The sequence below is a fragment of the Rhinolophus hipposideros genome, assembly GCF_964194185.1.
Source record: "Rhinolophus hipposideros genome assembly, chromosome: 22".
NCBI lineage: Eukaryota > Metazoa > Chordata > Mammalia > Chiroptera > Rhinolophidae > Rhinolophus > Rhinolophus hipposideros.
In genome coordinates, this window is record NC_138068.1 from 9,519,202 (window position 1) to 9,650,878 (window position 131,677).

The following is a 131,677-nucleotide window of genomic DNA, read 5'->3' on the forward strand; positions in this document are numbered from 1 at the left end:
GCCAAGCTCCTTCCTGCCTTCGGAAGGCAGGGTGTGGTGGGGAAGGGCATGGACTTTGGAGCCAGACTGCCAGGGCTCTGATCTCGGCTTCTGAAGAGTTCTGTAACTTTCGGCAAGTTTCTTACGGTCTCTGTGTTTCAGTTTTAACATCTGTAGGTGGGGATAACACAGTCCCTATCTCGTAAGGTTTGAGACGCAGGAAGGCTTTAGTACGGTAAGCACCTGGCGCGTAGTAAGCACTCGGTTCTTATCTCCCCGCTGAGGCCTCGTGTTACACCCTCGCCCCACCTCTTTGCCTGGCACACTCCTCATGCTTCAGGTCTCACTGTCACTGTCTTGGGTCTTTTGAAAATGCTTCTCCCCACAAAAGCAGGTTAGGTGCCCCAGCCATATTTTTCACTTGTGAGCTCAACAACGTCAGGGACCTTACCCGTCTCGTGTCCACGATGACCTTGCACATAGTACACGTTCAGTAAATGTGGTGAGTGAATGAGCAGAACGGGGCCCAGGGCTGGAGGTGCTTGCGTACCTCAGGCCAGTTCTGCGTTCTGTTTGGCCTGGCAGCCACAGCTGCTGTGTGGACCATTTCCAGGGATGATGTGCTGCTTGCTCTCCCCCTTCCAGAGCACTCCGCTGGTCCAGGTGCGCATGATGGCAGAGCTTTTAGCAATGGCCCTGCTTCTGCCCCACGAGCCGTGGAGGAGATAAGGTGCCCCTGTCCCTGGATCGGATGGGGAAGCCCAGTTCAATGGATACAAAATACAAGGATGACTTATTTCGGAAGTATGTGCAGTTCCATGAGGGCCAAGTGGACACCACCCCCGGCAAGCAGCGGCCTGGCAGTGATGAGTCCCTGCGGGTGGCGGCCTCCACCTTGCTCAGCCTGCACAAGGTGGACCCCTTGTACCGGTTCCGGCTGATCCAGTTCTACGAGGTGGTGGAGAGCTCCCTGCGCACGCTGAGCGCCTCCAGCCTGCGGGCTCTGCACTGTGCCTTCAGCGTGCTGGAGACGGTGGGCGTCAACCTCTTCCTCTACCCATGGAAGAAGGAATTCAGAAGCATCAAGGTAAGGTCTAAGCAGGCGCCTCCACATTGGTCTCCCTTCTGCTTTCTTGCCCCTTCCGGTCCCTCTCGAGAAGGCTCGTGCCTGTCTGATCTCATCCCTTCCCTGCCCGTACACTCGCCCATGCTCCCCACCTCCTGTGAGATAATGACCACAATTACCCCCAGGACTCCCCACCTTGCCTGCCTGTCCGTGTAGTCTCTTAACTGGGTCCCCGCCCCTGGCAGCTCACATCTGCAACTGGGAGGGTGGAAAGGCAGGCAGCCCCCTGGTGGTGCAGGGCCTTGGAACGGGTTAGAGGACTTGGATTTTTCCTACGTGGGCTGGAAGCGAGGCAGTGCCGGCATCCGTTCACATGTGAAGAGAATCCTTCTGGCTGGTTTGGGCAGTGGACTATCGAGGGACAAGAGGAGGGCGGGGAGAGCAGTTAGGAGGCTGCCTCACATGTCTGGGCATAGCACAGAGGAGGAGTGAGGAGGCTGGATTTGAGAGAGAATTCGGAACCATTCTGAAGGCAGCGATCGCTCAGGAGGGTTCCCATCGAGCCAGGCTCTTAAGCCTGACATATTTCTTCAGACCTTCGTAGAAATGCCAGAAAGGAATATTCTCAGTGCTCATCAGGCTCCAGCCTCTGATCCGATCCCTTCTTTATCGAGTTTGCCCTCCTCCTCCCCATAGGGAGCAGAACTGCTGCGCCCCACGTAGAAAGCTAATGGCTTTGTTCCCTGTGCTTAAGAAAGGAGCGATGTGTCATTTCCCTCACCAGTAGCTGAGCTACTGCCTTCTGTAGTGAGAAGCTGTGAGATCATTCCGTTCCCTTTCTGCTTTTCCCGCGCTCCAGCTCAGACTTGGATGTACTGGGCTTTGAGGCAGCCTTTCTTGTGTCTCAGAGAGACAGTTCCGCCTCTTTTTCTGACCCTCCCCCCTCCCCATTCTAGACCTACACGGGCCCCTTCGTTTACTATGTCAAGTCCACGTTACTGGAAGAGGACATCCGAACCATCCTGAATTACATGGGCTATGTGCCCGAGTTGGGGACTGCATACAAGCTCAAGGAATTCGTGGAGACCATTCAGGTGAAAATGGTCTCCTTTGAACTCTTTCTGGCCAAGGTGGAGTGTGAGCAGATGCTGGAAATCCACTCACATGTCAAGGACAAGGGCTATTCTGAGCTGGACGTGGTGAACGAGCGCAAGAGCAGTGCCGAGGACGTGCGTGGCTGCTCGGACGCCCTGCGGCGGCGGGCTGAGGGCCGGGAGCATCTCACAGCCTCGATGGCCCGTGTGGCTCTCCAGAAGTCGGCCAGCGAGCGGGCAGCCAAGGACTACTACAAGCCACGCGTGACCAAGCCCTCGAGGTCCGTGGATGCCTACGACAGCTACTGGGAGAGCCGGAAGCCACCCCTGAAGACCTCGTTGAGCCTGCGGAAGGAGCCCGTGGCCGCAGACGTGGGGGACGACCTCAAGGACGAGATCATCCGCCCGTCCGCCTCTCTCCTGACCATGTCCAGCTCCCCCCATGGCAGCCCAGATGATCTTCCATCCTCCTCCCCCAGCAATGGCCTTGGCCTGCTGCGCGGCACGTACTTCTCCACTCAGGATGACGTGGATCTGTACACAGACGCGGAAGCCAGGGCCACGTACCGCAGGCAGGATGCCCTGCGGCCGGACGTGTGGCTGGTCAGAAACGATTCCCACCCCGTCTACCACAAGCGCTCACCCCCCGCCAAAGAGTCCGCCCTATCCAAGTGCCAAAACTGCGGCCTGTCCTGCAGTTCCTCCATCTGCCAGCGCTGCGACAGCCTGCTCGCCTGTTCCCCGGCCTCCAAGGCCAGCGCCTTCCCCAGCAAGGCCCCCGCCCACGACAGCCTGGCCCAAGGATCGGCTCTGAGGGAGAAGTATGCAGGCCACGCCCAGGGCCTCGACCGGCTGGCGCATCTCCACCCAAAACCCAAGCCCTCGGCCACAGCCAGCTCCCGCTGTGGCTTCTGTAATCGCCCAGGTGCCACCAACACCTGCACCCAGTGTTCAAAAGTTTCCTGCGATGCCTGCCTCGCGGCCTATCATTACGACCCCTGCTGCAAAAAGAGTGAGCTGCACAAGTTCATGCCCAACACCCAGCTGAACTACAAGTCGGCCCCGTACTCCCATCTGGTATACAGATAGACTGGACCTTGCACCTCCCTGCTCCAAGGGCTACACCACTGACCTTTCTGGTTTCATGGGGAAGAAGTGTTCATGCGTTCATCTGGGAAGCAGAAACCTGACTTGACCATGTCGCCGCCAGGGATTGTGGGTCGGCTGCACCACCGGGGAGTTCACTTAGTGACTCAGTTATTTCAACCGATGGCTGCTTTGTCACCTGAGAAGGGAGAGGGTGGCACTTCCGTTCAGATTCATTTTTGCTAATCTCTCCACTCCCTCTTCCGTTGGTTTTTGTTATTTTAAAAGAGGATTTCTAGCTCTGGGACTCTTGCCAACCTCCCCCTCCCACCGCCAAGCCACCTTGGACTAGGAAGGGCCCTCCAGGTCACCTGCACATGCCCACCTGGGGCAGCGAGCTTGAGGCCTGTTGGCTTGTGAAATGAGCCCTCCTGCCACACTGGGCCTCTTCCAGTGGCTCAGCCCTTCGCTGCCTGCGCCCCAAATACAAGGAACCCTTCCTGGACTCCCTGGCCCTGACTCCCCCGCTCTCCAGGTTTCACAGGTGAACTGAGTCCAGTACGAGCTGAAGGTCATCACGTTGCCACCACTGCTCAGCTCAGCCCATGTTTGTAAACTTTGCCCCAGCGCATTGAAGTGTGGACCTTCCACAGCAGGTCTGACTTCCCCCTTTCTGTTGTTTGCACACGCCCCTCTTACTGTACTGTAAATAGATATTTTTGAGATTTATTTTTAAATAAATATTCAACTTGCTGTGTGTTTCAAAGTGGTTAAAGACATTATGTAGCTATTTATAAAAATGCCCCGAGTCCTTTAGTCTTCCAGGGGAGGGGCTCGTGCCCTCCCATGTCGTGGCCTCCACTCGCCCCAGCCCCAGGGTAGAGCGGAGAGTGTGGGGGCAGAGGATCTGCGTTGGTGGAGAGCCACTGTCTTCCCTACAATAAATCTATACACCTACCTCCAGCGTGCACTTCGGGGGTTACAGACTGTGATAACCTCGCGACGAGTCAGGAACCTCAGCTGTGGACCCACAGCCCGGTGTTTGCCACTTGCCAAGTGTGGACCTTGCACTCCAAACTTCCTGAGTCTCGTTTCAGAAGGAAACTCATTCGGGATTCCCATCTCAATCCTCTTCTCTTCGCCTGTTTCCGGGACTCTGCAGCATTTGCGATCTTTTTGCACTAAAGGTGGGCAGGAGTTGGCGTGTGCCCATCAGACAGATGTCGCCTGAGATTCTCAGCTGAGCCTAAGCGCTTCCAAACCCGAAGGCCCCCATGACTCCTCATGTGAATGACTGAGCCCTGGATTTTCCTTTTGGGGTGCAGAGCAGGAGTGGGGCAAGAGTTTGAAAATAAAACTGCTTCCTTGTGAACTAATAATATATTTTAGCCATAAGTGTTTGCGATGTACAGAATGTTACAGGAATTTACATGCGGCAGGTTTTCCGGTCGGTGGAAGGAAGTATTCAGCTCTTGAACAAATTGAAATCTAGCTGAATCCTGAGGCCACTGTGAGTTTGTTGATGTTCTTCCAACTCAGTTGAGTGATTTTAAGGTTTTTCAAATCTTCTATGGCTCTTTTTTTATATATCAAGTAGATTCCTGTAGATATCCAACGTGTATGTAAAGAGAAATTTCAACTGACTTTATTACTGAGACCACCCCATTCTGGGCATTCATCTTTCATGTTCTTCCTTTTCACATTTCAGAAGTGTCAATGCCTGTCCCTCCTGAGAGCTCTAGTTTTCTAGCTTTCCCTTTCCAGATCGCTCCAGCACTATTGTAACCCTTTTAACCAACTGTGATGCCACGTAACTTATACATAGTGGACGAAAGCAGGAACGACTGACTCGTCCTAGGAGAGAGTCCAGTGTACGTATCATCAAGGAAATACCGTGTCATGGGCTGGAAAAGGAAGTGCTCTGACCATGCTCCTCCTCGGTGTGTATCGTACTGTATGAGGTTGCTGTGACTGAGATAAATATATGCTAATTTAAAAGTGAAGATGTTTTGCATTTGATTTCTACCAAGAGTTGAAATGTTGAGAGATGATTTAAAAAATTATAATAAAGTGTCTTCCATTATTAAATAAAGTGTTTGTGGTTTTATGTCCACCTTCCTGCTTTGAAGTTTGATTTGCCCAAACTTTTTTTCCTGAAGTCATATTTAGTTCCTTAATGACATTTTCTCAATGAAACTGACAATAGCCAGCATTTGAGTGCTTCCACTGTGAGCCAGGCACTTTATATGCTGAAACTTTACATGCACAAGCTCGGGTAGTAGTCTCAGTACTCTTGTAAGGTGGTATGGTCCCCATTGTACAGCTAGAGAAGCAGGTAGACAGAGTTCAGCCTGTTTCCCAGCAGTGGGACTGCACACTCTACGAGAAATGGCTGTTGGTAGTGACTGACAGGCATTAAATAACATTGAAGGATGTTATGAAAACAATTAATTTCATTTTCAATTCTTCCAATCCATTTCGATGCCCCAAGGAAGTCAGTTGAAAGCTAGCTTGTCTTTAACAAAGAGAAAGCAGGTGTCAGGCTCAGCGGCTTTGGCAGAATCTTAGCTAGGTTTTCAGTTACCTTCTTTTTAGGGCAGGCCATACTGCTTTTCTGTTTACAGCAATGATAGATTCCTTTAAAAATCAATTTCAAGTGTGTTTTAAAATGAGGGTTGAGTCAGCAGAACATTTGGCAAAAATTGTAAGGGTCCCGTAAGAGCAGCTGTGGTTTGGGACATTCTCGCTTTATGGACCAGCAGGGCCTCTGTGGCCACGATGCTGATCACTGCTGGGCTGGCCCCCACAAGGCGGCTTAGCTGTTGGGGAAGAGACTGAAAACAGGTTTCTCCATTTCATGCACGGGCTGAACAGATATCCAGGCCTCGGGCCAGACCAAGGACCAGATGCTGGGTTTGGTTTTAGCTATAGCATAGGAAATGACACCCGCCATTTTGGCTGCCAGGGGACAGCAGCTTCCTAGAGAACACCCCGCCTGGGAGAGCAAAGGCAGTCAGACACTTCTGCATCCAAAGCGGAGCGGAGACTTGGAGCAGATTGCTTCAATTGTATATGTAAATGACAAGCATATTTAAACATCATCAGGCCTACCAGCTGGAGACCATTAGCTCTGCTGCCAGCTCCGAGCGCCGATCTGTGGCACCCACATGCCTGTACCAATCTCAGAGGGATGAGAGTTGTGGTAGACACCGGATTGAACCCCGATCTTCACTTACCCCTTCTCCCTGGGTAATGGAAACCCTGATTTTTAGACAGCCTGAATAAAAACTGCCTTTCCCAGCCTCTCCTGCAGCCAGGCGTGGTCATATGACTATGTCTGGTCCCTGGGATGGAAAAAGTGCTTTGTGTGGCTTCTAAGACGAGGCCTTCCCTTCTTCCCACCCCATCCTCCTTCCTGGCTGGAGTGGTTGTGCTGGCTGGAATGGAGCAGCCATGTGAGACTGAGGCAGACGCCAAGTGAAGAAGACTCTGGGTCAGTAGCTGGAAGGGGCTGGGTCCCTGATGCTATTATCTTCCTTAAACCACATTTTTTCCCCATTTGCTCCTTTTTAAACCATTTGCGTTTTCAAAAGGAATATAACGAACCTTCACGTACATGGAACCCAGCTCCAGTGGTTCGACAGTTACCAGCCTGGTTTCCTCCTGTCCATTTCCCCACTCCTAAATTCCTCTGAAGCAAAATTCCAGGCATCTATTTCATTTGGGAATATTTCAGGATGTGTATCTAAAAGACAAGGACTTTTAAAACGCAATACCATTATCACATCTAAATTTTTATAACAATTCCTTCCTAGCGACCAATATCCAGTCAGTGTCCCCATGTCCATTTGTCTTATAAATCCGTATTTTAAAGTTTGTTTGCATCAGGTCCCTAATATGGTCTCCACATGGCAATTGTGGAGGTGTTTAAGACAGCGTTCCTCTGTAGACTGTCCCTAGGGAGTATAGGGGCCCTACCTTCCTCTTTCCTTGAATGTATGTGTTGAAGAAACTGGATTGTCCTTCAGTTTGCCAGAGCCTGCATTTTGCTTATTGCAGCCCTGCTGCTGTTTAACATATTTCTCTGTTCTCTCAACCTCCTGAAAATTGGTAGTTGGCTCTTCTTTTTTTGTTTTCCAATTCCTTACTGTTTACAAAAGTAGAAAAATAAGCATCTCTTTGGTATGAGTCAGGGCTGCAGCTTCATATAAACAAGAGGTGAGAGGAAATAAGGCCGGATGGGGCCGTGCATAAATGAGGTCCTGGTCCCAGCTGGTCCGGGGGCGGGTCCAGGTGCCCAGGTCTCCACTGGGGCAGGACCTGCGGCCGCTGAGCCGTGACACAGGCCTGGAGCTTGGAGGGGAGGTGGTGCAGCAGCGAGTGACGACCCCCAGGGCAAGCCCGCCACATGTAGCTCAGCCTCCAAGGCCCCAGGCCACTCCCAACACCTGCAGCTGCCTCAGGTCCCTGGTTCTGGGGAAGAGGAGTCAGCAGCTCCAGCTCTTCAGCGGAAGCCACTCTTCCAAGGTGACCTTGGCCTTGAAGGCTTCTAGCTCCCGTGGCGACCCAAGCACAGCCATGGCCGAACCTCAACTGCTTTCCTCGCCACGTGGCTCAGTCCCAACAGATGTGTGTCAAGTCAGAAGGCGAATGGAAATTGGAATCTTCACTGGGACTGATAAGGCATGCGTGGGTGGGGCCAGGTGAGTTTGGACCTGGGCCAAGAATGAGAAACTGAAAGTCCTCATGGGAGGGCCTGCTTTCTGAGACGCCCCTGCGCTGGCTGTGGGGACCTCCTGACTGAGGCTGCGGCAGGTGGAGACATGGGACACTGGCTGGAGGACCCTCACTGTGGGGCTACCTGAGTGGCGGGGGGCTGCCCTCTGATGTGCAAATGATTTTAAACTTGTTGTGGTCCCACTTGTCTATTTGTGCTTTTGTTACTTGTGCGTTTGGTGTCATATCCAAGAAATTATTGCAAAGTCCAATGTCACGAAACTTTTCCCTGTGTTTTCCTCTAGTTTTATAATTTTAGGACTTTAATCCCTTCTAAGTTCTGTATTTGGTGTAAAGAATCTGACTTTATTCGTTTGCATTTGGCTATCTAGTTGTCCCAACACCATTTGTTGAGATTGTCCTTTTCCCACTGTCTGTTCTTGGCACCCTCCTTGAAGATCATTTGACCATATATGCGAGGGTTTATTTCTGGGCTCTCTGTTGTGTTCCATTGGTCTGTATGTCTGTCTTTATGCCAATATCACACTATTTTGATTACTGTAGCTTTGTATGTAATGTGTTTTGAAATCAGAAAGTGTGAGGCCCCCAACATTTTCTTCTTTTTCAAAATTGTTTTGGCTGTTCAGGGTCCCTTGAGATCCTATATAAGTTTTAGGATTTTTTTTCCCTATTCAGCGTAAATGCCAATGGGATTTTGATAGGGACTGCATTGAATCAGTAGATTGCGTTGGGTAGTATGGGCATTTTAATAATAGTAAGGCTTCCAACCCATGAACATGGATGTCTTTGTTTTTTTTTTTCTTTAATTTCTTTTAGCAATGTTTTGTCCTTTTCAGTGTACAAGCCTCTCACCTCCTTGGTTAAGTTTATTCCTTAGGATTTTATTCTTTTTGATGCTATTGTAAATGGAATTGTTTTTGTAATTTTTTCAGATTGTTCATTGTTCATGTATAGTAAGCAAATGATATTTGTGTATTGAGTTAGTATCCTGCAACTTGGCTGAATTTATTTTGTAGTTCTAACGGGTTTGTGTGTGTGTGTGTGTGTGTAATCTTTAGGCTTTTCTACATATAAGATCATACCATCTGGGAATAGATATAATTTTCTTTCTTTCCAATTTGGATGCCTTGTATTTCTTTTTCTTGCCTAACTGCTCTGGCGAGGATTTCCAATCCCATGTTGAATAGAAGTGGACATCCTTGCCTTGTTCCTGATCTTAAGAAAAGCTTTCAGTCTGTCATCATTGAGTATGATGTGAGCTGTGGCACATACATTTTCACATGTGTCCTTTATTGTATTAATTTCCTTCTATTCCTAGTTTGTTGAGTGTTTTTATCATGAAAGTGTGTTAAATTTTGTTAAATGCTTTTTCTAAATTGATTGAGATGATCATGTGGTTTCTGCCTTTCACTCTATTAACGTGTATCACTTGTGGTTGACTTTTGAGGTGTGCTCAGATTTGGGGTTGATCTTTTGGGTAAGAATACTTCACAGATGTATTCCTTCATCGCGTTCTCTCCCTTTGAGATATTAACAGCCATTAAGGCTGTTAGGAGTACTTAGATCCATCATTTCATTAGAAGTTGCAAAATGGAGATATTCCAATTCTAGTGTTCCTTCTTTGGCAACTGGAATACTTCCATAAAAAGAAACTTCCCTGGGGGCGGCCAGATGGCTCAGTTGGTTAGAGCGCCATCTTTGAACAATAATGTTGCTGATTCGATTCCCACATGGGCCAGTGAGCTGCGCCCTCCACAACTACATTGAAGACAACGAGCTGCCACTGAGATTCCGGAGGGGTGGCTGGATGGCTCAGCTGGTTAGAGCACAAGCTCTCAACAAGGTTGCCGGTTCAGCCCACCATGGGAGGGTGGGCTGCGCCCCTTGCAACTAAAGATTGAAAATGGCGACTGGACTTGGAGCTGAGCTGCGCCCTCCACAACTAGATTGAAGGACAACGACTTGGAGCTGATGGGCCCTGGAGAAACATACTGTTCCCCAATAAAATTTGAAAAAAAAGAGAAACTTCCCTGGGATGGTGTATGATAAAATTGCATGGAACTGCGCGCGCGCGCACACACACACACACACACACACAGAGTGAGTGTAAAACTGGTGCAGTCAGAACAAGGTTGGTGGATTGTACCCATGTCAGTTTCCTGGTTGTGATATTGTTCCGTAATTGTGCAAGATGTTACCCCTGGGGAATTGGGTGCGAGGTACATGGGACCTTTCTATACTATTTTTTGCAACTTCCTATAAATCCATGATTATTATTTTTTAAGTTAAAGGAAAAGAAACTTCCCTCATCTACTGTTTAACTACCAGTGGTATAAGAAAGGAGGGATAAATTATTTAGAATAATGAATTGATCTTAGAATCCCCCAAGAATGACTCATTTTTAAAAAGTATTCTAAACTCATTGATTTCAGTATATTTCATGTTTCAGTCCATTGCATTAGTCTTGTTACTGATGTTCAAATTCCCGTCTTTGGCCAGTAGGAACCTCTTCAAGCTGGCTCCTGAGATCTCTGACATAACCCTGAACTCTTTGCTTCCTCACTCTCTGGTAGGACCCGGTGCTCCAGGTTTGTTTGTATGTGTTCTGCCCAAGTCCAGAATCAGATGTTTAGCCAGAGACTTGGGTCCTTTCACTGCGAAGTGGCACCTGGACGCCACCGTCTGAGCTCAGGGAGCTCACTGTCCCCGGGTTGGTCACTGTTTCCAATGGGCAAAGGCAAAACAGATTGACATTTTAAAACAAGACAAAATACATCACAAATTCATCTTTATACTTCAAACTAAAATTCAGGACCACAGAATTTTCATTGAACCTCATTTATCTCCCGCCCCCCTGGTGCTGAGACTCCTGGTTCTCAAGGACTCCAGGGAAGTCACTGCTAATTTTGCTTTTGTCATCCATGACTAGAACTAATCCTGAGATGAGGGCGTCACGGGCCTGGGATGGTCCTTGGAGAGCATCTGTTATTCAGCACAGAGCCGGGGAGAAGGACCAAGGCTACGAGAGCGTAAGGAGCATCTGAAAGTTGACAGATATGATGAACTCCTGGCTCCGTTAGGAAATGAAACATCAAGGATACTGGGGAAGCCGGGGTGGGTGGATGGAGTGTGTCCACATGCAGTTCCTTCCTCACCTTCCCTCCCCGACCCCAGAGGGGCCCGTAGTCCTGATGTTGACCTTTCCAGCCTTTCTTCACACTCATTCTATTTGTCGGCACCCCTAAGTACCAGTTTCCCATTGTTCTGCATGGTTTTCTATGTACTTCCTGTACTGGACTCTTCGGCAGCTTGTTCTTCCCACGTCCCCCAACATCTGAGATTTAGCCACATTGATATGTGCATTCCAGTTTCATTAATTCATCCGTCCATTCTCACTGCTGTATAGTATTCCACTGCGTTACTGGGTCAGTTTATCCATTCTAGTTACAATCATTTATTTAGCTTGTTTTCAACACCTTGCCATTACAAATAATCTTGTAGGTGTCTCCTGCCTGGTGCATGAGTGGGTAAGAATTTCTCTAGGGCAGGCCACTTTTTCTGTAAATGGCTAGATAGTGAATTAAAAAAAAAAAGTACGTACTTATATAACGAGAGAAAACAAATTTCCATAATTTTTTAATTTAAAAATTCAGAACTTTATTTATGGACACTGAAATTTGAATATCATGTAATTTTCGCATGTCATGAAATATAAGTCTTTTGAATTTTTCTCAACCATCTGAAAATGTTCAAAACAATCTTAGCTCTCTAGTAGCACAACAGCAGGGGGCAGGCTGGGGCTGCCAGCCTTGCTCTCTAGGGCACACACCCAGGAGAGGAATTGCTGGGGGGAAGGGTGGCAGGCCTCTTTACCTTCTCTAGGTATTACCAGGTGCTCTTCAAAGTCATTCTTCCAGTCTGGATTCTCACCTGAGGAGGATGAGACTTGCTGTTTCCCTAGTGCTCTTAATATCACCTCAAACCTCCCCGTTTAATGTGTTGCTCTTCTAGTTCTGGTGTCATTTGTAATCACATTTTGAAAAGCGATAACATGTTCTTATGAAAGAAAGAAATATATACAAAACAAGATTTTTAAAGTTACCCATAATCCTTCCACTCAAAACCAAAGTTAAAATTTGGCACCTGGCCTTCCAGATTTTTTCTCATATGTCAACACACCTTTAATTTTTACAGGCTAATGCTATATGTGTTGTTTTGGAATCTGCTTGTCTCACTTCATGAAGTTCTATCAGGATTATTTTTGTGGTGAGTAACATGAAACCCAACCAGAAGTGGCATAAACAATAAGAACACGTATTGTGTCACGTAATGAGATCTGGAGGGAGGTCAGTTCCAGGGCTGATTAATTCATCGGCGCGAAGGTGTCATTAAACGCTTCCAGGTCTTCTGCCCTTCTGTTCTGCCATCTTTAGCATGTGGTGAGGTCTTCCCTCGTCTCAAGAAGGCGTCAGCAGGTCCAGGTACTAGGACAGCCTCACATAATGGGAGGCAGAGGCCCGACAATGGAAGGGGGCGCTTCCCCTCCTTCAGTGTCTTTCTGAGAGTGAGGCAACAGTTCTAGACATTCCTCAAGACGTTGCTCCGTTCTCCTGCCAGACCTGGGTCAAAGGCCCATTTGTCAGTCATTCTCAGGCACGGGGAGTGGAAAGACCAGGCGCGGCTCGGACTGGGAGTGGGTCCCCTGTCCCTGTGATGCGTGTGGTTACCCTTAGCAACGACACCAGGGCCCAGGGTAGAAATGGTGGTTGGGTGGGCAGCCTACAGCCTGCCACGTTAGGGATTAATGGGTGTTTGAGGAGTGCTATCTGTATTCAAAAAACAAGATTTCTACTCTGATTCATCTTTTTGTCATTTTGAAATCTCAAACATTTAAGGAGAGGATAAAAAATTTTTTTCTCTAAAGGTGGCAAGAGGCAGGCCTGCCTAATACACTCATCTCCACATCCTTAAATCTTTAATTGCTGGTAAATACTCTGTTTTTCTCACCAATCCACTAGAGATGGGCAGCGCAATTATTTTCAATTTTTCCTCATTACAGATATTGTCAAGATGACTATTTTTGGAGCCAAATTTTTGTACACATTCGTTTTGTCCTTTGAGGAGAATTGCTGTGTCAAAACACGGGCCATTTCCAGGCTTCTGATAGGTGTCCCCATGTTGGCCTCCAGAAAGCTTGGACCAGCCGGCCCTCCGGCCAGCAGGAAGCCGTGTACTGCTCACTTTGCCTCAGTATAAACCACTACGTTCTTGTGGCCCTTTTTCAGTAAGCAAAGACCTGTTTTCTTCCCCATTTGCATCAGGGCATCATCTGAAAGCTGCCTGTGTGCAGAGGGCTCTTAGTCCCTTCTGTCCCCAGGACCAAGCTGACGCCAAAGCCCCCAGAGGGCCCCCCTTCTCTGACCCATTTTCCCCTCCACAATCTGAAGCCCCATCAAGAACAGCAAATCATTTCTGAGGGACCAAGCCCTGACATGCCTCTCACAGCTTACTCGGGGGAGGACCAAATAAGCCTAGCCTTCCGAATGGTCCATAAAACAAATCAAAACGCAGTACTTAAAAAAAGATTCCTTCATTTTGACAAAGAAAATTGCTTAAAAGAATACACGATTCTGATTCACCTTGAGAACGAATCAAGCTTTGCACAGCTGTATTTGGAGAAAACATGAAAGCCTTTGGTTCAGTCACGAACCTCGCAGCTCCTCAGAGCAGGGCTGGAGCTGTAAGAATGAGCTATTCCTGGGCTCTTCCACGGCCTGGCGGGCCCACAGGGGACCCACATACCCCCATGCGGTTAATCACAGGCCACGAGGTCCCCGCGGCTGCACTCAGCTTTCTCAGCCTGACGTCAGGCAGCTCATGCGAGCAGCCTGGACAGCGTGGACCAGGGTAAGTTAGAAAGTCTTCCTTCTTTTGTCATATGGCCAGTGACAGTGGAAGTCCCTGAATATCTAACTCCATCTGGGTGAGAAACGGCAGGAGCCTAAATGGAAGGGAGTGTGGTACTAATTCCCTTTAAGCCTTTACTGTGGTGTTTTCATTTCAGATACATGGCCTGGGGCTTTGGAGAGTGGGTTCCTGGTAGAAGAGCTTCTTAATGATTCTGGCTGCTGTATCAGGAGCGTTTCAGATGTGGTTTCCTACTCACTAGCCAGCAGGACAAGCATGCCTGCATTCTAGAGGGGATGGGGGAAGGATCAGAGCACCTCTCTTTGCATTTGAAGTTCTAATCAATGGCAGATCATTGCGGCTAAAATTCCTTGGGTACTTGAATGAGGGACCAGTTCTAAGGCCACACGCACCTCTGACTGCCATGACTTGGCTGAGGAGAAGCCGGCCACCACTCTGCCCCACCCTCGCTCTTCCCACGAAGGCAGAAGTGGGATCCTGGCTGTGGCCACCCCGCTGAGGACAGTGCCAAATGTGAGGGCACCATGGGAACGTGGAACTGAGACCTCAGGCTGCTTGCTGATGGCACCTTTGACGTAAGTGCTAAGGAGAGGAGGACCCCCACTCACCGATGTTTCTGCATTCCACTGCCCACAAAGGCATCGGCAGGCAAATCGGCCTCCCTGGGCTGACGTGGGCTACTCAACGGTTGCCCGTTGGCCTCACTACTGCCAGGGCCTGGCTGGCATTCCCACTGTGAAAAGAGGTGGCTGGCCTGTGGGTGGAAGGGGTTCAGTTCTGCCCCTGGGCTGAGTGAGTTCCCGATGACGAGGGAACTGAGCCACCTTCTGCCTGGCCCTGGCCCAGGCCAGCCCAAACCTGATCCCTGGAGACCTAGGAAAAGCCAGCTTCTTTCCCTGTGTGGCCTCACACCCCAAGCCCAGGGTATGGTTATGCCCAGGGATCCTACGACAGGGCTGCAGAAAGCATGAGATTTCTTTGAAGACGTTCAGAATCGTAGGGCCTACTGTGGAGGGGCTACAGGAGTCTTGGGGTGTGGGGCTTGCTGCCACCCGGCTCCCCGAGACAGGTATATCTTCTGTATTCACTGGCTAACCGGCCAGCTCCCGCAGAGGCTCACTGAGTTCAGACTTCACCTCTAAAGTACCTTCCCTACCTGCTACAGCTCTCCTGTCCTGTGGCCTAGACCTAACAGACAATAAATAGGTGAGAGGTTATAGTTACGCTGGATTTACAAAAATCGAGACATCTATTGCCTTAAATAATAGAATTATTAGGTATGGTAAAGATAGCAGCAATTTTTTATTCTCAGGCAAATACCGTGTTTCCCTGAAAATAAGACCCAGCCGGACAATCAGCTCTAATGCATCTTTTGGAGCAAACATTAACATAAGACCTGGTCTTATTTTAATACAAGACCAGATCTCATCTAACATAAGACCGGGTCTTATATTAATGTTTGCTCCAAAAGACGCATTAGAGCTGATTGTCCGGGGAGGTCTTATTTTTGGAGAAACACAGTACATTTGAAAAACCCACCAGCAAAGCAGATCTGTATGGGCTGTTGCCTGTGGCGATGGTGTTGAGGATCATGGGTCACCCCATTTCTGTGGGAAGGCTCTCCCAGGCTAAACCCTCACTCAGCCAGCAGGGGGCGGAAGAGCCTCAGGGGAGATCCAGGCCCGGGCCAGGAAAGGTGTCCCTTAGCCGCGCGCGAGCCCAGCCTTGGGGAACTTCTAGTAAGTAAACCCTCCCGGTGCTTCTCTGTCACAGTGTCATTCTCAGGTCTCAGCTCAGTGTGGGAGGGTAGGAGGAACCTGATGACAAGGGGCAGTCTGAATCGAGAAGATCCTGTTTTCATTGCTTACTCTATGAACTCATAGCCAAAAAAATTTTTTTTCTGGCAAGCTCTTAAGTTCGCAATGCAACTTCCACCTCTGAGATCAGACGTTGAATTTTAGAAGAGAAAATAAATTACTTGTGAGTTGGGGAATGAGAGAAGAATCTGGTCTCAGTTTCCCGCCCCTGGCCCCCTTCTGTGGACAAAGGTCCCTCTGCCTTTGAACGTCTGTTACTTCTCCACTAAAAGGGAATAGGAGATGATAGAGACCGGAATTACGCATCCAGTGGGGATATCAGGTGGAATGAAAGAGTCCTGTTTGGCTCAAATTTTGGAGTTAGGGTGGGAAGTTACAAAAAGAAAAACGATCCTATTTGAGTTCTGTCAAGTACAAATTTACTTTCATGCATGTAAAAGAAAGCACGTGCTTCCTGCCTGCCTGCCTTACAGGTTCTCTTCTGGGGAAGGGAAGGGATCAGGGCAGGGCACTGGAAGGTCCCAACATCCAGAGCCACGCTGCTCTGGGCAGAAGACATGGACTCGTCGTTGCTGCCAGCCCAGGGTCCTCACGGAGAACCGAGGACATGCACACGATGAATGAAACCACCCAGAGAGTGCCAAGCCCCAGCTCCAGCTGGCACCCTGAGCCACGTGGGAATTGCCAACAGCCTACAGGTGGGCAAAGGCAAGCAGCTACAAAGCTTGTTAAAGGTCGGGTGGGGGTGGATGTGAGGCAGTAACTCTTTCCATGTGGACATGATTGGCAGCTCCTCAGCCTAAGGTGGTCCAGGGGCTGGGCCCACAGGGAAGGGGCAGGGAGTGTGTGTGTGTGTGTGTGTGTGTGTGTGTGTGTGTGTGTGTGTGTGTGAGAGAGAGAGAGAGAGACACCTGGGGAGGGGGCAGTCTCTGGCCCCCTGCCTTAGTACTTGGGTGAGCTGGGACCCTGACATGGGGGACAAATGGGACCCAAAATAGTAGAGAACTGGGCAAGAGGAAATGCTGATCAGTCGTACATGGTGGGCAGACCCCCGCGGAGCCCAGGAACAGGGGCACCTGGACAAACAAGGGCAGAGATTAGGGAACCAAGGAGAGGCAGGCGACTGCTAGGCTCTCACCACTTGTTCAAGTGCATGAATGGAAACAATTCAGACAGCAATTGCTGGCCTGCATAAGCCCTGTACCTCTAGTTTTCCCCTCCAGAGGGCGCTCTGACTCTGCAGAATAGGCTCATTTACCCAAAAGACGCAGCGAGGCAGCTTCCCGTGGGGCTGGAAAGAAGGGGCTGTGCCCGCATGTCAGTAGCAGTGTAAACATTCACAGTATTCCCAGAGAAGGGCAGTAGCTGCCTGCCACCCAGGGGGACAGCCTGAGAGGTGCCAATCAGAGGTAAAGAAGAGAAAAGTCACTCAGTTTTTCTTTCTCAGGGTGTGCAAGCAACATCACAAGAGGGGGTTAGTGTGAGGTTTTCCAGATTTCTGGGCCTGCCACTCAGGTTAGAACGGCTGCTTCTGAGGCTGGAGGCACCTTGATGATGAGGAGAAAATGGCAGCTGGCTCCTTGCCCTGCTGGTAGACACCCATTCCAGTAGGGAAGGGCCTGGCCTCGGCGTGTGGCTTCTGGGGTCGCGATGAAGGCAGCGGCTGGGAATGGCAGAAACTGCAAGCCAGCACCCAGGACACCCAGTCGCGACAGCTTCCACAGCAGGAGCTCTCCTGTCAGGCACCGTGGCTGGACAGGTGACTTTGCCTGGACCGCAGAAGCGAAAGGAAACATTTACCTGGACAGGTGGTCCCTCCAGTCTGCAGAGGTCTGGCCAGTGAGGAGGGGGAGGGACATGTCTCAGAAGAAGCCAGCTGGCCCGGGGCCTGGAGGTTCCAGATTAAGAAGACGGCCTTGACTTCACCCTGCTTTCCTCTTCCCTGAAGAGCAGCCAAATGCACACGCCCTGGGGGCCCTTGCAGGTGTCGTCCTGGGAGTCCTGGGGGGCCGATGGCAGCGCCCTGCTGGGTCACAGCAGCTCCTGCTCATCGTCCTCAGAGCCAGAGGGGCCCTGGCGCACCTCCTCGTACCACTTGTTGGTGAGGGTTTTCATCTGGATGCGTCCGTGGTGGAGGTCCTGGGACAAAGGCACAACCAAGGCCTGTCAGTGGGTCAGGGTCAGGGAGAGGAAGGGTGGGGAGCTGCTCTGTACCTCGTGGGGGGATGGGAGGCAGGTGGCGTGGCCGCAGGCAACTTTAAGGGGGTAAATGACTGACTGGACTGGGATTCTTCTTTGTGGGGCTGGGGCTAACAGGTGTCACTCAGAAATGGGTAGGGGGCAGGAGGCCACTTCATCTCTCTGGGTGGTAGCCTCCCCAGCTGTCAAATGAGGTAACAGCTGCATCTGCTGCAAGGGTTGTTGGGAGAATGAACTGAAGCAATTATGAAAAACATTTGGTGCAGCGTCTGGCTCATAGTAAGAGCTCGCATACTGACAGCATGGCGACTGCCGAAGGAGGGACCGGGCTCGGAAACAAGGGGGGCGGGTAGCAGCAGCCAGCAGAACCCACCCCCACTCCGAAAGCCTGCATGGGGCAGGATGATTTCAGCAAAGCAGGCCCAAGCTGGTGGCCATGAGGGTGCCCCACGCAGTCCCCCAGGGGCCAGCAGTGGAGGGGCGAACAAGAGCCCGAGCCTTGGGCCACTGCTTGAGGCCCTGCCCTGTCTGAAAGTCCTCAGCTCAGATTCAGTAGCTGATCAATGTCCCGAGTCTATCATTCAGGAAAAGCAAACTGTTTACAAGTCTATTATTAAACCAGCACTAAATCTGGCAGCAAAGGAAAAACAGCAGATGCCAGCCTGTGGGCCTGGGAAGGAAAGAGCCAGCAGAAGCAGGAGGCCTGGCCGCCCCTCCCCACACAGCACGTGGGCCCTCTCTGTGCCCACCGCACTCTTGGCCACTGCAGGCCTGGAGGGAGGAAGGCAAGGGACGCCTGGCCAGGGCCGGGCCCACGTCCCACCTCCTGGGTCAGCCGCCGTGTGAAGAAGGGGTTCAGGTACTTGGCGTCCAGCCACAGGAAGCCTTTGAGGTCCTGCCGCCTGATGTAATGGGCTTCATATTCCTCCTCGGTGAGCTCGGACAAGTGCTCCGACTCCACGGTGTGGCCCTGCGGGGAAGGAAGGCAGAGGAGGCTCGTCCATCTGCTGGGCTGGCATCTTCCTGGAAGGCCGCACACCATCCAGCCTACCTAGCAGCCCTTCGCTGCTGGCCACGTGTTTCCCCTCCGCCCAGCTGCACTTGGGAATCATGCAGTGTGTCTGTGGGCAGCAAAGCGCTTCCTGGGAACCCATAAGGGAGGAAGGTTTGTAAAAACATGATGGATACCCATGAGTATATCAGAATCGTGAATAAATTGGACGTTCTGGGCTGGGGCTGGGTCTTGCTTTGTAAGCTTCCAGATTTTAATGTGGCGAAGGATTGGGAGCTTCGGTTGCAGGCCATCTCATTATCAGCAAGCTGAACGAGGAGGCTCCTTTTGTTGTTGTTTTTGCCTGCATTTCTATGCAGGTCACTGCCAGGGACAGGGGAAGGGAGGGTAGAGACAAATACATGGACACAATGCCAGTGGGAACTCCAGAGGAATGATGAGAATGACTGCACCTGGCAGGGCAGGTCTGGACGGCAAATAGGTCTCAGGTTCACTGGGTCTTCTCAGCCCAGCTCCAGGCCTCTGCACAGAGTGCCATACGGGCCTCGAATGCAGCATTTGTTGCTCTGCTAGAGCAGCTCCTGCTGCCTGCACCTGGGAGCCCCTGTGGGCGGCACAGGTTTGGAGGATTTGTGAATCTACAAAACGCTGGGCCCACTCACACAGTTCCTGATTCAGGTCTGGGATGGGGCTCGATGACTTGCATTTCTAACAAGTTCCCGAGATACGGCTGGTCCAGAAGCCCCACCTTGGGGACCATTTATGGTAACTATAGCGGTTAAGAGCACAGGCTCTGGAGTCTGCGTGACCTCAGCCGGGTGGTTTGGCTTCTCTGTGCCTCAGTGCTCTCATCTGCAAAATGGGGATAACGAGAGCCTCTGCTTCCTGCAGATTATCAGGGCGATCTGAGAAAGTCCAGGGAGGGTGCAAGTACAGTGCTTGTGTCACAGCAAACGTTCCCTAAATAGCAGCTATTCTTCCTTTGACCAAACATCTTGGTTCTACGAGAGCCCAGCGTGGTTGGTTCGACAAGCGTGGCTGCCAGATGAGCACCTGGCAACTTGTTAGAAATGCAAATTCTAGCCCCACCCCAGATCTGTAGTATCCTGGAGCCCTTCACAGATTCGAACACCCACTGAAAGGTTTGAGAATCTATACTAGAGCTTTCGTTAAAACAGACAAGAAAGTTGGGGGTGGGGAGGAGAAGGAGAAGGGCTGCCTGAGTGAGGAAATTTGAACCAGCCCAGCCTGAGGTCATCTAAGTTCTCTTTCCAGCAGCACAGAGCCTGGAGGTCAAGGTCTGCCCAGACCTGCATTTTCCAGTGTGAGAAGTGGGCACGACCCCTTTCCGTGTCCCCTGGTTGAAGATTTCCATGACTGATTAAAGTTACTGACAGTCTGGAATAAAGGAGCGAGAAAAATGTGCATTTCTGGAAATGTGTGTGTAGGGGGGTGTGTGCAGGAAGGTGAAATGAGAGACTAGGGCGGCCTCTGCTCCTGTCAGAGAGTCTGGCTCAGCACATGGGGCCTGGGGGAGGGCACAGGGCAGGGAAAACACGACCACCGTGGACCAGGGAGGGGCAGCCCACTGGCAGGGGCACTGCTGGGGCAGGAGGGTGGCTCAGAGGAGGCAGAGACATGAGGGCTCAGGCCCCTGCAGCTGAGCCCTGGGTACCTGCAGTCTCCAACCATGCCCTCACCGTCCTCGGTGGGGGGCACCTCTCTCATGGCCCTCAAAGCCCTCTAAGCACCTGCCCCCACTCAGGCCCCAATAGGAGGGGCTTTCAGTAAACATCCGGGAATGATGTGATTTTGAAATCTTCCAGTCCTAGGCCCTGATGGGGCGGTTGGTTACGGGCAGGGGAGCAGCGTTGCGGGGTGAGCTCGATACAGGTTCAGGGTCCCCCTGCATGGCCTCTGTGGCTTCACCAGGCCACGAGGCTGTCAGACAACCCTCCCCAAAGAGCCACGTTTCAGAACTTGGGTTCGACCTCCCTCAGGCTGGACGACCTGCGCGTGCGCGCGCGCCCGTGCTGATCAGCCCCGATGGCGTCTCATCCCCCATTTCCAGGCAGGCAGCGGGGACAACCCCCGGCCCCGCCCTGGGCCCTCGGGCACTGACCATCTTCTCTGTCTTGCTGAGGTTTACGTCCTTCTTGTTCCGGCGCCGCGCCTTGGCGTCCTCGATGTCCATGAGGCGGATGAGGGGCATGGTGCAGCCGCCCAGCAGCAGGATGGTGAAAAGCACGATGACGATGGTGGTGGTGCCTATGAGCTGCCGCTTCTCCATGGGCTCCAGGTCCAGGTGCAGGCTCAGCGCGTAGGGGATGGCGCCCCGCAGGCCTGGGGGGACAGCGAAGGGAGTGAGAGACGGAGGGAGGGGGAGGGGCAGCGGCATCTCGGACCGTTCTCTGGGGGCCTGGGGACGGCCTGGCATAATGGCCAGTCGAACATGCTTAGACCCCACTGGAGAGCGTGAACTCACCCTGTGAGGCTCTGGGGTGTGGGAAAGCAGGCGGCAGAGAAGCTCACCTCCGTCCCCACTTCCCGGGGTGCTTGAGCAGATCAAATGGGGCGCCCTGTACAGGTTGTAAAGGAGCGCTGTGCGTGTATGTGTGTGTACCCGCGCGGGGATGTGTGAAGCGCAGCGCTCACGTTTTAGAGAGATGACAGCTAGTGCAGGGAGAGCCCTCCGTGTTCTAGTGCTGTGTGTGCACAGTCCCATTCGGTCTCACAGGAAACCCTGTAAAGCGGGTCTTGTCCCTCTCCACAACATGCAGATGAAGAACCGAGATTGGGAGGATGAAGTGTCCTCCCAGGGCCGCAGGGCTCTACAGGACACAGCACAGAATGCAGTTTGCCCAGTGCCCCGCCCTGCGGAGCTCCTGGCAGCGCTGACAGGCTCAGGGCTGCTCTGGTGGTGGCCAGAGGCTGCTGGGAATGGCATCCTGGCCTCTCCCTTACTTCCTGTTTTGGTCCTTGTCATGCTGTCCAGAGGGTCATGGGCTGAGCTAGAAACAGCACTTTCTTTCCAGAACACTTCCTGGTTTGCCTGGTGCCATATAATGGGAAACAGGAGCTTCCAGAGCAGTAGGGAGAGGACAGCAAACAAGAAGGATTTGTGAGGGGTAAGTGCCGGAAGAAGGAAGTGTGGGGCAAGGCATACAGTGACAGGATCTGACCCAGACATGGAGGTGGGGGCCTCGCAGCACGATGGGGTCCAGCTGCTCAGCAGTCCTGACCAAAGATGGGGACACAGTGGGGAGGAGGGCAGCAGAGAATTAAGAGAGGTGGGGGAATGGCAGCAACAGGTCATAGGGGCCAGCAGAAAGTGGGGTGACCAGGGGAGAGCAGGGCATGGAGGATGCCCAGGCCTTCAGTGGGTGGGGTGTCCTAGGAGGCTGTGCCATGCAATGGTCCGACGTGGGCTCTGGCTCCTGGGTTCTCCTGGGCCTCCCAGGCTGGGGTGAGTGATTCAATTCAAACGCTCAACCGGTTATGAGGGATGCGAAACAAGGCTTGCCATGTTGGTGGCCCAGGGATGAAACGCCGTGGCACAGAACAGCGTGTGCACACAGCAAACATTTAGTAAGAGTCACACCTCTGTGATAATACACATGCTGGCAAAGCAGCAGGGTGAGCAGCAAGGAAGTTCAGTCCTAGACAATGAGATCGCAATGTCTCCACAACCTCCAAGGAGGATTCAGACACCGGAGTCTGGATCTCAGAGGAAAGACCTGGGTCAGAGGGAACAGCGTTGGGAGTTCAGGGACTAGAGGGAGCGAGGCCACCTGACGGGTGAGCAGAAGTGGGTCTGGGCCGAGTCCTGAGAAAGCCAATATTTATGGGTCAGTAAAGGAGAGGGAGCTGGACGCGAGCCTGAGGAGCCCCTGAAGGGAAAGGAGGCAAACCAGCGGCATGCTTCGGAGGGCCAGGAAGTGGGGGAGAAGGTCTGAGTCAGAAGGCCAGTCGGGGAGAGGAAGGAGCTGAAAGCTGAGGAGGTGGGCGGGACAAGGCCTGACCAGTGCCCACCAGGTCTGGCTGCAGGAGGTCACTGGTGACCTGGGCAAGGCCAAATCCAGCCCTGTGGACAGGAGTTAGGAAAGTGGAGAAAATGGGTGAGGACAGCCCACTCAAAGAAGTCTGGCCGTAACGGGAAGAGAAGGGGAAGCAGATGGAGAGGATGTGGGGGCAGGACTTTGAAGTTGTTGGTTTTTTACTGGGAAAGAGGAGACTCTTCAACTGTTTAAATGATGATGGGAGGAACCAGTAGACAGGTTGAAGACCTAGGAAAGAGGGTGCAAATCAATGGAAAGAGGGCTCGGGATGGCCTGGGAGAGAACGCCTGGGACCAACAGCCCTCACTGTTAAAAATTCACTCCCCCAACACTTCCTACCACCCCACTTCCCTATAGAGGTTTCTTATCATGACGCCCTCCCCAAATATCTCATATAACTGTATAAAATATCTGATGTGTTTCTTGGATTTTCTTTGAGATTTTCAAGACCTTGGATCAACTACTTTACAATTTTTTTTCCTCACTGGAAAAAGAGATTGAAAAAAAAGTTTCTGTCACTATATATACATACGTACATATATACATATCTCTCTCACACGCAGGTATATCTTTTAACAAGGTCTTTGGAAAAAAAAATCTGAGAAATTGACAGATATGCTATTGGATAGAAAACAGCTTATAAATTAAAGCATGTTGCTAAAGTCCAACCCACACAGAAAATATTTTAATTATAATATTTAAATAAGAAAGCAGAAAAAACTGGATTGCTCAAAAATAAATTTAAAGAGGCCTAAGGATCCAGTTCTTTAGGAGCCAAAGATTAATGAAATCATTTCCATCCTTTAAAAAGTAGAGGAAGATGATTAATCAGCAAGTGAAATATTCAAATAAATTATCAGAACGTATGAATGAATGAAAAAAAGTATCCAAATCGAGCCTGTAGTGCAAAGGTGGTTAGACTTTAACCTTCTTTATTTTGAGCCCCTACAGTGTTTCCCTGAAAATAAGACCTAGCCGGACCATCAGCTCTAATGCGTCTTTTGGAGTAAAAATTAATATAAGACCCGGTCTTATTTTACTATAATATAAGACTGAGTCTTATATAAGACCAGATAATATAATATAATATAATATAATATAATATAATATAATATCAGGTCTTATCTAACATAAGATCGCGTCTTATATTAATTTTTGCTCCAAAAGACGCAATAGAGCTGATGGTCCTGCTAGGTCTTATTTTCGGGGAACCATGGTTTATCAATTACACCAGCCTAGAAAGCACACAGGTGAGAGCTGCACATGGGCATCTTGCCCTGGGCTGCCCTGTGTATGAGGAAAAGAGGGAATGGAAGGAGGCAACTCCTAGCCCTGCCTCCTGTGGTCACGGGATCCCAAGCAAGCGCTTAGCCCTTGAGCCTGAGCGCCCTGTGTGTAGAGCAGACGTGCACTTCTGCTCACCATTTCATAGTGCCGGGGTGAGGGAGACTGTCTGTTACGGCCTTGCCCAGGGCCTGGATTACCGAAGGTGCCCGTCAGATGGGGCCCGTGTTATTTTTGGCTGATGAGACATGCTCGTTTTCAAGGGCTCTAGCCACATGCCCTCTCTGCACAGTGTGTCGTGCCTTTGTAAGCAGTATCTTCCCTCCACTGTTCATTCAAGACTGGACTTACCACTGAACCACATAATGAACATCATCTTCGGTGTGATTTTATGATCACGGAAGAAATTCAGGAGGTAGGAAAGAGGGAAAATGTTCACCGCTCTGCCAAACAGTACAAGCACCTGTTAATAGCAACAAATCCAGTCTTAGACGGAAACCTCTGGTTCTTCAAGTTGTAGCTTGTGGAAGCTCACACAGACTTTGTACCACACCCATTATACCTGCAGCATTCCCCTTGGTTATAAAGGGTGTGAAGAACACGCTAGTCAGAAACCTGGCTGGGGTGTGGCCCTCGCTGCCTGCTTTCTATGTGTCCGGGAGAGAATAAAGCTTTGTACCTTACGTCTCAGTAGTCAGAAAGAGAGGATTAACAAGGTATCAACAATGGCTTTAGTAATGACAGCAGAACAAACTGAATGCCAAGAGGCTGTGCAGAAGTTCCCAGAGATTAATTTAAGGGCACTCAACTGCTCTAGAGGTGCTCCACGATGGGACAGACCTGCACTCGTCCTTCCCACAGTCCTGGAGGGACAGACAAGGTGTTCCTGCCTGTCCTTGGGGGCCCCACTCAGGGAAAGGAGAGAAGTCTGAGGAGGGCCAGTCCAGGCACGGAAATGCTGCTCCTGGAGCAAACGGAATGCGAAGGTCGGTCCTAAAAGCAGATCACACGCATCTGCCTGGCTAGTCGCTTCCTGTGGCTTATGGTTCCTAACCTGCTCCACAGGCATGTCGCTCTTAACAGGATACAGCTTTATGTAAAGTTTAAATCTTATCTAAGTGGATACTTAGAGCTACTTATTAATTTACTTTCTTTTTCTTTTCCATCTCAATTCTCACCATAACTAACTTGAAAAGGTTATAGACACACGTATGTTCTGTAGGCTCTAAGTTTATCCTTTGAACCAGCACAAATTGAGTGTGCTTTGCACGATGTGCCTTGGATGGCCAACTTAATAACGGCTCCCAATCATCTAACATTTATATGCCAGACAGTGTGCTAAGCATTTTATATGCATTATCTTGTTAAAATTAGAGTCCTACACAGGTCTTATGAAGTAGGTATTCCTGTCTCCATTTTGGAGACAAGGAAAAGGAGACATAGAGGTTAAGTCAACTGGTCCAGTTGACCCAGGCAGAAAGTGCTGGAACCAAGTCTCAAACCTGGTTAAGTCCCCAAAGACCATGCCCTTGACCACTGAGCTAGTCTCAGTGGGTAGTCCATCTGAAGAGCAGCAGGGCCAGCCTGCTCAGGGGAAACCGAGGCCCCACTCCAGGGCGTCTTCTTATTTTCCCTTTCTTCCCAGCCCACTGGAATCCAATCTTCATTCCTACACTTGCGTTTCAGGTGTGACCAAATGTGGCCCCTTTTACCCAGAGACCACACTAAAGATTATTATACTTTCTGAAAAGACTTACTGCTGTCCTCTTGTCCTGAAACCTGAGTCTGGAACACACAGAACAGTGACAAAAGCACAATGCTCTTGCTGACTGAGGGGTGGAAGCACCGTGATTGCAAGGAGAAACACCTTTTTCCTAAGGGTTCCTTAGCGTCTCTGTGCCTCAGTTTCCCCATATGCCAAACAGCAGGCCTCACTGGTTTGCACATGGTAGATGACTGCTAAAAAAAAAAGTTGCCTCTCACTCGATAGCTGTGTTTTACTAAGTGGGGCTGGCAATAACAGTTAACTGACGGTGAATTATGATTTCAACAGCAATGAGGTGTATTTCTGAAGTGTCTTAAAGTCTAAAAGGGCAACAAAAAGATCAAATCAGGGATTGGAGTATGAACCAGTAGGAGGGCCTATGGGAGCTGAGCTCCGACTGGGGGAATAGGGGCATAGGGAGGAGTACAGACGCGTCACCTGGAAACACCAGGCTAAATGCCAAAACTGTCACTTTGATCAGGTGTCTGAGGGAGCTGGACCTTTCTTTTAAATAAACATTTCCCCACCCCCCTCCATTCCCCAAGAGGATCTGATTCTACTGCAAATGATTTTCTTTTATTTTCCTTTTTTAGAGGTATATTTTAATTTGTCTCCTACGGCCACCCCCAGTCTAGTTATAACAGTTTCCCAAACCTTGCTGGTAAGAACCACCTGGGCTGACTCCCCTGGATCAATCTCCAGGGGAGATAGGGGCCTGGACATCTTTACTTTAAACAAGTGTACAAGGGTCATGCCTATGAATGGACACATCTGAAGCAAAAGCAGTAAGAAGTAAGCAGATGCCTTATAAATTACCCAGAAAACAGAAAAGAAATTATCTCCAGTTCTAAACACACCAGCAACATTTGGCTGTGTTTTCTTTATGTATTTTCTTTTTTCCACGCATAATGTTTTCACATGGTTATGCTCAATTACATATTTAAGTCTGAAATCTGTTTTTACCACTTAACAAAAAAAAACTTGTACTTTTAAAAGAGGACCATAACATTCAAGGCCATTTAAGAAGCACAATTATTTTTCGGGAATATTCATTTACTTAATTCCATCTCTTACCTTTATTGTATGTTTGTGATTTTTTAACAAAAGAAACTTTAAACAGAAGAGTGTCTATGTAGCTGTTGACTCTGAAAAAGTTAACAGTTACATAAGTGAATCCAGGACATGTGGTTATTGATCTACAAATAAGTAATTAAATAAAAAACAAGGAAAATACTTACTATGCACCAGATGACAAAGGAAATTTCAAACTTGTGAGGGAAACTAAAAATGGACAGGCCAAGAAATGCAAACACACATGTTTCTGAAACAAACCAAAGAATGGATTATAGCCCCAACTGTTTTCTTCCAATACGGTATGAAAATATTAAGCGAACGTTCATAAATAAGTCAGAATCCAATATGACATTTTGCTTATTTTCTGGAAAATTCTGCAACTAATACGTGGGTGAAACTTGTATACTTTGATTTTCTTATTCTTTTCTATCACACAAGCAATATGTGCTTGCTATTCAAAATCTCCTAATTTAATGAGTCAACTGTCAAATACTTATGCAAGTAAATGCTCTCCCACCCAGGGAAGATGACAAATATATGAATCAGTCCATTTGCTGAACACCGTGATTAGCAAGGATCCCCACTGTGGCAAAGTGGCAAAAATTCAGAGCAAATGACTGCAGACGCCACATGACTAGTGTGAAAAGGCCCTTTGTTAACTTCCTTGCTGGAGCGGACAAAGCCAAATGATTGACTTCACTTATTAAACTCTGCCACAGGTTTAGAAGACGGCTTCCACCCTGCAGGATTTACAGGAAGAGATACATTTTCAACTTTTCGCTCAACTTCACAAGTCAGAGAGTCTGACCTTTGCCCTCACTGTACAGGCAGTCATTTGTGTATCCCAAGGACAAGCACCTTATACGTTTCTAGTACTAGGCTCCCTGCTTCAACTCTGATGTTCCCCCCGCCCACTACCCTCCCCAGAAGAGCCTACTAACCATGGAGACAAAGACTGGATTTTAACATAGTAGAACATCATAAAACAGTGAGGCTGTTTTAAAACATTTCAGCAATGCTTTTTCTTCAAATGTATATGATTTTTAAAACCAGTCCACAAGCTGGACAGTAGACTCACCCCTCTACCCTCTGAATTTTTTTCTGACCCAATAAATATTTTTGTGATCTTTCCAAATCAGCTTATTCAGAGCACATTCAGATCTATGTTATGCTTTTCTCTGGCAGCATAAATTCTATTACATGGGTATGTCATGGTTAATTCAATGAATCCTCTGTCGATGGTTATTTGACTGTTTCTATTTCTGACACTGCACACCAGAACAAAAGTCCCTGCGTACAAGCAACATTCCTGATGGTAGAATTGTGGGTCAAAGAGCACGTGCTTTTAAAATTCAGACAGATGCTGCAAATGTCTCTCCAAAAAAGGTAGCATCAACGTACACGCCCATCAACAGGACCTGTTTTCTATTCACCCATGCCACAAGTTACCAATTTGATGGGTACAAACTAGAATTTGATGGATACTTTGCTTTACATTTATTTAATTGCGAGAGTCAGGGTCAGTCTTTAGCCATGACTTTTGGAGAGGGGTGCTGGGAAAAAAATATCTCCTGGACCAGAAGCAGACAGACCTGGCTTCCAGACTCACTTCTGGGCCATGAAACTCTGGATGAGTCATTTGACGTCTCGGCACCTGAGCTCCTTATCCGAGGAACGAAATCTCTGCACGGCCTGCCCCTGCCTCCTAGGACATGACCGTGTGGGACTCGGGCTTCAGAATGAGACAAGCCCCTCCGAAATGCCAGGGAGATGCTGAGGATGACAGCTCAGGCGCGGCCACTTGGGGGACCAGTGCAAACGGACAGGGTGAGGGTGCTTCCTTCACTCCAGGGAGAAATTAGGGAGGAGGCGTGTGAATACATCCGAGTGTGGGAGGAACAAGGGCTCAGGAACAGCCTTCCTGGTGTACCCCAGTCCAACAATAACACCTCCAATGCAGAACGCTCCCCAGTTATGTGAACAAAGGTGCTCCTTGTGGACGAGTTGCGGAAATTCTGTAACTATATTCTTCTCTCAGAAATTCACAGTGTACATTAGCTGAAAAGTCTCGCAGTTCAGAAACTTGTTAAGCGTTCTTTACCCACGATTTCCCAAACTCTTTTTTGACTATGGAGTCTTTTTTCCATCTAACCCCCATCAGTCTCAGTTCCAAGGAACACATTTTTGGAAATGTCACTTTAATGTCACATTAAAATGCACGGTCTCAAACGTTCATAATTAGTAGTTCTCATTATTTTTGGTTTTAAAATTGTAGGCGTCAAATGTTCCATTCATTAGGGATGAGGTTTACTTTATGGAAAGCCAATTGGAAAACAAACAAAAGATAAGGGAATGCCGTATCTGGCTCTGAGGAATTCTGCTGCCTCTTCAGCCAGGGAATCTTTCAACTCCCCAAATAGGGTAAGAAGAATGATCAGCCCAATGTAGGCCTGCACGGACCACACAGAGGCACAACTCACCGCACAAGAAGGCCACAGTCCGGAGGGTCTGTTGCATGAGGATCTGGGTGACCGGGGACAGGTTATGGTGTGTGTAGTGGGACATCACGATGCCTGAGAACAGGATGGCCATGATGCCTGGAGAGGGACAAAGGGCGAAGCGCCCAGACATGATCAGAGCAGAAAAGCACCTGCCACACGATACACAAATACTATCGCCCACTTCCTATGAGTTCTTGGGGCCTATAGTAGTAGATGTGTTAAGAAAAAGGAAAAGAAAACAGAGAAGAAAATAATACCTGAGGCTTCCCAGACGGTGCAGAGAGATGCTAAAGGGCCCCTTCTCTCTGGCTGACCTTGGGCCAAGTCTCCTCCCCTCTTCAAGCCTCAGTTTTCTCATCTGTACAGTGGAATTAATAGTTCCGCTCATGGAACTGTTAGGAGGGTAATGAAGATATGCCATGTGAAGTGCCCATCACAGGACAGTTGTGGGCTGTCACTGTCACCCATGGATATAGGGGGGCAGCTAAGCCACAACTGGGGCAAAAGGGAGCGTAAGAATCTGGGTGGATTTTGATTTTTTTTATACTTTTCCTTAATTTTGAATTTCCCTATAATCACTGTGAATTACTCTTACTCGTATATAGAGAGATGTTATTAAAAAAAGGTAATGTCTTTTTTTTTTAAAGCTCTCCATGAGAGTCTGAAACTTGTTGTTTACTGAGATTTGTGTCTCAATGTTTGTCCACTGCCCCAATCACTCCCAAAACACTTTACGTGGGTTTCCTCTCAGTGCCCCCGTCTGGGGTCTCTATTTCATGTAAGGAAGCTGAGATTTTTACAGAGTCATCAAATAAGCTGCCAAAATATATGAACTGCAAGTCAAACTTTACAAGCGAAATTTTACCTTGTTTCTGCCACTTTGGAGAAACAGGGATTACTGGCAAACTTTCCATTTATAAAAGGGTGAAAATCATAGAATTGCATCGGAGACATTTCAACACTAAGCTTGCTGTATAAATAATATCCTACAGGATATAAGAAAATCCTACCCTTTGTGCTGCCTGCCTGGCCTGAGTGATAGCAGTAGCTGGGACCTTTTAGCTCCTAGCCCTCTTAGGAAATAGCAAATTCCTTTGCTGTTTCCTTTTTCCCTACAAAGGAGGCTCAACGGGGACATTCCAGGAATGCTGCCCACAAGCCGCACCAGACAAGACGGGAGAAGGGAAGGAGCAGGCAGGAGACTTCTTTACTTGCTCCTGCGGAGTAAAGTAGAAGTAAACTGAGAAGACTGGAGCTCGAGCGTGGTTCAGCATCACTGCTCTGCTAGATGCAAACCCCACATGACACTCAAACCTCTGGTGCTTTTCTCAGTCTGTTCCTGCAGGTGACCGGCAGGCACCGCACTGACGCCATCAGAAGCCAAAGCAATGAAACAGCAGGGGAGACCCCAGAACCTGGGTCTGGAGTCAGTGGAGACTGGAGAAGGAGGGCACGGAACGACACCTCCATTTTTATGGAGTTGATCTTTAGCACACAGGCTGAAAGTTGCTGGCTTCTGGGCTTTCAAAGGACTTTGTTTCACTAGCCTGCGGTGAGAAGAGTTATCAATTCACTGGAAAGCTGAGACTCTGGAGTTGTTAGCTGGAAGTAAATGGTGCCCCAGAGGAGCTGGAGCCAGTTTTAAGTTGTGACATGAACAGCCTTCCACCCACGTGGCTGTCCTGCCCACAGAGACGGCTGTCACAGCCCAGGGAGTCCTGACATTAAATAACTGCTCCAGAAAGCCAGGCTCTGGGAAGTCAGATGGAATACGGAAATCCCTTCAGGACTGAACATCAGATAGAACCCAGTGCCAGCCTCCAAGGACCTTTCCTGCCTCAGGCTCTTCCAAGGGGCCAGGCCCAGGGTGGGGGGCGGTGGAGGGGGGGGGTTGGCTGGCCAGTTCGTTTGGTGCACTAAGGCCAGGGATAGGAAACTCAAACTCTTCAGGGGCCAGAAAACAGGAAGTCGGTGAGCAGCACGTGGGTGAAGAAGGTACAGGCCCACCTACAAAGGGCTGCCGTCAGCCCTGTGCATGGGGCCGTGTGCTGACCAGTCTTCCTTTGGGTTTTTTGAGAGACGCCAGATATCTGTTTCTTATGGGAAATCTCCTGACTTTGAATGATGGCAACTGAATCAAATGTTTAAGACATTTTCTGTATAAACAAACCCCATCTGGGGGCTGAATTTAATAATGGCAACTAATTCAAACATTCCAAAATTTTTGTACAGATAAACAAGCCCAATCTGGGCACTGAACAGACCAGATGAAAGTGGGCCTCTGGTTAGTGCAAGAGTGGAGAGCCAGCCACCACTTTTGGCCTGGGCTAGTCTGGGTTCTGGGCATCTCTCGAATTCTGGGTGCTAAAGGAAAGAATCAAGGTCAGCAGTGGGTGCAGAAGCCCGAGGGACAGCTCAAGTGTTTGCCTATGTGCCCTCCCTAAGCAAAGGTGACTTCTCCACCACCCAGACCCCCCTCAGCCACAGCAGCTGCCACCCACACAGGCTGTAAAAACACTAACGGGATAAACGGTGCAAACAGGCTCACTGCTAGAGATAAAAGTGCCCTGTAAGGAAGAACTTCTGACACATTTATTTACTTCTTTTAGAAGGAAAAGTCATTTAAGGAAGCAGATAAGAGTGCACCAAAACGGTCAGTCTGAAGGAAGGAAGGAAGGAAGGAAGGAAGGAAGGAAGGAAGGAAGGAAGGAAGGAAGGAAGGAAGGGAGTAAAGAAGAGAAGAAAGGGAGGTTTCTAGTCTCTGTTAAGTCCATGGTTTTAAACGTAATAAAGGAGTAAGGGATTCAGGTCTGGAAGGCAGATGTGTAAAGAGACTCCCGGTACAAATTCCACTGTATTGTATCTTACTGTGGGTCAAATGTACTTCTTGAAGGCTGAGTCAAACCATAGTCAGTTTTCTTTGCCAATTACCCAATAATAAACACATTTTGCTAAGCATCTAGACTCACAGGTATAGAGTAAAACCTGAGAGTCTCTATTCCCGCTGCCTGCCCAGAGGTAACTACTATTGACCATTAACAGTTCAATGTGCAATCGTCAGTTCTGTTCCTATGCCATTATGAAGTTTGGCTATCTTGAAAAAGTAATAAACAGGATCATATTAGATCTATGGCATATCATACCAGCACAGCGATTTTTTTAAAGGCCTCCAACACTTGCCTTTGCACACATCACAGAATTCCAACTCCTTCTGGACCTACACAGTCCTGTGGGACGGGATGTCTACCCTCTCCCCCCCCACAGGGTCTTCCTGCTCTTCTGGAGTGTGCCAAGCTCCCTCATGCCTCCCTGGGACCCTCAGCACCTGCTGTTCCCACTGCCAGATACCCCACTCCCCGATCCTCCCACACTGGCTCCTGCTCACCACAAAGGTCTTGGCTAAGTGCCACCTCTTCCAAGAGAACTTCTGACACCCTATCTCGTGATGCTTCTGCCCCTATGCCACTCTCTACCTTGTTACTCTGATTTCTTTTCTTCATGTCACTTTTCACTACCTGAGATTCTGGTATGTTTCCTTACTTGCTTATTGTCTTTCTTCTTCAGTCAGGAACCTGACCTTGTCTTGTTTACTCCTATAGCCCAGATGCCAAGGACAGTTCTCAGCACAGGGTGGGCATTTAATAAATATTTACTGAATGGATGAATGAGTGGGTTTTCAACTTTCTTAAAACTTAACAATGTATCTTGGGAGTTCTTCCCATGGCAGTACAAATAGGTCAAATTCATTTCTTAAGGGGCTGCATAGTGTTCCACAGTGAGAATGGACCCCAAACTTCCTTCATCTTTCCCCATTACTGATGAACATTTAGATGCTTCCAGTTTTTCTCTCACCGGCAGTGCTGCACAATACATTCTATCTTTGGCCAACCTGTTCTCAACATTTTACAGAAGGTATTATGTCCTCATCAATTTTGCAAATTTATCCTTGAACCCCAGAAGTTCCATGCTCTGTGACTCTTCTTGACAGAGTGTCGCTGTGCCCCAATGCCCCTCCCTCAGTCCAGAGTTGGCTCAGCTGGCAAGGCGGAGAGGGTCCATCCATCTTTGACTCTTTAGAGTCAGAGGGCAAAAGGAGCCCTCAAAACTGGCTCACTGAGTGAACAACAGAAAAAGTTAACATTGATAGAATTAGGACAAAGTTTCTGAGAATAGCTAACGCTTCTGAGTAATAATTAGGGAGACTATTTAATTTGCTGTTGAAACCAGGACACTTCTGTGAGTGAAAGGGGGTGTTATTAATTTATCATGTTGGGACAGAAAGGGGAAACGTATGGTCACCCCAGTAATGACCCCCTGAGGCCTCTGTCAGGACTCTCACTTGAGCTGCTCCCTTTCATCCTTGCCTTAGGGAGGCACTTTCATCACGAGGAGGTGGTGCTCAGTGGACGCCCAGAGGGGTTAAGTCCACTGTCTGCGGTTACTCAGCTAATGCGAGGGGCAGCTGGCATTCAAATCCAGGTCTGTCCGGTGTCCTCAGCCACCGTGTTCTAAATACACGAGTTACGTCAATGATTCACAGGGAGAGAGTGTCCTGCTTGCTGGTCACAGGTGCCTCTCACTATCGGTCCTTGTGACAGTCAGGAAAAGCAGAGCACAGAGGGAAAGAGGAGAGAGCCAAAGTATTCCCGTTCCTGTTTATATTCTTACGGTAGGATTTGGAGGGTCCTCACCACACACTAGGGCCACCCTACCCTTCTCTGAAATTGCTGAGTGACAGATACCCCAAAGGTCAAGTGTGGGCAGAGCTGAGCTCATCAACCAGAGCTGGATCGTGTGTTCTTGGCCGGCATGGGCTGGTTTTGGCCTCACTGGCACGAACGGCTGAGGTCCCTCAGGAAACGAAACCCTTATAAACAGAAAACATTGCCTCTGAAGAAAAGACGAGTAAAATACTCCCATGTTTTAACCACAAGTTCCAAATGGATGTACAACATCTATCTTTGCCACCAGGTACTCAGTGTTCAGCTCAAATTGGTGGGGAACAATTTAGAAAAACAGAGGTAAAAATAGCGAGGCTGGAGCCGAATGACTCACAGGTAATGTTTCTGTAAGTGCCCAAATTCAAGAAAGATAAGGGAGGGGACTTGATGGCAGACACCGGGATGGAATTATCCAAGAGAACTGGCTAGGGATTAAAAACAAACAAAACTGATGTTTACAAAGATTTCTCCAGTGAAAATGGCCAGAGTCCTCTCCACTTCCTCTTTGGCAAGATCTGTTTACGGAGTACCCACATGTGATTCCAGAAAGTGATCTGTGGGAAGAATTCTGTTCAACAGAGTCATTAAAAACCACCAGGGGGCTGGCCTGGTGGCTCAGGTGGTTGGAGTGTCGTCCTCCTAATGCTGAGGTTGCAGGTTCGATTCCCACATGGGCCAGTGAGCTGTACCCTCCACAGCTAAGACTGTGAACAACAGCTCTCCCTGCAGCTGGGCTGCCGTGAGCAGCCGGAGTTGGCGTGAGCTGCCGTTAGCTGCTGTGTGCTGCCGTGGGCTACCGTATGATGCCATGAGCGGCCGGCAGACAGCATGAGGGGCCGGCAGCCAGTGTGAGTGGCCGGCAGCCGGCGAGAGCTGCTGTGAGTGGCTGACCCACGACTGGTGACCGACTGCCTCAGCCGGGGGGAGCACAAGGCTCATAATACCAGCATGGGCCAGGGAGCTGTGTCCTACACAACTACACTGAGAAACAATGGCTTGAACCGGAGTGTGTGTGTGTGGGAGGGGGAGGCGCAAGAAAGGGAAAAACAAAACCAAACCACCGGGGACTTCCATTTGCCCATGAAGAAATAATTGCTACACAAATTGCTGTCCTGCCATGAACAACTAGAGAACCTGATAAAAGATATGAAACAAAACTGTCATCTGATGTTGGGAGCTAGGCAGGGTAGAACTATGATTCTGATAGAAGGGAGACAAATAAGATAACCACTCTTGCTCCAGACCCTGGCCCACCTCACTGCTTGGATGCAGTTTTCAGGCTGAGGCTGAGGCTCAGGGAAGGGAACCCCAGACTCAGTCTTGCTGAGAAGAGGAGACAGATGAGAGCTGGGGGAGGCCAAAGCAGTTAGAATACCGGAAAGGAGCTGCACAGAAAGAGAGCTTCGGAGAGCTACAATTGAGTCCCCTTGAATCTTGGACTGATATTGATCTACACACACATGGGGGAGATTCCAAGAGGCTGGGGAGAGAAAAGGAACAGGCTGAGCAATTTCCAAAGTGGACACAAGGCTGGGAATAGTCTGATTCCTGCCGGCCAGAATGGAGTGACCTTGTAATACATGAGACATGAGGTAGAGCCCTCAGAAGGCCAGTGCATTAGTTCCAAGTGCTACTCTGGACTTGTCCTGACAAAGTATAAAGGGAAACCTCAAAAGAAACTGATTCCAGGAAACTTAGATATATGGCAGAAGAAAATCCAGAACTCTATGACGAATGTAATAAAATCTAGTACTCAACAATATAATTAAGTTCACAATGACTGGCATCCAATCAAAAATTAATAGGCAAGCAAAGAGCAGGAAGTTATGACTTCTAAACAGAAGAAAATTAATTGACAGAAACGGACGTAGAAGTGACAGAGATGATGGAATTAGCAAACAAAGGACATTGAAACAACTTTTATAATGATGTTCCACATGCTTAAGAAGGTAAAGACAACCACGAACATGATGAGGAGGGGCATGGAAGATATAAAAACAACCCAAAGGGAACTTCTGTTGATGAATAACACAATATCTAAAATGAAAAACATACTGGATGGAATTAACAGGACCTGGAGCATGGCAGAAGAAAAGATCAGTGAACGTGAAGACACAACAATAGAAACTAGCCAAAATAAAGCATAGAGAAAAAAATAAAGATTGGAAAAAGAAAAGGCAAAGTGTATTATGGGATGACAGCATCCTGTCTATCATAACTTAGATAACTGGAGTCCCAACTGAAGAAGAGAAGGGAGAACAGAAAAAAATATTTAAAGAAACGGGTAGAAATTTACCGAACTTGATGAAAACTATAAACTCACATAAACTATAATATTATATAAACCCCAGAAGCTCGACAAATCCCAAGCAGAATATAAAGAGAACCACAACAAGGCACATGAAAATCAAATTGCCACACACCTATCAAAATGGTTACACTTTTTAAAATTAAAATAAGTGTTGGTGAGGATATGAAGCGGCCAGAATTCCCTCATACATTCTGGTGGGGACCCAAAATGGTCCAGTCACTTTGAAAAACACTTGGCAGTTTCTAATAAAGTAAAATATATACTTACCACGTGACCCAGCAACCTCACTCCTAGGTATTTATCCAAGATCAATGAAAATATGTGCAAATATTCATAGCCCAAATCTACAAAACCCCCAATGTCTTTCAAATGGTGAATGGAAAAAAAGTGGCACAGTAAGAATGTATAAACTATGGATACCTGCAAAAACATGGATGTCTCTCAAGAACGTTATGAGCACTTACAGAAAGGAGACACATAAGACGACATACGTACTACATGATTTCAGTTATGTGACGTTCTAGAAAAGGAAAACTACAGTGACAGAACACAGCTCCATGGGTTCCAGGGCCCAGAGACGAGCCAGAGGATTAACTGTCCTTGGCGGTCTGACCCAGTCCTTTGAGGGAAGGCCCTTCAGAGGCCTTGTTCTGGGAAAGAGGCAATACTGGAAGTGATTTCTGCTACAAGCTGGTCGGCAAAGAAAAAATGTGACTGTGACAACACCAAGCCCCGGGATCGGGCCAGGTCTAAATCCAGATGTTTCCGTAGGGAACCAGCAGATTCCCTTCCTTGCTTAAGCTCTTCTGAGCTGTGACTGCCTCTTGTGATTGACAGTGACCCACTGACATGAGCTCTCTCACATGATGGGCAGGACAACGTGCCATCAACCCAGCATTTCAATGCTCTGCTTCACTTACCAGAGAGTGAGATTCCTTCCGCGAGCCCATAAGGAAGATAAGCAAAAATGATCATCATGCCGAACTCCAAGGAAGGCGTCTTCCTCAGGTCAATATGCTTTAGCACGTAAATGACAGTTGTCAAGGAAAAAGAATTAAGGGACAGTTGATGGGAGATCTAGAGAAGTCACAGAACTGCTGCCTTGTAAATATGTAAAGTAAATGATGGATACAAAAGATTTTGGAACATCCCAAAGTAGCAAGTGAAAATCTGTCATCGTGGATTTTTCTTCTTTGCAGGGAGACTGTTGTTTGAAGAAAGGGAATCTGACAAAATGAAGAAATGTAAATTCCTGAGACAAATGGTGGGGAAAATTAAAATCAATCTAAGTCAACTCACAAAAATGCTGACGTGGAGGGCTGGGCGTGTGCCAGGGCGGTGGAGGGCAAAGCTGCGGCCAGCCCCTATTGCCAGGTCCCTTCCAGGCCTTGTCACTCTTTTACCTCCCACTGCGACATCCGATGAGATTAACCAATGGGCTTTCCAGAACTCTGGGGTCCAATGCCCCACTGAAAGGCCTTCTTTCCTATTCCTGGAGATTTCTAAATTTATGCCCCTGTAAGAGGAGAGTCTTCTAGATATTCAAATGTTGTTCACATGCCTGTGCTGGAGCTCATGGCACCCACGTACTTGGCTTCATCACAGAAGATGCTCCCCCTGCCCCTTTTAAGAGAAAGATAAATATGGAGGAAAATATTGAACTGGGAGAAGTTTTCTCTTCTTTTCCATTCTGTTTATTGGTACAATATGAGAAGCTGTCAACCAACTCAGCAGAGCCTTTAGACTTCTGGACAAAGGAATAGAAGGGAGAATTCAACAGCATGGTGGACAAACATGCCTGTCACAAGCAAAAGAGGCTTTTCGGGCCATCTGTTAAACACACTGCTCGTGGAGGAGGGCCAGGTGGCCATCTCCCTGAGACACAGGCTTAGGCTCACACAGAAATGGCCTGGTGCCTATTTCTGTTATGAACGTGACAAATTTTCTACAGCAATGAAAGTGTCATCGGCCTTAACAAGCCTCTTTCCTTTTCTGGCTGGGAAAGCTTATGGGTTGTTAAGTAAGAAAATCAGTGCAAATTACTTAGATGGAGCTCACTCTGAAAGGCTCTTTTCTGGTCCTTGCAGATAAACCCTTTCAGATTTTCTCAATTTGACATTTTCAAAGGAAATTAATTTCCAATTTTGAATGTGAAAAGTGAGACAGCGGAAAATGAAAATCATCTGAATGCAGTTATCATACTTTGGGAACTAAAAAGCCCCCAAATCAGATCTGATATCCAACAGTGTGTTTTTTTAAGTTTTGAAAAGTGACATCCTAAATTTCACGTTAAATTTTAAAATCCTTGAGTTTAAATTAAAGTGCTCCTCAAATCAAAACTAAGCATAAAAATTCTCCATCAAACACAATCTTAGATTAAAATTGGCCCCCTTAAGGAACTGGAGAAAATGGCTAGAGATGGATGGAATTAAGAACAATCTTCTCAGCCATGTGTGTTCATCATATGAAAAGGATATTAATGCAGAGATTAAGCCAGTGAGAGTGCCGAGCGCTGCTGAGCCAAAGAACATTTTGAGGAAGTAGCCAAGGGCTTGTAAAAATGTTTGCCACCCACTGACATCTGACATATTTTTTCTTGTTAAACCTTCAGCTGTGCTAGGAAATAAAAGAAAAACAGAAAGAAGTTAAAATGTTATAGACAAAGTTATTAGAAATTAACTTAGAACTCAAAACTTATGTCTTGCTTATCCTCTCATGCATTCATTTATTCATTCCATCATTCATCGAGTCAAACATTTATTGTTCACCTACTTTGTTTTAGGCATTGTGTTCGTTTCTGGGGGTTCAGAGATGAGATGGGCACGAATGACCACCTGGGGTAAGGGCAGAGGGCTGTGCAAACACAGGGTAGACCTCTCACTCTGAGGTGGGGCTCAAGGAGGTTCTCCATGACATAAGGGCTGGGTTTAGATGTAGGATGAAGAAGAATTAAGCAGGTGAAGAAATGAGGGAAAGCAGAGGGAACAGCATGTGCAGAGGGAACAGCATGTGCAGAGGCAGGGAGCCCAAGAATACGAGTACATTCTGGAAGCATTCAACTACACAGATTAGTGTGGACAAAACACAGGAACAATGTGGGGGGAGGGCCTGTGGGGAGGAGCAGGCAGTAGGGTGGGACCTGTGAAAGGCTTTTGATGAGCCCACTGTTAAAACGTTGGTATTGCATCCTGAAGGCCCTGGGGGGGGGAGGCATAGGGAGTGTTTCCAGTATGGGGGGATCCTGCGATACAACTTGAAAGTGAGGCTATGGCATGAAGTTAGGTTAGAATGGAGCCACCTAAAGAAGGGCCATTAGGTGCAGGCTGAGAGGGTGGACTTAGGAGGCATTAGGAGGAAGTACTTGAAAGAACTTTCCTTCCACTGCTACAGAACAAAGTAAAACGTCAGAAGCCATTAAATTCAATTGCCAGCTTTATCCCCCAAGGGAAAACCATTATACCATTAAAATGGAGTTATTATTTATCCTTCTGTAGAGTCTCCCTTCAGACGATCTCTCACTTCGGTCCACTTCTTTCCCTCCCTCCCCTAGCTCCTCTGTCCCATGGCTTAGGTCGCACTGCTCTCTCTATGTACTTCCTCCTCTTCCTAGGGACCAACCTGTTCTCCACTCAGCGGCCTGAATGAGCCCATTATAAGGCACATCTGACCAGGTTACTGGCCTGTTCAGAACCCGTCAAGTTCCCTGCTTTGTCGGAGGACGCCCAGTCTTCTCAGCATGACCTAACTACTCTCCTGCCATTCCTCTCGATCCCATCTCCTCCACATTGGGGCGGGCCCCATTATCACTGGCTCCTCCTCCCTGGCCCCAGCTAACTTCTGGGTTTGTTTCTCAGAATCCAGGGTCAGTGTCACTTCCTCACGGACACCTGCCCTGATCCCTCACATGGCCCATTTACAAGGCTCTCCTGGTGCCTGACTTCTCCTACACAGCATGTGAAAGCTAATGAATCATTTCACGAGGAGCAAGCCTGGGTCCATCCTGTTCACTGCCATATGTCCAGGGCCTAAGGCAGAGCCTAGCACACAAAAGATGCTCAATACATTTTTGCCGAATCAGTAAACTAAACAAAGAATTATCAGTAGTAATATTCGGCTTCAGCAATCAGCATTTCCAATAACCCCAGGAAGCCTTTCATGGCGAGTCACGGCTCCATGTAACACAGCAAAGGTTCTGAGAAGTCCTGCAAAAAAGCAATCTAACTTTTTGCACACAACTATTTTCCAAATCCACCTGACTGTACAATCTCCCCCTTTCTGTTTCCTTCCTAGATCACAGGTTAACATCCCACCTCGAGGAATGCTGGGATCCATCATGGGTTCTTCCCGGGAAAGTGCTTTTGAAGGCTCAGATCACCTACAGTTCCCAATGGATCTATGGACCAGGTGCATGGTGTCCACGCCCCCACCCCGTATTGCTCCCTTGGCTGGTTCACTGGCTGGTGTCGCTGCTTTCTTTGACGCAGAGAAGGCTGAGGCCAGTGGTTTTTGAACTCAAGATAAATGAAAGTAGAATCTGGACTCTTTCTGGCCTGGTGATTTTCTATATTTTATTTTTTTCAGGTCATGTTTCTCACACATTAAAGATTAGAAGACGATGCTGTTTCAGGATCCATTTCCTGAGCGTAAGCTATAGCTGGAGAGAACAAAAGGTTGCCTCTACAGCAATTATTTTAAGAGTAAATTGTCATAGTAACCCATCAAAGCTAAAAATAATTTAAAGTTAATGAAGAAACAGAAGATACTTAGCTTTCTGGCACTTATGAAAGTGAACACATTAAAAAAGGGGTAATTTATTCCTATATTCAGCTGCAAAGATAAATGTGTCAGATCACTTTGAAAACGATCATTTATGAAGTACACCCTTAAAAACAAGACGTGATTCTCCCTTATAACCAAGGAAAACTGACAACAGCTCCCTCCTGCAATGCAAAAATAAAAAAATTAAAAAATAGGGAGGTCTACCGTGACCACTTGCCCCGGCTCTCCCTTTTACCTGAAAATGCCTACCATGCTCCCAAGACAGCTCACCCAAGAAGCCTCACTTGAATCCTTCAGAGGGACTGCTTCCCCCTAGCACCACGTGTTTACTTCTCTCTATCTTTCTCCCACCTTGGATTGAGTTTGTCAAGGCCAGTTGGTCTCAGAGCAGTGTCTGGCACAAAAAGGGCCCTCATCACATGCTGATGGTGGATGACTAGCCCAGAGAAGGTCTGGAAAGTCCGTGAGGCTGGACATAGCTTAGCCCATGCCTAAGCCATGCTTGTGTCCCAGTTGTGGAGGAGGTGGAGGCTGGAAACTATATACACATGTGGTCCACAGATCCAGGTTTGGAAACTGTCATCACAGGCGATCTTGGCCTTCAAGAGCACTTTTCCAGGAAGAACCTTGGCTACTTATAATGTCTCCATCATTTTTCATTTTAAAAAGAAAATATCTCCTCATCTTTGGCCTTTTTTGTGGCAAAAAGACCTGGAAGAGCTCAGACAAAGTCCTACTTCTGACAGATTTTTAAAAACAAAATAAATTAGAGACAAAGCAATTGAGTTTAGCTTCTAATGTATAAAAATAACTCATGATGTCACCTCCTATTTAGGCAAAATTCTTTATCACAAATGTTTAATATAAGCAGCCAGGATATGAGATAAAAGTCAAAACCAGAAAGCTAAGAAGCTTTCAGAGTAGATCTTAAATTAAAAGAAAAATATCGCCATCAGATTTTTTTTAAAGATCTTATAGCATGATGTATGATAATTTCCTAAAAAGCTATCGAAATTTTTTCAAAGAGAAATGTGAAAAGGCTAGTAACAGGAGATTGGTTAAATAGGTCGTAGTAAATCCATAGAAAGGAATATCTGTAACCAATAAAATGATGTTATAGAAGATTATCAACTCTGTTCAATGGAAAAACTACAATATAGTATATGGGATATAAGCCTATCTAAATAAAATGTATGTATACTCTTACCAATTGTTAACTGTAATAATCTTTGGGTAGTAACAATGCGTGTAATTTTTCTTTCGTTTTTGCTTGTGTATTTTCTAAATTCATATAAAGAATATATGTATTACTTTTAGAATAACAAAAATATTTTAAAGTTTGTTTTGTTTAGGTCTGCTGAGTACCTGCTGCAATTAAGCAACCTTTGGTTTAGTTCTTCCTGCAAAAGTAAGATAAAAACCGGGCCAACAGCGAAACCATAATGGGGGCAGGAGAAGAGGAAGGGGTCTCACATTATTTGATGTTAGATGTTTTTCACATAGTACCATACCTAACTATTCAATCCTCAAATCCAATCCTAGGCTGAGGCATGCTCACTCTCACTCAACTATTGAGAAACCTGGGGCTCAGAGAGAAGAGAAGCTCACCCAGGGTCACGCAGCTACGAGTGACATCACCAGGTCAGCCTGACTCCCAAACTTGGGCTCTTTGTACTATTAAACATCATTTTAGTCCAATGTAAGAATTCCAAATGTAGTCTATTATAAAGCTTAAAAAAAATATTACCGGAACCACAAAAGACCCCGAATAGCCAAAGCAATATTAAAAAACAAGAACAATACTGGAGGTATCACACTCCCTGATTTTTCCTTGTACTACAGGGCTACAATAATCAAAACAGCTTGGTATTGGCGGAAAAACAGACACATAGACCAATGGAATAGAATTGAGAACCCAGAAATAAAACCACATAAATATGGACAGATAATTTTTGACAAAGAAGCTAAAAACATACAATGGAGGAAAGACAGCCTCTTCAATAAATGGTGCTGGCAGAATTGGATAGCTACATGCAAAAGAATGAAACTGGACTGCTATCTGTCACCATGTACCAAAATTAATTCAAAATGGATCAAAGACTTAAGCATAAGACCTGACACAATAAACTGCATTGAAGAAAACATAGGTACTAAACTTATGGACCTTGGGTTCAAAGAGCATTTTATGAATTTGACTCCAAAGGCAATGGAAGTAAAAACTAAAATAAACGAATGGGATTATATGAAACTGAAAAGCTTCTGCACAGCAAAAGAAACTATTGACAAAATAATGAGGCAACCAACTGAATGGGAGAAGATTTTCACAAACAGTTCCTCTGATAAGGGGCTAATATCCAAAATATACAAGGAACTCATGAAACTCAACAACAAAAAAACAAACAACCCAATTGAAAAATGGACAGAGGACCTGAAGAGACATTTCTCCAAAGAGGATATACAAATGGCAAATAGACATATGAAAAAATGCTCAACATCGCTAATCATCAGAGAAATGCAAATGAAAACCACAATGAGATATCACCTCACCCCAGTCAGAATGGCTTTCATCAACAAAACAAATAGGAACAAGTGTTGGAGAGGCTGTGGAGAAAAAGGAACTCTCATACACTGTTGGTGGGAATGCAGACTGGTGCAGCCGCTATGGAAGGCAGTGTGGAGGTTCCTCAAGAAATTACGAATAGAATTACCATATGACCCAGCAATCGCTCTCCTGGGTATCTACCCCAAAAATATAAAAGCATTTCTCTATAGAGACACGTGTACGCCAATGTTCATTGCAGCTTTGTTTACGGTGGCCAAGACATGGAAACAACCAAAATGTCCTTCGATAGATGAATGGATAAAGAAGTTGTGGTACATATACACAATGGAATACTATTCGGCGTTAAGGAAAGATGATATAGGAACATTTGTGACAACATGGATGGATCTCGAGAGAATAATGCTAAGCGAAATAAGTCAGACAGAAAAAGCAGAGAACCCTATGATTTCACTGATATGTGGTATATAAACCAAAAAGAACAAGACAAACAAATGAGAAACAAAAACTCATAGACACAGACAATAATTTAGTGGTTACCAGAGGGTAAGGGGGTGGGGGGTGGGTGATGAGGGTAAAGGGGATCAAATATATGGTGATGGAAGGAGAACTGACTCTGGGTGGTGAACACTCAATGGGATTTATAGACGATGTAATACAGAATTGTACACCTGAAATCTATGTAAATTTACTAACAATTGTCACCCCAATAAAATTAATTAAAAAAAAAAAAATATTACCTACCACAGTATCATGCTTAGTAAGGAACCTTTCGACAAAGGAAACAAGTCAGTATTTAGATCATGGAAATTCTATTCTCTAACAGAACACTGACTGGCCCCTAAAAGTCTCTTGGTTCATCTCTGATACACTGTCCAGGGCTCCTCTGTCTAATTGCTTTGACTGTTGGTGCCTTCTCTGTTTTTTGACAAAACTGTTTGGGTTTCCTGCGCACACATGGAATGAACACCACAAAATGCAGAGTTCAAAGAAACCGCCCTGCATCAGATAAACACATTTGAGATTATCTCAAATTCATTTCTTTTTCCCAATCACTTCTTGACATTTTATGATTCATCTTTAATTTCTCAGATCCTATCAACAAGGGCAGTCATACCAATGAGCATTTGAAAACGATGTGCAATTCTGACGTAGTTTTCACCCAACAGCATCCTTTGATGGGATGCCTATTAGTATCATTACCTTCCTTTACAGCTGTGAAAAGGAAGGTGACATGTAACAGCTCCTAAGTGGGAGAGGAGGGCCTGAGTGTCTGCGACAATGCGGCCCAAACACTGATCCCTCAACGGGCTGCTCTATCACCATCTGAGGAACTTATTAAACACCGAAGTTCTGGGGACTCACCCCAGACCACCTGAGTCAGAAGCTCTGAGGGTGGGGCCTGGGAACGCTACATTTACTAAGCACCCCCAGTGATGCTGATGAGAAGCTGGACTCAAAACCACTGCTAACAGGGAAGTCATAAAAGGCGGGCTCTCCTCTCCTAACCACCCCGGGCCTGGGCACGTCAACACCTGTTGAGAACAAAAAGATGGAGAAGTGGCTGCACCATCACCCAGAGGACAGGCAACTGTACACACAGCTGCACGACAATACCAGTCCCTTCGTTACAAGGGCCTTTAGTTCTGTGCCTTGAAGAAAGTGCACTTACTTGGTCAAGACAATGGAAACTGCATCATTGAGAATACTCTCTCCAAAAACCAGCATGTTGAGCACTGGGTCCACATGAAGGGCATTGAAAATAGCAATAGTAGCAACTGGATCGACAGCGGAAATTAGGGAGCCAAATGCAAAACTGTAAAGAAGGGAAGAGGAAAGGGAAGGTCTGTAATGCCTGTCACTTGGTCCACGTTTAAAACATTAAAGCCCACGACTGCAGCTGATATAACATAACAGTACACACTGTAGCTGAAGTAACTACAGGAGATGGTGTGTTTTTCCCACTTACAATAGCTGCGAATTGACACTGGGTGGAACCGTGAAGGGCCCACTCTAAAGGGGGTTGTTAGGAATGGCCTGGTTTCCAGTTAACATCAAGACTTGGACCAGAGAGGGATGCAAGACTTTTGCTTAAATGCACTGGACTTCCCAGCCTTTTGGTTAAAGCAGTTGGAACCACGATGGCTCAGGGCCGCCCCCAAATGACTCTTGGGCTCCTGGGTCTGACCTCCACTTTGCCCCTTGCCACCATCTGTGACTAACCCCAGCCTCCACTCAGATTTGTAACATCTAAGAAAGTGCCAAAGCCAGCAGCAGCGCAAGTGTGCTCGGGGGATGGGCGGCTTGGCTGACAGACACCAACCCCAGTGCTGCCTCCCACCAGGCCACTGACTCTCACCGACAGTGACCATGAAGGTCTAATGACCACCAACAAATATGTACCATGTTTCCCGGAAAATAAGACCTAGCCGGACCATCAGCTCTAATGCGTCTTTTGGAGCAAAAGTTAATATAAGACCCGGTCTTGTTTTACTATAAAAAAGATGTGGTCTTATTTTACTATAAGACCAGGACTTATTTTACTATAAATAAGACCCGGTCTTATTTTACTATAAGACCCGGTCTTATCTAACATAAGACCGGGTCTTATATTAATTTTTGCTCCAAAAGACGCATTAGAGCTGACGGTCTGGCTAGCTCTTATTTTCGGGGAAACAGGGTATTAATGGCCTAGTATGTTCCAGGCACTGAGGCTAATGATAACAGCAAACATTTATGTGGCACTTTGCATATCCCAGGCACTATTCTAAGTACTTTACATACAATAACTCAATAACCCACACAGAAACTGTATGAGATGACACTATTTTTGTCCAGATTACACAGGAGAAAACTGAGGGACCATGAGGTTAAACGACTTGTCCAAGGTCAGACAGCTAACGAGTGGCAGAGCCGGGATTCAAACCCAGGCCTTCTGACTCAGAATCGGTGCTTCTAACCATGACACTGGATATAGCAATATCCAGAGACTGAGACAAAGTCCGAAAATGGAGTGTGCTACATCGGAAACCAGGGTGATGACAGAAAGAGTAACCTGGCCGGGGGTCGGGGGTCGGGGCAGGGAAGCACTTGGATTGGGAGGTCAGGAGAGGTCTCTGCAGAGATGGCACTCATCTGAACAAGGAACTACATGATAAGCAGCAGGTGGCCAGCCAAAATCTGGGGGCTGTGGGAACAGCAAGCTCTCTCTGAGGTGGGAGCCAGCCTGTTGCCTGAGACAAAAAGGTGAGCATGGTGGCTGCGCAGTGAGGGTGAGTGGACGGAGATGGCAAAGGTTGGTGAGAGAGAAGGTGCCAGATCACCCGGGGGGTTCTGTGGGCGTGAGGAGTCAGGATGATTTGGGCTCTCAGCCTGTTTGTCTTTCTTCTACCTCAGTGTTCTTGCCAGCCTTCTATTCCTCCAAACTGCTATGCCTGGCACTGCCTTCTTTCCACATCAGCAGAATGGTTAGGTCTGCCCCCTTCTACAACACAATACAAAACACGGAGCACCAACGGGACAGCCCTGAGTGAGGGGACAGCCCTACGGAAGAGACATAAGCCAGAGACTCTCCACCTCTGCCTCCCACCCTCACCAGCTTGCAGTCTGGGAGGGAAGAGGGAGAGCTCGGCCCGGGGACGGGTGTGCTCTGTCCACTCCACCGTCACCAGCAGCCTTGATGGTCACTGGACTCCGGTCTCAGGAGAGAAGTGCTGGCAGGAGGAGAGGCTTGGCTGCCTTGCCAGTGATAGTTCTCTTCGGAAATCAATAGTCTGGCTTTCTGGTTTCCATGGCAGCTCCCTGCGAGTTTGATTAATATGAGTTCATGCAGGACAGCCTGCTTACCTCACGGAGAGTCTCCAGATTCAAGCTGAAGACCAGACCCAAGAGATGGTCTCAGCTCAGACCCCAGTCCCCAGACTTTCCCTGTCCTCACAGAGCTTGTCACATGCATTATGAGCTGTGACTTTACTTGCCTCTCATCCTCACTGGGGGTGCCCAGGAGGGTGGGCATTGTGTCTTGGTCATGGGTATATTCCCAGGACCTGTACTGAGCATGGCCCAGAGAGATCTGTGGAAGGCAGGTAGGAGGGATGGAAGGAAGGAAGGAGGGAGGAGGGAGAGAAAGGTAATGCCACCAAACAACGCCAACCTGGGAGGCCCTGTTTTGTTGGCAGATGACCTTGGGGCCCTGTTTTGTTGGCAAATGACCTTGGGGCTGCAACCCAGACCCAGAGTTTCTTGCCTCTCTTTCTCTTCTTTTACTGCCACTCTCATCACCCACAGCAATGTCACAGGGGCCTTGAAGAAAGAAGAATGTCTAAAAGGGGGAGGGAGAAGCAGGGTGGAGGGTGGGTTGGGCACGGACTCGGGAGCCTCTGGTTGTTGTGTGTTTGTCGGGCTCAGCTGGTCCCCACCTCCACTGCCCAGTACAGTGCAGCAGACTGGACAGCCACCGTCTTCTCTGCTCAACATCCATGGGCCCTAGTTTTGGTAACAGCATCCCAATTTTCCTTTGGGGAGCCACCCCCCCCCCACTCTCCATCCATGCAGTTGCATGGAGCTCTCTAGGAGTGGGCAGGGGACCCAAGCTTGGTCATTGAGGGCCATTACTAGGCATTTTACCAGGTGGGGGAATTAGGTTGGCCCTTTAGACAGGGACGGCTGAAGTGAGGGTGACATGAGCCTACATGGGGCAAGTGTGCTCTAGGATGAAGTCACCCAGGGAAGAGCTGAGACAGAGAGGAAAGGAGCGATTCTAGATGCTGTGGGCCCCAGGGCTGTCATGACAGATGCCATCACTCCGGGGACACTTTTGCTCTGTGAACCAACAAACCCCTTTCTTCTCAAAGCTAGTTTGCACTGGGTTTCAGGTGCACTCAAAGAGGGCTGCCTGATATTGTTTGTCACAGTGCCTGTGGCATCCGGAACTGGAAGTGAGAGAGCAGGAACCGGAAGATAGACTGATGAGTGGTTAGAGGGTGGACAAATGGAAAGATTCGAGTGCAGTGGTGCTTGTAGACTCTAGGTGGGGGTCACACGGGTGCCCACTGGACAGTGCTTCTTCACCTCTTCTGTGCATCTGAAATTTTCATAATAAAAAGGGGGGAAATGCTTTGCATAAATCATAGCACACATTTAGCTTTGGTTATGAATCTAAATTGGGGCAGAGCATTTCGGATAGTGACAATGAAAAAGCTGGAATACGAACTTCCTGAGTCCTCGAGAGGTCTGAAGCTAAGGGGTCATTTCACCGGGCCCTCATTCGCTCCACTTCATAACTTCATGACCCAGTTTTTAAAAAGGCCAGAAGCTAGATGTTTAACTTAAAAATGTGTTCTTTCTTCCATCATCTCAAAGGATAGCAACATCAAGAAAACAAGGAAACAGCATAGGACGGTGAAAAACTTCAGGGTGTATCTATGAGTAAAATCTCTCTCCAGCAGAAACATCACTATGATAAAATCTTCTGTGCCATGAAGTTATTGTCTCATGTTTTCTATAGTTCAGAGGTCTGTGGGTCTCACGTTCGACCTCCATGGTGATTTGAAAAACTGAATAAATTGCCAACATTTGAAAATCAGAAACCCCCCTATTGAAAATCTAGAAACCTGGCCTCTTTTGAAAAAAATTAGTTTAAATATCTGGTAATTCTGGGCCCACAATGGTAATCAGTAGGTGGAGCTGAGAAGTGGGGTGTGCTCTCCCATGCGCCTGTCACCACCTCTACACACACATCTGGCCAGCGTCCCTCTGGTAAGTGCCCTGCCAGGCCCTGCAGCTGTTGGGGACTGCTGGCTAAGTTTCCCCAGAGCACTCCCCATCTGTGGGACAGTCAATTTCCAACAGGAAAGGAAGTGTCTGCACATGGAGAAACTCTATCGGCTCTTATTCTGCTTGTCTAGAGACAGTTTTCTTACACCTCCCCCTGAACATCCCATCCACCGGTTCAATTCAATTTCACAATGTATCATGCATTTTCTGTATCTCTAACCAGTTGCCCCAAAATAGGCTGAAGAGCTGAATGCTGTGATATCTTCCTTTACTTCAAATGAGTTTTGGGCACTTCTCTTCACTTGCAAAATACCTACAAAACGCAGGGCATCAGTTCTGTTTTATTTCCAGCGCCTTATGGAATAGGAATGTGACTTTTGCGCCTTGTTTATATATCAAAACTATCTTATAACCAAAGCTCTGAAATTGATGTCCCTGGGAGAAAAACGAGATGGGACTTAATGTTATTAGAGGCACATTCCCATGGACAGGACTCCGAGCCTCTGACCCCCAGTGGCTGTAAAGGCTGAAAGCTCTGGCTGCCAGGTAGGGACGGGCCTTGGGCTGAGCATGGGCCCCACCTCCCAGCCCCATCACAGGGCAGAACCAAGTGCCGACTGTGGGTGAAGAAACTCAGGGCAGGGCTGCATCCTCGCTGGACTCCTCAGAGAGGGAAAACCAGGCTGCATACTGCTAGTGCACTTTCTTCTCGGCACTCGATCTGGTACCTTCTGAGAGACAGCTGCTCAGGGTGGTTCTTGCTAAGCAGATGACGGATATTCCTGGACTGGGCGCCGAGGCAGCAGCTCAAAGCTCACCGGAGTAGCTTCAGACCGAGGAGGACACCAGCAGTAGAGCCCTTGGTCCCGTCTGCCCCACCCCCGCTGCCATGTGAATTCCAGAGTAAAGATTCACACCTCACTCCCCCCTCCATCCCTAGCCTATCAAGACAACTTTTCATTGTGGCCACTGAAAAGGCTTAGAAATCAGTTGAAGATGATTCTTCATAAGAAAAGAACAATAGTGCAGTGTATTGTGTACAGGGGGCAGTTAACTCTCCAGAGTTATTCCCTCCAAAGCTTAAACTAAATTAATCATTTCAATCAGCAATGCTCTGACTAGAGATCTTCAAAATTCTTCAGTCTAGTTTTGATTCACTTTAGAGACATAAATTAATTCAGAATAGATTCTACAACAGAAATCATCAGTAAAACAAAAAGAGAGAAAGAATAGAGAAGCACCACACCCAGGAATTAATGTGGAGAATATTTTCCCTGGTCTCAAAAAGGTCACATGGGTGTTACAATATGAAAGATTTACCTGTCTGTCATGTTGAGTTTAGAGATTACATCAGCCTGTAAAATAAAACACACAAACACACAGACACAAAAAAAAAACCCTGGAGAACAGCCTAGAAGATTAAAATGTCCATTAGTGCTTTATCACAAACTAATAAGGACATTAATCTTCACTCTTCAAACCACTTGAAAAATAAACGAAACTCCTAAGTTTAAACATGCATTCGACCGTCATCCAACAAAAGTAGGGGACAAAATGTTACATTTTTCAAGCCAAATTGACTACACTTTTCTTCTCTATAGGTTATCCTCATTTGGTACTAGAAGTTGAGCAATGAAGAAAGTTACATGACAGACAGATTTATTCTGGTGCCATAGAGTAGCAGTAAAGGTGAAAATCAGATGGAATGGGCTTTAGCCTGCAGCCATCAAAAGAAGCAAACACATCTGACACACATAAGAAATCCACCCATCACCCAGATGCCTGAACCTCAGACTTTACAGAACTGGGGCAGGCAAACTTTCTGCTACTGACCAAAAGGAAAAGAACTGTGACATGCGTAGCTGTGTATAATGCAAAACTACAGGTACTATCTTCTTAGGTGGGTCTGCTTTCAATGAATTCAAATAATTTGAACCCAAAGTACAGAACACCGAAATGATGACACTGGGCGTTGGTTTAGCAATGGTGGAAAATCCAGAGTATAATACATAAGTCTACAGGTGGACGAGTTAGAATTGAGTGAACACATTCAGAATCATCTTTGATTTTTAAAATGCAAATTTTTATTTAAAAAACAGCATTTAACCTCGATTCAGTCTATCTGACAAGACAATTGATATTGCTATAATTTGAAGATCTTGATGGTATGCATTCTGCTTTATTTTTAAATATTCAAACTTAAGACAATATTGGTTTGCAAACAGGAACAGTTACCTTCGGGGATTATGGAAAAGATTCACTCAATTCCAGATAGTAAAGCTCTTTGAGGACACTTCGCAGCGGTTTCAGCATTGTGCCACTCCATTGTGCCTCCTATGAGTCTGGATTTCCCCATGAGATGTCACTACCCCACCTCCCTGGACTAACTCTAAAATGTAAATTTTCAAAGTTTTTCAAAGATGTTTTTCTTACCTGACCCAGAAAATAAATTCCTCCACCTACTACAAAAGCAGAAATTGCTGTCCCAAAAACAGCAAACAAGGTGATGGAACCAATATTTTGAAAGAAGTTACCCTGTTTGAAAGAGCAGAAATGAAAGAAATGATTAGAAAAGCTGGTCCAGTCAGTGAAGGCGCAGACCCCCAACCTGGCCCTCCTCACATGCTTGATTCTCTGTGAGGGGCACCATCCCCCACCCTGCTTGCAAGCTGGAAAATCTGGGAGTCTTTCCTCACCCCACACCTAATACAGAGCCTCGTCCTGTGGATTTTACCTTCCCCATGTCACTCACGTCTCCCTACTTCTCTCTATCACCGTGTCCAGCGCCCTTGCCCAAGCCGCCACCATCTCTCCTCAGGACCACTGCAATGGCTTCTAACAAGTCTCAACCATTCCTGGCTCCTTGACTTTCACTCTTCAAGGGATTCCAGAATGATCTTTGCAAAAGTCAAATCTCATTGTGCTGCCTTCACTCTGACTCCACTTCTTCTCAAAATACAGCTAAAACCCAGCCAAATCCTGGATAGTTTGACTCCTGTGAAGCCCTCTAACCTCCCCGTTGTTCTCTGGGTGCCCGCCACACTGGTGGCTTTTTGTTTTTCAAACACATCGTGCTCCCTGGACCACTCTTCCTTCCTCTTTGCTTGTTTATCTCTAATCATCTTCGGATCTCAGGACATTTTGCCTCTTCCTGAGGGAAGCCTTCTCTGATCCCTTAGCCAGGTCAGGTCCTATTCTATTCTCTCAATGCACAATGACCCTCTCCTGGTAGCACTTGACAGGCTGAAATTTTACATTTACTCATGTAACTGATGTCTGTCTTTATCACTAGGCTGCAGGCTCAATGGGGGCAATGGCCACATCTGCTTTTGTACAATGTCACATAATGTCTGTCAGACGCAAGATGGCCAATGAATAGGTACCAAAGGAATTAACTGTGCTTCATGTCTGATCAAAGTCCAAGGTTTGTACAATTACAATCTTTCATTTAATTAAGAAAAGGTGCATTACTACATAGAGTGTCAAGACAGTAGGTTATGTCTTCAGAAACTCCTTTTTGCTGTCCAGGTCTTTTAAACAATTTTATTTCACTCTATTTGTATCATCATCAAATATAAATATGACAGATAAAATATATTTCCACCTATACTCTATAGCATTTAAGAGAAAATATTTGAGTCCAAGTAGCAGGGTAACATTTTTGAAATTTCCATAACATTAAGAAAATGAGCTGTTTATTAGAATCCTGTGAACTCCACTTAGCAATAACACCAGGGAAACTTGACCCTTGACTGTGAGTGTGGACAAAGAATCCCATCATGCAGCTCAAAAATTGTCAATCCATGGATAATGGGAACTGTCATTTTAAAGGTCACTTCAAAAGGGTGTCCCTGAGCTCCACTCTGACAGCCCACTTAATCCTACCTCCTTCAGGAAGTTTCTTTGCTTCCTTCACTGCAATTTTGACTTGGCTGCCCATAATCTGACATCCAATTACTTTGTTTGACACATCAATCTTGTGCTCGGAAGAACTTTAAAAGAACTAAAGGTAAACACAATGATTTGTTTTTCCTAAACAAAAGGCTTTCATCTATGAGTTTTTCTTTGAAAAAAGCTGTTTTATTGTGTTATTTAAAAACAGATTAAATTAAGTCTTGGCTTGTTTATAGGGTGCTAATTCTGATGAAATGTATGTATGTAGTTGGTTAATAGTAATCTGGATATTGAAAATTTATCCAAATTCACGTTACCACATACCATAAAGACTTCCCTTTGCTACATAAAACAAATTTATCTGTTTCTCTTGGACGTAATTAATATTTTATTCTTTGTATGAGATGAGCCAGTACCTGCCTACCTAATGCATAGCAACTGAAATTTTTATTTCAAGTCTAAATTTATATTAGCAAATACAGCAATATTAAAATAAAACATTCAAAGATTGACTTCCTATCTTCTTTGGGGGAGGGTAGGAAGTGGACACAGTCTCAGAATTCGCATTTCCAATTCACTTTCGTCCCTTTCATATAAATTGTCATGTTTTCTGCTGGAAAGCCATCTTTAAAAAAATGTTTTTCTACGAAACTATTATTTTTCCCAAATTTTGAACAAATTTATTTTTCCTCTCTTCAAAAAATTAGAAATAATGCTCTTACATAATAATCAAAGTGTGTGATTGTTAAGTCAAATCAAATCATTGTTTTGAAATACTTTTGTAATCTGCTTATAGTCCTTTTAAGATTTATTTACCAAATGAAAGAAATGAAAGAGTGAAAGACACTGACCTTCAATTCCTTCTTGCTTGTTTTCTTTTTAACAATTACCTGATGTCAGTAATGGTTTATAAGACTTGGGAATTTTCTTTCTTTTTTTACATTAAACTTCTTTTTCACATTTTCTTTGGATAGATGCACAATAAAATAACAACTTTTTTAAAAACCTGGACTGAACTTCTTAGAATTTTTTTGTTTTAGAACACAGGTGAAAAATTAAAGATTTAATTTGTATGTTTTAACGAAAACTCTTGACAAATTTCACTCTCAAGTTTAATGTTATTGTTCATAATATTACGAGTCATATTAATCTTACTAATAATAGATTATTATTAATAACAAGAAGCCCTACCATTCATTTAATGTGGTGGGTAGTGCTTTTCATACATTCTTTCATTTGGTGTAAATGTCAAGGTAACCTGAGAGGTAGGGTTTTTGGGTTTATTGATTTTAATTTTCACTCTACCTAAAAGGAACCGGTAGGGGGCAGCACATGATTAGATGTAGGTCTCCAGCTCCGAAGTCCAGGCTCTCCTCTATCCAAGAGTAGGCCAAACCTTAGTCCTTCCCAACGTCATAATTTTTTTTATCACATTCACAAAATAACTTTTGTATTACTAACATTTTAATGTAAGTTGAATCATCTTTGTATTTTAAAACTTAAGTACCTTTATATTTAAAGAAAACTCACAGGCAAGGAACTCACATGCACACAGAGAAAAGTGGCTCCCGCTCAGGCAGAGAGTCTCGCTGGAAGCTGGAGGACACAGGTCAGAAATGACAAGGCAAAGCAGGGAACTGTGGTGCCACTCTACTGGGTGGAGCCGGGGAGCCAAGAATGGGTGGAACAATTGTGGGACTAGGTGAATGGGCCAGAAGGAACTGGAAGACTGGGTACATGGATGGGGCCCCCGCTTGGTAAGGTGAAGCTGAGCCAGGGAGAGTGTGGAAAGAGAGGGAGACTGGGGGGAAAGGGGAATATCAGCTGGGAGTTGAGGCCGAAGGCAGGGCCCTGAGAGGGAAGAACCCTAAGGATGGAGAAAGGCTCCACAGGGTGAGCTGAGAGAATCAAAAGGCCTGGGGCACATGTCCTTGTCAACCCAAGATGCAGTCTGTCCTCTTAACATGTGTCAGTCTGTGTCCAACAAGAAAAGTGTCCATACGTTATCCGTGTACCACTTAAAATCACTTGGGCCATCTTCCTAGGCAAAGTATACTTCTATGGAAAACACTACCTTAATAAGCCACTCCGCCTGAAACTAGAAAGCAGCCCATTGATCATGTTTGCTCCCCTCCACAAGTCAGGCAGTCGGGTCCGGCCTCTACCCTGCACGCCCAGGATGTCCATTCACACAGGGCCACCACTGCGAAGTTAACATCCAGCTTTTAAGGAACTTACCTTACCAACATGGGAAGCCATCCAGACCAAAAGCAGTAACGTGTGCCTGAGTCTTACCTTGTGTAATGAATATCCTGACTCAAATATAATAGGCGGGAGCAACAGGAGGAAAAACATATTTGGACGAAACATTTCTTCTTCCTGTAAATATAAAATGGGCATTTTAAGAGACATGGAGTTTGTGTAATTAAGAAATAAATCCATCAATGAAGAGCCAAAATAATTCTTCTCTTAGGGCCCAGGGAAACATACAATGTATAAATAACTACCTGATAATAAAATCAAGGAGGAGAGATATAACAAACAAAAACACCCCAAAAAACAAAACGTGAATTTAAAAATGTAGGACAAGTAATTTTAGTATATGTGCTGCCGAAGCGAGCACTAGGACAAGTAATTTTAAAAGGTGACAAGCAAAAGAAATAGCAGAAGGAACTGTTTCCAAACACACAGTAGTATGCTTTTTATTCTTTACTAAGGAAAGAAAAGTAATCTTAAAATAAAGCATTTTAATTCAAATAAAACACTTTCAAAAGCAAGTGCACAAATTGAAATCCTGCAGGATAAATGTAAGAGTAAGCCCTAAAACAACCCACTTAGAGGAAAAGTAAACCCTACACGTTTAAAACAGTCCTGCCTTTGCTCTGCCCGTCAGATAACTCTGCCATTTTCTTAAATCTGTGATAAACGAGTCCCCACCTGGCGCCCTTACAACTGGGGACATGACTATAAAGTGAACCCCTTGGCATGCTGTCAGATTCAAATATTAAGTATGATTATAAGAGGTATTTCTAGAATATGGCCATTTTTTAGAGGATGAAATAATATATTCATTTTCTATATTAATATATCTCTATAATTGTTGGTAGATTGGGAAAAATACATATTGGTCTTCAAGCTCAAAATGACTACATGTAATACACAGTCTATTAAACACTGCAAAATCAGGCCCTTTTTTCATATGAAAATTTCCATGCCACAATCTTGACAGTCTGATTTCTTGTCAAAATCCCTATTCAAAAGAATCACTAAATGTATTCTTACAAATGTACAGCTGTTAACCATAAAGCCTAAAATAACATTCGAAAAAGGCTCAAAATAGAAGCAAATGATGACTTCTGAAAATGCCTTATTAAGTCTTAAAATAACTGCCTGTACAACCAGCTCATGACTCAGATTGGGATCATGTGAAAAGAAATGGGCCGATCTCTTGTGTTTCGAGGGACAACCAAGTCTCAGGATCTGTGCAGTGGAGCCACTGCATCGATTCTTTGGGAGTTTCAGAAACTAAACATCCCCTGGGAAACAGGAGAGCCCATCTGCAGTGGGTGGCCATGGCCTCCATCCCCACTTCATGTCAACCTGGAACCTCAGAATGTGACTTCATTTGGAAACTGGGTATTTGCAGGTATAATTAAGGGAAGGATCTAGGTGAGATCATACTGGATTAGGGTGGGTCACAAGCCCAATCAGTGTGTCCTTACAGGAGAAAGAAGGACACACAGACACAGAAGTGGGCCGTGTGAAGATGGACTGAGGCCGAGACAGGACTTACGCTGCCACAGCCAAGGCAGGCCTGGGCCCACCAGAAGCTGGAGGAGAGCCTCGATTCATTCTTAGAGGGAGCGTGGCTCTGCCAACTCCTTGATTTCAGATTTCTAGCCTCTGGAACTATGAGAGAATAAACCTCTGTTGTTTTAAGCCACTCAGTTTGTGGTTAACTTGTTATAGCAGCCACAGGAAATGCATACAACACCTTACAATGAATAGCGTTAGAGAAAAGCCTGGTTCCTTTTGGCAACATCTCCCCCAAAACAGTCTGAAGGATTTTAGGTGGTACTTGAGCAGAGTGCGTCCAGTACCGCTGACCCTGCAGATTGAGAAAGTCAGCCCCTTTTGATTCTTTTTCAACCCAATTAAGTCAAAGACACCTCAGGTTGGTGCTACCGTGGGCACAGGCTTGATGACCTCAGAGGCTTCACGTACTGTTGTGGCTGTTCGCTCGCTGAGACGTGAAGGAATTCAAGAGTCAGAGAGAAACACAGAAGATTTATTAAAGTATAGGGAGAGTCGGCTGGGCAGAGTCTGCTGGAAACGACTGCTCCCGAGTCTTTGTTTCATCTTGAGTTTTATATTTTCTAGTCAGGATGTACATTTCTTAAGCCTGTAGTGGAATTTTCTAGTGAGTTCGGCTTTGTCAGTTGGGGTGGGGGGAGGTGCACATGGTATGCAAATTTAAGTTGGAGTCAGGAGTGAATCCCACACAGAGGCAAGGCCTTTGGCAAGTCACAGGGCCAGCACTGGGCTGAAGTAAATAGAAACCTTAAAACTGGTCTGCAGAGTAAATGGGTAGGAAGCAGAATCGTTAACAGTTGGTGGAAAGGAGGCCGCGGAAAGGAAGCAAAGGAAAGAAAGAAAAAAAGCTTTCAAAAAGTCCCAAGCTAAATTATACTTATTAAATCAAAGTATACCAGAGTCAAACCTCAAAATAGAAGATTTAGTGCCACCATTACAATCCCTCTGTCTTAACAGGTATTACTTTGTTTTTGTTGTATTTATTTATAAAAACAATACTGGTTTTCTACTTAAAACCGTATTATGGTGTTTCCTTTAAAATAAATGTATATATAGTATAACAATGTTCATAGCAACAGCCAAAAGGTGGAAACAACCCAACAGCCTATCGACAGATGAATGATAAACAAAGCGTGGTACAGAACTGCAATGGAATATTATTCAGCCATAAAAAGAAAGGAAATTCTGATACAATCCACAACATGGATGAACCTTAAAAATCCACAAGCTAAGTAAAATGAGCCAAACACAAAAGGCCAAATATTGTATGATTTCACTTATATGAGGTACCTAGAATAGGTAAATTCATAAAGACAGAAAGTAGAACAGGGCCACTAAAAAACTAGAAAATACTACAAGAATAGAAAGTAGGGAGAGGGGAATGGGGAGTGGTTTAATGGGTAGAGTTTCTATTTGGGATGATGAAAAAATTCTGGAATAGATAGTGGTGATGATTATGCACCATTGCAAATGTATTTAATGCCATTGAATTATACACTTACAAATGGCTAAAATGGTACATTTTGTTACATATTTTACCACAATAAAAGCTGTTTTTTAAAAATTGCTACAAAAATGTATATAAATAAAAAAGCAAGTTGACTGAAAGAAATATATTAAGCATATGACAATACAGGTAGAAGGCAGGCCCAGTGAGACAATCTGAAAAGAGAACACCATGGAGAGAAAACCCAAACTCCTTGTTTTTTTTCTCTCTAGTTGCTCCCAGCGGTACCTGGTTTCCAAACAGGTGTCCTGCTTCTCACTTTCGCTTCCCACAAACACCTGTTCCTCCAGGAGGCATGCCCCCACTATCCCCGCCCAGAAACCTGGCCCTTCTGAGATCAAGCACTGGTCGCCTGGATGGCTCTTCTTTGGTTCACTTGTCTGTACTATTAAATGTATTACTATTATTTTAACTTAAAAAGAAACACCTGTTGAAAAATAAATTCAGTAACACTGAAGCATGTAAAGCTAAAAGTGAGAGAGATAACCTGTCTGTCTCCTCTTCCGTCACCCCCACTCCTATTCTTCAGGGCAAAGGTCACCCACTCAAAAGCTGTGCAATTCCTGGAACAGCGTTACCAGGGGAGCAGCTGCTGCTCAGCCCTTCTGATCTCTGCTGGGCAGAATGAGGGCCTGGTGTTGAGAGCGTCTGTTTTTTTTAAGAGAAGCTAGACGATCAGACTTTTATATTCAATTTCCAGAATTTTATATAAATAATATTTTTAAATCAAACTAATAGTTTTTAAGTGTTTTTAAATCAAATCCAATTTTGGTCATTATTTTAAATCAAATCAAACAAAATACGTTAGGTGCACTGTCTACCCATCAGGCTATAACCAGCGTAGGAGTCGAGAAAGGGATCCGGTCTGTACCTACACCCTAGGATGTGTCACAATGAGGATGGTTACATTTAACAAGTTGCAGGAAGGCCGAGTCCCCATTCACAATGAGCCCAGCCCCAGCTGAGGGAATTCTATAATATTAGGAGCTGAATATACATTTGAGAATTTTAGTACATACAATATTTCTTGAATACTATTCATAACAGTTTCCAATTGTATTTTAGGTCAGAGTATAAGGCTTGTTTTGCAAATTTTACACTCTACAGTTTAACAGGTAAATTAATCCTAGCATCTAGAAGCTGCATCAAAGTAGGAGGGATTCAAATGTGATCAATTTTAAGCATATAATTCTTTTATATTTTGAAATGGACCTTATTTCCAGCCACGAAGTCAATTTTGTAACATACTTGTTAATCTCGCTACTCCACATGGATGCTCACATTTCAGTTGAAATTCAAGTTTCAGTTAGTCCTATACCACAGGCTGATGCTCATGTCTAATGGCCATTGTGTAGAAACAAGGTATGGACATCCACAAACTGAGGACAGCATGGCGCGGCAGAGGAAACACAGAACACACAGGACCAGAGGGTCTGAACACATGACTCAACTAAGCCACTTTCTCGTTCTGTGACGTTGGACATGCCCCTACTTCTCTGAGCATCAGTCTCTTCATCTGTAAAAATGGGATGATGATAATAGTGCCCAATTTACCTCCCATAGATATCATGAGCACACTATGAACAATAGTTTACAAAGCATTCTGAAAGCTCTACAGTGCTGGACAAGCATGTTTTATTATTCTCAGCTGTCAGAATGGAATTGGAAGCAATAAACATTGTTTACTGTTTAATGCTAATTAGAGCCTTTCCCTACGATTATAAAAATGTGCATAAACAACAAAATATAACATTGAGTGCTCCCATGTTAATTAGAAACAGTGTGAGATTTATGTTTTTAACAACTCAGATATAAAGATATCAACGCTAATCTAATAGAATGCTAACAAATTTACTGGTATAATATAAACTTCACTGATAAGAAAGCCACCGTAACTATCAGTGTTACCAAAATTAAGAATAACCAATAAAAATTGTAATTATGTTAAAAAATAAACCGTTGGGTAAACCTACCTTCCAATTTGCCAGTTTTTTAAACTCTATAATTTTTATAACTGCTCCCATTAGAATACCTAGAAGAGAAAATGTAAAGTTTAACATAAATTTAAGGTATGAGAAAGATTATGCAGGCTTATAATTCTAGAGAAACTGAATATTATTATGTCTCTAAATAGTTTTTAAGGATTTCTGTAAGTTTTATGTCTGAAAACATAAGAATGGCAATTAGTATGAAGTTTTGAGTCACATGGGTTTCTCACTTGCATCTCAGGCAAACATACTATAATGAAGTCTATAAAAATCTGGGGGGAAGGAAAAGCTATACAAAATAAGGCCCAAGGATAGTCTGCCTGACACAGAAGATTTAACACCTGCCATTTTTGCTGCATCCACCCATTTTCAAGGTGAAATGGGTGAAAGCTAACAAGCTGAGTTTGCCCCTTATTCCTCCCATTTTCAAAAAGAATCCAAGATCACTTTCTTAGACTCAGATGGCAGCTCTATGCAGAGTATTTAGTTAGAGATTAAAATCCCACTGCTGAAAATAACCTAAAATAAAAATGCTGTGAAATTCCTGGAACAAAACAGACCATCTAAGTTCAGGCATGTTTCCATAAAGCTGACAGGCTCATTACTCTCTCATAAAGAACCTACCAAAAATAATTCTCAAAGAAGCATCATGGGGTCAATTTATGATTGCTCTGTTACTCACTAGATAAATGATTCTGAACTCCGTGGCTCATCAGAATCGTCAGGGGAGCTTTATATAAAATAAAGACACCAGAGCAGAACTCCAGACCTACTAAATCAGAGTCTCTGGTAGGGGTGACAAAAAGCTAGCCTGAAGACCACTGTCACAGACACATAGGACAAGATGCCCTTTTACCCTGACCCTGCAGAGGAAGGAGCTTTTCCCCTACCCACTATAGAACACTGAAGAAACACATCTTCTTGGGCAGGGTGATGAGACAATACTAGAACATAGAAGTTTATTAGCATAACCCTAACTGCCATGGGGAAGGAGGAGCTTGAGGTGAAGAGAGGAGGTAAGTAATTTTAACTTTATAAACCTCTGTATTATTTCAACTGTTATAGATTATTGTACATGGATGTTCATAATAACCCAAAGGTGGAAACAACCCAAACGTGCATCAACGGATGGATGAACAAAATGTGGTGTATCCACACAATGGAATATTATCCGGCAATAAAAAGAAATGAAGCACTGATACATGCTGCAATGTGGATGAATCTTGAAAACATGCCACAAGTGAAAGAAGCCAGACATAGTTTATGATCCATTTATATGAAATATCCAGACTAGGCAAATCTATAGAGACAGAAATATTTGTCCAGGGCTGAGAAGTAGGGCTTTGGGGGTGATAGCTAAAGGGTGTGAGGTTTCTTTTTGGCGTGATAAAAATATTCTAAAGTTGATTGTTGTGACGTTTGTACAATTCTTTGATTATACTAAAAACAACTGAATTGTACATTTAAAATGGGTTACTTGTATGGTATGTGAGTTATATCTCAATAAAACTGTTATCAAAAAAATGGCTACAGATTGCATGATACCATTTATATGAAATGTCCAGAACAGGCAAATCTATAGAGACAGGAAGTGGGTTAGTAGTTGCCAGGGGAAGTGGGAAATGGGAAGCGACTGCTAATGGGTAGAGGGTTTCTTTTTGGAGTGATGAAAATGTTCTGAAATTAGATAGTGGTGGTAGGTGCACAACCTTGTGACTATAAATAAAAAGCAGAGAATTGTATACTTTGAAGTATACTTTGAATTGTGAAGTTTATGGTATGTGAATTATATTTTAATTGTTTTTAAGTCACAGTTCTGTTCACTATTCCCCCAAGGACGGCTGTCTCCAACTGGTTGCTATTAACAGTCATGCCGCAATGAACAAGCCTGTGCATGCCCCTTTGTGTTTCCCGAAGGCAGATCCAGAGACAGTGAATGGTATGAGCATTTTTATCCCTGAAAATGTTGCCAAACGGTCCTCCAAAGTGGCTCTACCACTTTACCCCAAAGCAATCCCCACATCCTCACCAAACCTGATAATCATTGGGCTTTAACATTTCTGCCAATAGGGTGGGCAAGAAATTGTACTTTGTAGTCAATCTGCATTTAGTAATTATTCCTGATTTACAAGGAAAGCTGAAGCTCTTTGCATGGTTTCGGATTTCATTTTTAGAGCTAGTGGTTTTCTGCTCTACTATAACCTCAACTCTTTCCCCTTGTAAATGTATACCAGACTTTAACACCATGATTAACACTGATAATTACATATGAAGCAGCTACATTTGAAAATCAGTAATTACTCTATTGCCTATATTATTTATGAGGCCCTAGAAAGCTTTGTAAAATATGATGTGATATTATTATTACTGCTCTTTACTATTATTACTTGAGTAATCCTTTTGAGATGTCCTAGGAGTAAACTATGGTGAGCATTAAATTGGCAAACTACTCCTGTACCTTTTTTTAAAAAACTTTTATTTATTTAAGTGTGTTTTTCCAGGACCAACTCCAAGTCAAGTAGTTGTTTCAATCTAGTTGTGGAGGGTGCAGCTCACAGTGGCCTATGTGGGGATCGAACCGGAAACTTTGTTAAGAGCACCATGCTCTAACCAACTGAGCTAACAGGCCGCCCCTCTCCTATACCTGTGAGATTGAGGTTCAACATTAGGAGAAATTAATTTACACTACACAACGAGTGAGATTAAAATTAAATCGATATATAAATTTTACTACCGTTTCCCTGAAAATAAGACCTAGCCAGACAATCAGCTCTAACGCGTCTTTTGGCGCAAAAATTAATATGACCTGGTATTATATTATATTGTATTATTATATATTATATTATATTATATTATATTATATTATATTATATTATATTATATTATATTATAATATACCTGGTCTTACAGTAAAATTTTAAAAAATGATTTCCCCCCTTTTTCTGCCTCTCCCCGACTCTGGTTCAAGCTGCTGTGTCTTGGTCTAGTTGTGTAGGACACAGCTCCCTGGCTCATGCTGGTGTGGTGATGAGCCTTGTGCCCCCCTCCCCAGTTGCTCACGATGGTGCTCTGGCAGCATATGGTAACCCACGGTAGCCCAGCTCCAGGGAGAGCCGTTGTTCACAATCTTAGCTGTAGAGGGCACAGCTCACTGGCCCATGTGGGAATCGAACAAGACCTCCGCGTTAGGAGCATGGCGCTCTAACTGCCTGAGCCACCGGGCAGACCCAAATGATTTTTTTTGAAAATTATTTAAAATATTGTTAGCCTGTTTGGTCAGCTGTAATTATAGAATCAAGTTATACTATAACAAGGTAATTTTGAAAATCCAGTCCTTGGTTTCTGCTACTTGTACACTTAAAGGAGATACTACTCCAAAGAGACTAAAAGAAGACCGGCCAGTAAGGTGGAATCAATACCTCAGGGTTGTCTATTTGTTTTTCTGGGGGAAAGGCTGTATATATGTTTTGTTTTTAAAGTAGTTACTTTTTCAGAGGAATGATATTCCCTACTACTCCGCAGAGAACATTTATGTGGTGAAAGGGGAAATTTATAGGAATCAGCCCAAATGCAGTAAGCTTCAGAATGCAATTCTTTAACAACCTTTTATCTTTTAAAATTTAGACTACCTCACTAGTCTGGCATATCTTGAGGATTTAAGGATAAAATACAGCTTAAAGATAACAAAATGCTGAGACAAAAGAAGATGACCATAAAGCCAGGCAAGCCAAAGCAAGACTCCAGGGAAAAGCAGGAAGCTATTACACACAGAGCACAGTGAGCTAATGGCAGCAAAACAGCAACAAGACGTTCCAAGAATAAATTGTCACCTCTGATCCGTGTTTCCAGAAATGTGGAGGCTAAAAGTCTATGCTAGCACTCTTCCTTGAAATGTGACAGCCTGGAAAATCCTTAGAGTCTAATGCAATCATTTTGTCAATTTGACAACCACTTTTGGCCTCGGTCTCTAAGACAGCTACTCTAATACCAACATGTGTATGCCTACTTCTTCTCTAATAAATCAAAACACCGAAGATTCAGGGAGAGTTACCCATGGGACATTTTAAGCCGTATCAGCGGTAGACTCTAATAGTCTACAACATAATGAAAGCTGTTACAGTTAAAGTTAGGAGTCTTCCTTGAAGCTTTCTGTAAAATTTCTTTAGAACTTAAGTACAATTAGAATATAATTACTGTATCTTCTTTTTCCAGAATTATCTTTAGTCAATAATAACTTAGGAACTGAGTGATTTGTCATCAGTTTCCACTCAAAACCCCCATTGGCAAAAAAAGCACTATACAAAAAATTATATATATCCTTTAGTCAAAACAAGGAAAAATTAATGTAACTAAAAGCTCAAACATAGTTAAGAAGGTTATGGCAGAGGGGGCACTTTTGTGTATCCTATTCACTCAACGATCCAATCAAATCCAGTTCTAAGTTAAAATGCGGTTTTTGTAACTATCAGAAATATTCAGGCTAAACCTTAGCATTTGGAAAGTCAAATTTCCAGCCCTTACTTAACCCCATTCTGGTCTTTCCTTGCTCTAAAATAAAGTACAATTGTGGGGGAAAAAAAAAAATCTACTCCTGTTTTTTGTTAGATACAACAGAGGATAGTGGGCAATACAATTACTTAATTTTCTTTTCTTATAAATTTCAGCCTAAAACATATAAACAGTGTGAATCAGCACTATATAGCCAATGAAAATAGGTAAACTTAATACATGGAAAGAACACAAAAATGATATAAACTAAAACCAAGTCATCTAATCTGTATATGTCTATAGATGGTTTGGAAGAGAAGGAAGCATGATAAAAATAGTTGAAGTTGTCAGTGAAAAGGATTTTTCTTTTTATACATAGCTGTTTAACTGTACAAAACATTTATTATTTAAAAAGGGACTCAAACTACAGAATTTCACAAAGTATGGAAAGCTTTGAACAAGGGCCAAGGAAATATCTTTAGAACTTCATATTGATAGTTATGTTTTTATAAAGAATGAAAAAAGTCTCAAGATTCATTTGAAAATACAATAAAATAGAAGGCAGAAAATGTGCTTCACAGAGCATAGTCCTTTTCTGTACCAACAATTTCTTAGGAATTCTGCTTAACTATCACACAAAAGGCCAATAACGTTTCTAAATGACTGCAGACTAAAAAGTAACTTCTGGCTGGAAGAGGTAAGCTAGGAAAATTTATCCCTGAAAGAATGAAAATCCCATTTTCTCTGGCAGCTTCATCTGGATTCTTTTTTATTTGGCACAAAAGTTAGAAATTCTTGAAATAATGGATATCTCAATATTTTGTTACACTTTGCTCTACGAGGAGAAAAGTTCTCCTTCAATTTACATAGCTTTATGGAATACAGAACTATTTTGATAGCTTTGTCAGCTTTTCTAAATTCCAACCAAATGTCCTCTAATATAATAAAAACTACTTTCTGGACCCCAGCACTCTCCCTGGAAATGCTCTTAGTGTTCCAATCACCTGAGTTAGCAAATAATTACTGAAAGCAAGACTTACTTTCTATCCCCCCTCCCAAGACCTGGTTGTATAGGCCACAGTCATTTCTGCAGCATCAGTGAAGAAATGAACCTTGTGGATGGAGAGCTTTGGCTGACCCCCAACACCATTCCACCCACGCCCCGTTCTGGGCTGGCCACATGGTCAGATTCAGCCTACAGTTCTGGTGGAACCAGGAAGAAGAGACCACCTTCCCCAATCTGATTGCTACTGTAAAGATAGGAAGCCTGAAGCTATCCAGGCTTACCCGTGAAGAAAGCCTGCCTGAGAGTGAGGCCAAAACAAAGAGAAACACTGTTGAGAAATGGAGAAAAACTGAGTCCAGGAGACTCCCTCCAGCAAAGTGTGAAGCAAGCACCACCTGCAGTGTTTTTTGGTTCTCTGAGCCAATGAGTGTGCAAGTCCATCCCCTCCAATTCATTTTCTGTGAGTCAATTTCAATTGATTTTGTCCCTTGAATAGAAAAAGCCCTGTATCAGTTCAGATGTTTTTAGTTGCAAGTAAAAGAACACCTGACTAAAAATGGCTTAAACAACAGATGTTTATTATCTCATATAACAGGCAGCTCTGAGATAGGTAGCTTCAGAGCTATCAATTCAAGGAAACAAAAATGTAGTCAAGAATCTTGGCTTTCCCATCTATCCCTTTGGAAATTCTTAGCATTCTGGCTTTTGTCTTTGAGCCACTATCGCAAGATGGCTGCCAGTGCTCCAGGCATCACATCCTCCATACAATAGCATCAAAGGAAGGGAAAATTACTTTTTTTATCAGAGAGGAAAAAATTTTCCCAAACTCCCCACCAAGCATACTTCCCTTTGGTCTCACTGGACAGAACTGGATTTTGTACTGCCTTGCTGCCTCTACTCCTCTCAACCAATCCTTGGCAAAGGAGAATGGAATTATCATGACGGTGAAGAACCAGGCTTGACTTGGAGGGGCCCAACTTCCTTGAGCGCACTGTGGCAAAATAAGGCTTCTATTTTCAAAGAAGAAGGAAGGAAATGGCTCTTGGGTAGGTAACCAACAATGTCTGCGGTAAAGTCTTAATACAAGCACTGGTGGTCATTCACCTCAGTTACCCATATATTCAAGAGACAGGGAAGAACCTGACATTCCAAACCAAGGGATAAGTACCATCATTTTAATTTCCATGTGCACAATATCTAAATACACACTATTGTTCTCATTCTTACGACACTATGAAAACTGACTGGAAAACTATAAATTCCTTAGAATGATTTTTTAAGTCTTTTATGAATGCCCCAGGATAACAGGTATTAGCTATGTAGGTTATTTTCAACAGGCTTAATATCAGGAAAGGAATGTTAATGAATGGTCCTTCCATTCTCAGAGCTCTAAGCCTATCTTGTTAGCTAAGGTTTTCAGAATCTGCCCGGACGTGCAGCTGAAGAGCCTGCTAAATAAAGAACAGGAACTCTTTGAGTGAAACTGGTTTCCCACTCTTTACTGAAGATCAGTGCTATCTAGTGGCGCGTCGTTCCTTAAAATATGGCGTCACCTGGGGGTCATGAGGCTTCAATGTGAAAGCTCATAGGCCAGAGCCTGGCACTCAGGAGTACTGTGCTGTCCAGGGACCACAGGCGAGGGGCTGAACCAGAGTAGAAGGGAGGATACATGTGGTGACAGGGGAAGGAGAATGAACAGAGCCTGAGCAGTCATTTCCAAAGCTAACCTAAACAGCAGCTATATTGTAAAAGAATTACCAAATATACTAAACAAGAGCTACAAGGCAAAGAAAATTAACTTACACAGCATCGATGGTGATAAGGAAAAATGAAACATCATCAGTAGGCAAATGGAAACTCATAAAAGAAAGTGCAATATAATAAGCTGATGAAAGCTTTCGCTGACCTTGGTGAAACCTTATTTACTCTGCCTTAAGCATCCCCACCCATATTTTCGTCTTGATCTTAATACTTAACTGAAAAATAAGGCCTCTGCTTCTTCCTTCACTAACCACTTCAAGGAACTTGCAATGTGAGTTCACACCTGTTATTACACTGATTCGTTCCCTCTAAATAGAGGCTAATTATCTTAAGAGTTAATTGCCACAGGAAACGAGAGAAGTATGAGGTGGACTGGAAAGCTCCCTGAAGACTTCAGATCTGACTCTGACACTGAAGTGAGAGCCCCTTTTGGCTGTAAAATTCAGTGACTCTATGAATTAAGTGTCAGTTGCTTGCCTTAGTTCAGCTGGATGTCAGCATAGCCCAGTAGCACCAGTCAGTTTGCCCCGAGGGTACTTCTAGAATTAGAAAAGGCCTTCGAGCTGTTTAGAGGGGCTTCTATGTGACCTTTATGAGGTCATCACCCCTCTCTGAGCCAGTGCCCTCATCTGTAAAATGGGATCATAACATCCTCATGGCAGGTTGCAGTGAGGATTAAATGAGATCAGGTATGTACCACATTTCTTGTGGTTCCTGGCAATAGGGAGGCACTAAAAAAAAAAGATGTTATTGCTGTTAGTGCGACTGCTTTTATCATAGTCACCATTAAGCACTCACCTAGAGAAACAACAGCAACACTCTCTGGCAAGAAATGTAATCTGTAGCGGATCAGTAAATGCACCAATATGATGCAGATAGCTGTGGGAAAAAGAAGACATTGTTAAAACTGCACATTTTAAAATGATAAACACTAGTGGAAGGCAATGGTTACTCTGGAGGGCTGCCAAGGAAATGGACAACTGTCAATGACGCAGTACGCGTCACTGGTATTTTCAATCTCGTTTTTCTTAACGAGGAGGTAGACCCACAGTGTTTATAACATTTTCTCCACACTCCCTTACATGCCTGAACTACTTCATTTGTCAGTGGTTACTGAAACAGCATCAGATATCTAATTTTTTTCTAAGTTGTTAAACCTTCTACAACCATTTAAAATTATTCAAATTTTCCTGATTCTGAGAAATGATCCTCGACTTTTTTTGAAGTAATCATCAACTGGAAAACTCTAAATCAACGGTGAGGAGAAAGTCAGTGAAATCAATCACTTGCTTGTATGTATAACTGCAACAGAATATGTTGACACAAAGTATTGTGCCACCATGCAACTGGCTCTCTTTTAGCATAGAAGTGAGGGTGTTTTATGAACAGAACAAAGTAAATACTTTGGTTTGGTGCGATGAACATCAGATACCTAAAGAACTATTTTCCAGCTCGGTACTGAGCTCCCACTGGCTGAGGGCTCCCCAGGAGCCAGCCAAGGCACCCAGCACTGCCAAATGCTGTCTCCTCTGACCCCCAACACCCTTCTTAACTAGCTATTACCATTATGTCCTGATTCTAGATGAGAAAACTGAAGCTTAGAGGTCACATCATTGATAGGTATTGCGAGGACGGAGCCAGATTCCAATCCTGTGCCCTTAAGCAGGCCTCCCCCTCCCCCCGCACCTCCCTCCCGGCTGCCTTCATTCCTCAGTCACCAAAATAACATCTGACTTTCCCCACAGAGGTGTTGTCATGAAAGACAGGAAACAAAGGGATGTCAAACTATTTGAAAGGAGTATTTCTGAACAGAAATAAATAAATAAATAAATAAATATATATATACACATACACACACACATATATATATATACTTTCACATTAATTCCAAAAATCTAATTTCATGGCCCAAGTGTTAGTGTGCATGTCTCTTTCTTTTATTAGGCACCTACGAGGTATACCATCTCATCAATCACAGCATTACTCAATAATACTAAAAATAATTTTGATTTTTTTTTTTTTTGTATAAAAAGAAATGTTTAAACAATCTGCATCGCTGTTAACTGGCTACCCTTGGAGCCTGCATTGACAAATTAGATATCTTTAGTCCCACCAAAAAGCACCAGGTGTCCAGAGAAAGAAAACAGTTATAAATATAGACATTTTGTCCTCCTTTCATTCTGTGCTTAAACTATCAATCTATGGTGTTATTTTATTATAAATATTTAACCTAGTTGGAAAAATCCTATATTAAATACTAAGAGCAAGAAAAAAGTTCCACTGCTTGACCAACGAGCATGCCTACTGTCTAAAAAGGCAGGTACACAAGCACGTAAGTAGATAGATGATAGATTAGGGAGTGGAAATCAGTTTCTGCTCTTTCTTTGCACCAAGCTGGATGAAAGAACTAATTTAAAAACTTTATTCTCATAAATCAAACAACTACTTGCACTTTTTAGAGTAAAGGGGAAAACTGTCTAACAACAGAGAGAGCTAAATATAGGGCTCAGGGAATGGTCTTCAGCCATTAAAAAGAATCAGGACTGAAAAAAAAAATAGCCCACAGAATGGGAGAAAATATTTGAAAGTCATGTATCTGGTAAGGGTCTAGTATCCAGAATATGTAAAGAAATCTTATAACTCAACAACAAGAAGAAAAACAACACAATTTAAAAATGAGCAAAAGACCTGAATAGGCATTTCTCCAAAGATATATAAATGACTAATAAGCACATGAAAAGATGCTCAACATCATTAGTCATTAGAAAAATGCAAATCAAAACCACAATGAGATATAACTTCACACCCATAAGATGGCTATAATTAAAAAACAAAACAAAATGGAAAGGAAGTGTTGGTAAGGATGTAAAGATACTGGAACCCTTGGGCATGGCTGGTGGGAATGTAAAATGGTGCAGCCTCGGTAGACAAGTTTGGCAGTTCTTGAGAAAGTTACACAAAGTACCCATTTAACCCAGCAACTGCACTCCTAGGTATACATCCAGGAGAAATAAAAACACATCCACACAAAAACATGTACACAAATGTTCATAGCAACACTACTTAACAATAGTCAAAAGGTCGAAACAACGTTAAGTGTCCATCACCTGATGAGTGGATAAACATAATGTGGTATATCCATACAATGGAACATTATTCAGTCATACAAAGGAATATAATTCTAACACATGCTATAACATGGATGAACCCTGAAGACACGATGCTAAGTAAAAGCCAGACATAAAGATCATATATTGTATGATTCTATTTGTATGACATATTCTAAGTAGGCAAATTCCTAGAGACAGAAAGCAGAACTGTTTAGCAGAGACTGGTGGGGAGTGACTGCTTTAAAGGGGTACTGGGTTTCCTTCTGCAGATGAAAATGTTTTGGGACTAGATAATGGTGATGGTTGCGCAACATTGTGAATGTACTAAACGCCAATGAATTGTACACTTTAAAGTGGTAAATTTTATGTTATGATTATTTCACCACACATACATACTGTAAAAAGAAAAGGATGAGGTAGATAAAAAACACAAATATGGAAAGATCTCCAAGACATTCTGTGAGATGAAAAAGTAAGCTATATGTCCCCATGTATTTTACAACAAACAACCTCCAAACTACATGTGCCTGTACGTGTACATGTGCTTATGAATGTACAAATGTATACATACAAACACAAGTACATGTTTCCAAGTACCCTTGGAAAAAAAACAGAGCAAGAAGGGACAAAAACTTGTATGTTGTATGGAGGGTATGCATACCACAAGGTAATGTGCTTCCAATTTTTCATGCCTGAAGTAATAATTATGGAAACTATATTAAAACAGACATGCCAACTTTAAACAACTCCAATAAAGTTAATGACTCATAAAATGTACCTGCCAAATGATGCTAATTGCTAACTCTAGTGCAAGTTAATAACAGTGACTCACTATTGTTTCTGCAAAGTCAAAGATCAGCAAGGGTTAACTATAAGTCAACCGATTTCAAGCCTCTAAAAGTCAAAGGTAAGAGTTTGGGTCTCCCTTCTCAACAAGGAGGAACATAATATAATCCTTCAGGAGGCTTCTGGGACACAAAAGTGACAATTTCATTTGACTTGACTAACATAGTAAACAAAAGTGGCAAAGGTGTTCCACGTTGGTAGTTTCTGAAGTCTAGAATAAACCATGGATTCATTTCCCTCAGTTCAGTAGAGTTCATGTGTTTAGTGAGTTAGCAAGTTACCTATGAATAGTAGGTAACAGTACTTCATGAGATTTACATCTAATCAGGACTAAATATACAAGAAACATAGTATCTTGATGATATACAAGAAAAGAGGGGAAAATGCCTTCAAATTTACTTAAAAAGAAGCATTCATTATGCTAACATGTTTGACCTACACCTAAAAAGTGGAGATACCAACTCATAAACTGCCAAGAGTCTGATTAGGTGAAAATGGAACCCATCTGACATTAGTGGGACCCTAGAGTCTAGGTTTACGATCTGTTTGAAGAAAAGACAATCCAAGAGAAATATACAGCACTATTAAATACAGTTCAGTCCTTTCTGGCCCCAAACATGTATTAACACCAGGCAGGATTTGGCCTGGATGAAAAAGCACATTATAAAAACCTGTTTTGTGGTCTCTGGCACAAAACAATCTTAAGTGCTCCACACCCTGAAAATTACTTTGAAAGTCTTATTTATGCTTTTTACCCTCCCATGAAAAGAGTGATTACAAAAGTTTTTTCCAGGCCTGCCTTTTATATTCTCTAACATATGAAGCTGACAACAATGTAAACAGACTTTAGGATTAAAGAGCTAAAAATTTCTTGATCAAAAAAAGAACTGCTTTTCTTCCTTTTATTCAACTACTATAACAAAAGAAAACAAGAATCTTTGATTGTTGAAGTAATCCCCTAGAAATAGATTTTTAACTACATTGACAGGGTAAAAAATTACCTGGGCATATTAAATCTATATGGGACATTGTACACTTGTGCAAGGCTGGTGGGAATGTAAAATGGTGCAGCCTCTGTGGAAAAGTTTGGCAGTTCCTGAGAAAGTTACACAGAGTACCCATTTAACCCAGCAATTGTACTCCTATGTATCTATCCAGGAGAAATAAAAACATATCCACACAAAAACGTGTACACAAATGTTCATAGCTATGCTACTTACAATAGCCAAAAGGTGGAAACAACACAAATGTCCATCAACTGATGAATGGACAAATATGTCCAATGGAATGTCCAATGGAATATTATTCAGCCACACAAAGGAATACAATTCTAACGTGCTACGTGGATGAACTCAGAACATATGATGCTAAGTGAAAGAGGCCAGACATAGTAGTTTGTATTTTTTTTCAAATCTATGAGACAAGGATGAGTTCTAGGACTTTAAATAAAATTACATTATTACAATTATTTGACTATTTAACAGAGTCTGAATATAAATGTGAAAGTGACACTTTCCCTCAAAAAACAGTCCTGATAGAGGAATACTCTGCATCTTTCAATCCAGTTGCACCATCCACTCTTCTAAGATTTAACTTGAAATATGACTGAGTATCATTAAAGAAGAGTATCATTAAAGATAAACGTGCCAAATTCACTTTTCAAACAAGAGTTTGGACTTGAGTCAAATTCTGAGCTACTTCTCCCGTAATCAGTTAATCCAAAGTGCTTGTGCAGTTTCCACTGGACTTATTGTTTAACACAGTTGTCTACTGTCTACAGTGTCTGGGCAGCACCGAAGTTATTGCCTTTTATCTAAACTTCTTGATTGATGTCTGGTAAACTGGATATTAGTCTCCCAAATCCCAGGTATGTCGTATGTCAATCGCTTAACCTCTTGGGGCCTAAATTTCCTCCCCTGCTACATTTTGAACCAAATGAGATTTTAAGTTTGAGAGAGTGAATCTGTTTAAAGGAAAATATTACATATTTACATAAGTAAATATCAGCACTGGTGGTATACAGATTTGGCAAAAGTCATGACCATCATTAATGGAATGATAGAGGTAAACAACAGTGTGCTAGGGTAAGGGTGTCTGATCTTTTACTGAGCTGCAAAAACATTTCAATAAAAATTTATAAGCTTAATAGATGAGACAAAATGCTGCTCTAGTCAGTCAGATGCCCTCCCATTTGACTCCCCCCCCCTTCTGCTACCAACACACACACGCACACGCACAGAGTTTGAAATCCACTAAATGTCTGAGTTTCTTTCTAGTTCAAAAGTTCTTTAATTCTCCCTTTCAAAGGACATCTAAGATACGACATAAAGGACTCTTCAGAATTGCTAAACTCTGTGATTTTATAAAGAAAAAAAAGTACCCTGTTATATAATGTTATAAACTGATCACTGTCCCTCAGTGTTTGAAGTGAAACCCCAAATGGAGGACTTGACAAAGTGAATGGTCGTTTAAATGGGGGTAAGCACACAGACAGCACACACAGACACTCAAGATGGCAGACGATGGTGTTTCTGCATTCACCTAGGACGAGGAGGCTGAAGAAAATGGTCATGCCACTTGATTGTTCCTCCTGCTGAGCCTGCTCCCCTGTCTGCACAGGGAGGATGGGCTTGGCAGGGGTCGGGAGCACCAGTTTTGTAGTGACAACCAGGGTAGTGTGGAGGGTGACATTGAAACCTTCGTGAGTTGTGTTGGGGAACCTGTTGGGGGACATAAAAAGCAGAATTAAATAAAGGAAAAAGGGCCCCTAAGTATCAACACACAAAGTCAGAAAGAAAACTTGGCTTTATGGAAGTTACAGGTCTTGCAACCAACAGCAGGCCTTGGAGAGAAACGGATATAAAACCTTTCTGCCTGATGCTGCAGGATGGTACCAGTGCCCTCAGGTGTTCTGAACACAGCCATTTAAGAGGACAGAACGGGGGGGGGGGTGGGGGTGGGGGAGGAATCAGGGCCAGTGTAAAAACCAATGATGCCTGCTCTTTGGTGTGTCATGGGGGGTTTAAATGGAGACAAACTGGAGTCTCATCACTTCCAATGTCCAACATTACCAGCGCCTTTATTTCTCCTTTACATTCTTTGCCTTGTATTACATCCACATGTTGAAGAAACCACCTGACTTTGCCCAATTATTGATCTGGTTGGAATGCCCTACTCTACAAAATCTTTCTCAGATTTCAGAAGGCTCAAGAGAAACCTCCTCTGCAGTACCCCACTCCACCCCACCGCTTATGTTCCTCACATTGTGTTGGGATTGAACACTAGTGCAATATTGATGTACTAATCATTGTAATTGACTGTAACAGCTAATGTTTATTGAGGACTGCTTCATTCCAGGGGCTAGGGAACATAAAACCTCTTGTTTAATAGGCATAACACGTCTGAGGTGGACACTCTTACTTTCCCTTTCATATCCATGAACAACAGAAAGTCAGACAGGTTGCAAAACTTGGCCAATGTCTCAGTGAGTCTGGCAGAATCGAGCTTTGAGACCAAACTGGAAATCACTGGTCCCTACCACCTCTTTTGCTTTGTGCTGCTGAGGCCCAGTTTAGCGTGTGGGACAGAGCAGATGCTCAATAAATAAGGTGACTGAATGAAATGACCACCTCGCCCAGAGAGGTATCTGAAAAGTTGTCAGGTGAGGGAGTCAAATTTCAACCACCTTCCTTGTTAATTTTTACATACACTCATTCCACAAACACAGATAGGGCATCTATAACATGCAACAGACTATGGCCAGTAGGTATGGAAATAGACTAAGAGTGATGGTTCCCCAGAAGTACCTGGGGGACAGACACCCCACCTCATCTCATCTCCTACGCCTAGCTCCCTTGCTCTCTACACTCCAGCCATCTGCCTTTCTGTACCTCAAACGCATTAAGCCCTTTCTTGCTTCTGACCTCTTGCACTTGCTATTCCCTCTCTTAATCCTAAAGTTGCAGCCCGCACATCATTTCTTCCTGAGTAGACACCCCTCCCCCCACCCTCTAACACTGTTTCATTTCCTTGCGAACATCATCTTGACTATTTATGGTCTTCTTTTCCCACTAGAATGGAAGTTCCCAGAGGGCTGCTCCTCACCTGCCTCCTTCACTATGTGCCCAGGGCCTAAAATAGAGTAGATGCCCAATAGTTGATGAATGAATGAAACTCAGTGGAGGAGACAGATGCGAAAAACGATCGTTGGGGGGGGAGGGGGTGACTGGCTAAGCAGGGGTGGGGGGCTTCCTGGAGGAGGCGTTGGAACGCTCCGTAATCACCAGATGACCGAAAACCAGGAAAGTGAAATTAGGGTTGCGGTTTCCGCAAGACTGCTTTCTAGGCCTGCGCTGGGTGGCCGATCGCTAGCCCGAGGGTCCGATCTCAAGGAAGCCGCAGCGCGGGGCTGCGCCCAGGCCCGTCCCTCCCGCCCTCCTCGCAGGCGCCGGCACGGTCAGCCCTGGCCAACCGGCACACGGAGCTCCGCCTTCCTGGGCCGGAGGGCGGCCTGAGGCGCTCGCTGTCACCCGCCGCGGCCCAGCCCTGCCGCCTCCGCAGCCCTGGAAAAGCCCACTCACTCCTCTTCCGCCATCTTCTCCCCCATCCTGCGGAGCCTCCAAGACCACCGAGTTGGGAGCCGCGGGGCTAGCAGGGCCCGCCCGTTCTTGCTTCCGGCTTCCGCTGGAGGCGCGGGACGGTCGACGAGAGGGGGCGGGGCCTCGGCCGCGAGGATGGTCCTTCTGTCCCTCCGACTCTATAGCCTGAGGCGGGGGGAGGAGGCCACGGCATGACCTTCCCAGGCGCTTAGAGAGGAGGGTTCACACAGGGCCTCTTTACCCTCTGGCCCCACGAGGTTTCGGCTTTTCCCCACGTTAGGGCGGGGGTGTTTTGAGGGAAACTCTGTGAGGTCACTGAGAGTCATCCTGAGAGCAAGTGCTTTCCACCCAGCGCCGCGTACTGCACCATGCTGAGCCTTGGGAAGGAAGTTTCAAGCTTCGCTGAGCAGGTGGACCCCATGGGTACACTTCCCGAGTCTGAGCCTCCATTTTCCTCAGCTGTGAAGAGGACTGACCACCTGGGCTTGGCAGGACTCTGCGGTGTTCTATCTGTAAACGTTTACCGAGTTCTGATCATATGCCTAGCGTTAAACTAGGCGGTGATAATGTAGTGATGTGTCATTGGTTGATTTGTTCATTGAGTCAACACACACTCATTAGATGCCTACATGTGCCTTGCAGTGGTCTGTGGAGTTGGGGATACAGGAAGGAGCAAGGTGAGGATGACGCAGTAGGGACCTAGCTCTGCTGGTACCTCCTTTCCGGTCCAAGTCATCATATCTCATAACAGCTCTGAAGCTGTCTAAACGGTCTCTGTCACCCTGCCATTGTCCCTATGGTCTTCCACACAGCGGCCCCACGATCTGGTCACTCCTCTGCTGAAAATCTTGGTTGGCTTCCAAACTGGACCAGAGAAAAAAAACTTGGGAGAAGCTACAGGACTTAGACCTTCCCCCTTCACCTCTCCGAGGTGGATTCCCTCTCACCCTCCTGCACACTTTCCACTATGGTCACAGTGGCTTTCTCGGTGTGCCTGAAACACACTGAGAACGCTGCCACCTCTGCGCTTGCTGATCCTTTGGTCTAGAATAGAGTCATGTGCTGCGTAATGACATTTCAGTCAATGGCAGACCTCACGGATGACAGTGGTATACATACCATGTAGCCTAGGTGCGTCATAGGCTACACCATTTCGGCTTCTGTAAGCGCACTCTGTGATGTTTGAACAGTGATGGAATCGCCTAAGGATGCATTTCTCGAACTGTATCTCAGTCAATAAGCAGCTCGTGACTTACTCAGCTCTTGGGCTGCTCCTTGGCTGCCACCTTTCCCACTTGCGGGCTTTTTGTTTAACCCTTACCTTTGCCATTACACCTTCTGTGGGGACAGAGTCCCAGAGAGCAGTTTCCAGGCTCTCGGCCTCACGTGGAAAGGTGCTGGCTCGGTTAGTAGATGGCCATCAGCTGTGACTAGTTGGCCGTCAGCTGTTACCGGTTAGCCATTAGCCACTGATGTAACTGCCCTGGCTACACTAGCAAGCTCGAATTGCAGTTAGCAAGGGGTTGGTTGGCAGAGAAGCAGACGGCGAATTGCGGATCATGTGGCTCTATCTTCCTGTGTCTCCAACCCAGCCGCCAGCGAGAATATGATGGTATGACTCCCCTATCTATGGCTCCGTGGATGTCCCTTTTTGGCCTCACCATATCCAGCGTTCTTGTGCAGGGAGCGGGACTAGAGACCCCGCATGACACCCTATATGACACCTTCCCTTCCTTGTTTAAAATCTATGTTCCCTCCCTTTCCCTGAGTTATTTTTCTTTGTAATATCTAATGTATTATATGAGTATGTTTTACTTACATATGTGTTTATTGTTCTCCCTCCAAAAGACTGTAAATTTGCAGAATGTAGAAATTTTTGTTTGTTTTACCTCCAATGCCTAGAACAGCACCTGGCACATAGTAGGTACTCACTAATAAATGGTCACTGAATAAATAAAGACGTTAGTCAACTCTAGATATGTTAGGAAACAGAAGGGTTTTGAAGAGTGCTACAACCTGACTTTTATTGGGACTCTTTTGGCTCCTTGTGGAGAGTTGGGGTGGGGCGGAGATGGGTGGGGGCAAGGAGAGAAGCCCACAGACCAGCTGGGAAGCCTACCCAGTAAAAACTGATGGCAGTTTGGATTACGGTGATACCATGGAGACGGCAGGAATGGTTGAAATCTGGGTGCATATTGAAGGCAGGGTTTGCTGTTGGACTGTGGCATATAAAAGAGAGGACTCAAGGATGACGTCAAGCTTTTGGTCCTGGGCAGAGAAGAGATCTGTCTGACTCACACCCAGTGTCCTCTGCCACTCCAAAGCTAACAGAGTATGTGCTTAAGACCAGCAAAGGTTTATCGAGTCCTGTGGGTGTGGTGCTGGGCGACTGTTTCCTTAATTCCTTACATTTCTTTGAGGGAGATAACTATCATAATACATAAACTGAAGCCCAGAGAAGTCAACCACTTGCCTGAAGTCACACAGCCGGCAAATGTTGAGGCTGGGCTTCAGGCACAGAACCTGTGTTTTTAACTCGTACCCCCTGTTGCTCTCCACTGCCTTAATTTCTCTGGCTCTAAAATAGGACCAACAGCCTCTTCTCCCTTAGTACAGGCAGCCTGGCGAAAATGAACTGGCCCAGGAGGATTGAGAGCTGGGCTCTCTCTGAGCCACACTTATTGACTGAGGGCTTGAGGCTGCCACTTTTCTTGCGGCCCCAGAAAACCCCACCAAGCTGGAGTCGGGGCCCTGGTGGGCTGGGGGAAGGCCCCTTGCATCAGGGTGCAGGCTGTGGGCCAGTCAGGTTGAAAGCAGGGCCCTGAATTCACGGATGGCTGCCCCATTTTATCTACCCACTCGGTGCCCTTGCCTGTTATCAGGACCAGATCCATGCTTTGTGGCAATCACGAGCCTACTGCCAACCAGGACGCTGCAGAACACCTGCTGTCAGGTCAATGGGTAAATCCCAAGTCCTTCTCACCTATTCTTGCGAATGAATGTAAAGTCCATGGTCATTGCCCCCAGGAAGACAAATAAAGCTTTTTGACATGCAGTTCCTGGGCTCCTGTGCCCTGTCAGGCTGAGAAGGGACTGGCACAGGGCACAGCAGGCTCTGCTGCCAGGCAGTCCTGGCTCCCTACCCCAACTCAGCACCTGTGGGCTCCGTGACTCTGAAACCCCCACAGCGCCTTCAGAGTCTCAGTGCCTCATCATAGTTTTGACAGAAGTCTTTGGAAGGCTGTTATAGGATTAAAGAGAAAGCTCTGCCTTTGTTCTCTCTTTGCCCTCTTACCCCCAATCTTGCCATTCAGGTCTCAGCTTAAATGTCACCTCCTCACAGAGGCATTCCCTGACCACTCAGTCTAAAGCCGAGGTTGGCAAACTTTTCTGTAAAGAGGCAGTAAATATTTCAGTCTGGTTGCTGTCGCAACAACTCCACTCTGCTGTTACAGTGCGAAAGCCACCAGAGATGATTTAGATAGGCACGGCTGTGTTGCAATAAAACTTTATGGATATTGAAATTTGAATTTCTTATCATTTTCACATGTCACGAAATATTCTTTTGATTTTTTTTCCCCAACCATTTAAAAATGTGGAAACCATTCCTAGCTAGGGGCCATATAAAAGCAGGTGGCAGGCTGGGTTTGGCCCACCATGAGGAGCTGATCTCTAGTCTAAAGTCTTAAAATAAGTGTTTCTGAGGTACTTATCTTTATCAGGTATTTTTTCCTTCTTCCTTCCGTCCTATGCTCCTTTCCTTCCTCCCTAAGTTTATCATCCATTTTCCCTAGTACGATATAAGCTCCCTGAAAGCAGAGAGCTTGTCTCTTTCCTGTCTTTATTCTGTCCTTTATCTCTTCTAACATTTCTTGAGCACTTACTCTTTACCAGGCATTATTCCAACCACATTACGCTCTGTAAATTATTTAATTATTTATAAAAACCTCATAAGGCACTCTGAGTAGCCCAATTTAACAGGTGTGGAAACTTGATGTCTTATTCATCACTCTTTTCTCAGAGCCTCGAAAATGCTGAAGCTGTCAACAAAACAGGGGCACCCACAAAAATTTTTTAATGAATCGGATATTTCACATATGTTTTTAAAGGGAATCAAAGTGGTCACCATGTATACCAGTCAGGGTTCCATCAGAGAAGCAGAACAAACAGGAGATATATGTTAAAATGTTTATTGCAAAGAATTGGCCTAAAACAATGCAGATTATTATCTTACAGTTCTATAAGTTAGAAGACTCATGGGGCTAAAATCAAGGTGTCAGTAGGGTTGAATCTGTTCCTCCTGAAAGCTCTAGGGAAAAATCTGTTTTCTTGCCTTTTTCAGCTTCTAGAGTCACCCACATTCCATGGTGTGTGGTCCCATCTTCTCTCTTCAAGGCATTACTTCAACCTCTGTTTTGGTCATCACATCTTGTCTATGATACTTCTGCTTTCTTCTTTCCTTAATAAGGAGCGTTGTGATTACATTGAGCCTACCTGGATATTCTAGAATGATCTCCCCATCTCAAGGTTAACTGATTAGCAACCTTAATTCTCCCTTGTCATGTAATAGAACATAGTCACAGGGTTCAGGGATTAGCACATGGACATCTTTGGGGGCCATTTTTCTGCCTACCCCACCATGGGAAACATAAGTTCTGTGTTGGCCTCCCCTTCATTTATTTTTACCATTTAGTATTGTTTCATACGGATTTACATGTAGGGGGAGAGTTGGGCTTAAGTTTTTTTTAATGCCTGGGCATGTTTTCATCTGGTCCTGGTTGCCTAGCATGTAATAGACACTAAAATCACAAAACAGAATTGAAAAATCTGGGTTTGTAGACTTCGGTGGAGTCAGATGCAAAAAGTCCATCAGAGAGAGTTTGTGAAAAAATACGGATTGCAATCTTATCACAGATCCACTGGCTCTCGGGCTGGGGCCTGAGAATCTGAATTTCTCTTTGGCTCTCCATTCCCATAGCAGACTCTGTTGGTGTCTGTTCATAACCTCTCGGAGGGTCCTATGGCTGCCTAAGTGCTTTCTCTCAGCACAGAACGAACCAGCTGTTCTGGGGAGCTCATGTTCCCAGAACAACCCTCAACCAATGACAGGAGTTGGAGGATAAATACCCCCACTGCCTCGCCCCTTGGTTGGGACAACTCTGAGGGGCATATTCTAAAAAGTTTCTCAGAGCTCCCCAGTGGGATTAAGCTCCAGCAGCCCACAATGGTGACCTGCTTTACACCACATACAGGAAACAGAACCCAGTACACGATAGAAGCAAATGGAATCCCCAGATGAGGGTGATGGGAAATCCAGATGACAGCTGTGCACTAGAGGGGGTAACCAGTCAAGAGTCCAGCCCGTCTGAAGGCTCCAGGGGGATTTCTTCAAAATGACAAAGGCATACAGTTTTGCTTACGTTGAAAGTTGTTGAGAGGCCACTTGGACCACAGGCAAAAAGTTTGGAGTTGAACTGATAACAAATATTGATAGCAAAATTAGGTCTGCTTAGGGCAGAGGAAGAGAACAAGACAATTATTATTAACTCAAGGAGAACTAAAAAGCTGTGCAGGAAAGCAAAGGCCATCATAGTTTACCACGGAGCTGAGCTTTGAATGGCATTTACATAGTCCCAATTATGTAAATAGTAAATATTGATCTAACCAAAATTATATTGAGAGGTTGGAGGGATGGGAAGGGTGTGTATATGAGCTGGGACCAAGCGTAGGGAAACAGAGAAAAGAACCCTAAATATCTTATAGTGGGAAAGCAGATTACACTGAAAACTGGAAATTTTAAACATGGAAATAGAAGCATGTTATTTAGAGACATGGACATAAATATATATATATATATATATATATATATATATATATATATATATATTTAAGAAATAAGCTAAAAAGTTAAACTGGTTGTCTTTGGGGAGGAGGAAATGGGAGAAATGTGTGAAGTGGGGAATTTCTGTTTTTAGGAAATTTGTCTTTTCAATTTATGTGTGTTCATAACTTTGATATAAATAAAATCTAAAACCAAAAAAAAAAAAAACAAAGGACAGGAAAAACATATTAAAATGTTGTTTTGATAATAGCTCTCTGGATTGTGGATCACAGGTATTTTTTAAAATTTGTTATATTTTATTTTTTCCCCTGAAAATAATATACGACAAGGAATGAGAAAAAATATGATATTTTTTAAAGGGAGAAAGAAAAAAGATATATCCAGGGGCATCCTGGAAACTCGTGTTTCCGTCTGTTACCAGGTCTCCAAATGGGGACAGTGGGAGGGATATAAAGGTGAAGGGACAGGAGGGGTGGGGAGGGAAGGAAGAACTGACAGCTTAGTGACTCATAGAATAGGAAGGTGAGGCACTGTCAAAGATAGAAATATCAAATAGCCATGGCCTTGACCTCCTGTTTTTAAATAAGTACGACAAGCTGGCGTATTTTTAGTTTATGAAAGGTGACTGGCAGTTACTGAGTGTCCCTCATGATAGGCAGAGTGTGAAAGGGCTTTATTTACGTTTTCTGCTTCTCCTCTTACTTGCTATTTACCTTACGTGGCAGTCCAAGCCGTCCTTTTTAAGCATTCATCAGATCATGTTACTCTCTTGCTCAAAAGCACCCCATGGCTCCTCCTCTGAATGTGAACGAAACCTCAACTCAGAGTGCTCTGCAGGGCCCACTTGGGTTTGCTGCCTGTCCTGGCAGGGGTCTCTGACCTTCTCTTGTACCTTTTCCACTGTACCTGAATTCCCTGGGCTCCAGCTCCACTCCCTTATCTGCTCTTTAAACATGTCAAGCTTGTCCCCACCTTAGGATCTTTTTTTCCTCTCCTACATTTTAGTCAATAATTTCATTAAGCAAATCCTTACTTGAATCCGTGGATGCTTGAAAATCGTAGATATGAGCACTGAGCCCTCCACCTCCCAGCACGTCCTTTGGACAGTATAGACATCATGTCACATGCCACATGTCCAGAGAGGCACCATGCACCAGGTATAATGAGAAATGGACTAAGCATACTGACATCAGTATTGCAGGGTATCTTTTGTTTTCCTTAAATAAGTTCTTCCTGGATACTTATACCTACCTGGAGGGGTCCTAGAGGGGCTGTCCCATAGAAATACAAAGCAAGCCACACATGTCATTTTAAATGTTCTTTTCACTTACAGGAAGCACTTTACAGCTTCTCATTGGCAACACCCAGATGAAAGGACACATAAGGATGAGGTCCTAAACAAAGGAGCTCTGTCTTTACGGAGCTTGGGGCCCCGCGCAATGGCACATGGAAATGGTCGGGTTCCCCAGTGTGGAAGCTCTCCAAAAATGGCCCCACCTCAGGACCTTTGCACATACTGATCCTTCATCTACCTTTTCCTAGATGTTTATATAGCTGCCTCCCAGCCATAATTCGGGTCCCATCACAAATGTCCACTTCCTCAGAGGAGCCATCAGGAACCACCCTGCTCAGTTGCCCCAATCAGTTACTACCTCTTCCAATATTTTACTTTTTTATCCTCATTGCACATATCACCATGTGAAATTATCCTGTTTTTTTTTCTCTTTTAAAATGTTTTTAAAATTCTTATTGAGATGTAATTCATATAACATAAACTCTACCATTTGAAAGTGTACAATTCAATGGCTTTTAGTATATTTATTATGTTGGACAACAATCACCACCATCTAAGTCTCAAACATTTCCATCACCCCAACAAGAAACCCTGTACCTGTTAGCAGTCATTCTCCCCTCTCCATCCCCTGGCAATCACTTATCTACTTTCTGTCTCTATGGATTTGCCTATTCTGAACATTTCATATAAATGGAATCATATATGTGGCATTTTGTGTCTGGCTTCTTTCAGTTAACATACCATGTTTCCCCAAAAATAAGACCAGACAATCAGCTCTAATGCGTCTTTTGGAGCAAAAATTAGTATAAGACCCGGTCTTATGTAATATAATGTAATACTGGGTCTTATATTAATTTTTGCTCCAAAAGACGCATTAGAGCTGATTGTCTGGCTAGGTCTTATTTTCGGGAAACATGGTAATATTCTGTTTCTTTTAAAAATTTACTTCCTTAATATCTATTATCCCCTTTAGACTCTCAGGAGCTCTCCTACCTGTAATAGTGTGCAATATAAGTCATTACATGTGGATGAAGCACTTATTATGTGCTATGTACGCAATAACACAAATACCCCCTCCAAGGAAACTCTTTCAAGCCTCCATCTTCTCCTCAGTAATCTTCAAGTCCTAAGTGGGTGATGGGCTAAGGTTAGTGGGCTGGTTTGGGGAAGTCTCCCCTTTCCTGGCCCAGCAGACATGATCCAGCTCTCTCTAGAAAGGGACACCTCACACTAGAAATGAAACAAAAGAAAAGTCCCGTTGAGCACCTGTTTCTAAGGGGTTTTCCTGTTCCTTTGGGACAAATTCAAGACAAATCTGTGGGACAGTTAAGATAATCGCCTTAAACAGTAGAAGGGACTATGGGACAAGGAATGTGGGAGGCCTCTAGTTGCAAAGAGAATAGCCTCTACCACCAACAAGGAAGTCAGTCAGGGTCTCAGCCCTACGACTACAACAACCTGAATGAGCCTGGAAGTGGATTCTTCCCAGAGCTTCTGGAGGAGGATGCAGACAGGCTGCCATCTTGACTTCAATCTGTGAGACCTGGAGCGTAGAGCACAGAAGAGTCTGCAAGCACTTAGGACCTAAGAACTCTGAGCTGGAAGTAGTTTAAAAGACAAAAAAAATTCACCTTGCTGCCTTAAGTCAGCTGAAGACAGGCTTGCTTTGAGACCCCCAGTGCTGGCTGGCTCACTTGGGCCAACGGGCAGACAGAGAGGCTCATGAGACTAGGCGTTCAGAAATCAGACACTGCAGCCAAATTTCCAGGGTTTGAATCCCAGCACTGCCACTTACTAGCTCTGTCATTTCGGGCAAGTTACTTTCCCTGTGCCTCAGTCCCCTCAATATGTATTTCAGAGTATTATTTTTGGATAAATGAAATAGTATTCATGAAGTCTTAGAACCATGACAGGCTGTGATAAGTACAGATGTTTCTCAAAGTAACTCTCCCAGACAATATATGGGTGCATAATGCGGTGACTGGTTCCAAGTGGTGCTGAGCCCCTTTGTTGATTGGGTAAGAAATACTAGTTATGGTGGTATCTCACCAGTTTCCTCATCTCATTTAAAGACTAAAAGGGAAATTCCTCTCTGTTTCTGAATAGGAGAAAATTAGAAAAATCCCAGTTATTCGTTAATACAAGAATAACTGCAAACACTGAAAATGATGACTCATATCTATGTACATTGAGTTAGGGAAAGGCCTGTGCTCTGCCTTGGCAATGTACTGTAGTGGTTAAGATCATGGGCCTTGACGCCGGTCTATTTGTGTCTGAATCCTAGCTTGTCCACCTATAGCTGTGTGACCTTGGCTAAATCACTTAACCTCTCTGTGTCTCACTTTCCCTGTCTATAAAAGGAGGTTAATAATAGTGCTTATCACACAGAACTATTGTGAAGATAAAATGAATTAATACACAGAGAGCAACTAGCATATGCATTGTAAGTATTCAATAAACCTTAGCTATTACTGTTGAATAAAATAATGGCACAAATGTTAGAGCGTGAGCTCTGAACAACAAGGTTGCCGGTTCGATTCCCATGTGGGCCAGTAAGCTGCGCCTTCCACAACAAGATTGAAGGACAACGACTTGGAGCTGATGGGCCCTGGAAAAATACACTGTTCCCCAATATTCTCCAATTTAAAAAAAAAAGGTAAACTTAAAAAAAATAGCACAAATATACTTTAGGGTATAAATCAATGTCTGCATTGCAAAATCTATGAGATAATTTATAAAATGCTCTAAAATTATGACTTTTTCACTCTCTTCATGCTTTTCTGTATTGTCTGAAAAAATTTATAATAATAACCCAATATATTCCTTTTGTAATTAGAAAAAGAAAAATTAAGTTAATTCCATTTGGGGGTGGGACTCTAGTAAAAATAACTGTGCTCAATGCATTGTTTGCTTGTCCTCACCTTTGTGTGTTTGAGCATTGTTTTTGCCTGGGAAATTCATGCTAGAACACAAAGTCATCCGTGTTTGCTCAAGTCCTTTCGCTGTGAATCAGGAAGAGCCTGTTAAAGGCTGGGTGGGTTCTCTTTCCCCCTGCCCTACGCTGTGGTGCAGGAAGTAGGGTCCTGACTCACCCAGGCTGGGGCTTATTTGGCTCTTTATTTCACCCACAGTCATTCAACAGGGTTTGGGAAGCAAACACGGCCCATCCAACCAATAGAATTCCATGCATTCATCTGAAAGATAGAGGCAGATTTATATCTATTACCCTGGAAAGATGTTTGTGATGACACCACTCAGTTAAAATAAATCAACTACAGAACAATATTTATTCAAAACAATAGGTATTGAATACTTAGCCATTCTATTCAAGGAACTGGGGACACAGCAATGGGAAAGGAGAAAAAAACCCCTGCCTTCAGAGAGCTGACATTCTGGAAGAAGAGACACAAGAAAACAAAATAAGTTAATTTAGATAATGAAAACTGGTACAATGCAACATATGGGATGGAGGCAGAGCTACATAGAGATGGGGTGCTCAATAAAAGGCCTCTCTGAGGAGGTGTCATATGAACTGAAAATGTACAGTGTGGTTCCATTTTTGTAAAAATTTCCATTATGTGTGTGTATATGTCTGTTCATTATAAACATGGAGAAAAAGTCTGGAGGGATAGTCACCAGACTATTCACACTTTTAACTATAGATACTTCTGGAGTTCTATTCTATGCATTGACCTGGGCAAAATTCTCAGATCACCAAGCTGATTTGGGCAGGCATGGACCTGATCTCCTTTTCTGATTCCCCACCTCAGTCAGGCTAGGCTGGACTCCGAACTCATCGCTGCAAGTAACAGAAACTCAAACTAGTCTAAAGGAGAATTGAGTCACATAAGGAAAAGTCCAGTGGTATAACTGGGTCAGGAGTGGCTGGATCCAAGAACTCAACAGTGTCAGAGGCTTCTGTCTCTCTCCGTCTCCCATTTCTGCTTTCCCTTCTGTTGGCTTCAGATAGGCTCTTCCCAAGGTGACCAAGATGATCTCCAGCAGCTCCCAGCTTCTGTCCTTCCAGCTCAGCAATCTTAGAGAGCAGAGAGTACCCCTTTCCCTGGGAAGACTAGTAAAGTTCTAGACATGCCTGTCATTGAGCCAGTTCAGATCACATGCTTTCCATGAACCAATCACATTGTTCTGAGTGATGCGGAAATTGAGGTGAGAATAATGCATCCACTCCTGGGACCAGAAGGGAGAGTCTCCCTCACTTGAACCACATCTACTGAGGAGAGGGAGAGGCCACCAAATTGCTACTAAAAGGCAAAACAACAACAACAACAGCAACAACCAAAAAAACAAAAATATGATAAGCACAGGTTGAACATTAACTATTTGACACCCAACAATGACACAGAATAGGAACACTCATTTCCATTGTATAGAGTAGAATCAGGAACTTTTGGAAGACCAGACAGCAAAGTGGAGAAACTATTATTTGAAGTCTGTCTGATGCTAAAACCCGCCAATAACGATGGTGATGTTGATAATTAATAAGTAATAAGAACTACTATTTGTTGAGCACCTACTATGTGCTAAACTTTGCAAACATGATCTCATTTCATTCTCCCCGCCACCCTTCGAGGCAAGTTTACTGTGTAGTTGATTCCTTGACATCCATTCCAGCCCAACCATTGGCCTGGGACCACATTGCTCTAAGCCAGTCATAGGAATTGCATCCCCTTGCCAGAGATTGGTTCAGGAAAGCACATGTGACACAAATCTGCAACGAGAAGTGAGGAGACTTTTGCCAGGAAAGTTCTTCCTCACTCTTCCAGGAAAGGGTATGAAAGCAACCGTATTTTCCTGTTGGACATGAAAGAGGATACCTGTAGCCCTGATAGGTCTTGGCAGTCATTCTACCATCATGAGGAGCACCAGCCTCAGGATGAAACCAACACTGTGGACGGCAGAACAGAAACGGAAAGAACCTGGGTCCTTGATGATATCATTAGGCTGTTAGATCTACCACTGTCCTGTTAGGGGAGGCAGGATAGCCTGTTCCAGTGAAGCCAGTTTGAGTTTTATTAGCTGCTTCTTTCTAGCCAAAGGCATTCTAATGGACTCAGTATGGATTTATAAAATCTTTATGTCACAGATGGGGAAACAGGCTCAGAGATATCAAGTGAGTTGCCTAAGGTCACACAGTGAGCAGGGCTTCGATCCAGGGTTTGTCTGACTCCACACTCACCACACTATATGGTTCCCACACAGTAGTAACCTTCCTTCTGCTTGATGCTTTTAAGTACCATGACATTGAATCCTTATAATTACCCTGCGAAGTGAGTGCTTTTATTATGCCCATTTTGCAGACCACAAATACCCATAGGGGAGGGGAGGCTGTTTAGCAGAGAAGCTTTTGGATCTGAGGACTGCTTTCAAGTTTATGATTCATAGCTAACGACAGACAATGGCCAGGTGGAAGGAGACGGGGGGAGTAAAAATGGGGAGCAAAGAATTCCTGGAGGTTGCAAAATACCAGAATCTTATTTCAACGCTGCTGAAGTGTTGAGCCAGGAGGATTGGGAAATAGAGCCCCAGAAACCCACTTGTTCTCTCTTATGATTGGCTCTTAATTAATTTTAAATTTCAGTAAAAAAATAAGTCATGAAGGAAATACATCACCATTTTAGAACAAATTGGAATATAAGCATGTAATAAGATAACATGATTCAAAAATTTTACCAATGCTCCAGCTGTGTTGGCAATTATACTCAATCTCTTCATGCCTGCTTCCTCTGAATAAGGTAGTCAGGAAAGCATCTCGGAGGAGGTGGCTTTTGAGCTGAGGCCTGAAGGATGAGATGGAGCTGCCATGGGAAGAGTTTTCCAGGCAGTGGGAACAGCACATGCAAAGGCGCTGAGCGGGGAGTGAGGTTGGCTGACTAAAGGGACAGAAGGATGGCCAGTGGGGTTCACGAGAAACAAGGCGGGGTGCGGGATTTGAGGGAGAGGAGGTCAGTGAGATAGAGTTAGATTTCCACATCGGAGGAAATGGGTTTGGGGCCAGAGAGCTGCTCCTGTGCCCAGCGCGCAGGTGATGGGCCAGTAATATAAGCAGAAGTTTCATTAATCGACATCAGGTTTCTGGAAGGGAGGGAAGGTGAGAGACACTTGCCAATTCAGGTCAGTACATTTTTACCAAGTGCCCACCTGGTGCCAGGCCCTGCCCAGAGTTCTGGCCTCCAGGAACATTTGTTTTGGAGATCAGAAATTCAGGGGCAGTGAAGGCTGTAAAGAAGCATTCTTCCAAAAAGTATACTTGACTGGCCAACAAATGGATGGAAAGTTCCATAAGGTCCCTCCAAAGCAGGCAGTGCAAGTTCAAACACTTAGAGAAGTTTTGCAGCCATGGACAGACAACAATGTGATAATCAGAAAATGCCAAAGTATAGAAGTATAGAAGAGGGGTTAATACCTCGGGCTCTGGAAGCAGCCATTCTAGGTTCATACCATGCTCTAGTATTCCTGGCTGAGTGATTTGGGGCCAGTTGCTTCACCTCTCTGTGCCTCCATTTCTCTACCTGTCAAATGGGGATGATAATTGTCTTTACCTCAAAGTATCTTGGAGGGTAATGTGAGTTATTTCATGTTAAACGTTGAGAAAGGTGTCTGGCACATAATAAATGCCAGAAGTAATGGTGGTATTATTATCGGTGAGGAAGTGGGGAAATGGGAACTCTCATACACTGCTGTTGGCAATTGAAATGCACGCACCCTGTGACCAGCAACCCCAGTTTCACACATCCACCCTGGAAAAGCTCTCGCACGTGCAAGGATGGGTGTGGTCGCTTTGCCCATAATGAGCCAAAAGTGAAATCTACTTGGCATCAGCAGGAGAATGGGTAAATAAACTGTGACATGTTCCCATAAAGGAATACCAGTGAGCAGTAAAAATGAATAAACTAGATGTAAATAAGTCTTAAAAATATAATGTTGAGTGAGAAGAGAAACTTTCAGAAGTAAATTCTTAGCGTGACATCATTTGTGTAAATGTTAACACCATAAAAAATTATATACAAAGAGAATGCCCCAACAATGTATACACATTTTAAGAAAGGAAAAAACTGTCTTAAAATTGTACTACTCAATATATACCCATAACAAAAGATGAACACAAGTCACGTGTATACATTTTTGGGGCACCCCTGGTATATATTAATGACAGGGACAATATTGAAATATTTAGCAACTGGCATAACCCAGGCACTGACCAAACAGAACAGAGGCTGACCATATATGTCCCAACAGGTAGTTCATGTTGCCCATTGCTTCTAGGATAAAGATGTGGCTTCTCCTTGCTCATCAACCCTCCTCCTCTCCTCATCCCTCTTTTATCTATTCTATTGCTTATTACTGTGTGATGTCAGGCAAGTGGATTAATCTCTCTGGGTTCAACCTTTTCAATTGTAAGATGGGAATAATTCTTGCAAAAGCTAACACATACATAGAGTTTCCCATGTGTCAAACACTCCTTATAATCCTCATAATAACCCTTTGTGGTAGGCTCCGTTATGGTCCATTGTGTGTATGTGGAAACTGAAGCAGAGAATCTGAGAAAATTGCTCATGGTCTGTAGAACCTAACTTGTCGGATTGTTGCAAATATATACTAAATGATACATGTTAAGAGGCTTAGAAAAAGGTCTGGCACTGAATAAGTGCTCAATAAATATCAGCAGTTGTTACGTCACTGCCCTGTTCATAAGTCTTTGGTGCCTCACCATTGCCCTTGGGAGTCAGTTTGAACTGCTCAACATGGACTACAAAGTCATGGTCTTTTTTCTTTCTTTCCCCCATTCTCCTTCCCATTTCCCCTTGTTCTCTTTCCTCTAGTCAATGGGCTTTCTTTTAATTCCCACAACCCTCATTTTCCCTGCCACTGGGCCTTTGCACATGATATTTCCCCTGAAATGCTGCTCCCCCTTGCTCTTCTTTTACCTGGCTAGCCTCTAAACACCTTCACAAATCATGTACAATGACATTTCTTACATGAGGCCCTGTTGGAATAAGTCTTCCTGATCTATGTTCTATGGCTTTCTAAAATTTCCCATAAGTAATGGTTATTCCTCCTGAAATTGCTTCGTCTCCTTCCCTCCTCCTCCTTCAGTACATTACAGGAGAAAATAACCAAATTTATTACGTATGTACTTACGGGAGATAAGAATATGGGTCCATAAGAATATGGGGCCTTCGGAAGTACTTCTTTAGTATTGGTCTCCCCCTCTCAATTGTTAGCTCTTAGAAAGCAGGGAATTTTTCTGACTTTATCATTGTTACAGACCAACCTACCCTATCCCCACCCCCTTTAATGTGGCTTCCAGTACTATAACGTCTAGAAAGTGAAAAACACACATTTCCGAGACTTCGGTGCAGCAAGAGTGATACATGTGGCCCAGGTTTCCCTGGTAAGCCTTGGAGGCAAAAACAAGCTGTGGGATTCCAAGTGGTGGCACCTTCTGGCAAACACAGTGGTGAAGGTATTTGGTCCTTCTAAGGAATAGCAGGGGAATTCTACAGCCAGTCCTTAGCTTTCTAAGTCTGAGCAGCAGGGACAGAAGCAGCAGTGATGCTTCTGTTGGAACAGTTTAACAGTGAAGGTGGGTATTTCTCCTGTCTTTGATGCTCCCGCCTGCACTGTTTGTGATTGTTTAGCAATCTAGAGTACTACCTAATACCTTTAATAAATCCTTTTCTTCTTGATCTGGCTTTAGTTGATTCTATTATCTGCAATTTAGAATGCCTTGCCCAAGCACTTAATGAATGTTTGTAGAATAACTGAATGAATAAATGAATGAATGAATGAATGGTGATCGCTTAGGAACTTTCCTATTCCCACTGCTTTTATACTCAACAAGTAACATCATAGGTCCTGGATGGGTACTGTTCTTTCAGATGTCAGGGACAGAAAGATGACGTGGAATGTCTTATCACTGGCAGGACAGAACACGGAGGCCTTGCAGATAAAAGAGTCTGAGGCAGGAAGTAGGGTTATCTCATGGGGCAAGCAGGGGAGCTGGCTGGAGCCTTGTAATGAATGGGTTCAGGGAAAGGTTGATGTGTGAGAAAGGGAACAGGTAGGGTGGATCCCTGAGCCATCCCAGGGCCAGCCAGGGTGGGTTCTCTTATTGGGGTCCTTCCTGCTACACACACCAGTAGGTCAGTGTCCGCACTGCTTGTCAGCTGAAAAAGAGGTTGGGAAAATATACTTATGAGGCAAATATTTTCAAAGAATGTTTCCCAGGAAACTCTGATGGGGGAAGCTGGAAGTTAGACAGGGAAGGGAAAGAAGCCAATATAAGGTGAGTTACTGAGTAGGTTATCACTTTGGGAAACTGAGGCTCAAATCTATCATGGAACTCCGGTACACAGGGTAAAACACACATTAGAATTGTCCACCCAAGGGACAAGAGAGTAGGGATATTTATCCATCAACTCCTGTGAGTCACTGGTTAAGGGCTGTTCCTAGGGGAGGGTGCACCCCCCACACACTTCATTGTCTAGGAACAGAGGAATAGCAAGGTGGAAGGAGCCCAGGACTCCAGCCTGTGGAGCCATGCCATGCCGGTGCCTCTATCCCTAGAAAAGCATCCTTTTCCGCATGTTTCAGGATAACTCCCCAACACCATGTCTGTTATTTCAGCCAGCAGGAAGGGAACAGTGAAGGGAAGAACATTGCCGATTCCTTGTGAAGGGCACGACCCACAAGTGGGGCCTGGAGATATGTTGGAGAAGAGCTTTCCACTGCCTATAACTTAGTCACGTGGCTCCAGCGTGCTGCAAAGGATCCTGGGATATGTGGTAAAGCTGTGGGAAACTGTGTATCCAGCTAAAAATCAGGTGTTCTCTTACTAGGAGAGAAGAAGCAGGGATAGATTTTGGGGGGATCATTTGTAATCTTTGCCCAAAGCATCTGACTAAAAGTAGCTCTACAAAAGATGACTGATATTGTTGCCTTTTCTTTGAAAAATCCTGTAGGTATATTTGAAAAATTCACATAAATGCTGGGTACTGATACCACCCTACATTGGACTTTGAAATCAATAAATCTTTATTTCATGCCTTCCTACGTTGTATGACCTTGTATAAATTACTTAACCTCTCTGAGTCATTTGTCAAGCAGGGATAAAGGTATATTATTCATGCATGGACTGGGAAAAACAAATAGAACAATAAACATAAAGCTCAAGAACAATGTCCAGCCCAAAGGGGAGCTCAATAAATAGTCATTTTATTGATAAGAAATGTGCATGGTGGGTAAGAACATGAGCTCAGAGCACAGACAGACCTGGGTTCAAGTAAAAAATCTTCTACTTCCTAGCTGGGCAACTTAGTTAACCTCTCTGTGCCTGAAGTCCCCTCATCTGTGAAATGTGAGTAATAACAGCTCCAGCCCACTAAGCAGTTTTGAGACTCCAAGAAATGGCTGACACATTGAAACCAGCCAAGCAAAGTAAGTTATTTTTAAGTTCCTGTTCCCACTTTGAACTTGTGGAGGAAGAGGCAGGGTCAAAAGGCTGTTGCTGCAAACATAATTTTGTGCAAATAAGTCACGTATGAAAAAATTAGTACTGTATGATGCCACTACATCAGTTCAAAACCAGAGAAAAATAATCATTGGTAGTGGGAATCAAGTTAATGGTTACCATTGAGGGTGGTAACAGAGACTAGAAGGGGCCTTTGTGAAAATGTACCGAGCTGTCTCTTGTGTGTGCATTTTTCTGCATGTATGCTATACTTCAACAGGAAGTTTCCTCCAAAAACTATCTGTGGTCTATTGGAAACCAGTAGGGGCTGAGGGCCCGAGGGACATAAATTGAGGCATCCTTCTTTGCCAGCCACCAGTTTCTGTTTCAGTCCAGGGTATAGAGGGCTGCTTCCCCTCTAAATGTTGGACTTGGCACCCACAAAATTCCCCTTCCCACTGTGATATGGCCTGATTACCACATCAGGGTTCAGTGTGGTGCCCACAGAATTCTCCTTCCCCCTGTGATGTGACCTGATTACCATATCCGGGTCCAGTCTGGTGCCAGCCAGCCTGACTGCCCATGTAATCAGCTCCTGGACTGTGGGAAAGACTAGTTTAGGCAGGGAAATGTCAATAAGTCACCAAGAACAGCGGCCTGATATCATTGAGCTCACGAGTGGGGTTGGTGTTGTTCATTCTTTATTTCATCAATTCAAACATTTTTTGACACCCACTATGGGATGTAGTTCTAGGTGAGGTTCCTGGTTAATACAAAGATACTTCATTCATTCATTCATTCATTCATTCATTCATTCATTCATGTATGCAATAAATATTAATTGAGCATCTACTAGACACTGTGCTAGGTACTGGAGATGCTTCTATAAAGAAAACAGACATGGTCCCTGCTCTCTTGGAGCTGACTTATCAGTGGAGATGGACAATAAATAAACAAGGCAATATAGGAAATATATCGTATGTCAGGTGATGAGCGCTATGGAGAAAAATTAAGCAGAGATGGGGATATGGAGCATAAGACTTTTCTGGAGTTTGAACATTTTAACAGTGTTCAGAGAATGTCTCCCTGAGAAGGTGACATTTATTTAAGTAAAGACTTGAAGAAGAAGAGGGAGTGGGCCATGTGAGGCAAGAACGTTCCAACCAGAGCAGAGTGAGGAGCTGAGGTCGGAGAAGTTGCAGGGAACCAGACCCTGCAGGTCCTGTGGGCCAGGGTGCGGAGTTTGGCTTCTACTCCCAGTAAGATGGGAGCCACTGGAGGGATTCGAGCAAAGAAGCGATGTGATCCACCAGGGAATATCGGGGAACAGTGTGTCTCTCCAGGGCCCATCAGCTCCAAGTAGCTGTCCTTCAATCTAGTTGTGAAGGGCGCAGCTCACTGGCCCAGGTGGGAACCGAACCGGCAACCCTGCTGTCCAGAGCTCGCGCTCTAACCAACTGAGCCGTCCGGCATCCCAGAAGGGACGTGATCTGGTTCTATCTTAACTTAGGCAGCTGGTTTGAGAACAAGATGTTGAGAAAAAAGATGGAAGTGAGAAGACCAGTGAGGAGGCTGCTGCAATAAACCAGATGAGAGATGGTAATGGCATGGCCCAGGATGGTGTCAGTGGAGTGTCTATTCTGCATGAATTTTAAAGGTGGTGTCTAAAAGATTGCTGGTAGATTGGATGGGGGCATAGGGTTGAGAGGCAGAGAAGAATGCAGGAGCGTGCTCAGATTTTGGGCTCATGCAAATAGAAGGATGAAGGAGATATTACCTAAGATGGGGAGGGCTGCAATAGGCCAGACTGGGTGAGAAGGTCAGGAGTTGGATTCTGGGCAGGTTTGTTTTGAGATGGCTGTTAGGTATCTAAGTGTAGATGTGGAAGAGGCAGGTGGAGATCTGATCCTAAAATTCAGAACAGAGATCTGGGCTGAAGACATACATCTGGGATGTCAGTGTTTAAATGGTATTTCAAGCCAGGAAACTGGATGGGTAAAGATGTCTGAGGAAAGAGCTGTGAGGCACATCCAACACGGCCGAGGTCAGAGAGATGAAGAGAAAACAACAAAGGAGACTGAGCAGGAGCAACCGTCATTAAAATAATATTGACCCACCATCATTAAAATAATAGCTACCCTTGGAAAAGATTGCACGGAAGTAGAATGCGTGCCAAGATAAATTTTTACTACAAAAACAAGCCAAACAAATCCAAAGTGCAGAAATGTGTATATTTATGTGAATAAAAGTATACATAATATTTTAAAAACATCATAGATTGGTTCCGGCAAAAATCATCAATGAATGCTAAATCTAAGGACTCAAAGAAATTTAGAAGGAACAAAATATTTCATTGGTCTTCATATGCCCCCAACAGAGTACTTGTTTCTTTCAAGGAGAACTATACCTTCACCAGGAGATCAAAATCAGCATCACCAAAGCAGCGCAGGCGAACATCTTCTTTCTCCAAATATCATACCCTGAGAAATATACATTACTGAAGTCATATTTCAATCAGGGATGCAGAACCGAAATCCAAATGGGAAAGATGGTATCTTCCAAAGATGGTCAGACCAGTGTGTATCCCACTGCAAATGCTTTTCTTATGAAGTGACATTGACATGCCTTGCCCAGAGGTAGAGTCCCCTGTCCTCGAAACTGGGCAGAACATTATAACATTATAACTTCCTCAACTCATAGAATGCAATGGATGTGCCACAGCATGACCTCCAAGGCTAGGTCATAAAAGGCAATATGGCTTCCTCCATTCTCTCTCTCTCTCTCTCTCTCTCTCTTTCTCTCTCTCTCTCTGCCTCTGTCTCTCTCTCTCACCCTTCCATACCAGCTACCATATTGTGAAGACTTGTGACCAGGCCCTGTGTGTGCCTTCAGACCAACACCCCTAGCCAAGTCCCATCCAGTAGCCAGGATCAACTACCAGATGGGCCTTCAGATAACTCTAACTATAGCCTTTGAGTTTTATGTTATAGCTGATGTCCCGGATAAGTGGGTATGTGTTCTCCAGTAGGCACTTTCTGTCCTGTTGGGATTCGGGATAACTTGTTACCTAGCAATGTTAAACAGACAAACCCCAAATAAAGAACATTCTGTGAAATAACTGACGCGTATTTTTCAAAAATGTTAATGTTATAAAAGACAAAGAAAAGCTGAGGAATCATTCCAGATGAAAGAAAACTAAAGAGACATAATAACGAAGTGAAAAACATGGCCTTGACTTGCATCCTGTACTAGGGAGGAAAAGTGTTGTAAAGGACATTACAGCAACAATTTACGAAATTAGAATATAGATGGTAAATTAGTGTATCAAGGTAAATCTCCTGAATCTGGTAACTGTGGTGTCGTTACACCAAATATCCTGTTCTTAAGAAATAGATGATGAAATATTAAGGGACAAATGATGTATGCAATCTATTCTCAAATGATTTAGAAAAATAAATATTAATAATAATGAATAAATATATTCACATGAAAGAGAGGATGATAAAACAAACATGGCAAAATATTAAAAATTGGTGAATCTGGATAAAGGGTATTCTGGAATTCTCTGAATTATTCTTGCAATGTTTCTACAAATTTGAAACTATTTTGCAAACTGTGGTTGCATCTGGGTGAGGAAGTGGGTAAGGAAAGAAAGAGGGAGGGAGATTAACCTTTTTACTCTCTTGTTCTTTCTGGAAGTCAAATAAATAAGTAAAAACTGAAAAACAACATAAGTTAATTTATTAGACACATATTCTAGGCACTGTGTGAAGCCAGTTAACATGTTTGAGACAATTCTCATTTATTTCTCTCTATGCCCACAGCATGGAGGAGGAAACTGAGGCTTGGAGAAGGGAGGTAACTTGCCCACGGCAGAGTCCAGGACCAAGAATTAACCCAGGTCAGTCTCATTTCAGAGGCCTCAAAATCAGCTGGGAAAGATCTTTGCCCTTAAAGAGAGGAGATTTCTGAAAACCTTCTTCGTTATCTAAAGGAAAAAACAAAAAGCATCAGGCTCTTAACTGTGTCGGTGTGGGTCATCCATTGTGAAGACTAATCTGGGGTGTAGCTATTTGACCAAAAATGTAAATTGCCTAAAGAGATCTCAGAAGAATCCTGATTCTCTAAGTGTCCAATAATTTGAGATGAGTTATTATTTTCTTTGTCGACAAACACTCATTTTCTTACCTATTTCACATTTATAGTTCAGTATTCTTTTTCTAAAAGTGCATAAACTTCAGAGCCCATGACCACTCAGAGTCAAAGAGGGAGCTCAAGTCTGATGGGGCTGAGCAGTCACAACACAGGCCAGACGCTCTGCTGGGGAAATAGAGGAAACTTGGGTGGCCCTGATCCAGCCACTCAAGAAGTCCCAAGGCTTTCTTTACCCCTTTCCTCGCAGTTGCCTCCAAAACTCCATTTTGACCAGCAATTGCTAATTTTTGTTATCTGTTTTCCTGCCATCCCAAAAGTGACAAGGGCAACTAGTGATGGCTCTATATAGCACCTGTGTGATAATGTTAGGTAATATAATGAATGCTTTTTGTGTGCGAGGCACCCCTCTAAGTCTTTCACTAAAGACATCTCATTTAAGCCTTAAAATAATCCTATGAGGGTCATACTATTACCATCTCCATTTTATAGGTGAAGACATTGAGGCATGGAAAGGTTAAGTACTTTGCCAAGGCCTCAGAGCTGGCATGTGGAGAAAGCAGGAGTCAAACCTGGGCAGTGGGTTCATGATCCCCAATACTATACGGACCTGTGGCTCGAACCTGCCCAGAAGCCCAATTTTCCTTTGGAGATAGATCCATCTGCCCCACTTCAGAACACGTGGTTTGGGTGGTGCTGACTACCATCACTGGCGCTAGGGTGGGTCATGTTACCCAGTCCTGGCCCATCAGAGCTACAAGTTGTCCTGGCTATAGTGATTAATTCAAAGATGACCCCAGCCAGGTCAATGAGAACCCTCCCTCAAACCTTTATTAAATCATGCAGAAGAAAGTACTCTTAAAATGGCCGGATGGTAAGAGCTACTGAGGCCATCTTTGTCGTCTGCTTAAGAGTGACGAGAGAGAAGGCAGCATAAGCAAATGTGAGCTGATAGACCAGGCACAACTGAGCTCCTGGATCCAGCCAAGCCTGAAACGCTTGTAGGCTTTTCCTTTATTTGAGCTAATGTATTCTGCCCCACTCCGCAACCCCCCCCCTTTTTTTTTTGGCTCAGATCTGTTAAACACATACAAGGAGTATGTTCAAAACACTGGTTGTGGTTTAGGTCATGGTCACAGACCAGCCCCTTACTTTTTTAAAAAACTTTTTTCTTTAACAGCTCTATTGAGATATAATACACATATCATATAATTCACCCATTTAAAGTATTCAATTTAATGGTTTTGCATATATCCAGAGTCGTGAGGCCATCTCTACAATCAATTTTAGAACATTTTTATCACCCTTAAAAGAAGCCTCATATCCATTATTATCCACTATCTACTAACCCCCAAACCCCCTTCCTCTCATCCCTAGGCAACCACTAATCTGCTTTCCGTCTCTATAGATTTGCCTATTCCGCACACTTCGTATAAATATGATCATATAATGTGTTCTCCTTTGGGTCTTCCTTTGCATGTTTTCAGGATTCATCCATGTTGTAACATGTATCGCTAATTCATTCCTTTTTATTGCTGCATAAGATTTCATTGTATTGATAGACCACATTTAATTTATCCATTCATCAGTTGTTGAACATTTGGGTTGTTTCCATGTTTGGCTATAATCAATAAAGCTGAGATAAACCTAGTGTGCGGATTTTTGTGTGGACATCTGTTTTCCGTTTGGGGGTATATACCTGGGAGTGGAATTGCTGGGTGATATGGTAACTAGGTTTAACTTTGTGAGGAACTGCCCAACTGTTTTCTAAAGCGATGCCCCTCTGCAATTCCACCAGCCATGGATGAGCCTCCCCCTAATCTTACTTTTGCTGCATGACTCTGGCAAGTTGTGTTAACACTCTGGACCTTAGTTTTCCCATATCTGAAATTGGGATGCACTCTTGTGAGGATTAAAAAGAGAGCATGCCTAGGTCATATTGTAGACATCAAGGGAATGGGCACTGTTCAAACAGCAATGCCTCACCAATGTCACCATGGCAAAACGGGAAGAGTCTATACAGTGTTACCCAGTGTATGGCAGGCATTATTGTAAACAAACTTGTTAAGGGCAAGATTCTTGCCAAGAGAATTAATGAGCATATGAAGCACTCTAAGAGCCGAGATAGCTTCCTGAAATGCATGAAGGAAAGCGATCAAAAAAAGAAGGAAGCCAAAGGGAAAGTTGCCTGGGTTCACCTGAAATGCCCACCTGCTCCACCCAGAGAAGCACATTTTGTGAGACCAATGGAAAAAAGCCTGAGCTACTGGAACCCATTCCCTATGAATTCATGGCAGGATAGGTATAAGAAAAAAAAAAAAGGACCTCTGTACTGTTATCTAGATCTCTTACTTGAGTAGAGGTATCCCCTCTCCCACAGAAATATTTAAAGAAAAAAAAAGGGAGATCATGCTTGTGAGATTTGGGGTAATTCTTGAGTTCTGCGTCTCATCTGTGAAATGGGGATAGGACAAGCATTTCCCTCATAGGATTCTTCAGAGGATGAAAGGAGACTGAGCTCCTAGAGAGAGGACATGCTCAATAAAGGTGTCCTCTAGTTATATTGTGATTCTCCTCTTTCCAATCGAAAAAAACTGCCTGAACATTAGTGTGGTATACACCTGGCTGCATCCCATATATTAATGTTCCCTTGATTTTCAAGCTGGAATTCCTTTGCCTTATGAAACACTGGGAGATTAGTGGTCAAACCTGTGATGATCAGCTGACATTTGGGAACCCACGGTGTGGATCAGTGGTGTGACTGATGAATGATCTGCTGATGAATGACACATTCGCTGAGATAGAGAAACTGTGCCAAGCTTAAAGCAGGAGAGTGTGAAAACCCCATAATGAGTCATGGTCCCCAGGGAGTGGGAGAGGGGTGGGGAGGTAGGGAGAGGAGTGGGAGGGGCTGGATATAATCGTAGTTCCTTAAAGGCATCCCGCCTTTCTCTCTGACCTCATCACTTCTTCTCCCTCCTCCTCCAGTTTCCATCAATCAGAGTAAATCACTTGCATTTTCTGGAACAAACAATGCTTTCCAGACATTTGTACATGCTATTCCTTCTGCCCGGAGCACCCTTTCTACTCCTTTTCTCCTTGTCATCTGGCTTAGTCCAGTTCATCCTTGAGTTTTCAGCTTAGAGATCGACTTCTCCAGGAAGCTTTCTGCAGTGGGGATCTTTTATCTTGCCTGTGCAACATTTATTTCCTCTGGACCAGAAAACAGCATCTGTTTTTCTTTGGGGAACCACTCACTCCCACTCTTATCTATGGGGTTCAAAGATGGGCCCCTGGCTCCAAGGCTGAGCTTAGCAAATCAGCATGTTCCATCCCCTTGGCCATAGTAATTGGTTCCTGGATAGGAATGTCATTCCAGAGAGGCCAAGGAGACTCGTTCCTGGGATTTTTGTTGGAATTGTTGGGAAAGGGGATCTCCCTTTCCACTGGAGTTGTCAGTTACAAGAACAAAGCGAGTTTGGAGTTGCTGCTGGCCATCTTTGCCACAAAATGCAAAAAGCATGCCTGAAAGTAAATCCAAAACAGAGGAAAGCAGAGCTGAAAGATAGAGAGAGAGAGGTAAAAAAGAGGAGACAGGAGGATTCTGTAGGATGGATGGGTTCTAAGAGGAGGGGGAACCTGGGCCTGACTCTCCAGTTGGAGAAGTGTTTCCCCAAGAAGAGAGACTGCATAGTAGGTAGGGGAATTGGGGCCAGAGGTAGCCCTAGAAAGGATTTCCTTGCCCCAAAGTATGACACTGGGACAGCAGCCTCTTAAGGATCAAGCAGAAAGGAGTGACAGATATCCCATCGGAAAACTGTGAGGACCGATGTTCAAGAGCTGGGTCCTCTCCCTACCTCCCCAACGCACTGGCACAAGGAAACACCCTGTCACACTATTCCAACAGGAGGTGGGCTCTTGGAAGTTTAAGATTTCATGTGCTGTCAGCCTGGTGGAATGAGGGCTTGGAGTCAGGAAATACTTTGAGATATAGAAATTAAAAATTTAATTTCCAACATATATGAGTTATAGACTGAGATACATAAGTTTTACAGAAGAGTCATAGTACTTCATATAGAGACAAAAAGAAAAAAAGAAAAAGAGGAGATAGAGATATAGATTTTTTTTACATTATTTGAGGCCCTGGATTCAGTCGTGTCTGAAGGCAGTTTTCCATCCTGCTTTCTGATCAACCAAATAATCCCCCTACCCTTCTTTATTTATTTGACTAGTTTGGTAGGTGTTCTGTCACTTACAACCTAAATATTCCTGACTAATACTTCCCCACGCCATTCACACACTGGGCTGGGGTGGGTACTCTTTGTGGGCTCTCACACAGCCCCTTTTCCTCTGTTTTCATTGCAGTTATTAGACTGTATTGTAATGATCTCTCTGTTTGGTCACATCTCCCATTAAACTCAAGGAGCAGTGGTATTGTGTGTACTGCTCTATGTGTAGCACTTACTCATGCCTGGAACATAATAACCTCAATAAATTCAAATTTTAACTGCTTTTTAAAAAATTACTAATGAATTCATGATGACATATATGCAAATACACACAAAACCATTGCATAACTCTTCTATGGGTCTATACAGAAATGCACCAGAAAAGTCTGGAAAGATATCACCCATGCAAACATGGTGTAAGTTACTTCACATCATGGTGGTTACAGGAAGAATGTGCTTATACATCAGACATTATAAAAGATTAATTTAAAACAAAGCTGAACAAAAGCAGCACATACTCTTGGTAATAATGCATGTTAACAATTCAAAAGTATATAGTTGAAAGTGAGTTGCTTTGTCCCTCCCAGTAAATATTTGTTAAATGAAGAAATAAAAGTCATAACCATAAATAGTTGAATGAATGATTGAATAAGAGAACAACTTCATCCAGAGAGACCTGAGTTCAAGGCTCCCCCCCTCCCCCATCTCCCATTCCCCTCAGAGAGCCAGCTGGTTTCCCTGAAAGCCATGGTTTTATTTCCTTCTGGGATGAGTCCCTCTCTGGGAGTCCTTTTTCCCTAGAGCCTCGGAGAATGACTTACAGGGTTTTGCTTAGACAATGAGTCCGCAGGTGACCAGTGTCACCTCCTGTTCTTCAAGCAGGGGGGTTCTGTGTAGACTCCCCAGGGAGTAGGTTGGTAAGTCATGGAGGAAACTCCTGTGTGGGTGTGTGGCCGGTGGCTGTTTACTGTCTCCCAAGAAACAGCCTCCAACAAACACACAGTCCCCAGTTGTAACAGACAGTGTGGAGAGTCTGCTAGCCCAGACCGTGGGCTCCAGGTCCAGTCCTGCCAATTAACTTGCTGTAGGACCCCTCCCATCTATCACATGAGGGAGCTATGGAACAGACACTAGTCGTTGTCTATCTAATAAGTGGCCTGCCCCCTCTTTCTTGCTTAAAGAACCTCAACTAAGAGGGGTGCTGGTGTGCATTGGATGGCCATGTGTTTAAGGGAAAGGCTGGGCCTCTCCCCAACCCCAGTGTTTCTATGTCCAAATGAGCACACACACACACACACACACACACACACACACACACACACACGTACACTCCTTATATAGTCTAAAACATCTATTTGCCAGTCAGTAATGGGTTTAGGTGTGGAATAACACTCTTCTCACTTTCTATGTGGTTTGGGCAAGTCATTTAGTCTCTTTGTGCCGCAGTTTCTTCTTTAAAGTGGGAATCATTCTTACATTCCAATGTTTGCTAAGGGCCTTAAAAATAACCCAGCTAAAGGGCCCAACATCTAGCAGGAGTTAGAGTACCAATTCTTAGATGAAAACTGCTGACTTAATTCTCAGTGTGAGGATACCCTTGTTCTTTTCATAAGTGCTCAACGAGGGAGAATTACTTTCTTAACTCAATTTGCTCATTCCATTTCATCCTGTTTGGAATATCTATGAATTATTACATATGAGGAGAAAAACAGTGAGGACAGAGGATGTGGGCTGTGAAATACTGAGAATTCCTGGGGTGTGGAAAGTCCTCTTGTGGGAAATACAGAACCGCTGGTCCCTTACTTAAAGGTTCAGATGCAGAACCTTCCTTAAAGATTCAGAACCTTCCTTAAAGGTTCAGATTCCTCTGAGGGGAATGGGAGATGGGGGCGGGGGGACCCTTGAACTCAGGTCTCTCTGGATGAAATTGTCTTCTTATTCAATCATTCATTCAACTATTTATGGTTATGACTTTTATTTCTTCATTTAACAAATATTTACTGGGAGGGACAAAGCAACTCACTTTCAACTATATAATTTTGAATTGTTTTTTTTTTAAATTGTTTTTGAATTGTTTTTTGAAAGGGTCTAGGATGAGGCTTAACAAGGGCCCCATTGGATTTTATCAGCTGGAGAATTTGGGAATCACTGGTTTGTGAGATTACTTCTGATCACTGATTTTGCCCTTTACCATCTGGGCAAGTCCTTCAATGTCCATAAGCCCTGGTTTCCTCATCTGCGAAACGGTATTACCAACCTCGGTGGTTTGTAGTATGGCTTAACAATGGTTCCCAACAGGGGATGATTTTTGTTCCCCAGAGGACATGTGGCAATGTCTAGAGACATTTTCGGTTGTTGTAACTGGGGGTGGGGTGGGGTTGAAAGGAGGGTGCTACTGTTACCTTATGAGTAGAGGCCAGGGATGCTGGTAAGTATCCTACAGTACACAGGATGGGCGCCCCTACAGAGAATTATCTGTGCCGAGATTGAAACATTTAGGTTAAAGGTATTAATGGGTCATGTGCTCTAAGGAGGGTGGAGGTCAAGGAGACTTTTCTATTGCCTTGAGCACAAAGTTGCCTATGACATAAAGGCCTTCCCCAGTCCAGGAAAATAGTTGTGTGTGTGAGTGTGTGCATATGTGTGTGTAGAAGGTGTTGTGTGTGTCTGTGCAAGGGTGGTGGGGAGAGTGGCAGTGGTGCCAGAATCTTTGTGTGTCACCCACTGGGAAAAGCGAACTGGCTGGACAATCCCATTGGTCAGACCATAGTCACATGGTCACACTTAATGTCAATAGAGGCTGGGAAATATAGTCTTTATTCCAGATGCCCATTTGCCCAACTAAACTTGGGCTTTCTATTACCCATGAAGAAGAAGAAAATGGATTGGGGTGGGGTGGGGTAACTGGCAGTGTCTGCCACAATCAGCTACTGTTTATTGAGCTCCTACTGTGTACCAGATGCATGACACCCTTTGTCCATTTAATCCTCACAACACCTACGGCAGATGAGAGTTATAATCCCCACCCTACAGGTGAGGAAACCAAAGCTTGGAGAAGACAAGCGACTAGCCCAAAGTTAGAAAGCTAGAAATGTCCACACAAGATTCCAGCTTAGGTCTCTGTATGCTACTCTGCCGATGCTTGGTTGATGGACTCAGAGATTGAGTGGGCAAGGAGCCAACCAGTTGGCTCCTTAGATGGACATCTGTTTTTTGGTCTGTCTGACATCAGTGCCTTCTTCTGATTACAGCACTCCAATTTTCCTTTGGAGAATGTAGCATATGCTATTACTGCCCTGGCCATTGTCCTAACCTCCAGTGCATGCTGGTCCAACTTATCTCTTTGTCTGAGGACTTTCTTAGGTTACCAGGGGCCAATTGACTCGTGCATGATGGAAGTTCTAGGCAACTAACAATTCTCAGAGCAGCTCTCAAACAACGACTGACAGGAGTTGGTAAATAACTCCCGCTGTGCCCTGAACCCTCAGATGGGATAACTAAGGGGCAGGTTCTTCACTGGCTCCCGGAGTTCCCCCATGAGATTAAGTTCCAATTGCCCACAGTGATAAGTTGCTCGATTATATATCCTCATTTACTGCCTTCCTTTTCATGTCTCATTCTGTCAATCTTCTAATGGGACTACCTGGGATCACCTCCCAAATAATCTACTTGCACCTCAAGTCCTTGTCTTGGGGTCTGTTTCTGGGGGAGCCCAAGCTCATGGATGAAACTATCTTTCCCATTCCTGGGTCTCTTTCTATATGGTTAAAGCGGGACTGACCTGCCCCCCAATTCCAGGGATGGGCACATGACTCAGGTCTGACCAATCACACCACAATATTTTTTTAGCTACAGTGACTGGGTCAGGGACTATCATGTGACCCCAAGTCAGGCCAATGACAGCTTCTTCCTGGATTTCTGCTGGAACAATTGAGAAAGAGAGTCTTTTTCTGCTGTGGTTCCTAAGCCCTTAGAATGCTGGCTTGGGGCTTACATTCTGTGAGAATGAAGCCACCTCGGAGGACAGCAGTGCTGAGACTGAAAAAAAGAAATCAGATCCTGATGGCTTTATGTGCATCCCTCGTTCCAGGGCAGTGTATGAATAATTTTAAATGTTATTTATTAGGCTGGGACGCCCTGAGCTCTCCTGTTTCCTACAGGCAGGACTACCCCCTCTTGCCTCCCTACCTGGCCCCTGAGGGCCACAAGGTTTGCAGTCCCTGGGTTTGGCTAGGAAACAGTTCTTAGCAGAGTGCTCCAAGTTGCTTTGGCAACACTGTGGGGTAAGGAGAGTTACCAAAGTATAATGTGGAGGAACAATCGAATTGAAAAATGAACTGCTTTCATTTCCTCAACTCCCCAGTCATTAAGAAAGAATGAAAGGTATTTCCCTTCGTCTTTGCCAAGCAGGTGACTTTGTGATGGCAAGGTCTAGGGCTTCTTTCATCCCTAGAGAGAATTAACAGGCACTCCTTTCCCAGGGTCATAGAGCCTCAGATTGGGGTGGGCAAGACCACTTATACTGATGGACCTGGAGAAACAAGTTCCTGGAGAAGCCCAGGTGACTCAGTCACAATCTTTGGGTACCAGACGTGGGGATTTGCCTTTCAAACAAGCTTCGTTAAAGGTTGAGAAAATTAGGATTCTTTTATTTGTAAATGACAGAAAACCCATTTGAAACTGGCTTATGCAAAAAAGGAAATTTATTGACTTAAGTATTTGGAACAACACACCAAACTGACGTAAATCATTGAAGAGTTCAGGCTTCAAGGCCTGGCTAGATCCAGGAACCCAAATGAGATTGCCAGGCAGTCTCTGGCCATCTCTTGCCTTTGCTCTTCAGGGAGTTGGCTCCATTCTCAGTCTCCACTTGACAAGATGGCAACCAGTAGCTCCATGCCTGCCCCCTGCCAGGTAGAGTAGTCTCCCCTTATCCACGGGGGATATGTTCCAAGACCTCCAGTGAATGCCTGAAACCTCAGATAATACCAAACCCTATATATACTATGTTTTTTTTCCTATATAAACACACTTTCTCACTTAAAGGAAGCACTTTATGGAGGGGGTGAGATTTTATCACAATACAAAGAATGGTGTGACATCAACCCTTTAAATTCTTTCCTTTTTTTGTTAATTCTAAAAGAAAAAAAATAATAAATAAAAGGAAGTAATAATAGAAGTAAACAGCCACTGCCAGTTTGGGATTCATTCATTCATTCAACAGATATTTATTGTTCACCTACAGTAGCCAGGATACTTTCAACTAGAAAGTCCAGAAACCCAACTCATACTGACTTGAATTATAAAAATAAAAAGTTCAGAGATAGGTTTAGCTTTAGGCTATGCTGGAAGGAGGTGCTCAACTGATGTCACCTGAAGTCTGTGCCTCTCCCTTTCTTCATCCTGCTTTCTTCTCTGTTGGCTTCATTCTCAGGCAGGCCCATTCCCCTTTGTGATAGATAGCCAGCTGCTCCAGGCTTCCAAACAACCAGCTCAGCAACACCAGTGGAAAGATTGCTTCTGCTTTCCAATTGTTCCAGCAAAAATCCTGGGGCGGGCTCTCATTGGCTAGGACTGGGTCACGTGCCTGTGTTTGACCCAAATCACTGTGGACAGAAAGGTTGAATTCTCTGGATGGGGTCCTGGATCAGACTCTATCCCCAAAGCTGATGTCTGTCCCTGGACTGTGTCTCAGTCAGGGGAGCAGCGTCACTATGAGTGACTATCCTATGTGGTAAGGGATTTATTATTGCAGAAGAGGGAACATGAAGGTATGGAAGAGGACTTGGAAGATCAGAGAAGAATAACAAGTCAAATTGAGAAAAACTGTGTCCAGCTACAGAAATTAAACTGCAAAAGGGAGTTCGTAGAGAGATCTACAGGAAGCAGTGGTCTCTGGGAGGCTATAAACAAACACCTGGTCAGGGGTCCAAGGCAGCTTTTCGTCAGCTGGGCCAGTGGTTAAAAAAAAAACAGAGTGGGAAATGGAATAGTGGAGAGCAAGGACAAGTTTGTCAGTCATGAAAACAGACAATTATAATCTAGTTTGATAAGTGTTTTAATAGAGGGAAGTATAGGTACAATGGAAGACCCAAGGGTTTACTGAATCCAGTCTAGAAATCAAGGAAAGCTTGCTGGAGGAGACAACATTTGAGCTGAGACCTGAAGAATGAAGAAAGAGCCAGATGAAATGAGGGCAGAGGAGAGGAGAGGAATTAGCAGATGCAAAAGTCTGGAGGTGAGATAGGATACTAAAGAACTAAAAGTAGTTCCATCTGGCTGGGGTGATGCCAAGGGGCCAGATTGCAGGTCGTTATAACAAGGAGTTTGAACTCAGTCCTAAGAGCAATGGGGAGTCATGGAAGGATTTGAAGCAAGGGAGAGGTGTCATACTTAGGTGTTGGCAATTTGGAGATGGGAGAATTTTCTAAATGTTGCCCTTCCAGGAAAAGGCCACATACGTCCATGGGAACAAAACAAGTCTGGAAGTTGGCAGCTCCAAAGTTGCTGCAGTGGTTTGATGTTGTTCAAGGACCCGGGCTCTTCTCATCTTTCTGCTCTGTCATCTCCAGCCACTGGGTTTTGGCTTCAGACTTAGGACGCGCGACAGCTGCTGCAGTGCCCCTCATCCTTTGATCACAGGACATTGATCAAAGCAGGAAGGAAGGGCAGGAGCAAAAGGCTTCACCTCATGAAGCTCTGTCTTATTAATAAGGTGAATCCCTGGATCTCCCCTGAGCTTTCACTGGCTAAGAGCTGGATCACGTGCCCAGCCTAGACCAATCATTGCTGAAGGGAAATGAAATTACTGCTCTCACTTAAGATTCATCATGATTTATCTGCTGGGGCTGCAGAGCAACCCACCTTCCAAAGCTCAAGGGATTTCTACCCCTTAGCTGAGCTCAAAATCAAGGTCCTTTGGGCCGGGAAGATGTGGAGGTAGGGTGGGAATGGCTGTGGGGTAGCAAAAGGCAGTTTCAGATCTTCTGGGAAGCAGAAGATAAAACTGAGTTAGAAGGGTGGAGGTGCATGAGGGGTGGGAAGAGTGTTATACTTGTGACTAATATTGGAGAAAGCCAAATTGATCAAGGGAGCCTCAGGCTGGAGTGCAGATCTGACAAAGTCTTGATCAACTCAGTGGGGAGCTCCAGAGCAAAGACTGTTGGTGACAGGAGCCCCTACTTGGGCAGAAATAGCCAGCCCCTAGGTCCCCACTGGACTCAGTCATTGGCTGGGGGCTACTCAGTAAGACCATGACCTTGGCTTAAAATTTGAGACAGATCCCAAAGATACGATAGATGGAGGCGGTCAGCAGACTGCACTCTTCACAGGAGAACAGCAAGTTCTTCCTTAAAGCTGTGCCCCTCCAGAGCTGCCCAGTGTCTAGCTGGCTGTGCCCAGGGTGCCGACATTGTATTCAAGAGGTAACTGAGGTTTAGAGTCATTATACACTTTGCCCAGGGCCACCTAGCTTGGAGGTGGAAGAAAGACGTGAACCCAGGCAAACTGATTCCAGAGCTTCTGTTTGGGGGAAAATTGTTCTTTTATTAGTTTCAGGTGTACAAAACAACATACTGATTAGACATTTACACACTTCACAAAGTGATCACCCCAACAAGTCTGCTAACCATCTGACACTTTACCTAGCTATGAAAAACCTGACTACATTCTCTATGCTGTACTTTATATCCTCTGACTACATATTTATAGTTGCGAGTCAATATTCTTTTATTTTAGTTTCAGATGTACAGTGCAGTGGTTAGGCATTTTGGACGGAAATTTAAAAAAATAATAATAATCTCCTTTACTGCAGGACTTTTCAGAGCCTTTAATCTTCTAGCATGCTCTGTAAATCTCCAGGAGGGGTGTTATAAAATGCAGCCTTCTCCAGGCTGGCCAGATTAAACTTATTAATTTCATGCACTTTGAAGAAATGTAAAACTCAATTGTTCCCCTGACTTTTGAAGGTTTGCTCCCTAGTTTTTGAAATGGTGAAAGCCAATCCAAGGTAAACAAAATTCAAGCAAAAGAAAACTATCCAGACAAAGTCTCCCTCTCATCCCCTTCCCACTGCCTGTCTGCCTCCCCAGAGGCATTCACCATAACCATGCTGCGTATCTCCATCCAGGTAAACTTAGACATAGTATATAAACATCTGTTGTATCTATTGAGATGCTTTGGGTTGCACATAAAAAACAATACCCAATGTACAAATATATGATTTACTTATAAGGTGTCCCTATGAAGAACAGTTTCAACATTGGTTTATGTAAGGAAGGGAAGATATCATCAAGGATCCAGATTCTTTCCCTCTGTCTGCCCTGGCCTCTATGGCTCTATGACCTCTGGCCCTGCACCTTTGTGTGTCAGGATTGAGTGAGTCAGGAGTGAGGGCAATAAGAGTATCCTGGAAGCCACTCCCATGCCAGGACAGCAAGCAGTACCTTCACTGTGCAGAGAATAGATTGTAAGCGCCATGATTATATCCACTAAACCCAAATTGAGTGGATTCCTCAATCCAGCTTCTCCTTAACTGTTCCCCAGAAATGCCCCTGGCTCAATGCCACCTGATGCCAGCCAGGGCAGGGAGTACAAGGGAGTTGACGGTTTTGGTGATTGCAGTTAAAATACCTTACTGTGGCTGTTATAGTCATGTAATCACGTGACTTGGTGGACGTGGGCCATGGAGGGCCCCTGAACTCTTGCTTCATTCACACAGTAGAACTACTTCTAGATTTAAAGAAAGCAGGACAGGACTGGGTGATGGGGTGAATGTAAAAAGTAAGTTTAAGAGAGAATACGAGTGATTCGAATGAGCTTTTGGGCTTGAGCAACCAAGTGTTCAGTGAGGGAGAAATAGGTTCTGGGGGGTCAGGAATCAAAAGTTCAGTTTTAATCATGTTAAGTTTGAGATGTCTATTTGTCATCAGTAAGTAACAGTTGGACACTTGAGACAGGCATTTATTACCTCCAGACTTCTTAAGTAAATCATACATTTGCAGGTTGTAGGTTGTTTTTTTGTTTCTGTTTCTTTGGTATTTGTAGCCATAAGCATTCCAACAGATACAATATATACATATATATATTTTATATATAGGTGTACATGAATCTGTATCTATCTATCTATCTATCTATCTATCTATCTATCTATCTACCCACCCACCCACACTCCCACCCATCCATCCATCCATCCATCCATCCATCCATCCATCCATCCATCCATCCATCCATCCATCCATCTATCTATCTATCTATCTATCTATCTATCTATCTATCTATCTATCGGGCATGTGTTCCGAGGATGGAGAGACGGGGAGCAGTGGGATGGGGGTGGGACAGATAGTGAGAGACTTACTTTTTCTGGGTACGTGTACTCTGCTTGCACAAGGAAATCAAGGCTCAGATGCAGCTTGCCTAAGGTCACATGGCGAGTGGGTGAGAGAGCTGCCCTTTGAAATGAGGTTGGTCGGGCCTCAGAGTCCAAGCTCCTTCTATTCTAACAGACTCTTAATGGAGCTGGAGAGGGAAACAAGTTCTTCCAGGATAAGTGCTCGTCTTCCCGCCTGCCTCTCCCTTGTCTGGCTCCTCCGTGTGTCTCATTGTGGCATCTTCTGTGACTGAACGTCAATAACTGCCTGAAGCCATTCCTGTCTGTGGCTGGGAAAGGCTGTGTGCATTCTTCTTCCCTCTGTTATGGAAACCACAAAGCCTATGGCTGCAGTTACAAGTGAAAATAGTCCCAGAATGCCCCCACATGACACACCTGCTCGAAATGGATGAATTTTCCTATCTTTTCTTCCTTAAGGGTTATTAGAGCTGCTTGAGAAGCCTGGGTTATAACCCCAGTTCCACCACTGCTGATGGACCTGTGTGTTCTTGGGCAAGTTACTTACCTTCTTTGTGCCTCAGTTACCTCATCTGCCAAATGACATTAAAAACAGTAACTATCTCACAAGATTGTCACAAGATTGTGAGTCAGCAGATGTAAATACTGGGTTCTGTCTACCTGGCTCACCCTGAGTCTACCTGCCTCGCTACTGCTTCACACACTCCCTCCCCCTACAGGGCCTTCGCACGTGCTATTCCCTCTACCTGGAATGCTTTTCCCTTCCCTCTTTGCCCAATTAATGGCTATCTGTCCTTAAAATCCTTCAACATATGACTATAGCCTTCACGAGGGAAGGACCGTTTTTGCTCTCCACCGTGATTCCAACATCCAGCACACACACATCTGGCATACAGTCGGTGTTCATTAAATATTTGTTCAGAGAGTGAGTGCGAAATCAATGACCAAATGAATAAATGAAGTAAACGATCAGTTAATGCTAATTTGTTCAAAAAATATTCTGTAAGTGAAGATAATAAGTACCTACCTCATTGTATCCCTGTGAGGATTAAAAGCACTATGCATTTAAAATATCTAGAGGGATGCCTTGTAGTAGCATTGAATAAGGATTACTATTAGCACCACTTTATATTATTATCATGATTATTCTTTCCTGTAGATGCTCTTGTAGCTTCCATGCAGAAACAGGCTCTCTTGCTCCTGCTGTGATTGGATGCTCTTCCTGGCCCCAGCAGAGCTCCAGCTGGACAACTGGGTCCTCTGGCCCATCCAAGCAGCCTCAGCCCTTCCCCAAAGGCAAGGATCGGTCCTTTCCTTAAGAAACATATTCTTGGCTGCCAACACAGTTTCCGTGACTTGACTTCAGTCTCTTTGCAGATAATATCATACATCTGGAGAGCATTATGGACCCATTGTGTGGTGTCTGTCCAGTGTGTGAAACAGGTGTGGGCATCCCAGGAAGTCATGCTTACAACTACATGACCCTGCCCTCCAGCCAAAGTTGACTGGATAAAGATGGGCACCTGACTAAATGAGCCAATCAGATCCTTTCTGCTGAGAATTTGGGATTATGACCTAGTGATTTCTGTGGCCTGTTGCTTAAAGGAATGGTTTGTGCTCTCAGGTGCTGGGAGGTGGCCATGTTTGGTCATGGGCCTGGGGAAGGAGAGAGAGAGAGAGAGAGAGAGAGAGAGAGAGAGAGAGAGAGAGAGAGAGAGAGAGAGAAACAGAGATGAAGGAATCTGTGAGCAGAGTGAAAAAGGGACACAGAATATGGATGCCACAAGTTCTGGTGGCTTTTCAGGTGCTACTTCCAGAAATGTCTGAAGCCACTGCACTTTCTGCCCTCATGTTTGACATAACAGCAGTTCTCACATAAAGATAGCTGGGTGGTACAGTGGACACCTATTGGTTTTGCTTTTCAGGTCTTGATTCCCCCTTCCTCCAGAAACAGCACCTTGATTTCCTAGCGGAATTACCTCTCTCCTACTTTCAGTTCAAAGCTGATTCCATCTCCACCTAGCTCTACGCTGGCCCAATCACAGCATTTTATCCCCTGAGGGTGGTAAGTGATTGGGTTAGAAATGGATACATGGCCCAGTTAGAACCAATGGGACTCCATTCTAGGACATTTTGTTGATAGCCGTGAGAAGACAGAATCTCTTGGCCCTGTAGTCGCTGAGAGGGCTAGAACCACTGGTGCCATTTCATCCCCAGGAGATGCTCACTGTTGAAATGGAGGGAATGTCCCTGGGGCATCATTTTAGCCCTTGTTTCCAGCTGTGCTTGAAGCTGACACTTGAAGCTCATCTTCTCAGTAAGTGAAACAATTGACTTCTTTTTTTGTTTAAATTAATTTTAACTGGGTTTCTATTACTTATGCTCCTCACTAATACTCCTCGCAGTGAGATCCCCCTTTTCACTTGACTGTAGTTTGAATGGGTTTAGTCACTTATGATCTAAAGATCTTGGACTAGGATTAAGGATTGAGCCTCTCTATTCTGATGATCACGTGTCCGCTTAGTTCCCAATAACTCTGTAGGCGCCAGGTTTTTGCTCTTACTTCCTTTTCCTGACTTTCTCTTCTAAGAACTTGTCTGAGGAAAAAGGGAAGTGGGACTTCCCACTCATCAGGTGATTGCGATTTTAATCATCACAGCTTTCCTGTGAAGAAGGTATTATAATCAGCCAGAAGTGAGATGAGGATCAATGACAGCAGGGCTGTACAGATGTACAAACTGGTGAGGCCCAAACTGGTGAAGTAACTTGCCCCAAATTATCCACCTAGTATACAGTTGAGCTGGGATTGGAAGCATGATCTCTATGACTTCAAAGCCTGGCCTTTAACCACTGCCTGCACTGCTCAGCAATAAGAACATACTCATCTGCCTAAATGATGGGCATCCAAAGTGCCCAACTTTATGCTCTTTGACCTGCAAATTCCAGGTCTAGGTGTTTATACTAAGAAATAGAAGATATGCTTTGCAACACGGAGAGTGAAAAACTGCAGACAATCTAAATCCCTCTGAATTGGAGGTTAGATAAAGTATGATATGATAAATTGTGCTAGGAAACACTATACATATATATTTATCTATACAGATATAGATCTCTATATATCTATATCTATGTCTCTGTCTATATCTATCTATTTATCTATACATATAAAATAGGGTAATGGTGAAGGTCATAGGCTCTGGAAATCAGATTGTCTTTAGTTCAAGTCCTGACTCTGACATTTAATAACTATATGCTCTTAGTCAATTTACTTGACTGCTGTGAGCTTCACTTTCCTCTTCTGTAAAATGGGCATAATGATAGTCCTCACCACACAGAATTCTTGGGAAAATTAAATGAGTTAAAACATAAAGTTCTTACAACTATTACATGAGTGGTAGTAAATGTGGGCTCTGGAACTTGGTCCTCTGGGTGAGGGTCCTAGCCTTGCTGTTTATTTAACCTTGGTTTGCCTTTTCTTTCCTCATCTATAAAATGAGCTTACGAATGGGATTATTGTGATCAATTAACATATACATACAAATAAAGTGCTTCGGACGGGACCTGGCCCATAGCAAGGACTTAGTAAATGTTAGCTATTATTATTTTACCGGCTGAAGTCTTATAGGCTTCCCTCGTATCTACCTTTTATAAATTCTGTGAGTTCCTTTCAATACGATAATTGCTGGTGTTTTAGAGTTCATATAGGCAGCAGGCGCTGTGCTAAACTGTACTAAGCCCACTGCCTCTTTTTTTTGTTTTTGTTTTTAATGGGGGATTTATATTTTATTTCTCTAGTGACATATTTATAATTGAAGATAAATTGAAGGGCTGCTTGCACACCAACGCCGGGTCCTTTGGGTGGACACCACCTTTTTTGTATGACTTCTGAGCTAAGATTGTTTTTTACGTTTGTAAATGGTTTTCAAAAAATCGAAGAACAATTTTTTGTGATACGTGAAAATTATATGAAATTCAGATTTCAATGTACAAAAATAACGTTTTATTGGCACACAGCCACGCCGATTTGTTTTCTTATTGCCTGTGGGTGCTTTGGCCCACAACGGCAGAGTGAAGTCATTGTGACAGAAACCATATGGCTCACAAAGCCTAAGATATTTACTAAGTGGCTCTTTACCTGAAAGGTTTGTGGACTCCTGTCTTTTTTGATTCTTATACCTTTTTTGTACTAATTCCATTTTTATTTCCTTTCTAATGAGAAGACTGATAAGTTATGCCACACCCAGGGTCACACAGCAGGAAAAGCTTGTCTTGGAACCCAGGTACCCTGACTCCTCAGTGTGGGGCCTGACCATTGGGCAAGAGTCCTCCTCGCTAGCTGTCTCTGTGCCTGGGAATCCCCCAGCCTATGGCCCATCAGCCCTGTTACAGCAGAGGTCGGTCCAACGTGAGAGACTGCAGTGTCTCCTCAGATGGCCTCGCACGGCACCTTGCCAGGCCCTTTTTTCCTCTGGAGCTCAGCCTAACTCACACAGGCCACTCTGTGAGGCTGTGGGCAGGAGGCCTCTCTCGCCAGCAGTGTTCGGTTACCCCAGTGACATTCAATTGTTCCTAAGAGAGGAGGCCCATTTTTGGCAGCTTCTAGACCTGGATTCCAGGAAGCTCTGCCTGACTCCTTTTCGGTTTGTTTCCAATCAGCGAGTCTGCCTGTATCACTTTCCATTGGGTTGCATAAGTCTGCCTGCTGCTCTCACTCTCCCTTTCTTGCTGTCATTTCCATACTGCTCTGAGCTCATCACCAGCCAGGGAGGAAGACATGGGAACTATAAGGGGGAGGGGCAAGTTAGAGGGCATGTCAGTAGGAGTTTGCTGCTGCCAACGTAGACCCAAATGGCAGCTTGGCCCAGCCCCAAAGTTTCCAGGGATGGGTGTCTTATCCTAGATTGAGGCACCCTGGATCTCAGCCCTGAAAAGAGATCCCGAGGGTGGCAGTTCAGCCCTGTGGATGAAGGACCCATGTCTGTGTGTACACTGGCACAATCCCTTGACCCTAGGAAAACTGAAATTGGACTCGTGACTCTGAAGGCAACTGCCTGAGTTCAAATCCTGATTCTGCCACTTACTGGCTGTGCGACTTTAGGCAAATAGCTGAATCTCTCTGTGCCTCAGTTTCTGCATCCACACAATGGACATAATAATAAGACCACCCTTATTAGACTGTAATGACAATTAAATCATTTAATACACATAAAAGGCTTAGTATAATGCCTGGCATATAATAAAGCTTCAATAAGTACAAGTAATTATGATTATAATTATAAATATTACTATTGATAATCACCAAAGAGAACAGGTTGTATAAGTGTCCAAAGAAATACGAACAGTGGTATTCATTGCAGCATGATTTTTAATAGTAGCAGATTGAAAACTACCTAAATATTTCTCAATAGGGAATGGCTAAACAAATTATGGTATACACACACTATGGAATTCTGCACAGCAGTTATAAAGAACGAGGCAGATCTCTCTGGCCTGATGTAAAAAGATTTCCAAAATGTACTCTTTGGTGAAAAGAACAGGAAGAAGCTGAAGTATAGACAGAACATGAAAATTTATGTAAAACAAAAATACAAAACATTCTATGGGTAATATACATATGTAAATACACAGGAAAAAAGTCTAGGACAGTGCCATCTGATACGGTTGTTGCTAGCCACATTTAAATGTAAATTAATTGAAGTGAGATAAAATTTAAAATTCAGCTCTTCAGTGGCATCAGCCACACTTCAAGTGTCCTAATAGGGAGTGGATTGGACAAAGCAGATACAGGATATCTCCCTCACTGCAGAACTTTCTATTGAATGGTGCTGGTCCAGATGGGTAAAAAAAAACAAATTGATAAAAGCAATGACCTTGGCATGGATGGGGAGAGGATCGCAGGATATCATTTGTTCTTTTAACAGATATGTTCCAGGCACTCTTACTCTGTTCCAGGCACTGTCCTCACCCTGGGACCACAACAGACTCAAATCTCTGCCCTTTTGGAGCTCTCCTCCCAATGGGTTATATGTGAAGTGGCGACATGGGTGCTTTGGTGAAAAACAGAGCAGAGGACGATAAAGCATGTTGGTAGATGGCACAGGGTGATCATGAAAGAAATTTTTTACACTTACCTGAATTTTTTTTTTAATGAGGAGACTGCCTTACTTGTGTCATTAAACATTTATAGAAGGAAACAGAAGTACCTCGGCCCTGGAGAGAGGAAACCTGGATTCCTGCCCTGGTTCTGTCCCTAACTGGTGTGCCCTGTGCACCTTTCTGGCCCCCCATTTCTTTATTTCGGTGTGCATTAGACAAGGTCTCTGAGGCCCCATGGGACCCTCCATCCTCTGGATGCTTCCATGAGTCTCTCCATCTGTCCAGGAAGACCACAGATCATTGGAGCCCTTTCGAGGTGTTAACATGTAAAGAGACTCTACAGGAACCTGTTACAAGAATCACAACAAACCAAAAGGAAGGGGTGAACAGGGGGAGGAGAGGAGGTGGAGAGACCTCCCATAGTCAGCAGAGGCTTGAATTTCCAGCCAACTTTGCCGGAAGGCTCTCTGTGCACCCAGGTTAAACCAACACGAATTTCTGAGGAATTCCTGTTACAGTAGTACAGACAGACACTGTGTAATAATAGCTAATATTTATTGAGCACTGACGTTGTTTCAGGATTAATTCATTTAATCGTTATGACAATTCTATGGAGTTCTGTACATTTATCAGTCCCATTTTACAGATGAAAAAAACTGAGGTTCCAACAAACTAAATACCACCAGATTATGAGGTGGAGAGGCTGGGCGTTAACCCAGAGGCCAGCCTCCAGAGCCATCAGTCTCACCATCACGCCGCAGCGACTGCTGTTTACAGTCAACTATACCATAAACAGAAGAAATAAAGGCTTTTTGCTTATTTAAAGCAGTCCATGCATGTGTTCCGGGTGCGTAGACTAAGTGGGAATTAATTCTGATCTGTTGTCTTGCTTCTGCCCTAGCCAGCCACTCCCCAGAAACCAAAAGAATCCCCAGTCAGACCAAAAACCTCCCGTGGCTCCCAGCTCATTCATTGTAAAAGCCTGATTCCTCTACAGGGCCTTCTGTGATGGTCACTGCCCCCTTTATCTCTGATCTCATTCCTCCTGCTCCCTCTCACTCCCTCCAGCCACAGCCCCCCTCCCAGCTGCTCCAACTTGGCACCTGCTCTGGGTGCCACGTGAGCTGTAACTTCAGGAACTGAAGCTTCCTGGTGGAGGTGAGGTCAGAGCTGAGCCAAGCAGGGTGTGTATGTGTATGTTAGCCTCAGAGAATAGGAAAGGGAGGGGAAGGTTTCAGGGAAAAGGATATATATATATATATATATATATATATATATATATATATATATATATATATAGAGAGAGAGAGAGAGAGAGAGAGAGAGAGAGACAGAGAGAGAGAGAGACAGAGAGAGAGAGAGAGACAGAGAGAGAGAGAGAGAGAGAGAATGCGAATGGCTCATTCAAGGGACATAAAGAAAACCAGTGAGGTCATGTTCCTGAGAAAAGAAACTAGTGGAAAATGGTGAGGAGTGAGCGAGCTGGACAGAGACCAGTTTGTGCAGACCCAGCACACCTGTGAGGATATCTGGATTTTTCTCTGGAGGGCAATAGGGAGTTATGGAAGAGTTCTGAGCAAAAGAAGGACACATCTGGATTTGCTTTTCCCAGCCCACTCCGTCTTTCCAGGGGACGCTTTGCTGGTCACAGATGGCTATCTCGTTTGGCCACGGGTGACCTTCAGTCTCAACTCTATCTCTAACTCATCCAGTGATTTTTAAAAGATGATTTCTTTCCTTCTTATGTGTGTATTTAGAGAAATGTTAGGTTTATAACAGAATTGAGGGAGAAATATAGCAATTTCCCCCCTAGTCCTGGCCTCCACACATGCACAACCTCCCCTGTTATCAACGTCACTCACCAGAGGGTACATTTTTTACCAAGGATGAACCTATATGACAACATCATTATTACCCAAAATCTATAGTGTACCTTAGGGTTGTACCTGCATTCTACAGGGTTGAACAGAAGTATAAAGACATGTATCCATCATTATAATATATTTCAGAGTGTTTCTCTAAAAATCCTCTGAGCTCTGCCTGTTCTTCTTTCTTTCCACCCCCACACCTGGCAACCACTGATCTTTATATTGTCACCATGGTTTTGTCTTTTCCAGAATTTCACATAAATGGAATGAAACAGCATGCAGCCCCCTTCAGATAGGCTTCTTTCACTTAGTAATATTCACTTAAGGTTTTCACTCTTTGGCTCTCATGACTGATGCCGCTATGATCGGTCATGTACAAATTTTTGTGTGTACACATATTTTCAATTCTCTTGAGTATATACCTAGGAGTGAAACTTCTGGGTCACATGGTTACTCTATATTTAACTGTTTGAGGAACTGCCAGACTGTTTTCCCAAATGGCTGCCCCGTTTTACAATCCCACCAGCAGTGTATGAGGGTTCCAACTTTTTGACACCTTTTATTTTTTGAGTCACAAAACTCTATGAGCATATGTCTATATATAGAGAGAGGTGAAGAAAGGTAAGCATAGTGTACCAAGTTGGGATTGGAGAGGAAGGCTAGTACCCAATCATGCCAGACGTTAGACCTCAGTGAAGTACTGAGTTTTATTGTGATTTCAGAGGGCAGTTCTCGGACTTTTAAAGTATGAAGAAGCATAAACTGATTTGTATGTGTATGTATATGTGTGCTTTTTCATTGTTTTTAAATTTAATCCCTAAATGAGTAATCATTCATGTGGTTCCTTCCCCCGTAACAAGTAACTACTGTTTTATTTCCATGTGTGTTCATTTAGAGTTTGTTTTTGCATACATAAGCAAATACAAATACACGTTCTTGTTCTCTGACTGTTTTTGTACAAAGCAGATACCATGTTTCTCAAAAATAAGACCTAGCCAGACTGTCAGCTCTAATGCGTCTTTTGGAGCAAAAATTAATACAAGGTCTTTATAATATGATATATTATATTATAAATTATGTTGTAATACTGGGTCTTAAATTAATTTTTGCTCCAAAAGACGCATTAGAGCTGATTTTTCAGCTAGGTCTTATTTTTGGGGAAACAGGGTACTACCATTTGCTTTTTCACATAACAATGTGTCTTAGCGACTTTTCTACGTCCATATGTATGAGTTTCACCACTTGTTTTATTGCTGCATAGTATTCTGCCATTTGATGGGTCATAATTTATTTCCTTAGTTAAAATTTTTTGTTTTTGCTCTTATGACCCATGCTTTCAATAAATTCATACAAATGTCACCTCACACATGTGCAAGGTTATTTGTAGGACAAATTCCCAGAGATGGATCAAAAAGGTATATGTATGTCATTCTGATAGATTTTGCCAAATTGCTTCCAGAGAGGTTGGGGCAACTTATACCCCTCCAGGAATCATGGAGGTGCCCATTACCTCAAACTCTTATCACCCAGCATGTTCTCAAGCTTCTGGAACTTTGCCAATATGATAGATGGATGGAACATGTTGGTTTCTGTAGTTTTCACTTGTACTTCTTAGAATAAGAGAGGCTGAGCAGCTTTTCATATGTTTAACAGCCCTTTGAATTTCCTTTGCTATGAACTGTCTGTTTACATCCTTTGTTCATTTTTCTGTTGGGTTGTTGTCCATTTTTCTTATCTGTGTCTAAGAGCTCTTACAATGAGGGAGAGTAGTTCTTTGTGGCATGAGTTACAAGAATTTTCCCCTGGTTTGTCATTTGTGTTTTGACTTTGCACATGGTAGTTCTCGCTCTATCTCTTTGCTATAAAGTATTTTTTAAATGTAGTCTAATTTATCCATCTTTTTTTTCATCTTTTTCTTTGCTTCTGGACTTTGAATCATCATTAGAAAGTCTTCTTTTATATTTTCTTATAGTTTCATTGTTCATGTTTCATGATACAGCCAAATATTAGCCTCCTGTGTGTCTCATTCTGCAGCTGTTTTCTCACATTACTATTGATACAAAAGAAGCTATCGTTCATTCATTTTAACTGCTGCATAGTATGTCATCATGTGACTGATGAAACCACAGTTTATTAGCCTGCTCCCCTAATAATGAAATTTAGGTTGCTTGTAATTTTTCACTGTTATACTCAATGCTGCAGTGAACACCCCTGTGAACAATTCTTTATACTCCCTTGCCAGAATTTCTTTGAAGCACATATCTAGAAGCAGAATTTCTGTCAATGTCTGGATGTAAAACAGCATCTGATTCTGGTCTTAATTTGGATTTTCCTAATTAATCCTGAGACTGGGCATCTTTTCATGTGTTTATGGACCCTTTGGGTTTTCGCTTCTCATGGAAATGCCTTTTCAAATCCTTCAGTCCTTTTTCATAGGGATGATTGTCATTGATTTTCTTATTAATCCATGAGAGTTCTGTATAAATTTTGGATATAATTCCTTTGTGATATTGGTGTGAATATCTTCTCCTGGCTTGTCACTTGTTTTTTCCTTTTGTGGGGTCTTTTGTCACACAGGAATATTCAATTTAGATGCAGTCCAATGTGTTAATCTTTTCCTTTATAGTTTGTGCTTTTTGTGCCTGGTTTAAGAAATCCCTTTCTCTCCAAGGTCATAAAGCTATTCTTCTATATGTTTCTTTAATCATTTTAGAGTTTCTGAAGAAAACAAACGTTTTGAAATCTGAAATGGTGCCAAAGAAGATGCAGATGCTTTTATGTTCATTGAAATGGGGTATGGGTTAAGAAAATTGAGAAACATAGTTATAACCTCTGCCATCCTGTGGCCTCTAGCTCAGAGCAATCTTACATTTGCTGTATGTGGGTTGATGGATTATGGCTGGGCTCTTGGATGTGAAGACCCTAGACTCAGAATTTCTCTCACTGCCTTTGATCAACACTCCTCATTCCTGCCAGTGGCCCTGGGGCTTAGCTGTGGCCACACCTCCTGTCTCTGGGCCCCATTACTCTGCTCAAAGTAATGCTGCTGGCTCAAAGCCCTCCCCTGGGAGTCAGGGGACACATAGAGGGAGAGAGGGGGAGAAGCAGAAACAGCTGTTTTTCCTTCCTGAGACCATGACAATATCCGATTCCTCCAGACACCTGCTGCAACTAATGTGCTTGGCTAATTGGCTTTCCCTGTTGCCGACATGGGCGGCCTTCCCTCCAATCTGTGGATGATATTTGGAGCCCTGTCCATCTCTTGGGAGTTGGAATGTTTTCTCATCCCTGCAGTGAATGAACTAAGCTCAGCTTCCTAACGTCAACCTTCCGTTCAGGAGCTGGCTGGACAGGAGCAGCAAAGCAGGTGGCTTGGAAACAGGAGTCCTCTGACCTCCCCAGGGAAATTTTCCAGCAACTTCCCCATCTAAGGCCATTTTAGGATTTTCCTGGGCCTCTGGCATTGTTCCTTTTTTAAAAAGGCCCAATTCACATCCTATTAAGCATAACAAAAATTACCCCCTTGGCCTAGTAAATACAATTCAATATAATCATGTGAGTTCAGGGGCAGTTGACTAGTTGACCTAATATTATATTTGTAGTCGTTTTAATTAAACGTTGATTACTTTCACGTTTTGCAGGCTTCATTTTATATTTTGGAGTGAATATTGTTTTTCAGGTCTTAAACATCTCTATGTGCACTTGAAATATTTAGAGACTCTTGGCTCTGGCGTATGGAGTCCATTGGTAATACTGCCACTCCATCCCCAGCTTACCTTCATAAGACCAGCTTTGCCAACCCCCCTACACCCCACAGAATATCCAAGCACTTGCCGAGTACCTTCCTGGGTATTATTAAATCATGAACTGCTTCCAAATCCTCCTCCTGTATGTACCAGTGAGGGATATTTGTAGAGATTCTTTGTCTTCTTGGCAGAGTCAAGGAGTATTTGCTAGACCCTCTTGATCTGTGTAAAATCTTGGAATGTGTTCTGAATTCTCTCCTACATATAAACTCATGAGCTATTTGTGGAATACCACGTTGTGTGTACTGTCATGGCCTGTTTGCTCTGCCCCCTCCTCTGTGTAAATCAAGGAATATTTACAGAACTCCCTATCTGTAGCCTCATTAACTGCATGCAGAGTTTCCTATGTTTAGTACCACAGACTCTTTACAGAGCACTCTGTTTTAGACCGAATCAGGGAAATGAACACCCTCCTCTGAGTTGACTCATTAATTGTTTGCAGAGCCCTCTACAGGACCACCAACTGTTCGCACAGCACGTTGGAAAATCAAGGGAGAGCTACACAGCCTTTTCTATCTACAGATAGACAGAACTATGTACTATTTGTAATGTCTCCTCCTACGTATAAAATCATAAAATGTTTACAGGGCACTCCCTGTGTATAGAATTTTGAGGTGTTTGAGCAACCTTGTTTTCCTGTATATAGTATTATGCACTGTTTTCGAGGAACATTCTCATGTATTCAGAATCATTAAATGTTTGCAGAGCCTCTTTGTTTATCATGATGGAAAGTCTACAGATCTTTACCATCTGTACAGATTCAAGGAACGTTAGCCGAACCCCCTTCTTCTCGGTAGAATCATGGAATGTCAGCCGAAGCCCCCTATGGTATAGAATAATGGAATGTTACCAACCACTATAACGTGACATGTTTATTCTACATCCCTATTTACATGTTGGAGAGAAGTAAGAGATGCAATGGATCATGGCCAGGTCGTGGAAGGTCTTAAAGATCAAATGAAGGTAGGCTTTGTTCTATAAGCTGTAGGGAGTCACCCAATTTTTTGGAAGTAGAAGAGTAACGATGAAAACTATGTTCTAGGAAGCTTAACATAGTGAAGGCAGTCAATAGAATGAACCGAAGGGTGGTGGCTTGTAATACTAATTTTTCCAAACAAAGCAAAAATCAAGGTACGGATTGATTTTACTAAGCTCCATAATCTGTAGGAAATACTTGATAAAATAAAGACTCATTCTTTAGTGCAGGGCAAGCAAAGTACAACCCGTGGGCCAAGTCTTGCTCTTTTATACCCTCTCTTCAGAGGGGCTGAGGGCAGAGCCCTGGAAAAGTCTGGTCACAGCAACCATGGGTGAGGCAGGAAGTCATGGGAGCCCTCATTGACTGCAGCAGGGAGTGTAAATTGATACACCCATTTTGGAGAACAACTTGGAAATAGTTAAGCAGGAGATGTGCATATTTTACTGCTCATCAACTCCATTCTTGCATGTCTGTGCTCTGGAGAAACTTTTGCTCTGATGCAGAGGACACAGACAGGGTGCTGTTACAGTTCCTATTGTTGGGTCACAAAGCACCCCAACCTCAGTGGTATAAATAATAACATTTCCTTAAGCTCATGGATTTGGAAAGGTCACAATGGGGACAGCTCCTCTGGAGCTTCAGCTGGGGAGGCTTGAAGGTTGAGGATAACTTGACAGTTGGAGGCTGGAATAGCTAAAGGATTGTTCTCTCACATGTCTGGTTATTGATGCTGGCTGTCAGCTGGGACCTCTGCTGGGACCCTTGACCTCTGCTGGAGATCCCCCACAGCAGGGTGGCTAGAAGTCAACCAACACGGCAGAAGCTGCATTACCTCAGAAATTGTGTAGTGTCATTTCGGCTTCTTTTTATTGGTTACGAGTGATTCACTGTATCACACAGATTTAGGGAGGGGAATTAAAGAAAGTTCTAGAAGACCATGGAGATGGGAAATATTGTTGAGGCCATCTTGGGAAAACAGATGTTTATTGCAGCATTGTTTGTACTGGGCTGCCATCTCTTATCCAAACCCCTGGGGGCCAGATGTGTTTTGAACTTTAGAAAATCTCAGAATTTTGAAAGGTAATATGGTACATACACTGAATATTTATATAATACTCCTTAAGAGGGATGGGTTGTCTTGTAAGCAAAAATCTAAATATTTCCTCCGTGGAGCATATGCATATTAAATGTGATAAAGATTACAGATAGCTTTCTGTCTCCTGAGGTCCAGTTTTGCCACTAAAGAAGTTCAGGTCAAGTCAGGTCAAGGGTTGCTGTCAAATAAATTATGAAAAGACGTGTAGATTTCAGATTTTTTAGATTTTGAATTGTGGCTGAGGATCTATAGACCAGTAATAGCAAAATATTGGCTATTACGAAAAATAGACATCATCAGGAAAAAGGAATTTAAAAAAGTGTGGCCTAATTATATGATGAAATACTATACAGCAGTGAAAAATGAATAAATTCAAGCTACATGTTTCATTGTGGATGCATCTTCTAAAAGCAATGTCAAGAGAAAGCAAGTTGCAGAAGAGTATATTCATGATCAGTTGGGAAAAACCAGGTATTATGCTATAGTAACAAACAGCCCCTATATCTCAGAGGCTTAAAACAGAGTTTCATTTCTTGCTCATACTATATGTTTATCACTGGCCAGATGGCGTTGGGGGAGTTTCCTCTTTACTCTGGAGGTGGGGCAGATGCTCTGTGGAAAATTAATGGTTATTGTGGTAGAAAAAAGAGTGGAAAAGAATGTGCTGGCTGTTAAAACTGCTGGCTGGAAGTGATGCTTGTCACTTCTGCTCTGAGTCGCACTTTCCTCTGAAAGGGGCTGATTGACCACTGCCTGGCTGCAGGTGACGGGGTCAACCTCACTGTCAGTGCTCAGTCAGCTGGCATTCCTGGCACTAGAAGCACTCCATGCCAAGTCTCGTGGGACTTGGAGGGTAGTTATGCACATGTTAACAATTTCACTGCCTCTGGGAGTTTGAACTGAGATAGTCATTGCTCTGTGACATTATCACTGTACCGGTGATTAGTGTTTGTGGATTGTGCAATGGCTTCCTTAGGGTGGGTGCCTGGAACCTTCTCCAGTAGAGTTTGAATGGGTGGGGATGACACAGTGTCACTGTGACTTTTTACTTTAGGCTATGGATCTTTTTCTTTATGTTTGACTTGGGCAAGCCTGTAATTGGGTGTTGACAAATATACAAGGCTCAACTTGTGCTCTCATGGCATTTCTCCAGGGACCTCCCTTTCTTTAGGCTACTCCTTCCTCTAAAACCTTTAAGGGCTCCCTACGTCTCATAGGAACAAGTGTAAGAAGAGTGACAGCTCCTATTGATTGAGTGCTTGTTACATGGCAGACATTATAGACACTATCTCAAGTCCTCACAGCAACTCTAGGAAGAAGGAACTGTAGTAGCCCCATCTTACAGATGTGGAAATGGAGGCTCAGAGAGATGAAATGCCTTACCAAAATTATAGAGTGAGGGCAAGGAAGAGGCAGGACTGATTAGTCACCAGATCTTTCTGATACCAGGGCCCTTACTGAACCACAGGGTTAGGCCCCTCTGGTTTCACCCCTCCCCTTTTCCTCTTCCTTGGAGGGACCTGCTGCTCCAGCCGGGCTGGCCACCACGTGCTGCCCTTGAGCAAACCTGTTTTACCTCCCCTTTAAAGGCCGTCTAGAATCTCACAGGATGCCTTCCCTGAATATCTGCCACACGAGTCCTGCCCTCATCGCATTGTACCAGATTACTCACTTTCCCATCAGTCCTGTCAATGGGCTGTGAGAATCTCCACTTTGTCCACTGTGTACTCGCCAATACACCGCATATGTCCAGTGCACACCTGCTATTCTTTTGGCATTCCTTTAACAATTATTGAGCATCTGTTGGGTACCAGGCACGGTGCGAGATTCAAAGATACAGCTGAGGATGAAACAAAATCCCTGACCTCCTGAACTTAAATTCTGATACGGGAGACAGAAAATGGACAAAGAAACACGTACATGTATAATATATCAGGACGAAAAGTGCTCTGAAGAAAAGTAAACCTGGGTAAAAGGTAGAGAGTTGTGGGGTGGGGAAAAAAGAAGATATTTCAGAGGAAAGGTCTCTTAGAAGAGATACCCTTGGAGCAGAGATCAGAGTGCAGTGAGCTTTTCGACTGAGGAACTGAAGAGCAAATGATTAAATGAAAGAATGAATGAATGCAGGCTCCAGTGAGTTGGAAACCTAACTTGGATATGAAAAGGGGGTTTGGCGGGAGGAATTTGAGGTAGCGACCCCTGGCATCTTTATTTTCTTCCATTAAAATAAAAACTGATCAAAAACAAACACTTTACATAAATAAATTAATTAAAACTTTAAAATAATAATAATAATAGGTTGGTGCAAAAGTAATTGCGGTTTTTGCAATTTTTTTTTTTAAAACCTTTTAAACCGCAATTACTTTTGCACCAACCTAATTAATAATAATAATAATAACTGATCTTTTTCAATTCCTTGTTATTCCAGATGGGACATGAGTAGACATTGGCCATCAGTATATAGTCCAGATGTGGGAAGGCCTCCCCACCTCTTTTCACAGGGGAACAGAGGAATTCCTTGCCCACCTAGGCGAGGGGAGAGGTGGATGGGGAGGGAATCCAACTGTAGAGGACATTTGTTGTTTTGAGTTGACTAGATCGCCACCACCCCCTTCCTAACTGGAGCCCATGTTGTGTCAATCAGAGGGGCCAGATCTTTTTCTCTGATCCAGCATGCTTAGAGATACGCGAGTCTCTGTGATCTTTCTACCTCCCAGCATGCTGAGGAAGTCAGTCCAGTGAGTGCCACTTTACAGATAACGAGATGGAGTGAGGGCTTCTAAGACCAGTTAGGAGACACCTTTGGCCTATTCACAAGAGCAGAGGCACCTCATCCCTTGGCTCCCAGAACACCCAGACTCCTGGCTGTGCCTCCTACCTCTCTATTCCCTGGAAGAGTCACATTCTACTCTGCCATTCAGAGTTGGACTTCCTCAAGGCTTGGTCCCAAGCGCTCCCCCTCTTTTTCAAAACTAGAGGCCCACAGATGGTATGGAAGTATGGTTTCATTTGCATTTTTCAAAACATATAGGCATCTTTTCATATGCTTATTGGCCATTTGAATATCTTTTTTTATAGAAGCCTATTCAAATCTTTTGCTTTCCCTCCTTTTTCCCCCTTATTGGATTGTTGGTCTTATCTTAAACAATACTTTGGATATGAGTTCTTTATCATATTTTTCTATTTTATCTCCTACTATGTAGTGTATCCTCCCCTCCCCCAATAGTATCTTTTGATGAAGAGAAATTCTTATTTGCATGTAGCCTAATCTATCAAAATTTTCCCTTTTGGTTGGTGTTTGTGTCCTCTGATAAATTTTTGCTTACTCCAAGGACATGAAGATATTCTTCTATGTTTTTGCCTAAAAGCTTTTTTGTTTTATCATTCACATTTAGAGCTACAATCCATCTTGAATTACTTTTGTGGGAAGTATGAGGTACTAGGAGTGAAGTCTTATTTTTCTAAGTGGAAGTCCAATGGACCTAATACTAGTTCAATTAAACAAAACAAAGCATTGCATGGTTGTAGGTGGGTGTTCATTGTACCATTCTTGCAACTTCCCTAGAGCTTTAAAAATGTTTTAAATAGATTGTTGAGGGGAAGTGATGCAAGAAAAGGTAGAGGGAGTGTTGTAGATAAACAAGTACTAGAAATAACTCTAAATACAACGTGTAAACCTTGTTTTCATACTGTTGAAAAAATAAACCACTATAAAAGACATTCTTAAAAACAAAGGGGGGAAATTTGGGAATGAACTGATGTTACAGGATATTATGAAGTATGACAGTTCATTTTCTCAGGTGTGATCATATTATGGTGATTATCTAGGAGAATACAATTTTTTCTTGAGATTTCTGCTGAAGTATTGAGACATATAGTTCCAGTAAGGCAGCAACTTACTTTTAAAAAATGCAGAAAAGATTGTACATACATATGAATACAGATAAATCTTGAAAAATGATAGCGATTGTTGAATTCAGGTGGAGTGTTCCTTGTGCTATTTTTCAACTTTTCTGTATGTTTGAATATGTTTGTTAAAGACGTGGTAGGGGAGAGGCTGTTGTGCGGGCCAAACAAAAAGTAGTTGCAGGTCAGATTATTCCAGCTAGTTCGGGATTCCTGGTCTAGGGTCTCACCTCTGCTATCTCACTTATTCCACATCACTTCCCTGTGGGTGGGGAGCACTGGGTTCATTTCACAGATAATAAATAGCTCAGAGGGGCACGTGATTTGCTAAAGGTCACATAGCCAATTGAGACCAAGTCAAGATTTGAACCTACATCTGAGTCAAAATTCCTGCATTTCTTTTTTGTTGTTTAAGCCTCTTCTCTCTCACCTCGTTTTCCAAGGGTGTTGTGCCAGGCTTTACATGTATTACTCTAAACCTCACAACAACCTGATGCGATTGATATTACTAACATCCCCCCATTTTACTGAGAGGCACAGAGAGGTTAAGTAACCTGCCTAAGGTGACTCAGGTAAGAATGGAAGAGCTGGGAGTCAGAGAACCTGGGCAATCTGGCTCTAGAGCAGCCCTCACTTAAAGGATCAAAGAAACACTATAAAAAGTATAAATTGCGGGGGCAGCCCGGTGGCTCAGATGGTTGGAGCTCTGTGCTCCTAACTCCAAAGGCTGCCACATGGGCCAGTGGGCTCTCAACCACAAGGTTGTCAGTTCAACTCCTTGAGTCTTGCAAGGGATGGTGGGCAGTGCCCTCTGAAACTAAGATTGAACACAGCACCTTGAACTGAGCTGCCTCCCGGAGCTGAGCTGAGCCCTCCACAACTAAGATTGAAAGGACAACAACTTGACTTGGGGGAAAAAAAAGTCCTGGAAGTACACACTGTTCCCCAATAAAGTCCTGTTCCCCTTCCCCCCCCAAAAAAAGTATAAATTGCTTTAGGAATATAAAGTGGGATTATTGTTGGTTCTTATAGAATCCCTGCAAAATCCTCTCTCCTGACTGCTTCTGGCATTCCGAGACAGTGCCCCAGGTTCAAATGTATATAGGGGACACTTGCCTCCCCACTTCAGCTGGCAGCTTCTTGAAGCTGATGCTGTTTCTACTGGCCTTGGCTGTGAGTTTCACCGCCTTCGGGGGTCTTCTGGCCTAGGGCTGATCTTAAAGCAATGTTTTTAGCATATTCTCACTCTATCCTATAGAGTAGCATACCAATTTGTCTGTAGGATGACAATTAGGGGCCAGATGGAATAGTGAGGCAGTTACAACCTAGTAGTCAAGGGTCTGCCTTGGGAAGCAGGTCAGTTTTGATTTGAGCCCTTACTGCAAGGCTTGGGTGAATTGCTTCTCCCTCTAGGAGCCTGTTTCCTCATTTTTACCATAGGAATAATAAGAGCACATATCTCACGGGTGTTGGGGGGCTTTAAAGAGATAAGTAAGGTCCACTATCTCTTAACACACGTCTTCACATTGATAGGTGTTATCATTACACTCCTTATGACTTTGTGGGATGTGGACCTTGCCTAGAGTTCCAACCTCATCCTTGCCGCTCTTCCTACCTTACTGGATTTTATCCGTGCTGGCCTGGGAGTCAACCTGGGGACGGATCATGCTTTTGCATCTGCTGTTCCCTGTTTTATGTCTCAGTTCTTGTCATCTGCTCAGTGAGGCCTTCCTTGACCCCCCACTACCCTGCCTCGAACACGTTCTCCTGTTTTATTGTGTTCATATCACTTACCAGTACCTGATACTATGAATTCATGTTTCTTTTTCTCCTCC

General features: G+C 44.2%; 2 protein-coding genes across 2 annotated transcripts in view; one reads left to right on the plus strand and one right to left on the minus strand.

Moving 5' to 3' along the window:
* The window catches only part of SPATA2 (spermatogenesis associated 2), an 8,792-nt gene extending 4,814 nt beyond the window's left edge, over positions 1-3,978 (plus strand). The window contains exons 2-3 of the mRNA XM_081034360.1: positions 625-1,066; positions 2,002-3,978. Of these exons, the coding sequence (XP_080890486.1) occupies positions 731-1,066; positions 2,002-3,228 (1,563 nt within the window). The 5' untranslated portion in view covers positions 625-730 and the 3' untranslated portion in view covers positions 3,229-3,978. The remainder of the gene's footprint in view (positions 1-624; positions 1,067-2,001) is intronic.
* A 12,128-nt stretch (positions 3,979-16,106) lies between these two features.
* Positions 16,107-76,841, minus strand: SLC9A8 (solute carrier family 9 member A8). The gene is made up of 16 exons (XM_081034359.1): positions 76,740-76,841; positions 74,701-74,879; positions 69,002-69,082; positions 60,934-60,992; positions 55,936-56,019; positions 52,180-52,281; positions 51,067-51,101; positions 45,644-45,787; positions 39,110-39,248; positions 37,553-37,658; positions 29,580-29,696; positions 27,264-27,346; positions 24,612-24,723; positions 21,041-21,261; positions 18,730-18,876; positions 16,107-17,846 (listed from the first exon to the last, which is right to left on the minus strand). Exons 1-16 carry the CDS (start codon positions 76,763-76,765, stop codon positions 17,739-17,741), a joined length of 1,743 nt encoding a protein of 580 aa, XP_080890485.1. The 5' UTR covers positions 76,766-76,841; the 3' UTR covers positions 16,107-17,738.
* Positions 76,842-131,677: the final 54,836 nt, after the last annotated feature.

Excerpts from the sequence above, each read along its gene's own strand:
- SLC9A8 (XM_081034359.1), bottom strand. The coding sequence starts at position 76,765 with ATGGGGGAGAAGATGGCGGAAGAGGA. Across the intron at positions 29,697-37,552 it reads GGAAGGAATCTCACTCTCTG|GCATCATGGCCATCCTGTTC; the intron begins GTAAGTGAAGCA and ends GTCCCTCTCCAG. Across the intron at positions 18,877-21,040 it reads TCAGCAAGACAGAGAAGATG|GGCCACACCGTGGAGTCGGA; the intron begins GTCAGTGCCCGA and ends CCTTCCCCGCAG.